This window comes from Acipenser ruthenus, chromosome 2 (assembly GCF_902713425.1).
Source record: "Acipenser ruthenus chromosome 2, fAciRut3.2 maternal haplotype, whole genome shotgun sequence".
Lineage (NCBI taxonomy): Eukaryota > Metazoa > Chordata > Actinopteri > Acipenseriformes > Acipenseridae > Acipenser > Acipenser ruthenus.
In genome coordinates this window covers 8190714-8334892 of record NC_081190.1, presented here as the reverse complement: position 1 = coordinate 8334892, position 144179 = coordinate 8190714, and the positions used below count along the sequence as shown (strand labels likewise).

General features: G+C 40.4%; 8 protein-coding genes across 13 annotated transcripts in view; 6 read left to right on the top strand and 2 right to left on the bottom strand.

The window, feature by feature from the left end:
- LOC131704941 (uncharacterized) overlaps window positions 1–2045 on the top strand; it is a 4384-nt gene extending 2339 nt beyond the window's left edge. Inside the window, exons 4-5 of the mRNA XM_059006545.1 lie at window positions 220–1270; window positions 1867–2045. Of these exons, the coding sequence (XP_058862528.1) occupies window positions 220–1270; window positions 1867–2045 (1230 nt within the window). The remainder of the gene's footprint in view (window positions 1–219; window positions 1271–1866) is intronic.
- Window positions 2046–2392: 347 nt separating this feature from the next.
- Window positions 2393–21464, top strand: LOC117403655 (ankyrin repeat domain-containing protein 31-like). Its single transcript, XM_034911675.2, has 12 exons — window positions 2393–2524; window positions 2908–5479; window positions 8643–8810; window positions 9627–9769; window positions 10311–10470; window positions 12774–12886; window positions 15099–15186; window positions 15989–16085; window positions 17791–18853; window positions 19961–20101; window positions 20518–20650; window positions 21225–21464. Exons 1-12 carry the CDS (start codon window positions 2432–2434, stop codon window positions 21362–21364), a joined length of 4911 nt encoding a protein of 1636 aa, XP_034767566.2. The 5' UTR covers window positions 2393–2431; the 3' UTR covers window positions 21365–21464.
- Window positions 21465–23639: 2175 nt separating this feature from the next.
- LOC117974104 (beta-1,3-galactosyl-O-glycosyl-glycoprotein beta-1,6-N-acetylglucosaminyltransferase 4-like) lies at window positions 23640–30473 on the top strand. Its single transcript, XM_034928559.2, has 2 exons — window positions 23640–23769; window positions 25734–30473. The coding sequence occupies exon 2, from the start codon at window positions 25735–25737 to the stop codon at window positions 27010–27012; it is 1278 nt and encodes a 425-aa protein (XP_034784450.2). The 5' UTR covers window positions 23640–23769; window position 25734; the 3' UTR covers window positions 27013–30473.
- Window positions 30474–63766: 33293 nt separating this feature from the next.
- LOC117403741 (soluble lamin-associated protein of 75 kDa) lies at window positions 63767–100356 on the top strand. 2 transcript variants are annotated; one of them, XM_034006109.3, is made up of 13 exons: window positions 63767–63956; window positions 80227–80363; window positions 89491–89590; window positions 90054–90139; window positions 90584–90755; window positions 91312–91491; window positions 91721–91843; window positions 92048–92280; window positions 92748–92802; window positions 93656–93800; window positions 94848–94995; window positions 96322–96528; window positions 96923–100356. In XM_034006109.3, exons 2-13 carry the CDS (start codon window positions 80229–80231, stop codon window positions 97505–97507), a joined length of 2169 nt encoding a protein of 722 aa, XP_033862000.2. In that variant the 5' UTR covers window positions 63767–63956; window positions 80227–80228; the 3' UTR covers window positions 97508–100356. The 2 variants fall into 2 exon arrangements, with proteins under 2 accessions (XP_033862000.2, XP_033862001.2); XM_034006110.3 differs by having other exon boundaries at window positions 63768–63956; window positions 92048–92274.
- Window positions 100357–100969: 613 nt separating this feature from the next.
- LOC117403742 (ribosome biogenesis protein NSA2 homolog) lies at window positions 100970–106796 on the bottom strand. Its single transcript, XM_034006113.3, has 6 exons — window positions 106644–106796; window positions 103140–103327; window positions 102652–102802; window positions 102169–102348; window positions 101733–101925; window positions 100970–101312 (listed from the first exon to the last, which is right to left on the bottom strand). The coding sequence occupies exons 1-6, from the start codon at window positions 106644–106646 to the stop codon at window positions 101245–101247; spliced, it is 783 nt and encodes a 260-aa protein (XP_033862004.1). The 5' UTR covers window positions 106647–106796; the 3' UTR covers window positions 100970–101244.
- Window positions 106797–106863: 67 nt separating this feature from the next.
- LOC117973439 (ribosome-releasing factor 2, mitochondrial-like) lies at window positions 106864–118689 on the top strand. Of its 4 annotated transcripts, XM_058988155.1 has the most exons (21): window positions 106864–107436; window positions 107537–107620; window positions 108377–108449; window positions 108577–108625; window positions 108815–108912; window positions 109470–109595; window positions 110047–110135; window positions 110364–110452; window positions 110814–110874; window positions 111432–111617; window positions 112828–112908; window positions 113287–113435; window positions 113783–113923; window positions 114127–114226; window positions 114921–115104; window positions 115504–115580; window positions 115762–115900; window positions 116249–116434; window positions 116808–116923; window positions 117525–117707; window positions 117804–118689. In XM_058988155.1, exons 2-21 carry the CDS (start codon window positions 107564–107566, stop codon window positions 117930–117932), a joined length of 2313 nt encoding a protein of 770 aa, XP_058844138.1. In that variant the 5' UTR covers window positions 106864–107436; window positions 107537–107563; the 3' UTR covers window positions 117933–118689. The 4 variants fall into 4 exon arrangements, 3 of the variants coding, with proteins under 3 accessions (XP_058844138.1, XP_058844156.1, XP_058844145.1); XM_058988173.1 differs by lacking the exons at window positions 106864–107436; window positions 107537–107620 and adding an exon at window positions 107450–107505; XM_058988162.1 differs by lacking the exon at window positions 106864–107436 and having other exon boundaries at window positions 107481–107620.
- Window positions 118690–119030: 341 nt separating this feature from the next.
- LOC117403737 (beta-hexosaminidase subunit beta) lies at window positions 119031–130473 on the bottom strand. Of its 2 annotated transcripts, none has more exons than XM_058988193.1 (14): window positions 130148–130473; window positions 128694–128845; window positions 127979–128044; window positions 127595–127641; window positions 127095–127205; window positions 126348–126449; window positions 126060–126192; window positions 125269–125449; window positions 124898–124984; window positions 124667–124739; window positions 121693–121873; window positions 120517–120607; window positions 119992–120096; window positions 119031–119444 (listed from the first exon to the last, which is right to left on the bottom strand). In XM_058988193.1, exons 1-14 carry the CDS (start codon window positions 130387–130389, stop codon window positions 119381–119383), a joined length of 1635 nt encoding a protein of 544 aa, XP_058844176.1. In that variant the 5' UTR covers window positions 130390–130473; the 3' UTR covers window positions 119031–119380. The 2 variants fall into 2 exon arrangements, with proteins under 2 accessions (XP_058844176.1, XP_058844181.1); XM_058988198.1 differs by lacking the exon at window positions 121693–121873 and adding an exon at window positions 123438–123612 and having other exon boundaries at window positions 130148–130470.
- Window positions 130474–137045: 6572 nt separating this feature from the next.
- LOC117403735 (ectoderm-neural cortex protein 1) overlaps window positions 137046–144179 on the top strand; it is a 9172-nt gene continuing 2038 nt past the window's right edge. The window contains exons 1-2 of the mRNA XM_034006098.3: window positions 137046–137495; window positions 139617–141422. Of these exons, the coding sequence (XP_033861989.1) occupies window positions 139623–141398 (1776 nt within the window). The 5' untranslated portion in view covers window positions 137046–137495; window positions 139617–139622 and the 3' untranslated portion in view covers window positions 141399–141422. The remainder of the gene's footprint in view (window positions 137496–139616; window positions 141423–144179) is intronic.

The following is a 144179-nucleotide window of genomic DNA, read 5'->3' as shown; positions in this document are numbered from 1 at the left end:
GCCACTGTATGTAAATATGGAATAAGGGATTATGTTTACATACATTCTTTAATTAAAATCAGTTCTTAGTTTATTACTGTATTAACATCAGTGTTAATAATGAAACAATATATATTTCTTTACATTGTTATGCTCATTATAGAAATACAGGGAAATATATTTATAATGCAGCTGGTCATAACTATATATATATTTATTTTATTTTTTTATTTTTCTTAGATATGTGGTGTTCTGAAGCAAGAAAGTCAAAGCAAGAATGTTCAAAATTACGTTACTACCTCTTCAAGGGCAGGAAGAAAAATAGGAACGAGTAACCAAGTTATAAAAAAATACAAGAAAGATACAGCACATTCAGGGGAAACATCCAGTAGTTTTGAGCCTTGTGGCATTTCAACTTCATTAACATTGCAGCAGAAAGCAACATCCATAATTAATTCTCCTTATCCAACTGATTTCAGTTTTTCATCTACTGCTGGTAGATGGACAGAGGTCGCAAAAAGAAATTCAGTTTCTAGTTCTACTTCCAAGGCCAGGGAGAGGATTGAAGAAGAGGATATTGAACATAAAGCAAAAATAGGAGTGCAGGAATACATTGATCAGTGCAGCGTTTCATTGAATGATCATCAGCCTGCTAATAATGAGCAGGTTGGATTGATTGATCCGTGGTCTAAAGAGCAATGCAACAGAGTTAGAGATGATAAGCAGTTTGGATTAGCGTTCGTTAAACCTAAAAACTGCTGGAACACCAGCCTTCCACCAATCTCAACCTGGAAAAACAGGTCAAATTCACTAGTCACTTTACCAAGAATGGAGACTGAAAAAATGGGAGGAAAAGAAGATAGGACCACAAGACATTTACAAGGTCCAGCTCAAACAATGCCAGATGAAAATAATAAAAATGAACTCTTAGATCCATATTGTAGCTCCAGTGATAGCACCAGTGACTGCAAAAGTGACATCACTGTGGATTTTACTAAATGGAGCCTTGCAGATTTCGAGGCAGATGAATGGGAATTAAGGGCTACTCAAGACTTTGTGACACAGAACACCAGCAGTGAGGATGAGGATGATGAGTGTGTTGCTGCTTTTTGTGGAGGGTCATTTACGAGTGAAAATCTCCTTAGTTTAAATAGCTTTGTACCTTTGGAAACACAGTCAGTGAAGAGCAGTCTGTTCGGGACCACAGCTATGGATAAAGTGTTGGATACCACAGACACCGAAAAAAACCCAGCAGATAATGAAGCTCCAAGTACATCATGTGCCCAAGCAGGTCTACCACTAACAATAATTACAACTACTACACGTTAGACTATTAACACTTGAATAACAATTTTGCATCCCTTGCCACACTTCAATACCTCAAAAACAAACTTCATATTTGCAGGGTTATAATTATAAACAACTCAGCTGAAATATGTTAGTGGCCTTGACCAATCATAATTAATATGCCTACAGTTACTTTGTGGTCTCTAAGCCATATTCATCAAAGTCAATATGCACAAAAAAAGGCCCTAAGAATAAATGGATTTGCGTGTTTGTGAATGTAACTTAAAGCTAGCTATTACTAGTAGTAGTACTATTAGTAGAAGTAACAGCTATATTGTATATAGTTAGGTGATAGTTTACCCCTGTAAATGAACCATTGACAAAGACAAAAAAAAAGGATTATACATTAAAATTATAATCAATGCATGCTACATTTTCACAATTTGAAGTGCATTACATGTGTTCTTTTTGAATTCTTTTCACACTGCATGAAGGATAGTTTTGTAAAATGTGCCAGAGACACGTGCAAAAATTACTTTAACCAGTTGCTTAAAAAAAAAAGTGCAAATATGTTACGTTATTTCTTTCTTATTTCCCCAGCTGTAGACACTGACAAACCTACAGCTTCATTGCCTTGTCCCAGCAAAAGGAATTGCAGTGGACAAACTCAGCTACAAGTGGCAGCCATGAAAGGGGACCTCTCTCTAGTTAAAGAACATCTGAGAGTCTGGAAATGTTTTAATAAAAGAAGAGTTAACCTTTCAGATTATGCAGGTTGAATGTTTATTGTTTTACATTACAACATGTATTAGGAACATTGAGTTGTAGTAATATCTGAGGACAGTTTTCAATCTTTTTTTTTCCTTAGTGTTATTTAAACAAAACATATTTTTTTTACCCTTTGTTAGGGGATGCACATGAATATCACAGAGGCACCTTTATACTAACACATTATGAGTGTAACTATGATCTACTTTATCATCATGCTGATAACTTTGTATTTACAACCCAGGTGGGGTATGTGTTTATGCTGTAACTTAAAACATAGCTTTGGAAACTACCAAAATATTATTAAAAAATGGAATATTGATACATTTTTTGTTTTGTTTTATTAGGATGGACAGCTCTACATCAAGCATGCTACCATGGATTTACGGAGGTGATCATGGAATTGCTAGAAGCTGGAGCTGATGTTAACATCAGAGGTCGAGACAGAGAACTGCCCCTTCATTTAGCTGTTTCTGGTTCTAATTACGAGGTCTAGTTTTGTATTTAATTCAATTGTATGAAGAAGAAAAAAAACACTAAAAGTTATTTTTAGACAGTTATATGACACACCAAAAGGGGATATTGTTGGAAAATTGTTGGATATTTTTTCACCAGTGGTGGGGAGGTTTGATGCTAAAATAATAGTTTTAGCAGAATTGTTAACTGCTATATCCTGTGTTTACTAGAAATACCCATCCATGCTTTAGCTCTTCAGCTCCTTCAGCCAGATATTTTTTAGCATGCGCAATTAAGATAACATCGCTAAAATCAAGACAAAAGTATTCTGTTCTCTGCAGATTTTGTTGTAACCCAATACGCTATTCCACTTTGCTGTTGTTCACAAAAACACTGTAACCTTACCTTTTTTTTTAGGCAGTCAAGCTTCTTCTCGAGTATGGTTCTAACCCTTGTGTCAAGGATGGATTTGGGAAAAGTGCCTTAGACCTGGCCACTGATGATAGAATCAAAGAAATACTTCTCTTGTACTGGGATTCTGAAGAAGAAACAATAGCTGAAAGAGTGAAAAGCTCAAGGCGGAAAAATGGTGCAACTGATTTAGGACCCATTCAGCCCAAAAGGAGAAAGAAAAGTTCAAGAGGAAAGGCAAATGAGACTCCCTGCAATTTCTACATGGTATGCAAGATAACTGAACCTGCAGATAGTCTATGTGAAGCAAGAAACCAATGTGAAGAAGGAAAATCAGAGGCTGTGCAAACTGTACAGAATAATGACAGCCATGATTTACTACAACTTCCAGCAGGTAGCAATGGAGTGAAGTACAGGGAGAAGATTGAAGCAGAGGAGGCTCAACAAGACCTGCAAATGGAAGATGGAGTCAGAAACGACTGTAGTATTGTCTTAAATCCAGCAGATGATAATGTATCCATTGAGTCAAAGAACAAATTAAGAAGAAATGATAATCCCTGTGCTTTCTTTGGGGAATGTGAGATAATCGAAGCTGAAAATAATTTGTGGGAGGAAGAAAGAAAGACAGTACAGACTAGTAATTCCTCTGCAGACTTACTGCAACCTGCAGGAGATGGTAATAAAGTAATTGCGTTTGGAAGATCAACACTAATCCAGCACAAAAATTCAGGTCCTGACTCTGCTTTGAAGGGCAGAGAGGTAGCGGGTACTCATAACGAAATTCCAATGCAAGTTGATAAAAAGGAGTTAATCATTTCCTGTACTTCTGCAGTTAGTAGTGGATCTAATGTCCTTGAAGAATTGACAGAATGTACAAACCCAAGTTCAAAAGATATGACTAAATGGGGAGCGGAAACAGTGCTTGAAAACATTGATGAGAGCAACATTTCATTGAATGTGTCTCGCCAAAATAGGACTGGATTTAACAAAATTCAAGCATGTGTGTCAGTCTATGAGGGATCAACTGTGGCTGAATCTGAAAAGTTCAGTGATAGTAGCACACCGTCTTTGTTAATGGAAGCTGAAGTGAATCAAAGTGAATGCAGCATTCCATTGCCTGCTACCCAAATTAATAGCAATGCTTTACTGGGTATTCCCGAGGCTTTTTCTGCCTCAGACTGCAGTGAAAGAGATAGCTTCAGTGTTCTAGAGAGGGTATCAGACTTAAAGGAGCTAAATTGCGATCCTCAGTCTACGTTTAGTTCGGAGAAGGTGGGATCCATCCAACAGTGTTCTCCAAAACAAAGCAATGGAACCAGCAGCAACAGAAAGGAGATACAGGAGGAGGATGCTCAACTTAATGTAAGTGACTACAGCACTTCATCCTCTTGTGCACAAATAAGCAGCAACGAATATATTCAGCATGGAAACAACAGACAGTCCCCAATGAATGAAGAAAGTGAAAGACCCACAACCAAATCAACGTCCATTCAAGGACAGAGTATGGAAAGTCATCACCCAGATAATATTTTCCAAACCACTATAATTAAAGAGAGCAGTAAAACAGATGTATTGGGTTCAGTAGGGGAGGAGTCAAACTTAATGAAGTTGAATGGTAATCCTCAGCCTACTCTTAATTTGGAGAAGGCTGAGTTCAGTCAGCAGTGCTCTCCAGAGATAAGCAACATGTGCAGAATTAAGGATAAGGAACTAAGCGAGGAAGCCAGTGGCACTAGCAAACAGGAGCTAGCAATGTTAAAAATGTTACCAACGTGTACAAGCATGGCCACAAAAGAGCAAGGATCAGAATTAGAAACTAAAATCATCTTGCAAAGTAAAATGCAAACTGCCAATGTGGTGCCAGAAAGCAGAATGGATTCAATAGAATGTGTAGATCAGCTATGTGTGAAAACTGGCAATACCAGTGGTTGTGAAAGCAACATCAGAGTAGATTTGGTCAATCAAAAACAATGCAGTAGCGCTCAGTCAGAAAACTTGGGGGTCACAAATGTTAACAAAATGCACACTGAAGAGGTATCAAGGGTTGAAACCAACACTGATATCATTGGAGATGTGTGTGTAAGTGATGCTGGTAAGAGGCAAGACAATGTTGTACTGGGTCTTAAAATTGATGGAAACATGTTAACATCAAACAGTAGTTGTGTAAGTAATAATAAACTGCAAGCCACACCTGTAGCTGTTGAGGCCAGCACATCAGGGCCAGAAGAAGGTAAAGAAGAAAGAAACAGCACAACTGATTCAGATTGCACAGTGATTTCAGAGTTTGACCCTGCTGATGTTGAGAATCCTGATATCATGGAAGCTGTGGCAAAGAAAACAAGCCGTCTTCAACAGCAAGTAAATCCTGCTTTTGGCAATGCTGCAAAAAACATAGGCAGTTCAGCTGTCAATGAAGAAAATGATGAAAGAAAAATTACAAATAAGGAAACAGTTCCAGACCAAAGGGAAAATCACTCAAAGCCAAAAGAACTATCCAAAGCAGATGACAAGGAATCTGTTTCAGCAGATGAAATATTGTATGACAAACCAGAAGATACAAGGGTTCCATGTACTTCAGGTATTTAAACTACATACCCCCCCTCTGTTTGTTGATACTATGTACTCACTGAGAATTACTGACTTATTCCTTTCGCCATGTGTGTTTATTCTCTTGAAGTCTAAAAAACTCTTTAAATATTGATAATAACTAAGGCGTCTGATTTTCGGGTGAAATCTTTTCCCAAATTCGTGTGAATGCTTTTTAAAAAATCAGCTAGAATTATTTAATGAGAAAATTGGGTGAAATTGGGTGGATTTTTTAATATATAATCAAGAAAGAATACATATTCGGGTAGAAGTCAGGTTTTATTTAGAAAGAAATAAACAAATGCTTAAGCACAAAGCGTTGACAACAAAGTTGTCATCAACAGTTTAAATCCCCAACGTGTGTATATTTCCACACTTTGGGGTAGGCAAACTTTTGACGACCTCTGTCTCTCTCCCCTCTCTCTCTCTTTCTCTCTCACACACACACACTTACTGTATATGGAGGCATTTCTCCGTTCCAATCAAGTTTTATTTTGTAGTGGAGTTGCAAGAATAATTGCACACAGAACATACGGGAAAACTAAACAACTTTAATCCATGCTGTTTTACAAAGAGAAATGATCGACTGTTACATGCTCTTGGCTTAAACACACACTCATAAAACAAATAACTGGGAAGAAAAGTGCAAAAAAGCAAAAACCTCAAAGCTATATTCCTGTAATTTTGAAAAATCAAAAAAAAAAATATATATATATATATATGCGGCAGTTCTGCTCTTTTGCATGTGAATCACAGACAACTGCGCATGCGTTTATTCATATACAGTATATGCCTATTCGGGGAGTTTTCAGGTTTAACCCAAATGCAGAAAAAAGCATCCTGAGTGGAGAAATAGGGTTAAATCGGGTAAAACCCGAAAATCAGACACCCTAATAATAAGATAACTTAGAGATGACATCCACGCAAAAAAAGGCAGAAAACTAATTAAAATAAACGTTTTTTATTAATTCAGTACTGGAGATAAAGGCAGGTATCTACGTTTAAATTTGTAAAGTAACGTATTCCTTCAAATTGAAGACGCACATTTGAAACCATTTTTTTTCTTCTCAGAAAATAACCTGCAGTATACTGATGCTTGTATTAAAAGCGCCAACAAAAGACATGACTACCTGAGTACACAAACAGCAACGTGACTAGCTGCTGAGAAAAGACAAACAAAAACATTACGTCTGATCTCAAGTCATCCGTGACATACAAGCAGCCATTTTCAAAGAAGCATCATTAGCTTCCTGAGGAATTCGAAGGGAAGCTTTTACAGCTTTCAGTGTTTCATTATTAGGCTCAGTTCTAAGAAACAGTACCCCGTATTTTTCTACATGCCAAGCAATACCTGCGTGATAGCAGATGGAAGCAATCTATCTCCATGTGCGTAATTGAGGTTGTATCTTTGTAAGCATATTTATTTGATGTTTTATTTTTTACTAAAATTGAGGTTGGGAAATTTGGGCTGTGTCCTAAATTCGATGGCGTCTTAAATTCAAAGTAATGCGGTTTTTTCATTCATGTATTATGTACAGTGAATACTGGTCATGGTGACATACGTTATCACAGTGGTGACACCTCACCACTTATTTTGTCTTGATATTTAAGAATCCTGTGACGGGAGCTTGTAAGAATTCTCAAATCCGCAGCCACACCTAGCCGAATATCTCAAACCATTTCAGCTAGCAACTTCATATTTTCTGTGTTAAGGATACTACTTGATAACTGACGACACCATTCACTTTGACCTTTGACACTTTGTCCAGCTGTTGAGCATCGCCACTATTGGTCACCATTTTCCGTATTATGATTAGCTGTTCAAGTTTATTACACAGCCCAGTTACTCACCTGCTTGACATAATGAAAGGCTGGTTTCAACCCACAGATTAATCAACACTAGATAAACAAGTGTCTGGGCATTTATTTTTGTGAAGTGAATTCCATTATTAATGACTTAAGTCACCAAGGATTGCAAAACATACATCAGAATGAGCAGAGCTGCATTTGTTCAAAGTCCCTCATTGTCCTCATAGGCTACTACAGATTGTGTAAGCTATCCACCAACCAGTATCAGCTGCAGAATACAACATTTTCTGTCTGCGACCACTTATTGGTGCTGTTTCACGCTTACTGAGTAGAGTGCATAATTTCAGTTCATTAGGTTACTGGTTAGTGTCCTCCCTGTGTACATGTTTTTTCTTGTTTTTTTAATAGATCTTTATTGTTGAATTAAAATAAAAAAAAGGTATTTTAGACAACACACAGTTCTGGGAATTGTTAACCATTTATTCAGTGTTGTGGAGGCACAATATTAATATGAATGGACAGTTGTGTAACGAACTCTAGTGCCTAAAGTCACATTCAAATGGACAGCTCCCCCAAACCCCTTATAAAAATCCCTGGTGGTGGGGATGTATGTTACTGTATATAGCTATATAGAGAATCCCTCACCCAGTCTTGGAAATCTGTCTGGGTATGCTAATGCAGGCTCCATCTTCAGAACAGCACACTGAAATGTGTTACAAGAACTTATTTCACATGCTGTGAATGTAGGTCATGGTGATCTGACCTACTTCTTCACAATACTGACATCTGTAATATGTTGTTTGTATCCTTGGCAGGGCATATTTATGTAGCTCATTTACCTTGTCTTTATTGAAAAGGCTTACTCTTATGGCCATTTATATATTTGTATATACTATGTGAAGATGTTCATACAGTATGTTCAATCTTTGTAAAAAAAAAAAGAAATCTAGTACAAGCGTTTTGGTCATTATGTCGTCCACATGATTACTTTTAAAGCCTTAGACATAATTTAATGTGGAATAATGTTCTTTGTTTAGACTTATGAATTAAATCAAATGTGTAAAATGTTTGAAAAAGGCAGCAGATGTGTTATTCTTAGTTTCAAAAGTATAATGAAATCAGTTCCAGTACTGCTAGAGGAATGATATCAGAAGCCATAAAATATTGTGACTCAACAATAGCCCATGTCTGTATTTACCTGCATTGTTATATTTTACTGAATATGTTTCATTATTCACTTTAAGAAAACCATTGTTTAATAAGTTTTGTATGCTTTTATAAGTTTGATATTTTCACATATAAGGGTTCACAGAGGTGTTTTCCTTTTTTCCCTTCATCTTACTCAGGAGCCAGCAAACAGTTCCCAGCTTCTTTACCTGTGCCCATCAGCAGTGTTCACAAGAGAAATTCAATGGGAGAAACTCGACTGCACCTGGCTGCCAAGAAGGGGGACTTGTCTTTGACTAGATCCTTAATAGAGGCTGGAGTGAAGGTTAACCAAGCAGATTATGCAGGTTGGTATGTTTATTGTTTTATATGAAAAGCTGAGTATTACTGCAGTAAACAGTGGTGCTGTATATGCGAGATAGTGTGAGCAGATCTTGAGATGACATTAATTAATCCATATCTTAGTTTAAAAAAAAAAAAGCGCCAAGTAAACAAACGTTGTGACTAGTGCGTCTATCAGTGTAATAATTATACAATGATGAAGGCATTAGTGAAACATTTTAGATATGGCCTCTGTTAACTTGGGTTAATGAAGGCTTTCTCTACATAACAGCTTGCTCAAATGTGATTAAACATTTAGTGGACATGTGTTACTTCAAGATACAGGAGCATTGCTTGCGTTACATGAAGTAATTAGTTTAGGTATGACTGTGTGGCAGGAGACGGAGGGTTGACAAAGAAGACTCAAATAGCAGACTAAAAGGTAGTGGTTAGGGCTCTGGACTCTTGACCGGAGGGTCATGGGTTCAATCCCCAGTGGGGACACTGCTGCTGTACCCTTGAGCAAGGTACTTTACCTAGATTGCTCAAGTAAAAAAAAAAAAAAAACCAACTGTATAAATGGGTAATTGTATGTAAAAATAATGTGATATCTTGTAAGTCGCCCTGGATAAGGGCATCTGCTAAGAAATACATTATTATTAGATATAATAATAAAGATAGGAATTTCTGCTAAGAAATAAATTATTATTAGATATACTAATAAAGATAGGAATTTTTTTTTTATTTTTTTTTAAACATACAATTATATTGTCAAATGTCTATTATAACATATTGCAGAAATGTTTATTTTAATCTTTGTATATATTTGTATTAATTACTAGGGTGGACAGCTCTGCATGAAGCAAGTTTCAGGGGATTTACGGCTGTGATGAAGGAACTACTGAAAGCTGGAGCTGATGTTAACATAAGAGGGCTAGAGAGTGTCTTACCGATACATGATGCAGTTTCCGCCTGTCACTATGAGGTGCTAAAAGCCTTGTATAGTATAACATGTTGCATAACTTGAAGAGCTGGTAGATGGTGTTCAGTTTCTAATCTACACCACTGCCCTGTAAGTCTTTGACATAGCTGCTATTTTTCTTTACAGTATATTCTAAATACTGTAATTGCCCGTTTATTGCAAAGCCAGTGGTTGCTTATAACACAGGTTGATTAAAACATAACGCTCACACCTTTTAAATGCGCAGTACAATGTTCCCATTCAGATTAAAATGGTGAAAACCTTGCAGTATAGGAAATACGAGGTTGAGATGTTCTGATGCCACGACCAAGAATTGTTAGAAATTATAGTCAAAGACATATGAGCCAAGTTCAGTGCTTAACTTAATACAACCACTCTCAGAGACACTTTCCAATAGTCAGAAATCCCAAACTGTAACAGGAAAGCCCCACCCTTGAAAGCGCTGGTTTTTTTATGGTAAGGGACGCAACACTTCAGCTACTGCCATCAAATTCCAACATGTGGTTCCTGCTTTTCTTCTGTTTTTCTCATTTGTTTTTATTAGGCCGTGAAGCTGCTTCTCCAGTATGGTGCTAATCCGCATGATAAGGATGGAGTTGGAAAATGTGCCCTGGACCAGGCCAAAGATGATAAGATCAAAGAACTGCTTCTGCCCTTCTCTGCTTCTTCGGCAATATATGTTGAGAAGTCTCCAATAGCAACTGGTATGCTTCTTTTCTGATTTATTTGGCATGCGAGTAAAATATAACACAAATGGTTAAGTAAAAAGTTGCAATACAAGGATAAATATAGTCTGTACTGCATTTTTCTGGTGGCTTTAAATTACATATAGCTACAAACACCGAATGTGAAAGTAAGTTTACCACATCAACGCACCATAAACCATGGATTCGAGTACCTGCAAATTGTGTGTCTCATTCCTTCATTTTCCACCGTACACTACAATAATTTGGCTTGTGGGCATTGTAAATCATTTTAGGAACAAAAATGCCATTATTCATTATAAGGCCTAAACACAAACAACAAGGCCTCCTAATTATCAACCCAGACAACCACACTATAATAGGGTAGCACTGTGTAATATATATATATATAGAGAGTGAAGAATTTCATTTGTTTTTTGGTTCATAGCTCTTTTTAATGCAGACCCAGACACAAAAGTGCAAGTTTTTAGGCACTTAAGTGCCATTTTTATTATTTACAGAAAATAAGAACTGAAAACAAAACAAAAACAAAAGCTAACTCCATTTTGGAGTGCTAACTAAACTTTTCTTCACTTCTCTAACTACAAATCAGACAACTAAGCCATTTACAGATTACACAAAACCATTTCTAAACTCGACAAACAAAAAGAGTTACACACTACCTTTAGCCAGCCACACAGGTTTCTTCATCAATGACAGCCTCTCTTCACATAAACTGGAGACTATCTAGAAACAACTTTTTTCCTGGTTTAAATACCTGCCTTCCTATTACAGGCAGGTGGCATCAGTTAAACTATAAAACAGGTATCAATTAAATTAACTAAACTCATTACACCTGTGGCTGTGCAAACATATTTCTCTGGCAGACCCCAACACATTTCTTCCAGACAGGGATCCTGCCATGATAGATAGATAGATAGATAGACAGACAGACAGACAGACAGACAGACAGACAGACAGACCTTCCGTATCTTTCTATGATGGTTGCAATCATTCTCTAATACTATGATTTTTAAAATTCGAATTGGCTGTCATCTTTCTTGTGTGCTTGTTTTTTTTCTTCTTCCTGGACTTCCTGGAAAAATTGTGAGATATTGTGACCATTCAACTGTTGACTCCACCTGCTTCCATTCATGCAAAACTGGAATCTATCAAAACAGACTTTAAAAAGCAATATATGCGATAACATTTTATTATTCAGGTCAACACAGGAAATTATAGACGATATCCAAGTTATCATATTCCTTTGAATTTAAGCCTGCGTCTTAAATTCGAGTACATTATTATTAGTTATTTCTTAGCAGACACCCTTATCCAGGGCGACTTACAATTGTTAAAAGATATCACATTTTACATACAATTACTTTATTTTTTACACATTATTTTTACATACAGTTACCCATTTATACAGTTGGGTTTTTACTGGAGCAATCTAGGTAAAGTACCTTGCTCAAGGGTACAGCAACAGTGTCCCCCTCCTGGGATTGAACCCACGACCCTCCGGTCAAGAGTCCAGAGCCCCTAACCACTACTCCACACTGCTGCCCTTATAGTGATTAAAAATGGCTAACAAAAGATGTGACTACCCGAATACACAAACAACAACGTGACACATTGCTGAGAAAAGATGAACAAAGATGTCACTGCCCGAATACACAAGCAGCAACATGATTTACTGCCGAGAAAAGACGAACCGAAAGGTTACTGCCTGATCTCGAATCATCCATGACATACAGGCAGCCATTTTCAAAGAAGCGTCATTAGCTTCATGAGGAATTCAAAGAGAAGCTTTTACAATTTCTGCATTTCTAACAAAATGACAGACAGGCTTAGACAGATCGGAAATGCGGATAAGACCCCCGTATTTTTCGACATGCCAGGCAATACCACAGTTCATAAATTGGGAGAAAAACAGGTGTGGGTAATGAGATGCAGCACATAACTAATGCTCTGTCTGATAGCAGACGGCCGCAACCTGCATCCATATGCGTAATTGAGGTTGTATCTTTGTAAATGCATATTTGATGTTTTATTTTTTCCTCAAATTGAGGGTGGGATATTTGGGCTCCATCTTAAATTCGAGGGCGTCTTAAATTCGAAGGAATACGGTATATATTAACTTAAAAATGTCAACTATAAAAAAACAGATGCAGTTTATTTTTACCTTAAACCTTGCTGGTAAAACTGTTTTAATTAAAAAATAGCAGCTATAGCACTGCCTATGAGTAACAGCAGACATGGACAAACACAACAATTTGGTACCCAGCCAATACTGCTGAATTAATAACTTTGTTTCATTTAAGTCTTAGAAACTGAAACAAGGGTGAGAAAGGCACCTGTGAAATGTGTCTGTTGTAAAAGTGATAAGAAGCCCCATAGAACTCAATTTGTGAAGGATGGAGATAGCCACTGTACAGTAAGTGCTTTTACCCACAGATATTCTTTAACACCCAGCAAGGGGAACTGACACAACTTCAACTGCTTATATCTCATAACCCGTGTGGTGCAACTTCTTACAGTACCGTCACTGTCAGTGTTTAGTGGATGCTGTCTTAGTGTGTATTGAACAGTTTCTTGTCTTTTCTTCCTGTTAATCAGTCATCCAACACTTTTTTAACCCTTGGGCCATTAATTGCTGTAAATAGGAGCATTAAAAAGTGACTGACTGAAACTGAATTCTGATCCTAAGCTTTACCAACTTCCAAACTTTATTTCATATAAACCTACAATAAAGGCTTTCAACCAAAACTTCATACAAAATGCGCACACACACACACACACATATATATATATATATATATATATATATATATATGTATATATGTGTGTGTGTGTGTGTGTGTGCTTTTTACAGTGCCTTGCGAAAGTATTCGGCCCCCTTGAACTTTGCAACCTTTTGCCACATTTCAGGCTTCAAACATAAAGATATGAAACTGTAATTTTTTGTGAAGAATCAACAACAAGTGGGACACAATCATGAAGTGGAACGAAATTTATTGGATATTTCAAACTTTTTTAACAAATAAAAAACTGAAAAATTGGGCGTGCAAAATTATTCAGCCCCTTTACTTTCAGTGCAGCAAACTCTCTCCAGAAGTTCAGTGAGGATCTCTGAATGATCCAATGTTGACTTAAATGACTAATGATGATAAATAGAATCCACCTGTGTGTAATCAAGTCTCCGTATAAATGCACCTGCACTGTGATAGTCTCAGAGGTCCGTTTAAAGCGCAGAGAGCATCATGAAGAACAAGGAACACACCAGGCAGGTCCGAGATACTGTTGTGGAGAAGTTTAAAGCCGGATTTGGATACAAAAAGATTTCCCAAGCTTTAAACATCCCAAGGAGCACTGTGCAAGCGATAATATTGAAATGGAAGGAGTATCAGACCACTGCAAATCTACCAAGACCTGGCCGTCCCTCTAAACTTTCAGCTCATACAAGGAGAAGACTGATCAGAGATGCAGCCAAGAGGCCCATGATCACTCTGGATGAACTGCAGAGATCTACAGCTGAGGTGGGAGACTCTGTCCATAGGACAACAATCAGTCGTATACTGCACAAATCTGGCCTTTATGGAAGAGTGGCAAGAAGAAAGCCATTTCTTAAAGATATCCATAAAAAGTGTCGTTTACAGTTTGCCACAAGCCATCTGGGAGACACACCAAACATGTGGAAGAAGGTGCTCTGGTCAGATGAAACCAAAATCGAACTTTTTGGCAACAATGCAAAACGTTATGTTTGGCGTAAAAGCAACACAGCTCATCACCCTGAACACACCATCCCCACTGTCAAACATGGTGGTGGCAGCATCATGGTTTGGGCCTGCTTTTCTTCAGCAGGGACAGGGAAGATGGTTAAAATTGATGGGAAGATGGATGGAGCCAAATACAGGACCATTCTGGAAGAAAACCTGATGGAGTCTGCAAAAGACCTGAGACTGGGACGGAGATTTGTCTTCCAACAAGACAATGATCCAAAACATAAAGCAAAATCTACAATGGAATGGTTCACAAATAAACATATCCAGGTGTTAGAATGGCCAAGTCAAAGTCCAGACCTGAATCCAATCGAGAATCTGTGGAAAGAACTGAAAACTGCTGTTCACAAATGCTCTCCATCCAACCTCACTGAGCTCGAGCTGTTTTGCAAGGAGGAATGGGCAAAAATTTCAGTCTCTCGATGTGCAAAACTGATAGAGACATACCCCAAGCGACTTACAGCTGTAATCGCAGCAAAAGGTGGCGCTACAAAGTATTAACTTAAGGGGGCTGAATAATTTTGCACGCCCAATTTTTCAGTTTTTTATTTGTTAAAAAAGTTTGAAATATCCAATAAATTTCGTTCCACTTCATGATTGTGTCCCACTTGTTGTTGATTCTTCACAAAAAATTACAGTTTCATATCTTTATGTTTGAAGCCTGAAATGTGGCAAAAGGTCGCAAAGTTCAAGGGGGCCGAATACTTTCGCAAGGCACTGTATTTATTTATATATATATATATATATATATATATATATATATATATATATATATATATATATATATATATATATATATATATATATATAAATAAATCATATTTAAGTGTTAATGTTTTATTTATGTAATATTTTTGCTGTTCACAGGATGAAACCATTACAACACTTTTAGATGATGTAGAAGACAAACAGAAGAAAATGTCACAATGGGAATTTAAGGAACTGGAAGATACAGGTATATATATATCTATATATATATATATATATATATATATATATATATATATAGATAGATAGATATATAGATATATATATATATATATATATATATATATATATATATATATATATATATATATATATATATATTGCTGTAAAATATTTTATAAATTAAGAAAGGTTCTCACTTTGCCATTAGCCTGGCTCTTTTATCTACAGTAACTACTGGGACTTTGAGTGCATTAATGAAAACTCTGGAAAAATGTAAGTTACTTCAAATGGCTGCCATATTGGGGTGATGTGACTTTTTGGTTTCCAGACAATAAAGACCTATAGTAATTATTCAAGATACTAGCATCATACTCAGCACACAACTGAATTCTGTGATTCTCTCAGTTTGATTGTGGGTATCATGAAAGAAGAACTAACCATTTAGTGGCAGTTGTTTTACACAGCTGCCATCACCACACTGTCAAAGCCTCATATATTCATATTTGCTAACTGACAGTGGCATTGAGTTCTAACCTAATGGGTTGCCAAATTGAGGTCATGACTTTTTCTCTATAAAGTTTCTGCTGTAGAGTGCACTTTGAGTAATTGTCTTTTATGTTTGTATATATGTGTATTCACTTGTACAGTAAAATATAATGGGTCTTTGTCCCATTATTTTAACGTCTGGCCATATTTGTAGTTCACAAAAACACAAATTTCGAGTTTGTTTTCACTATAACATAAGCTAATTTTAGGTAACGGATTTATGTGTGTATTTTATATAACAATATTCTTTAATATGTTCTTAAATTATTTTGTTGGTGTAGGCAAGTACCGTGAACAATTTTTGCAGATGCAAGTTGTTCTAAATGAAGTGCTTATCAAGCAAAAAGCAGAAAAGGATGATCTTGCAAAAAAGTACAGGTAAAGGATAAGTCCAAGCCACCTACTGTTTCTAAATATGGACAGTACTGTAAAATACCAATATAACTATGATTCCTGTTAACCTTGTATCTTTTCTAGATCTTTTGTAGATTTGAATAGCTAAAAATGAGACCTGCAGGTGAACAATATGCAAAAAGAACTGCCATTTACATACAGACTCCAAAACATATTTGCAAATATTTACACACTGCCAAACTGAATATTGTATAACAACCTCTAAAAGTGTTTTAGAGACAGGTGGCCCTTATATACAGTGCAGGTTATTTCAAATGAGAAATGTGTGTCTGCTGTACTTTAAAATCCTAACGGTTGTCACTATATACCGGTGTCTGTTCTATGAGAGGTGGCCTATATTAAAGTGTTTCACTGTGTGTCATGTTATGTTGTGAACCATACCATTTTCAAGATAGTTTTTACATAATTAAGGAGGGCATAATTAAGCACTTGTTTGCCAGCTTCAATGATTCTTTTTAAAATCAAACTAAGAAGAAATGTCACCTAATCACTTTTTTTTCAATAAAAATCCAGGCACTTAAAACAAGTAAAGACCAAAGCACTTGTCATATAATAGGTATAACAACATAAAGCATTGGGTGTACTTGGAGACAGCAGTCTACCTCACTATTATAACATCACACTTTTTTTTTTTTTGTATCAACAAAAAACTTGAATTTCCTCATACTCTCGATGTGTCTGGTTGTTACCATTTAAATACACACTGATAATCAATTGCATTACTATGGTACCACACTAGTTTCAGTGTTACACTGCATATGGGTCATACATATTTGTCCACAGTCAACATAATACTAACTAAACAGTTTGACAATTTAGAAATGCAGATGATAGATTGGGGGGAGTGGAATCCAGAAGTATCTTTAGTGATATCCTATGCAAACAAAAGCACCTTTATACTGATTTTAGCAATGCTAACGTTTCTTAGCAAATACATTTGACAAAACAACTTTGACGTGTGTCAAACAGTACATCTAATTAGGAAAACACAAACCTTAAAGAGAAAGGGTCAGAAATATAACAGTTATCTTAAAATATTCTTCTTGTTTAGATCACATCAGCTATCACAACCTTCTGACTTTTTTTTTTTTTAAACTTAGAACTTTATGTCATCTAGCTAGGTACAGCTGGTACACACTCTGCCCCAAGTGGATCTAAGTAATACATCAGTAAGAAAAAACAAATAGATCAGATCTATTTGTTGGTGTTGTAGGGGGATAGGTTAATGGTTACACTGTACGTAATATATAATCGGTATATAATCTGCTTATCTGCATATTATCTGCTTAATATGAACACATTTCTGAGAGTCACATATGTACACATTAATTAAACTACTTATGAATAACTATATATGGAAATGCCTTGTATTTGAAATGCTGTGCATGTCTTGTAATTTGAGATAAAGCTCTCTCAGGTATAAATGATGACCCAAGCCAGCATCTGGGGCTCAGGTGTACATCCTACTGAGACCAGAGCTAGCTGCTCTGTTTGTATTTTATTATTACAATAAATTATACTTTTTTTTTTTTACTACCTTTACACATTAGTGGTGTGTGTTTTCTTAGTGTACCACCTGTACTTAGGACATTTTGAGAACTGTATAGAGGCCACATGGGTATGAAATGACAAGTTGCTCTTTTATCATTGTTATTATTTATTTTTGTAGGATATCATCAGATTCATTCAAGCAAGGAATTTTAAGACAGCGTCTGACATCACTGGCCAACCGACAAAAAAGGCTTTTAAAGGTGCTGCAGAAACAGGATGAACTAAAGCAGAACATACAGACCCAAAGAAACACCCTTTTTAATATGCAGAGTAACATAACCCAAACCATACGCATAACCCAAGCCAGTGAAAATGCAACTGTAACAGATATTACTGCCGGCTGCCACCAAGATCCTATTGTATTGAAAGGAAGAGTGGAGGGAGCAAGAAGTCTTGTAGAGGTTGCCTCTGAGGAGACTGCTTCTACAAGCACAGCCTCTAGTCCTCATCAGGACAGGACGCACATCCTGGAGGGCCATTGCTTTTCAATGCCATCTAGCCCAGACTCTGGATCACAGGCCTCAAGTGAGTTAGCAGAAACCTTATCTTCAGCAAGCAGTGAAACAGCTACTCATGGAATAAAATCATACCATGCAACTGATTGTGACATTGCTGGGTCTGAACCCAGCTGCATATCAAGACCACCGTTTTCTGCTGATTTTATCAGTAGACACTTACAAATTGAGCACTCATACTCCAAATTCAATTCTCAGACAACTTTGTCTGAACATATCACAAGCTCATCTGATCAGAAAAAAAATAAAAGTATCAATAACAACCAATACAGACCAAATATACAAACAACCCTACAAAATACAAGGGAAGACAACAGTAACATTCATGATATGCCTCTGTCCAGTTATTCTCAGGAGAAAGCTCAAGCAGGCTTAATTTGTCAAGGAGGTAGTCAACAAAGCAGACCACAGTCCAGCACAGCAGTTCCAGTTGTACTACAAACTGCTACTGAGAATAATATTAGTCAGAAAAGCACTGCACATATACAAGTTATTCAGTCTTTAGTCCAGGATCAGGGTGCTAGCAAGAGTAATACCAGTCAACCAGATACCCCGCTGCAGCAAGGAGACACAGAGGAAGAAAAAAGGAAAAAACAACAGTTAATTAATCTTATCAGACTCGGAGTCATCAAGCCTGGGGAAGACGTTTTACAAGTTAACCTACAGGTAATTCTGTAGGCAAAAATGCACTTGTTATTTTTGTTGGGGGGGGGGGAGTCTTTCATTTTTATAAAACTGAATAAGGAATGCTATGGAACACCATTTGTGAGTCTCATCTGTAAGGGGGATAGGTAGCTAGATGTGTATGACTAGATTTAATATTCTAATCATTAAGGAATTTAACAATTAGTAATTTGTACAGTATATAAATCCTTCATAATGTCATCCGTTGAAAATAACATCAGATTTATATGCTATAACAAATGCAGTGCTCCCTCGCTATAATGCGGTTCTCTGGGGACACACAATATGACCGTTATAACCAAAGATCATGATAAAACGGGGAGGGGGTGGGGGGCGTTGCAGGCTTAGTACATTAAAGAAGTTGTGTTGTATTTCCAGAGATACAGGGACTCTTATTAAAATTAGTTGTAATTTGCAATTACAGTTCTCAGTTTGCTGAAGTAGATGTGTATCTGTAGACTTTGGGTTCATCAAAACATCATACAACCTGGTGGTTGTGCAATTCTCCACTTAATGTTATAACCATGCACAATAGGGAAACACATATTTTTGGATTCAAGCCTCTCATATACATCCTCTGTAATACTTCGATTAAACCATTAATATAGAATCAAAAAAACATTCCTAACTTAAGTTTTACAAATACAGTGTTTTCATTGTATTCGTGCTGTACATGTAAAGCCTGGAACAAGATAAGATTACTATGAGTCTGTCACCGGACTGAGCAGGAAAAAACAACTGCCAGAGTTGCAGTTCAAGCAGGCATCCACATATCATAGAGCAGTTGCATTCTGAGTAACAAATCATACACGACCTGTTGCACAGTTACCTAGTTTTATTGATGATTCAATGAAAAAACGAATTGGCTTAAATATGTTACTCTGGTGAAAACCAAGGACCTTGACAATCAATTAAGGAGGAATATCTACTATAAAATTGCAAATGTGATTATACAGTACCTTACTGTAGTTGGAAATAATATGTTTTTTCATGTAGATTTCAGTGTTGTATTTTTGTCTTATGTTTTTATCTAATGACAATAGCGCTTCCATGATTTGTTTCATGTATATGTACATCTTTGATTTTTAGGGCTCTTGTTATAAAGCTGCACTTCTGCATGATGGAAGCATTAAGGTTGGCAATGGAAGTGTCTTTCACAGTCCTGTGCAATGGATTAAAACACTTCTTGGCAATGACATCCCTTTCAGCTCAACATTTGCATGGAGCAAGGTACAGATATAAATACAATCATATGACAGTGTTACCTTTGAACTCTGCTGACCCACTTCTGCTTTCCCATAAAACTGAATGCCAGCACATTACAACTTTTTTTTTTCAGTTTTATAAACTGTTTGCTGTACACTTTGTAGTCGAGAAGCAGTGGTTCCATAAATAGTAAAATTAAACTAGAGAAGAGATTAAATACTTGCTTATTGACAGGGTGTTTTGGCAAAAGGTTATGCTTTTAAAGAAGTGACAAACATATATAGTCTAAAATGAGCAGTGACATCATAGTTTACTGAAAAAGGTTGTTGTAACCTTAGCCAGCATGTTCTTTTTTTTTAATTATTTGTAAACTAATATTTTGACTTTGCTGGTGGCTTGTGTGTTCGGTAATGACCTGGTTTCTGGGTGTCTTTTTTCAGGTTACTTACAAAGGAAAGGAACTATCAAAGTATTTTAGTATTGTAGATCCAGTGATTACAACAGAAAAGGCTCTTCCATCCTTACAGCCAAAAACAATGTCGGCACCTTTGCCTAAACCAGCTGTCTGTGCAGGTCGGTACAGATGCAGCTTGCCAAAGTGCAACATAAGTGTTTATCCATTATAAATCTACTATTTTAACTGTTAATATCTCATAAAACTAATTTAAATGCCAACTTGATATTTTTTTAATGCCAACTCTGGCAAATTCAAATGTTACCCTTCCCCTTGCATCTCTACCTAAAGTAGCCCTAAACATCATTCTTTAGAAAGTAGCCTACCTTTCTTTGACACCCTGATTTTTCTCAAGGTAGCCCACGATTAGTTTAAATCCATCTGAAATAAATCTTGAACAGTGTAGTAATTCCATGACACAAACTCGCTTCTAGTTTAAGCTTCTTTAATGATAGTTGATAGATACATATTTACCATGGCCAGGATTGTGCTGTGTTTGATATTGCTGTAGCCATTATAATTAACATCATTATTTGCTATTATTTTCTAACAAAACAAAGACAGTTTCAGGCTCATTAACACTGAAGCAAGTGCACTCAATTTATGGTCATCTGTATGCAACGTAATTATTTACTTTACCAGATTAATTGATTGAATAAGTGCAGCTAAAATAACTGCCTTTTTTTTCAACAGAAACAGCTTTTCAGACGAACACCAGCAATTTCCTGGAACTTAATGAGATTCTCTTAATAAGTAATGATGAGTTCCTCCCATGCCACATTATGGATCGACATTGGATTCTCTTTATGGAATGTGAGGACTTTGCTTTCTAACAGAGTTCATTTCATTTCCGCTTAAGTGATTGATTGTAAGAATACAGTGGAGGGGGTTGTTTATGTTTAGTTACATTTTGCATTGCCTGGAGACTGTACATTGAACTCTATTTTGTATAATTATCAAAGAGCCATGTAGGTTTTCGGGCAGTCAAGCTTGTTTGCAAGAATTTCAGTTTTTATCTGTGTAAAAAACATAGCTATTGCTATTAAAATGTATTTAAACATTTAGTGTGTGAGTGTTTTTAAAATTATTCTAATGGATGCAGTACATAGACATGCAGTGGTTCACTTGTCAATTGGGGAATTTCACAAGGGCATGAAATAACGCCATAGGGTACAGTAGTAGCTTCCAACAGAACATAAATGTCCATAGATACAAACCATAGCGTCTTACAAAGTATTAGTTTACTTACTTGATGGACAGAGAGGTCAAAGGGTAAAAAGGAAACTACTAAAGCATGTGAGAAGTGACTAAACCTGGTCATATATTAAATAGTTCAGCTATTGCATTATAGTTTAATACTGCAGAGGGGGGTAAACTGGTTTAGGCTGCAATGTAATGTCAAAGCCCTCAGTTTTAAACTCAATGTATTAAATTACTTCCAGTTTCTTTCAGGACATTGTGGGTAAGTGTTCTTATACATTGCAAATCATTTGGGCTCCTAGACTACATGTGGATTAATGGTGATGCAACACAGCAAACAAAGACAAAAAGTGTTGTGGTATGCTTACTGTACATGTTACTATATGGAACAAAGTATAGTGCCAGTTTGACCTGTCGTATGTGTATTTGTCTTATGTAATTTGCTGTAGGAAAGATCTACTTATCTACTCTGACACAGTCTGCTCTCGATAAGAGCCACTTGTCTCCATGGAGGTTGATGTCACTCTGGCAGAATTCTTCTTGGATGTATAAAGATTATTTCAATGTGATCATGATCGACCAAAGTCTAGTTTTGAATGTCTATGGGATGATTATTGCCAGGGAAGCAAACAAAATTGAATTATCAACTGAAAGCAAAATGTTTCAGGGAAATGGCAGGAAACGGAATAACAGGTTTGCAATACAGTGTTCTAATAGCAAGTTTGGTTTTATATCTTGGTGTATGTTCTTCTTTCTGAGTTCATTAACATTCCTATTGTAATCTAGAGCAAACATATTGTATGTGTTAGAAGTCACGCCCAAATATTTTTATACTAACCACAGGTTTTAAGATTATGGTGTCCAAATAATATATTACACCAATGTTCTGGCAGTTTTTCCAACCCATTATTTTTTCTCAACCTTGTTTTGTAGCATAATGCACTACCTTTGCACATGTCGTCTTTGCCTGTTATATATTAACTGGACATTAGATAAGGAGTATGGCGTAATTAATAACTTACAGATACTCTTCTGTTACCTAGTAATTACTATGCTAAATGTTTGTAGTATAATGCAATGGTTCTCAAACTGGGGTCCATGGAAATTCTAGAAGCTTGTCTTTTGTAAAAACAACATACATATTTAATGTACAGCTACATGGGCATTCACTGGAGTAGCGAGAGACAGGCTGTGTGACACAGGCTCATTTTTACACACCTGCTTCCACTGCAGTACAGCTTTTCTTTAACATTTGTCAAACAAAAAAGGTTTCAGAACTTATTACAGTATTTACTGTAACCACTACAAAAAAACTATCCTGTAGTAATGTGAAACTAGTAGCTGTCTGGATATATATTTAACATGATGTTCTCAATAAGCTTTCCTCATTGCCATTTCCTACCACCATTCAAACAATATAAGACAAAAGAGTGTGGAAGTTACTGGCAGGGAGGCACATTTTGATGTTTAAACTTGTGTCATAGGGAACTATCTTATAATCGTACTGGATTTGTCTTAACTAATGACTACAGATATAAAAGCCAGGGAAGACCCTGCCTATGCAACTTTCCCTTCTGTATGAAACCTACATTTCAAACCATGAGGTGAGGAGGAAGTGGAGTGGAATTGTAATTTCCATTGCATTTAATTGTATAGATTACAAATATAGTGGTAACCATTGCCACACATTCAATTGTAGCTGTAAATTATACAACTGTTTAGCGTCGCACAAGCTAAACAAAGTATAAACGGCTTTCTAGCCTACATGTATTGATCGTTATTGTTTTCTACAGGAGCAGGACTAAAATCAGTAGCTGTGTTAATTTCACATTCTCTTGCCCCACCCATTCCGTGCGCGTCACCTCCTTCTATGTATAAAATGAACATACTGTAATATTTCTTCTTCGTCAGTCTTGATTCGGCAATCTTAATCGCCCTCGGAGAAAGTTTTTTGTCATTTGGATCTTACTGAACTGCACGAGTTACTTGAAATAGCGTTCTTCACTTTCGTATTCATACTGTGCCCGCTATAATAACTGTAAGTATTTTAACTTTATTTTCCTTTTCATGTGGATCAGTAATGATGTCGTTTTAGACGATGTGCTGGTAGTTACATGAATCACGAAACGATGATTATTATTATATATAAAATTTAGAAAGTGTCATTTGGAAAAAAAAGCTGATATACCACAAATCAACGTGGTTATATTTCAGACTTAACTCTATTCAATGTTTAGAATAGAGATCTATTATATGTTTAAACATATTATCCAAATATGTTTTACACGGCTGCATGCTACATGTTTTCAATATAGTTAAATAATAAAAGTATGCTAAATATTACGCTGATATAAAGTTTTTAGGCAAACTGTATTTACTCTTGTTATGGTAATAACTCAAAAGGCGTAAACGTCTCCGATAATAAAAATAATAATAATAATAATAATAATAATAATAATAATAATAATAATAATAATAATAATAATAATAAAAGCGTTATACTAAAAAAGTATGTTTGTGTGTATTTGTGTTAGGAGCCACGGGAAGCAAGGCTGCTATACTGTATCGAACGGTACCGTTGTTGTCGGAGTGTAGGCAAGGTTGTGATGTGCTGCATAATGTGCTGCCATTCTGTATGAGGCACAGCACGGTGCTTTCCCGTGCTAGGGGGTGAGCGCAAAGCTGCAACATTCAAATAGAAAAACAAAGGACTGTTTTTACTCACACTTTTCCAAAGTCACTATAAAGATAAAGATAGCAGAACCATAATTAAAATGTCTTCCTAGAGTTAGTATCATAAAGTAAGGACAGGATTTTCCCAGAACTTTTGAAATGTATATCTTAGCAGCACAAAGCAGCAGCAAAAAGAAAAGCTGTAAACTCGTGTCAGAAAAAAAAACAACAAACTGTTTTAATTGACCACTTTGTAAAATGCATTTTTGCATTCATTACTTTGCAATGTATTTTACCAGGTTTATAAAAAATGAAAGTGTACCATTCCCCATCTTGCAAAATAAAGCTTTAGTGGTTTGTATGGTGCAGTTGGGTACTGTTTTGTTTCTTTCACGTTCATGAGAACTGCATTTTTAATTACACACCTCATGCTTTCTTTCACATTCTGTCACATAACATCATTCTTGTCTGAAAAGCAAACAAATGCATTGCTTTTACCTTTGAAGAAGTGTGTAATTTATCATGAATTAATTCCATTAAGAAAGCCATTAGGAATGTATGGTATATTGCAATTGGAACCAAGTATACTGTACAGTTAAAACATTGTTTTATTAATGGTATTGGCACAAACCACTTGCTGGACTATGTGGCATTCTTAAGGGAAGCATTTAACAAGAAAATAGGCCAGTATAACAAGTAGAATGCATCAAATGCGTTAGACCTTAACATAAAATGCCACTTTTCTCCTTTAATTTAGATCCAGTTATTTTACCCTTGTTCCCTCACCACAGTAACTCCCCAGTTCATCTCAGGTCAGTGGGTGTCCTCTGCTCCCACCTTCAAGCCTATCACCTCTTTACAATAAGGAACTTGACAGCAGCTCACGCAAACTACCAGCCCTGCCTGGCCAGTAGGAGCTACTGTGAAAAGGTGGGGCACACTGTTTCCAGCCAGCAGAGTCAGGCATCGAGCCAACAGGCTTGACAGAGGCTGGCTCCAGCAAACTTGGGCACTCCTCAGAATCGATTCAGCACAGACTGAAAAGATAAGATCCGTATTTAGATTTTAGATTTCATGTTGCATATTCAGCTGTGCAGCTATTGCACTTGGGTATTTATGTGTCATGTTTATTGTTTCTTTAATTCTGTTATTTTATTGAAATAAAGACCGGACCGTTATTAACAACAGAAAACTTGCTATTCATAATTGTTGCTTATATATGATGCTACAGTAGAAAAAACAGAGTTTGTTAAAAAAAAAAACAAGCAAACAAACATGTTGTTTAATGACATTTTTAGCCAACTCACTGGTGTTCTTTTTTTCTCTCAGGATGAAGATAAAGCGATGTGCCTTTCAATATAAACTGTTTTTTATTGTGCTTTTAATTCTGGGAGTTTTAAAAATCCTTTCTGAAACTGTGACACCGAAACGCTTTTTTGTGGAGCCTTATTGGAGGAGCTCCAGTTCTTTCAAATTCAGTGAATTAAATCAAAACGTCAACTGCACTGCCATCTATGATGCAGATCCAGTGGAGATCGGCAAGTCTCTGGAGATTAGAAGGAAAGTGATTATTGATTTGGAGGATGACGATGTCAGGGACATGACGGCTGACTGCCAAAGATATATTAAGTTGCGACAATATTCTGAGAAATCGGTTTCAGATGAAGAGCGCCAGTTTCCGTTGGCCTACTCTCTGGTTGTGCACAAACACTCAGGAATGTTTGAAAGACTCCTGCATACAATCTACATGCCTCAGAATGTCTACTGCATCCACTACGATCAGAAATCCTCCCAAAGCTTCAAAGCTGCTGTCCAAAATGTAGTCAAATGTTTCCCAAATGTCTTTATTGCATCCAGACTGGAATCGGTGCAGTACGCTCATATTTCAAGGCTTCAGGCCGATCTCAACTGTCTGTCAGACCTCCTCAGCTCCCCAGTCCAGTGGAAGTACGTCATCAATCTGTGCGGCCAGGACTTTCCACTCAAGCCCAACTTCGAGCTCATGACGGAGTTAAAGAAACTGAATGGGGCCAACATGCTGGAATCAAGCAGACCTAGCAGCTTGAAAAAGCAGCGCTTCACTTACCGCTACGAGCTTCGCGATGCACCTTACGAATACCAGAAGCTGCCTTTTAAAACCAAAGAGATCAAGGACCCTCCGCCCCACAACATCGAAATGTTTTGCGGAAGTGCCTACTTTGTCTTGAGCCGCAAGTTTATTCTGCACATTAATGGGAGCCAGTTAGTGAAAGACTTTTTGGCCTGGTCTGCGGACACGTATTCTCCTGATGAGCATTTCTGGGCTACCCTGGTGCGAGTCCCTGGGGTACCAGGGGAGATTCTAAGGTCCGATCCTGACTTCACAGACTTGAAGAGTAAGACACGACTTGTGAAGTGGAGCTACCTTGAGGGCACCCATTACCCTCCCTGCACTGGAACCCACATTCGCAGCATCTGTATCTACGGGGCAGCAGAACTTCACTGGCTCATTAATTTTGGCCATTGGTTTGCGAACAAGTTTGATCCTCAAGTAGACCCCGTTCTTCTCAAATGTTTGAAAGAGAAAATTGAAGAAAAACAAGTGCATTGGGTAAACTTGACCAAGTGATGTGCATTTTGGTGGCAATGCAAACATGTTATTCAAATTCCCAAAGAGGAATTGTATATTTTTATGAACCTTGCTTTTTTGTGACGTCTTCAAGAAGGTAATTTGTGACACAGAGTTATTTTTTTAAGAAATTATTTTATATGCGTGATCGTGTTACCTTTATGCCTTTAAGTGTGCTGTTTACAGAACTGGTAAAAGCCAGAGTAATCTCTGAAGTATCACCATTTAAAAATGACAGTTTTAGAAATAATGCAAAAGTCTTTGAAATTTCTCTGTAACAATTTAACGTCTGCATCTTGCATACAATGGATGACTTTGTTCTGGCCAGCTCCGATGTGTAAATGACTCTGTAGCTATGTTCATTTTTTTTTTTACTGTACCGGTTTCATCATTGTTAAAAAGTCTACAAGTCTTTTGTGGCCTATTGCTAATCAGACTGTTTTTCCCAGCTCCCTCTCTTTATCATGGAAGAAAGCCTGTTTTTTCTACGAGATTTGATTAGTAGGGAATCAAATGGCAGCTCACTGAAGTGAATGCTCAGGGTTAGAATCCCAGTCCTACGCTCAGTTCAGAGTTTCAAAAATCCCCACCATTTAAGTTCTATTATTTAAAATGATCAGGAGTCAGGAGTTTGAGAAGTTAAAACCCTGTTAAAAAACGTTTCCCCCCCTTTAGGTGCACAAGCAACTCCTGAGGCGCCAGTGACTGGGATAAGCACAGTCTTTACTATAGCATATCTAAACAATAGGAGCTGTGAAAGCCAGGCCTGGGAGCTGGACATGTTTGAGTTTCTATCTCTGATGTATATGTGAGCCAGTGAAACTCTGCCTGTCATTTATAATTCATAGAGCCTGCAGTAATTGCACTAAAATATGGAAAAGCCACAAACTGGGGAGAAAGAAATCAAGTATGATTTAAGAAAAAAAAAAAAGTACGTTCTGGGCAGATTGAAATTCATTTTTTATAACCTTTTGTTGCAAGTATGGCTTTCTCTGCATCATTTTTGCACATTGTCACTGGGCTTTGCAGGAATGAAAAACAGGTCTTCTCTGCTGTGCTTTGCTGGCAGTAACGAATGCTCTTATACAGTGTCCTTGCCCAGGGGAACAGTGTATACCGTAGCTAGGCAGTTTTAGGAACTAATGATTCCCTTTAAAGGTCAGGCAGGTGTTCACAGGCTCCCAGATCTGCTGGATTTGATGCAGTAAATCAAAACAGTAGTCATGACAATCACTGCATGTATTTTCACTGACAATGCAAACAGAAGAAATTAACTTCTCAGTGATTTCATTTCTATACCTTTAAGATCAGCTTTGCAGTTACAAACAACTGATCTTTTGAAATGAATGGAAATAATATATTTTATATTAGTAGTATGAATGTACTGTATTTTCAGTGTAATGTGAAGACACTACAGCTGTACAACTTCATATCGGTTTCCTTATGTGCTGAAGCTGCATTGAAGGTCTGACAATACATAGTGTGCTGTACAGAAATGATCACAGTTTGCCAGTTAATCAAGTTTCCTTTGAAGAATGTTCAATGTTCTCTATAATGAAGCACTTACAGTCCTGAAGGAATTTACACAGGGAGAAAGGTTTCTTGTGAATGAATACAAAGAAAACAGAATTCAAGTAACCTAAAAAAAAGCCCACTGAATTGCACCTTAATAATGAATGAGGAAAGACATCTTGAAGCACATAATGATTGAATAATGAACCCGTATACACTACTGTGCGAGTACAATAAACGAAGCAGAGCAGATCTTCATGGCGCACTTGACAGCAGATCAATGGCTACATGAGAGGAGCAGATAGGGTTTTTTGTGAAGGTAGTGTGGAGAGATCCGGAAATAATCTCTATGACTTTAGTCTGCAGTATCAGAGCACACAGTTTGGGGAGGGGAAAGAGGAAGCATACACAAACTTTTAGAACAGAAGACTACTGTCTCCAAGTCAGCCAGTGGCTGCCAACAGAACTATCATGACATGGAACTCCCATATATATAAAAAAAACGAACACACCCAGCCACATTCTGGCTGAATATTACAAGTGGAAACAGTTCTCACTGAGGGTGAATAGAGGCATCCACTTTGTCCTGAGTCACTTCCTAATTGTTACAAAGTTATTTTAAAACCGCTGCATTGCAATAACGTTAGTTGGAAATCCCCATATACTCCCTGTGGTATTAAAAAAAAACCAGTTGGCTGTGTTATTCAGAGACCAATGCAGTGCTCCATCTGGGCCTCCAGCCAAGATCTACAACTCAGCGCGACCAGGATTCAAACCACCTGACACTAACACAAGAGTGCCTTTACTGAAGGGTACACTGGGGACTCTGATGAGAAGATATGCAGTAAAGGATTTTACATTATGAAATGCCATCTTGGCCAAATTCTCACGGAAAAAAACATTTGAATGTACTGTTATTCGACTATACGCAATTAAAATATTTTTTTATATTTATTATCTCCTTTATGTAGCTGTTTTTTAAAGAAAAAAGTAATGTTTTTTTTTTTTACATTTCTACTTGGTAATGCCTTTTGAAAAAATATTTTTTGATAATGATTTTATTAATTATGATTTTAAGTTTTTCTTTTTTATATAATCACAGTAGAACCTCTGAGTTCTGAACACCTTGGGAATGGAGGTTGATCGTAAGTCTGAAAAGACTGTAACTCTGAAAATGAGTTTTCAATGGTTTAATATGTACATCTGCTATCTACACCCTCAATCTGGAGAATGATACAAAGGCTAAATTTCAGTTACTATGGAAATTGGAACTGTAGCAAAAACACAGATTTAAACATCCAGGAAAACCCGGGTTAACGTAGCGCTTGCTTTTATTTTATTTTAAACAAAATGCATTCCTGCAGCTTGCTCAGACATTCGGCCTCCTTTGGCATGGAAAAGGAACTGTGCTTTATTTAAAACTAAATGTTCCTTGTAAAATTGTCCGACTTGCTTTGAAATCTGCCTCACCTTTCTGGATACATTTGTTGGTACAGTAATTGTGCCTTCTCTGTGACTAGCACGCCGCTTATAGTAGCTCCTATGTGGTTGCATTGCACACATGGGTGAGTGACTGTGTACTTCCGGTTGAAAGTGGGGGTGTTCGGTAGACCGGTCAGTTTGTAAGTTTGGTGTTCCTAACTCTGAGGTTCTACCGTATGTAATTAAGGACTGTTTAGAGTCAATGAATTTGACCAAAAATCAAGAATGTTTACTTGAGTCTACAGAATATGCAATTTATACTAATTCTATGAGTTGTATTGTAAGGTTTGATGTCACTTTTATGCAAAAGCCACTTATTTGTCAAGCAAAGATAATAATGTATGCAATAAAATGTACTTTAATAATGTCATCACAAATACAAAACAAGGTTATTAATTTGTGCCTCTAAGCAGTATCATTGACCCTTTCTCACAAAGTTTGAATTTGAAGATTGATTAAAAAGACTTGATACGAATAAAACAGATTGTTGTTGGTTTCTTTATCAGCAGCAAGAACAGCGACATGCATTCAAAACTCTTTAAACAGACTAAATAAATAAATAAGCGCTACCTTCTTGACGCAGAGCCTAATTCTTTGAAGGAAAGACTCTTCTGTTTTTCTGGAATATGCTTTTATTCCAGGTGTTTGTACACTGGCAGGGGAAGCAACCCCCTCGTGTTGCATTTCTGAACCCCCTGCCAGCTTCAACAGCAGACTTCCAAAATGACATCACTCATATAGTCTAGCTCTACGGCTGGAGAAACATGAAGATGATGGCAAGGAAAGCAGTGTTTTGTGCAGCTTCCCAGTGTAACAGGGCATGTCAGGTGAGGCATGGCACACTACAGACAGCACAGAGACCCGTGGACGAGAAAACAGGAGATAAGCACTGCTTACCCGAGTGGTACTACACTTGGTTAAAGAGATCTCTGTTTGCAAGTCATGCTTTTAGGTATTGTCAAAGGTCATGCTGTTTTGCAGTTTTGAGGAAACATGCTAGAGCAAATGTGTTTTAATTGTAAAACTTGTTGCACTTGCTGCTCGTTTCACTTTCAGAATGAAACGGACCCGTAAACATTCTTTCCTGTCATTAACCAGCTGCATCCCCTATTGAGCCAAATGCTTTGCAGCCAGCAACATGCTTTTGACCCCGCTGCAGTAAAAGGAAATGAAAATGTCCTGAGAGGAAAGCAAGGAAACAGAACTTTCCTTAGCAGAAACCGATATCATGTGTCTCTTTCAAAACAGGATATTTGAGACAGTATGTAACGAATGGACGTGCATGACAGATAAGAGCGTCTTAACCTCAATGCAAAAGCTGGGCTCGTCTGCATTCATAGCTTTAAGCTCAGCAGCTGGGGACAGAATCTGTAATGGCAGTGTATCACACAACACTGTTGTGGTATTTATTTATCAAATACTCATTGTGAGTTGGATGGCTGTAGGGTGACGTCAGACCAGGGAAATGAAACCACAACACAGTAGTACTGGCGGAGCAAACTGAGACGCTACGGTGCTCAGTGCTTTATTAAATAATAAAACAAGATTTAAACAAAACACTTCTTCAAAACAAAAGGACATGTTGGTCAAACGCATCATACACATGGGAGGGGTCACACCCATCATACACATGGGAGGGGTCACACCCATCATACACATGGGAGGGGTCACACCCATCATACACATGGGAGGGGTCACACCCATCATACACATGGGAGGGGTCACACCCATCATACACATGGGAGGGGTCATACCCATCATACACATGGGAGGGGTCACACCCATCATACACATGGGAGGGGTCATACCCATCATACACATGGGAGGGGTCACACCCATCATACACATGGGAGGGGTCATACCCATCATACACATGGGAGGGGTCATACCCATCATACACATGGGAGGGGTCATACCCATCATACACATGGGAGGGGTCACACCCATCATACACATGGGAGGGGTCATACCCATCATACACATGGGAGGGGTCATACCCATCATACACATGGGAGGGGTCACACCCATCATACACATGGGAGGGGTCACACCCATCATACACATGGGAGGGGTCATACCCATCATACACATGGGAGGGGTCATACCCATCATACACATGGGAGGGGTCATACCCATCATACACATGGGAGGGGTCACACCCATCATACACATGGGAGGGGTCATACCCATCATACACATGGGAGGGGTCATACCCATCATACACATGGGAGGGGTCATACCCATCATACACATGGGAGGGGTCACACCCATCATACACATGGGAGGGGTCATACCCATCATACACATGGGAGGGGTCATACCCATCATACACATGGGAGGGGTCACACCCATCATACACATGGGAGGGGTCACACCCATCATACACATGGGAGGGGTCACACCCATCATACACATGGGAGGGGTCACACCCATCATACACATGGGAGGGGTCATACCCATCATACACATGGGAGGGGTCATACCCATCATGCACATGGGAGGGGTCATACCCATCATACACATGGGAGGGGTCATACCCATCATACACATGGGAGGGGTCATACCCATCATACACATGGGAGGGGTCATACCCATCATACACATGGGAGGGGTCATACCCATCATACACATGGGAGGTGTCACACCCATCATACACATGGGAGGGGTCACACCCATCATACACATGGGAGGGGTCACACCCATCATACACATGGGAGGGGTCATACCCATCATACACATGGGAGGGGTCACACCCATCATACACATGGGAGGGGTCATACCCATCATACACATGGGAGGGGTCATACCCATCATACACATGGGAGGGGTCACACCCATCATACACATGGGAGGGGTCACACCCATCATACACATGGGAGGGGTCACACCCATCATACACATGGGAGGTGTCACACCCATCATACACATGGGAGGGGTCACACCCATCATACACATGGGAGGGGTCACACCCATCATACACATGGGAGGGGTCATACCCATCATACACATGGGAGGGGTCATACCCATCATACACATGGGAGGGGTCATACCCATCATACACATGGGAGGGGTCATACCCATCATACACATGGGAGGGGTCATACCCATCATACACATGGGAGGGGTCACACCCATCATACACATGGGAGGGGTCATACCCATCATACACATGGGAGGGGTCATACCCATCATACACATGGGAGGGGTCATACCCATCATACACATGGGAGGGGTCACACCCATCATACACATGGGAGGGGTCACACCCATCATACACATGGGAGGGGTCACACCCATCATACACATGGGAGGGGTCACACCCATCATACACATGGGAGGGGTCATACCCATCATACACATGGGAGGGGTCATACCCATCATACACATGGGAGGGGTCATACCCATCATACACATGGGAGGGGTCATACCCATCATACACATGGGAGGGGTCATACCCATCATACACATGGGAGGGGTCACACCCATCATACACATGGGAGGGGTCACACCCATCATACACATGGGAGGGGTCATACCCATCATACACATGGGAGGGGTCACACCCATCATACACATGGGAGGGGTCACACCCATCATACACATGGGAGGGGTCACACCCATCATACACATGGGAGGGGTCACACCCATCATACACATGGGAGGGGTCATACCCATCATACACATGGGAGGGGTCATACCCATCATGCACATGGGAGGGGTCATACCCATCATACACATGGGAGGGGTCATACCCATCATACACATGGGAGGGGTCATACCCATCATACACATGGGAGGGGTCATACCCATCATACACATGGGAGGGGTCATACCCATCATACACATGGGAGGGGTCACACCCATCATACACATGGGAGGGGTCATACCCATCATACACATGGGAGGGGTCACACCCATCATACACATGGGAGGGGTCACACCCATCATACACATGGGAGGGGTCACACCCATCATACACATGGGAGGGGTCATACCCATCATACACATGGGAGGGGTCACACCCATCATACACATGGGAGGGGTCATACCCATCATACACATGGGAGGGGTCACACCCATCATACACATGGGAGGGGTCATACCCATCATACACATGGGAGGGGTCACACCCATCATACACATGGGAGGGGTCATACCCATCATACACATGGGAGGGGTCACACCCATCATACACATGGGAGGGGTCATACCCATCATACACATGGGAGGGGTCATACCCATCATACACATGGGAGGGGTCACACCCATCATACACATGGGAGGGGTCATACCCATCATACACATGGGAGGGGTCACACCCATCATACACATGGGAGGGGTCACACCCATCATACACATGGGAGGGGTCATACCCATCATACACATGGGAGGGGTCATACCCATCATACACATGGGAGGGGTCATACCCATCATACACATGGGAGGGGTCACACCCATCATACACATGGGAGGGGTCATACCCATCATACACATGGGAGGGGTCATACCCATCATACACATGGGAGGGGTCATACCCATCATACACATGGGAGGGGTCACACCCATCATACACATGGGAGGGGTCACACCCATCATACACATGGGAGGGGTCATACCCATCATACACATGGGAGGGGTCATACCCATCATACACATGGGAGGGGTCATATGCAAAAAGCACTCATTATAGATGTATCCCCCCCAACTCAACACCACATGACAGTAATAATAATAATAATAATAATAATAATAATAATAATAATAATAATAATAATAATAATAATAATAATAATAATAAACAACTTTATTTGTTGAGCGACTTTCCTACCAAGGGGCTTCACAAAGACTTACAAAAAACAGTAATTACAAAAAAAAATTGTAAAAAGAATAATAAAATAAAAGACAATGTCATATAAAAAGATACTTAAAATAATATATATTTATAAAATGGGTTACCCTCAACAGCACTGATAACACTATGTAACACAATTTTTGTTCCTGGGTAGTAAGTGTTATTTCCTAATTGCTTATGCCTCAAAAGTATAGAAAATGGCTATTATTCCCCACAAACATTGCTTTTGTGACCAGACAATGATATTTTGAAATGTACCTATTTCCAATGAGAAAACAGGCGAATTTGTGTCTTTTCGTTCACATAAAGTCAGAAAAAAACAACATATGAATCCAAATTAACATGTATTTATACTAAAGTAATACAAAAATGACTACAAAAGATTTAGAAGTGAGTAGTTTTTCGAGATTTACGATTATACTGTAAATCACTTTCACGAATCAGCCCCCAAATGTAGTCACCCATCATGTTCTCGTTATACTGTCCTTGGTAGCGGCGTTCAAAGTCCAGTATATCCTGGTGGAAGCGCTCGCCTTGCTCCTCCGAGTACGCTCCCATGTTCTCCTTGAATTTATCAAGATGAGCATCAAGGATATGGACTTTGAGGGAAATCCTACAGCCCATTGTGCCGTAGTTCTTCACCAGAGTCTCAACCAGCTCCACATAGTTTTCGGCCTTGTGAAGCCCCGAACTACTGCGACAAAGCTGTTCCAAGCCGCTTTCTCCTTACTAGTGAGCTTCTTGGGGAATTCATTGCACTCCAGGATCTTCTTTATCTGTGGTCCGACAAAGACACCGGCTTTGACCTTTGCCTCAGACAGCTTAGGGAAGAAGTCTTGAAGGTAATTGAAGGCTGGCGACTCCTTATCTAGAGCTCTGACAAATTGTTTCATAAGGCCCAATTTGATGTGCAGTGGTGGCATCAGCACCTTCCGGGGGTCCACCAGTGGCTCCCACTTGACGCTGTTCCTCCCCACAGAGAACTCGGTCCGCTGTGGTCAGTCCTGCCTGTGGTAGTGCGCCTTGGTGTCCCTGCTGTCCCAAAGGCAAAGATAGCAGGGAAACTTGGTAAAACCGCCTTGGAAACCCATCAGGAATGCCTCCATTGCAGCCTCTTGATGCCATCTCAGAAAAACGCAGATATGTATCCACTTAGGCAGCTGGAACTAAACTGAACTGGTGGGCTTAAGGCCCCTGTATTTATACTACTATTTATATTACTGGAAAGTTCTAGAAAGTTCTAGAAGTTACTCCAAGTTTACTCAGCACTGAATCTATCTGGAATGTTCTGGAAAATAGGTAAATTTCAAAATATCACTGTCCTGGTCACAAAAGCAAAGTTTGTGGGGAATAATAGCCATTTTCTATACTTCTGAGGCATAAGCAATTAGGAAATAACACTTACTACCCAGGAACCAAAAAATATAAAAAATTTGTTACACGGTGTAATCACAAAGGATTTATGATCATTTTATGTTAATCATTTAACATATGTTAGTCATTTATTAACATACAGCCACTCACACACTGCCAACATCCCACACTTACCCAATAACAGCAAACACTTGGATTACTCTATTTTTATTACCCTATACTAGGCTTTAAACCAGTTCTGAGCAACTTTTAACTTACAGAGACTAGGGTGTGTGAACGATGCAGGAGCTGCAGAGTCACTTACAACAACGTCTCACCCGAGAGGGGGAGCACAAGGAGGTTAAGTGACTTGCTCAGGGTCACACAATGAGTCAGTGGCTGAGGGGGATTTGAACCGGGGGCCTCCTGGTTACAAGCCCTTTTCATTAACCACTGGACCACACAGCTTCTTGTGTAAGTGATTCCAGTTTTGAACAGAGCTTTCTTATCTTTATGATGTCAGGCACACACACCCCACCCTCATGTTCAGGCAGTAATTTCAACTATGAGTGAAAACTTAAAACTATACATACCAATTACAGCTACAACTGGGGCTCTTGTGCACAGACCCTGCTTGAAGAACAGCAAGTGTTTTCTGTGATTACTGTAAATCAGGCTCTATTACATTGTTTGTTTAGTCAAATGTTTTATTAGGGTAAGATCATAAAGAGAACAGTAAGCCATACTTTCAAAGCATTTCATTGACTCCTATACTTTTGTCAAAGGGTAATATATTCATATTAGAAAGAAAGAATAAATGAGTAAGTTGGTGTGTTCCATGTTTATAACGCGAGCATGTGTTTTAAAACTGTAGTTAACCCATTGAAAGCAAGCCTCTTGCATGGCTGGGTATGTCAGCAGTGCAGGTGAAAATCTCAAATCAGGGAGTCCACACAGCTCACCAACTTTCATTGAAAACATCATACAGGAGCTCTCTCTGCCCTAGTGTGCGGGACACGCAGCCTCACATGTTTTGGGTATAAACCCCTTCCCTCCCTCCTAGTTAATGTTATAGTAGGCGGGCCAAAACCTTAAAACATATTTTTGATGGAATGAATCACTCATGCTGATTCATTGCACACCAAGGCAGTGGTTCTAAAACTCTTTGGGCCGCAACCCCTTCCTCTCGTCTGTGGTACTTGCGGTAGGTGTTGGCATAAAGATTTGTTTTAAGTTAATATATACCGTATAATGGGAAATTTTGGCTGGTATTAAATTCGGGGATTTTTTCACAGCACTTTCACAAAAAAGTCACAGTTTTGTATTTATACTTTTAATTCCAAAAACATTTAAATAAATGTTTACTTAATTAAATATGTCTCATTTACAGTAACTCGTTATACACTGTAACTGCAGCAACTTGGAGAACAACAAAGAAGGCCTTCTAATCAGTTACTGTATTTATCGTTCTTATATGGCCCTTATTTTTAACAGCCAGTAAACTTACGACAAGCATTTGCTATCTCTCAGTTTTAAAACTATGGTTCACAACATAGCACAATGGTACGATGGGATTGACAGTACTACCATGCAGTAATTGCAGGGCAGTATTGCCACGTGTGAAATCTTTAACAATAAAGCCGAAACAAAAATGCTTTAATTTGCTTCGAAATCATTTCAAACTGGTTAATAGACTAGCAAGCACTGGTAAAATCAGCTCAGTTTTATACGGTGCAAAACGTTTTAACGTTTTGTTTCAGGACTTTACGATGCCTGCATTAATAGTCGTATCTACACCGTATCGACAATAACAATCAACCATTTTGTTATAGACTTTCAACAAGTCTGACACAAACAATTTTGGCTGTTACTTAATTAAACCCTTCTAAAAAAAAACACAAAAATGTTAAACATAAAAAAGAACAGTCCTACTAGCAGTCGGTTTACGGTTTCTGATCGCATCATCAATTGCACATTTTTTAAATCCATTGATGGAAATGTCCGGGCTACTTTTAATGTTTTCAAGCAAATTGGCGTAATCACTGCCGATCTCATACCCACTTTGCTATCTAACACATCATTGCTCTTGTCCAGCGCTTCTTTAACCTGTTCTGACAGAGGGATTGCGATGAGTACTGCATACAACCCTCTGATTGGTGGAAGTATTATTGGCAATACAATCAAAACAGCCAATGAAGCCCAAATAAAGTATCCGCCCGTTATACGGTATAGCCTAGGTTCAGATGTGCGCTGTGATACAATAAAACCACTGCACTAAGGTACTCTTCAAGTCAGAGGTGGAAAGAACTTTTGAATTTGCATTTTTTGGCACAGACATTTCAGTCAAAATGGTCACATACCTATCTATCTTGTCAGCATGGAAATGTATTTAGCCTTTGTGCCAATTTAACACAGACCAGCATCTGTATCTAGGGTCTGATCAGAAGGCACCACCAGCCTGGATATAGTATAGACCAGAATGCCAACAGCCCCTGATGCATGCATAGAGCCTGTGGCATGTGGTAGTAAGACAAAGTAGAAAAGGGGCTACTGTAAATGTATATGAAAAGGTGAGTACCCCCTCCTGTGGTTCCAGTGCCTATAGTTTCAAGTGAATCTTTGCTCCTACCATGTGCTGCATGTGCAAGAGAAATTACAACAAGAATCCCATCAGGTTTAGTTATGAAATAGCTGCATATAAACATGCTTTGCTTATTTTGAGAACACCCTTTTCTGTTATAAGGAGTGCTGTACATTTCAGTGTAATTGTCTTCTTTAATTGTGTCATTGTGACCTTAAAAGACTTATAACTATAGCTGTTCATTCGCTAACTACAGTATGACTATAGCTGTTCATTTTCCAGGATCCCTAGGTGAAAAATGTCATTTGGCCCAAATTTGGTTAAAATAGCAAATTCAATAGCATGCCATCCACCCCTTTCTGTATTATTTACTATTGAAAAACAAACTTAAAAACAAAGCTTTTTATTATGGCTTGAATGAATGCTATACCATACTGCTTGATTTTTTCAAATACAAGATCCACTGAAGAAGGCACTAGCCAATGGTTTCTTATATAGGCTTTACATAAAAATACTCTCAGCTCTCTGTATCTTGGCCTACTTGAGATAGAAAAAGCCCAGTTACACTTTTATGAAAAGAAAAAGAAACCAGTTTTAGTTTGAGCCCATGCTGCTGCTTCTCATGCTCTGCATGTTAGTGAAGCTCCACATCCTCTCTGCCCACATATAAAAATAAGTACAATAGGAAACAACTGGCTGTTCCTCTACACCTCAACAGCTTCACAATGCATAGGGACTGTACAATGCATAGGGACTGTACAATACATAGCTGCTGTACAATACATAGGGACTGTACAATACATAGCTGCTGTACAATGCATAGGGACTGTACAATACATAGCTGCTGTACAATACATAGGGACTGTACAATACATAGCTGCTGTACAATGCATAGGGACTGTACAATGCATAGCTGCTGTACAATGCATAGGGACTGTACAGTGCATAGGGAGTGTACAGTGCATAGGGAGTGTACAGTGCATAGGGACTGTACAATACATAGGGACTGTACAATGCATAGCTGCTGTACAATGCATAGGGACTGTACAATGCATAGCTGCTGTACAATGCATAGCTGCTGTACAATGCATAGCTGTTGTACAATGCATAGCTGCTGTACAATACATAGGGACTGTACAATGCATAGCTGCTGTACAATGCATAGGGACTGTACAATGCATAGCTGCTGTACAATGCATAGCTGTTGTACAATGCATAGCTGCTGTACAATACATAGGGACTGTACAATGCATAGCTGCTGTACAATGCATAGCTGCTGTACAATGCATAGGGACTTGTGATGGGGTACAGCCTATTTTGTGGTGGTTCTGTGTTTTTTGTATTGTTTAGAGTGGATGTGAGTGAGTTTGGGGTGTGGTTCAGTGAATTTATGTGTGAGGAATGTGTGGAATGTGCCTGGGCTAATGAGGTGCGAATTGCCCAATTAGCCCAGGCACCTGTATAAAAGGGAGTGGTTGGGTATGTTAGGAGGTGAGTGTTTGTTAGGAGGTGAGTGTTTGGAACAGTGAAAAGACGTGTGAGAGAGAGAGAGAGAGAGAGAGGAGAGAGGAGAGAGAGAGAGAGAGAGAGAGAGTAGAGAGAGAGAGAGATGAGAGAGAGAGAGGAGAGGAGAGAGAGAGAGAGAGAGAGAGAGAGAGAGAGAGAGAGAGAGAGAGAGAGAGAGAGAGAGAGAGAGGAGAGAGAGAGAGAGGAGAGAGAGAGAGAGATGAGGAGAGGAGAGAGAGAGAGAGAGAGAGAGATTCTTTCTGTATAGTTTATGTTTTAAAGCCTGTTTTTTGTGTTCGTCTTTTTGGTTGGCCACCGTGCCTTTTTATTTGTGTTTTGTTAATTAAAATATTTTGGTTTCACTGCACTTTCTGTCTCTGAGTCTTCCCTCTGCTGCTATCCTGCCACAGGACTGTACAATGCATAGCTGCTGTACAATGCATAGCTGCTGTACAATACATAGGGACTGTACAATGCATAGCTGCTTTACAATGCATAGCTGCTGTACAATACATAGGGACTGTACACTGTATAGCTGCTGTACAATGCATAGCTGCTGTACAATGCATAGCTGCTGTACAATGCATAGGGACTGTACAATGCATAGCTGCTGTACAATGCATAGCTGATGTACAATGCATAGGGACTGTGCAATGCACTGCACTGCAGGTTGTTTAATATGATCTGGAAACTCTGATGACTTTTAGTCAGAAGTTTGGTCTCATTTTATTACTGAATAATGTTAGGTGCAAGGGGTCCCCTAATTGGACCCGTAGACATGGATGAGAGTTTACTGCAGTTTGTAATTCACGCCTATCTTGTGAATAGAAAAAAATATATTTTAACAAATCGAGAGCTAAACAGCTAAGGTCTTTCCAATGGGTTGCAATCTCTGTACCTCAAGCTGCCTCCTCTACTGTTGATAAAAAGAAATACTTACTACAGTACATGCCTACAGGGAAAATCTCAGCACTAACCACGCTACTGCATGTGTACTGTGTAACCAGGGGAAGATGAACACTTCCTTTACTTTCCAGAGCTTATCAGCACAACAGTGTTCCTAGAGCCATTGACCTATATTTCAACGAAACCAACTAACAAATCCGCTCAACACTTCATTCTCAAGGCCATCTCTCCTATTGGCAGCTTAAAATGTATTGTAATAACACCCAGACACACTAAAATAAACATAATTAGCCACTATAAAGAACATGCATTACTTTAATCCTCTGTCTTGTTTTTAAAGAGATCATTTAAAGCTTTTTATATATATGTGACTCCCTCAAGTATGGTTTGCACAAAGGGAATGACCAATTTGCTGAGAGGAATAGAACACATTAACAAACAAGCAAGAGATAACTTATTTGCAGGAGTTAGCAGAAACACATTTACTGCTAGTTTACTGTTATTTTTATTATTGTATGTGTAAAAGGGCAGAGGCTGGGAGTGAACTGCAAGCACGCTTCTAAACCACTGTGCAAAAGAGCTGGGCTGATCTGCATTCGTGGCTTTAGAGCAGGGGTGGCCAATGAGTCCTGGAGGGCATTCCACTACAGGTTTAACAGGTGAAATGAGATCATGAACTACCTCAAAGTCTGGATGGTGCTTTCATTGGTTCTAAGTTGGAACAAAGACCCTGCAGGAGTAGAAGAGCCAGGTTTGGCCACCCCTGCTTTAGAGCTTTTAACCTCATCTCATCTCATCACCAGGGGGCAGAATCCGTAACAGCAGTGTATCACTCAACACTGCTTATTCTTTTACTCATGAACCGAATATATGTCATTATTATTATTATTATTATTATTATTATTATTATTATTATTATTGTTGTTATTATTATAAATACACACCTGTGCTGAAATGGTTATTAAGTTCAGGAATTGAGTACCTGTTGCTCAATATGGGTTTATGTCATAGCAGTATTAATGTTGACACTTTGTGGGTTAGCCAACGCCTAGTGAGATAAGGCTGATTAGGCTACGGATGTTTATCAAGTATTATGAAAAGTAGGTTTGTAGGATGGCAAATACTGTGTATAATAGAAACACCTTAAGAGTAAGTAAACTGACCGAGGCTACAAAGAGCTCTGTTTATATGCTATGTGAGTCAACCCTTAGAAAAGTTTACCATGGTATTTGTGCTCTGTATTGTTGCAGTTGTAACATGCTTTCCCCATGGCTATACTGTACTATACTATGCATTTACCATAGTTTACCCTGGTTTGCCTTGTTTATTAATATGCCTTACCTTCCTCGCTGTTCTTTACAATGCTTGCCTATGCTTTACCGTGCTTTCAGTATGCTTTATTACACTTTGTTATGCTTTTACTACGGTAAACTTGTAGAAGGGAATATAATACACAGGCACTCGCCATCCTACAGCACGGTTAAATATTGCTGTACAAACATTACCTGCAGTTACAACTTTAGATTATTCATAACTTCAAAACACATTCATAATGAATATAATAATAGTGCTACCAGCACAGAGAGTGGATCAGTAACACATTCTGCCGGTGCTTCCTGTAAATGCAGGTGAGACGTGTCCTGTTCTTGATGAACAGGCATCAAACTAACCACAGTCTATCTTGTGTCGGGTTGTGTTGTTAATCTCTCAAGTTTCACTTTCTCTTTCCTCCCCATCGGTTTTGTGTTATTGTGGGCCAGTCTGTCTACTACAGAAAAAAAAATAAGAAAAAGAAATACAACTGTCCAGAAATAATGAAATGCAACTATGGATTATAGAATGGGTTAGGGTTAGGATTAGGGTTAGGGTTATCAATCTGCAATCTGCATTTTTGCATATGGAAAGCAGACTCGACCAAAAGGCACTAAATGTGCAGAGGTAAGATTGGAGCAACACTGATAATGAGACCCTTTCTGAATAAAATAGTGCACACTGTCAACTAAACTAGTGACACAAAACAGCCCCCTTCTGATAACTTTATTTAGGAAAGATAAGGTTCCCAATAGGCTATTGAGTAATTGTGGAAAGTTTTCCAGTCCTGATGCTGAACACCCAGTGGAGCTGTTAGAGGAGCTCTCATCTGCAGTTGGTTTCTCTCACGCCCACAGATCTTTTGCCATGTGTTCTGGGTGACTCACAAGCTTGGGAAAACTGAGGGAATCTTTTTAGCTGGAATGTCATTTCCTTGGGAGAATTGTTTTCTGGTTTAAAAGACCTGGGTATAAAGTTTAGCTCAGAAACTAAAAACTAGTTTCTTCTACAAGGTATGGCTCTGACAAATACTTAATCTAATTGTAGCTAACAAAGTAATCCCATACATCATGTGCACTTCCAATTGCTAAAGAGGTCTCAAGAACCCCAGTGTTATCTGGAAGAACATGATATCTGGGGATGCAGTAACATCCTGTGACCCAGAACTGCTGCAATGAAATGATCAGGGAAGTGTAAGTGTAACAGACCTCCTAACTGTGAGCCATGGAGACTGAGACATTTCTTAAACCCAGCTGAACACGTACAATTTACTGAATCTTTTCTTTTTTGCTACAATACAATCACTTAAAGGTCCAGTTTCCAACTACATCATGAGATACTGCCTGCGGTTATTTCTCAGAAACAGAATTATGTGCAGTGCTCTATACTAACAACCAAAACATTTTAGGAGCTAGAACCTAAAATCTGGTCACCACATTTTTAGTAACATTACATTTGCCAGTGTACTCACCAAAACTATTTACACATAGAAAAGGAAGCATCCTTCTTAGAAATCCTCACCTGCTGAGTCACAGTAATCCACTGAAAGGATGTCCATGTCACAGGGCCAGCCACTGTAGTCGGGCCGTCACCTTCTGTGTCCTGAATGTAGCCAACGTTTCACACTTGGCTCTGGATCACAATGTTCAGGCTCCGGTCCCTGTGAGCTAATTCTGATCAGATCCTCCAGGGTGGAAACATTTAAACAACGGTTTTGTGCACTAAAGCCACGTTCGCATTGAGCAGAAGAGATGGGAAGAACCAGCATTAACTCGACTAAGTGCAGGACATTTTTATAGTCGGAACAGGAGGGCTCCTTGGTTAGAATGACTTCCCAGAGACCAGTGTATGATTTGCCCATAAATTGACCTTTTACAAGAGATTTAAGCATTTTCCACTCAGCAGGAACTACATTCAAATTGCATCCATTTCTCACTAGTAGATATTTATAGCTATTTAGCAGAAAGCTTATTTGCTTCTCTCCAAAATCAGACATGTCGTCAAAAGATTCAGGCCAAGCATCATGACAAGAGACAGAAAAGCAGTTTATTACTTTTGAGGGACCATGTGCATGCTGTTCTGAGTCTCCAAATCATCTGTCCATTTCCTGCAGGGTTATAGCTACAGTTTGGTGTATTAGGGTATGTAGATCATCTTTAAATGTGTCTGCTGCACCTTTTAATTTAAATCATGTTTACACTTGCTCCATCCGCACCAAATGCTGAAAGCTAGCCCACCAGTCATTACCTTCCGAGTCTGTATCTAAATTTGTAAGCAACTATTTTGCAGCGCTTAAAACTCCCAGTGTGTGAGCATGCTCCAGCTCTTTTAAACCCACCAAATGATTTTCTGCCTTCCCATGTTTTAAATAAAGACAGTAGACTATTACATTTTCCTTGGAGGAGACATCTGTTCCACCATCAAGCATCACTGAAATGCAGTTTAGATTTTCCAGATCACTGTGAGTTCTCTCTCTCAATTCTTCTGCCATAACATCAATAAACTCAGCACAATGTGCATCATTATCATAGGTCTTGGATACATCCAGACCATTCTTTTTCATAAGCAATATCTGACTTTGAAATTTTGTAAAAGGAAATTTCCTGTTTTGCAATATAATTAATATGCAGTATTAAATTTGATCTTCACGATCAAATTTAATACTGCATATTAATTATATGTAGTATCATGCACAATTTTCTCATCATGTTTCTCACTGTCAAGGGACATTGCCCAAACTATGGTGTTTTGAAGTTTCTTGCTGACTGAGTGCTTCCGGAATGTCTGTTTTTATAAATGTCCATTTCCTGTTATGAACTCACTTTTTCCTGCAATGTGAGAACTTGCAGTCTGACAGTACACACAAAACATCAGATATTTTTCCTTGTTGTATTTGAACCATGGAAATGATTTTAGCCATGAAGTTTGAAAACTCCTTTGGGTTTGTTTTTGCAAGGGGGGCACTACCTTCCCCGTCAAGATCAGAAGCTACTAACCCTACATATGCCCCAGCGCTGCTGCTTACGCGTCTTCACTTCGACTGTCACTTGCAGTGACCCTTGATTTATTGCCTCTTTTTGATTTGATTTATTGTCTCTTTTTGCCATTGTGGTTGCTGTTTGCGTGCTGTCTCAGTCACTGTGGAGTCTGGTGACAGTCACATTCTGTCTATTTCTCTATTGTTGAAGCTATATCTGTTGTTACTGCTGCCTCACTCTACTACTTCTTTCTGCTGTGGTATTATTTTCTCTCTCTCTCTCACTGCTCAGCTGCCTTTTGCTTGCTCTTGTATTTCTCCCTATCTCTCTGCTGCCTCACTGTCAGGACTTCTGGCTTTGTTTCTTGGTATCACTTTTAAAATAAAGGGGAAAAGACACAGTAAGGGCATTTATCATTCAGTGCAATATAATCTACAACATGTCGATATAGAGTCGATTAAATTCTCTGAAAGCAATTTATTTCCCCCCCTCCCCCCCTTAAAAAAAAAAAAAAACTTTGGTCAAAAGTTTTGCATCACGCTAGACATTTTTTAAACATCATGTAATATTTATTTTTTTTGCATGTGTTTTTATTATTATTTATTTCTTAGCAGGTGCCCTTATCTAGGGCGACTTACAATTGATATCACATTATTTTTACATACAATTACATTAATTTTAACATATTATTTTTACTCATTTATACAGTTGGGTTTTCACTGGAGCAATCTAGGTAAAGTACCTTGCTCAAGGGTACAGCAGCAGTGTCCCCCACCTGGGATTGAACCCACTATTATTATTATTTGTTTATTCAGCAGACGCCTTTATCCAAGGTGACTTACAGAGACTAGGGTGTGTGTACTATGCATCAGCTGCAGAGTCACTTACAATTACGTCTCACCCGAAAGACGGAGCACAAGGAGGTTAAGTGACTTGCTCAGGGTCACACAATGAGTCAGTGGCTGAGGTGGGATTTGAACCGAGGACCTCCTGGTTACAAGCCCTTTTCTTTAACCACTGGACAGCCATATACATATGATAGCCATATACATGCTACAACACGAGCGCACAACGGCTGTTGCTGTTGACTTGCTGTGGCAAAGTGGTAAGTGGCAACAGGTGCAGTGCGGATACAGTGATTCCAAAAACGCACAGACAACAAAGTACGGGTGAAAATGATTGTTTTAATGGTTTATAATCCAATGGTCTGGTCTGATGACCCGCCAGTAAATAATAAAGAGCTGGCAATACACAACAATGTGTACTGCACAGTAATAAACGAAGGGCTGCAGTCCCTTGGCGACAGCTCCGGATCTGCGTTTAGCCGTCTAGTGATAACAAACAGAGACAATTACTAAACAGACAAACAAACAAAACACTCACAAACTCCTTTCGTTTATTTATTTTGGGCAATCTCCCGGTCCTCCCAGTTTCCTTGTAGCAAAACCCAAGCGAAGGAAAAGATTTACGATTCTCCAGCCCCTTTTATGCGATTATGCATGACCCCTTGGTAAACGATTACAGCTGACTCTATTGCCTGCAGCTGCTACCTCGTTTACCTTCCAAGTCAATACATTCTCGCACTGGAGTCTCGTCTTTTTCCAGGCTGATTGACTGCCCGACCCAGGGAATGAACTGTCAGGACAACCTGTCCAAAGCCTTTCCCTTTCGCTACTTCGTATCCTCACAGGTCGAGAGGGAGATTTACAACCAGAACTCATTATATTTCATCACACTTGCTTATTATGATATCTTTGCAGGACTGTTACAACTAATAAACCAGAGAACCAGCTGTGAAGTGTGGAGCGCCCGTTCTCATGAGGTGTAGTCATTGTAGTGTAACCGAGGTTGGCTACAAATCTGGTGCGTGACCCGGATCCTGCAGATCAGCCGTAGCAAATCGCCGAGGGATTCAACTCACGCTTCATAGAAGACCATGACTATATTGTTGAACACATTATTGGTAGAATATTTAAGTGCTTTGGAAGTTGTAATAGTGTTACTTCAGTACACATGAAGAGTCATGGCAATGCAACTCCCCAGATAAATTCATACTCCCCTAACTTGAGGTGGCTTCACCACTTGCACCAGTAGGTAGCACACATTCTAATGTCATGGCCAGTGTAACTCCTTGTCACAATATAGGTAGGGTCCAGAGGGGTCACAGAGAGGGTGGAGGCCATGTAGAAGGTGAGGTCCATTGACGGCCAGCTTTGTGGGTAGGAGGGGATGGAGAGAGAGAGAAGTTGAAGGAATGAAGGAGAGGGAGGAATCCGGCAGAGTGGGTTAGGTTGGAGAGATGGATATTGAAATCCCCAAACAGGACAGTTGGGGTAGACAGAGAGGGGAGGAAGGAGAGGAGATAGTCAAGTTCATTGAGAAAGTGAGTGAGAGGTCCAGGGGAACGGTACAGTACAATTAGCAGGAGTTGACAGGGAGAGGTTAGCGGGACAGTGTGAAATTCAAAGGTATTAACAGAGAGTGAGGAGAGGTTATATGTAAAATACAGAAGTTACAAGTATTTTTTTTACAGATTTATTTGTTAGAAATGTTAGTTAAATGTTGAGTTGCCAAGTGTAAAAAAATTGTATGCTAAAAAAAGGGAGGTGGCATATAAAGTTTGTGATCAATATACAGTCAATGAGGTTGTGTGTGGTCAGTGATAACTGTATATAGAGTAGATGAGGTTGTCTTTTTGTTGTGTGTGGTCAGTGATAACTATAAGGTCACTTTACTGGCCATGGTGTTTAAGAGCTGAGAGGGAGCAGGAGCAGCTATTCTAGAGCCTGGCATCTCCCTATGGAATGTCAGCCACACACATTACTTTTTACAGCAGCCCGGCAGCAGCTTGGACTGTACTGGGATCAGATCAGGCCCCAGCCACAAAGCAGACAACAATACAGTAACCTCCAGACTACTGAACGGCAGAATTTAAGGGTCTTAACATTTAATCTAGGGTTGGTAAATAGCTAAGACAGCCCTAACTCCTGAAGTGTTAAACAAATGCCTTTAAAAGAATAAATGAGTGCTGTTTGTAGATAGAAAATTGCTCAAGCACTGCCAAGTTGGACGGGGACCGTTGGTGAACAGCAATGCCACAGATTCTCAATCATTCCTCCAGGTCAAATATGTAATCACAAGTTATATAATTAAGCCCTTGGGTACAATAACGTTATAATATCAGTAGATGCTTGTATTTATTTATTTTGAAAATGAGGTGTATATCTCAATTATTATTATTATTATTAATATTATTTAGTAATTTGGCTGACTTTACTCAAGAATGACTTAGAAGTATTAATCGTAATTTGTGCAAAATAGTTAACTATAGATATTATTAATTTTGTATAAAAAATAACAAACACATCATTTTATTATTTGTTTGTTTGGCAGACTTACACAAGGTTACGTACATAGTAAACTAAGAACTGTAAGAAAAATAATAAATAAAATTATGGTGCACAAACCTTGTAATCTGAGTTTCTGACAGCGTGAAGCAGCACTTTAGAAAGTACACACCGTCTGGATCATAGGTATATAGTTATGGTCTGGAGGATGTAACTGACACCATTTTGGCTCACACAGAGTTCTTATCATGCACTAAGTAAGCAAGAATTTGGATCCAACATGGCACATACGGTCTTCAGTTTCATAACACTCAATGAGTTGAGAGACAACCCGGTTTCCTTGTTACAAAGAACAAATCAGCCAGACTCGAGAAGTAAGGAATCATTTCATGACTTTTGATAGGCTGGTAACTCCACTCCTGTGTGCCACGCAGCTTGTTCATAGGGTGAATCAAAAGAACCGACTCAATAGGGACTCTGATCCGATTCCCATGGTTCACCTTAGTGAGTCGTTCAAAAAGACGATTCGTTCGCGAACTACACATCACTAGGAGGACAGTGCATCCACCGACAAAGTGCCCGGAGCAGGTGCAGTTTGGACGGAGGCTCAGTTCAAGAAAAAGCAAATGTATACCCCTGGCTTGTCATGCAAAATTCAAAGATGGGCTGTACAACATGCAAAAAGGTAGGGAGCTTTGGTCCGGAAAGACTGGAGGGATGAAACTAGCAAAAGAGTGTGTGGAATGTACAGTAACGCCCTCTGCCTCCGACGTAAAGAAAACAACGAGCCCTCAGAAAAAATGGTTTTTGAACATGCCCGAACCAAGGCCCATTTAGCGGCAGCAAGCATTGTAGCCAAGGCTAAAGATGACACCTTGACACAGGTTATAGTTACATTGTCTGGCTACATTGTGTTTGTCACTTTTTTTCTCATGCGTTCCGGTACCTCAGAGCCCCCCGGAACACCCCCCCCTCTCGCGCTCACTATGTGTTCCGGGACCTCCCGATTTACAAATTAACCACTGATGTTAACAGCGGCTTGAATCTAGATGAAAATAACTGGACCTTCCATTGAAAGCTTAAATGACTTCATAACAGTTCAATGGAGTAAAATATAACACTATGTAACATTCAATTTTTTGTTCCTGGGTAGTAAGTGTTATTTCCTAATTGCTTATGCCACAAAAGTATAGAAAATGGCTATTATTCCCCACAAACTTTGCTTTTGTGACTAGGACAGTGATATTTTGAAATTTACCTATTTCCAATGAGAAAATGGGCGAATTTGTGTCTTTTCGTTCCATAAAGTCAGAAAAAAACAACATATGAATCCAAATTAACATGTATTTATACTAAAGTAATACAAAAATGACTACAAAAGATTTAGAAGTGAGTAGTTTTTCGAGATTTACGATTATACTGTAAATCACTTTCACGAATCAGCCCCCAAATGTAGTCTCCCATCATGTTGTCGTTATACTGTCCTTGGTAGCGGCGTTCAAAGTCCAGTATATCCTGGTGGAAGCGCTCGCCTTGCTCCTCCGAGTACGTTCCCATGTTCTCCTTGAATTTATCAAGATGAGCATCAAGGATATGGACTTTGAGGGACATCCTACAGCCCATTGTGCCGTAGTTCTTCACCAGAGTCTCAACCAGCTCCACATAGTTTTCGGCCTTGTGAAGCCCCGAACCACTGTGACAAAGCTGTTCCAAGCCGCTTTCTCCTTACTAGTGAGCTTCTTGGGGAATTCATTGCACTCCAGGATCTTCTTTATCTGTGGTCCGACAAAGACACCGGCTTTGACCTTTGCCTCAGACAGCTTAGGGAAGAAGTCTTGAAGGTACTTGAAGGCTGCCGACTCCTTATCTAGAGCTCTGACAAAATTGTTTCATAAGGCCCAATTTGATGTGCAGTGGTGGCATCAGCACCTTCCGGGGTCCGCCAGTGGCTCCCACTTGACGTTGTTCCTCCCCACAGAGAACTTGGTCCGCTGTGGCCAGTCCCGCCTGTGGTAGTGCGCCTTGGTGTCCCTGCTGTCCCAAAGGCAAAGATAGCAGGGAAACTTGGGTAAAACCGCCTTGGAGACCCATCAGGAATGCCACCATTTTGAAGTCTCCTATGACCTTGATGCCATCTCAGAAAAATGCAGATATGTATCCACTTAGGCAGCTGGAACTAAACTGAACTGGTGGGCTTAAGGCCCCTGTATTTATACTACTATTTATATTACTGGAAGTTCTAGAAAGTTCTAGAAGTTACTCCAAGTTTACTCAGCACTGAATCTATCTGGAATGTTCTGGAAAATAGGTCAATTTCAAAATATCACTGTCCCGGTCACAAAAGCAAGTTTGTGGGGAATAATAGCCATTTTCTATACTTTTGAGACATAAGCAATTAGGAAATAACACTTACTACCCAGGAACAAAAATTGTGTTACATAGTGTTATATTTTACTCCATTGAACTGTTATGAAGTCATTTAAGCTTTCAATGGAAGGTCCAGTTATTTTCATCTAGATTCAAGCCGCTGTTAACATCAGTGGTTAATTTGTAAAAATTGTTACAACAGTGTAATTATTGAAGTATCTGAATTGGAAATATATGTTATAAAGTCATTTAAAGTTCAGCTGTTGAAATGACATATTAAAAGTTTGTTATAAACAGATGCCTGACACTGAATGTTGTAGACAAATTGTTAAGACATATTTGAGATGGTTTAATTTAATTTGATCAATTAAGAATTAGTTCCAGTTTCTGTCTCCAACTAAACAAAAAGTATTTTAGACATTACAATATCAATTAACTAAACCATATAAATGTTTAGTTTATATAAAGGTTTTGCTGCAATAAAAAAACAGGAACTGTTAGGTTTGAATATAAGACAATAAAGTGTAAACTTTAATAACTTTAATACACAATAGACTTACTGGAAGAAAAATAGCCTCGCCTCTACCTGCTTGCAGCAGAACGGTGCGAGCCCTGGAAAATTATTTTTGGCAGTCAAAGCAAGATTTACTTGTCGTCAGCGAGCATTTCATTAAAAATAGAAAGCTGTCTACAGTATCAGTTCTTATCAGATAGGTAGCGACTTTAATTGGGATCATGTTTGTGAGCCAAATAATGACTTCATGCGGTGCATTTGTTAAAGTGCTTACAGTGGAGTTTTCATATTAATTAAAACACGAGCCTTGGCAAGTAAACAGGATGTCTGAAACCTGCTTGTGCAGGTGGAATTTGTAGAGAGAGAGGTCAGCTTAAATTTAAATGGAAATACTGAACTGAACAGCCTAGTACATTTCATACAAGGCTTATGATAATCCCCTACAGTATTAGTTCAATACTTTATTAACACACCTATATATGAAAGTAAACTAATCTGAAAGTTTGACAAGATATGCTGCTCAGAGGGAATATATTGTAGACCCAGGTTAATACAATCACACATAAAGTTGATGTTATATATATAAAACAACATCTCTTTTGATACACATATAAACTTGTATTGTATAATAGCAAGGATCCTGTGAACTTTGGTTCACCTGACTTTTTTGAGAAAAGAGGGGTTAAAAAGAGAACTATGAGATCATGTTCCAATATTTTTAGAAATAAGTTATATCCAATTCATTTTGAAGGTTGTTATGTAACTCAATTAGTTTTAAAAATAGCTGACCGGATCCTTCTAGAATATTACAATTAACTCAAAGATAAGAACTGTCAAGGCAGATTGATGATCAGATTTAATTGGAACTCCTGTGTATTCAACGGAGGGAAAATCGTATATATAAGCCCAGAGCAAGACCCCATTCGATACCATTGATCTTGATCTTGCAAGCTGACGTGGTCCATGCTCTGAGGGTCTCTGAAAAACTGATTGCTGTTTGGTTGAAGTTGAAAGTCTCTGTCTTTTGAAGACAGTTTTTATTTTTCATATATCCTACACTACACTTCCATATACTGGAAGGTAAGCATTTATTTGAATTTATATCTCGTTTATATTGGATGTGTTGCTATAAGGTATAGAAATTATGTTTCAGTCTTGAGAGTGATATATTGTATGTTGTAGGATTTAGCTATGGGCGCTTTAGCTTTTTTGGCCTGAAGGCTAAGCATATGATAACCATATCTGTATTACTGTATTGAAGCACTAATGCTGTTAACCTGTAAAGGCACTGGATAGCCCAGATTGCTTATTACTTGGGATTTACGGTGGTCTGCGCAACCAACCAATCCAATGTTTAAAGCATTTAGTAAACTGAAAGGGCACTACTACTGCACTGATTTGTTAAAATTTCAAATAAATGAGTCTGTGTGATTTTCTTAATTATTAAGAAGTTGTCTGGCCATATAGCATGCCCAGTGCACGAACAAAACCACTTACAGGAGTTTAAAACACATCTGTCCTCCTTAAATGTCACCCCTGAGTTTAAGAGTGTGCTCAGAGCATATATATATATATATATATATATATATTATATATAATATAATATATATATATATATATAAAGAGTGTGTGCAAATTCTGACGATACAAACAAAGAGAGAGCAGGTGGGGCTGGCAGTGTTGACATTTATCTCATACAAACAAAGAGAGAGTAGGTGGCAGAGTTGAAAGGTCACATTGTCACATGACTTAAATGGAATGAGGAAGGCTGTTAAGTCCTGGCACTTGGGATTCTCCAAACAAACTCAAAGCAAATGCAAAGCTGGGTAAAGGCAGATTCAGAATTACTGCACACACACTATAAAACCGGGAAAGGTATACAAAGCTATTGAAATGATTTACTCTTTCATGTGATACTCTTCCATCTCAGTTCAGCTGCTCTTCTATCATATGAGGAGCTGGTGACAACGCTAACTTTTGGCATAGCATGGCTATACTGTACTGTAGACTAATGCTGATATATGCTCTGAAACAAGAAGGGCAATGCATTTCAAGAAACTCTATACACAGCAGTTTCTTCAAAGCATGAAACATCAATTGTTTGAGTCGGTATCAATTATTATTTATTTCTTAGCAGACGCCCTTATCCAGGATAACTTACAATTGTTACAAGATATCACATTATTTTACATACAATTACATTATTATTTTTTTACACATTATTTTTTATATACAATTACCCAATTATACATTTGGGTTTTTACTGGAGCACTCTAGGTAAGTACCTTGCTCAAGGGTACAGCAGCAGTGTCCCCACCTGGGATTGAACCCAGACCCTCCGGTCAAGAGTCTAGAGCACTAACCACTACTCCACACTACTGCCCGTTTGTCTTACCAATGACTGGTAAAGTAATTAACAAATCTTGCATGCTAGTTTCATTCATTCATTATTGCAGTGAGCTAGTGTTTTGTTTAATAATTGATTGTGTTAGCTCATGTATCTTACTCTTGGATGCAAGCTGTTAAATGGAAGGGGAAAGAGAATACTTTTCAGATCACGGGGATATATTTCGTGTGACTAAATATAGGCAAAACCCCTGTGTCAAAGAGGAGCGGTCTAAATGAAATATCATCAGAAAAAATGAAGACATTTCCAGGAGTATCATAAGCTGAAGAACTTAACTTTGACTAATTCAGCAGTGTCTGTATTATACAGCACAGGTGCTCCATCTAATGGATTCATTTAGTAATACAGGTTGAAGCTTTCTGACCAGCTAACCAACTAAAAAACTTATGCAATACAAAATTTTAAAAGATTGATTTACCATTTTTTATATATAATGTGAATAGCAGTTTATTCACTGTACCACACAATAAAATGCATATTTTTTTACAGTATGCATTCACTAAACCAGCTGCAGGTAGGTGCAGATGGGTTAACTTGGATTAATTATGTGATATGTTTGTCTACTGTTAAAGGCATGAATCCCCCTCCACTGCTGGAAATTCAAAACTAGATCCGATAATAACAAGAAAGAATGTATCACTGTGACCAACTGACATAGAGATGGACAAGCTTCCAGATGATCAAACATTATATAACTTGACATAGAGATGGACACGCTTCCAGATGATCAGACATTATATAACTTGACATAGAGATGGACACGCTTCCAGATGATCAGACATTATATAACTTGACATAGAGATGGACATGCTTCCAGATGATCAGATATTATATAACTTGACATAGAGATGGACACGCTTCCAGATGATCAGATATTATATAAGTTGACATAGAGATGGACACGCTTCCAGATGATCAGACATTATATAACTTGACATAGAGATGGACACGCTTCCAGATGATCAGATATTATATAACTTGACATAGAGATGGACACGCTTCCAGATGATCAGATATTATATAAGTTGACATAGAGATGGACACGCTTCCAGATGATCAGACATTATATAACTTGACATAGAGATGGACATGCTTCCAGATGATCAGACATTATATAACTTGACATAGAGATGGACAAGCTTCCAGATGATCAGCCATTATATAACTTGACATAGAGATGGACAAGCTTCCAGATGATCAGACATTATATAACTTGACATAGAGATGGACATGCTTCCAGATGATCAGACATTATATAACTTGACATAGAGATGGACAAGCTTCCAGATGATCAGACATTATATAACTTGACATAGAGATGGACAAGCTTCCAGATGATCAGATATTATATAACTTGACATAGAGATGGACACGCTTCCAGATGATCAGACATTATATAACTTGACATAGAGATGGACATGCTTCCAGATGATCAGACATTATATAACTTGACATAGAGATGGACAAGCTTCCAGATGATCAGCCATTATATAACTTGACATAGAGATGGACAAGCTTCCAGATGATTAGACATTATATAACTTGACATAGAGATGGACAAGCTTCCAGATGATTAGACATTATATAACTTGACATAGAGGTGGACAAGCTTCCAGATGATCAGACATTATATAACTGGACATAGAGATGGACATGCTTCCAGATGATCAGATATTATATAACTTGACATAGAGATGGACAAGCTTCCAGATGATCAGACATTATATAACTGGACATAGAGATGGAGACGCTTCCAGATAATCCGATATTATATAACTTGACATAGAGATGGACAAGCTTCCAGATGATCAGACATTATATAATTTGACATAGAGATGGAGACGCTTCCAGATAATCAGATATTATATAACTTGACATAGAGATGGACAAGCTTCCAGATGATCAGACATTATATAATTTGACATAGAGATGGACACGCTTCCAGATGATCAGATATTATATAACTTGTGCTAAGAAGGTATTTAGCAAGTGCTTTTTAGACGTATGCAAGATGTATGCAAAAGGTAGAGTACAGATGGAGGTACCAGCTAAATCCACCCTTCAAAGATACAAGATCTCTGATGGGGTACAAGGGTAGTATTTCCTGTTGAGTTTGTTCCACACTTTAACCCTGTTTGACAAGGATATCACTGGATACATGTATTACACATACTTCAATGCAGGCACAATGAAGCAATAGTAAGTGACTTTTATATGAATTCTCTCTCTCTCTCTCTCTCTCTCTCTCTCTCTCTCTCTCTCTCTCTCTCTCTCTCTCTCTCTCTCTCTCCCTTCAATTGCATACACGTATATCTACACGTTTAAATAATCTGCCTTTATTTACTGTATTAGGAATCATACCAAAAAAGGACAATGTCACCATCTAGTGGTCATGATTTGTCCTTGCCAGAAGTAACAGGTATGATTAAATGGTGAATTATAGCCATAATTCTTTTTTAGAATGTGTCACTATACTGTACTCCCCACAGCACCTTGGGGATGAATTTGCTAGCTAATATGCAATTCAAAAATTTTGTGGTGTTTTCCACAGCTGAGCAAAAGACAGTGACCTAGAGCACTCTAGTGGAGGAGCCTTGTGAAGTGAAGCCTGTGCTGGCACTGAAATCGGGCATGATGTTACAGTAGCTTATGTTCACCACAGGGGACAGTGCAGCACACCTTAACTATGTTCTGAATATATTATAACTGACTTGCCTTATATTAAGAAATACTGTATAATAACATGCTTTGAAAATGCATAAATACCATACAAGTAATGTTTTGGAACAATATTCTCAAAATGTGTTTTTCTTTTATAGATTTTAATAGTTTGAAGACATGTTTTTGATGGCAATTGTTGAAAGTGAGAAGTGAACAGCTCGACTGTATGATATGTAGCAATACAGAAATAAATGATGAATTACACCGTGTAACAATTTTTTTTTTTTTTTGTTCCTGGGTAGTAAGTGTTATTTCCTAATTGCTTATGCCTCAAAAGTATAGAAAATGGCTATTATTCCCCACAAACTTTGCTTTTGTGACCGGGACAGTGATATTTTGAAATTGACCTATTTTCCAGAACATTCCAGATAGATTCAGTGCTGAGTAAACTTGGAGTAACTTCTAGAACTTTCTAGAACTTTCCAGTAATATAAATAGTAGTATAAATACAGGGGCCTTAAGCCCACCAGTTCAGTTTAGTTCCAGCTGCCTAAGTGGATACATATCTGCATTTTTCTGAGATGGCATCAAGGTCATAGGAGACTTCAAAATGGTGGCATTCCTGATGGGTCTCCAAGGCGGTTTTACCAAGTTTCCCTGCTATCTTTGCCTTTGGGACAGCAGGGACACCAAGGCGCACTACCACAGGCGGGACTGGCCACAGTGGACCGAGTTCTCTGTGGGGAGGAACAACATCAAGTGGGAGCCACTGGTGGACCCCCGGAAGGTGCTGATGCCACCACTGCACATCAAATTGGGCCTTATGAAACAATTTGTCAGAGCTCTAGATAAGGAGTCGGCAGCCTTCAAGTACCTTCAAGACTTCTTCCCTAAGCTGTCTGAGGCAAAGGTCAAAGCCGGTGTCTTCGTCGGACCACAGATAAAGAAGATCCTGGAGTGCAATGAATTCCCCAAGAAGCTCACTAGTAAGGAGAAAGCGGCTTGGAACAGCTTTGTCGCAGTGGTTCGGGGCTTCCTGGGCAATCACAAGGCCGAAAACTATGTGGAGCTGGTTGAGACTCTGGTGAAGAACTACGGCACAATGGGCTGTAGGATGTCCCTCAAAGTCCATATCCTTGATGCTTATCTTGATAAATTCAAGGAGAACATGGGAGCATACTCGGAGGAGCAAGGCGAGCGCTTCCACCAGGATATACTGGACTTTGAACGCCGCTACCAAGGACAGTATAACGAGAACATGATGGGAGACTACATTTGGGGGCTGATTCGTGAAAGTGATTTACAGTATAATCGTAAATCTCGAAAAACTATTCACTTCTAAATCTTTTGTAGTCATTTTTGTATTACTTTAGTATAAATACATGTTAATTTGGATTCATATGTTGTTTTTTTCTGACTTTATGTGACCGAAAAGACACAAATTCGCCCGTTTTCTCATTGGAAATAGGTAAATTTCAAAATATCACTGTCCTGGTCACAAAAGCAAAGTTTGTGGGGAATAATAGCCATTTTCTATACTTTTGAGGCATAAGCAATTAGGAAATAACACTTACTACCCAGGAACAAAAATTGTGTTACATAGTGTTATTTAACAAATGTTTCTCTAGAAGTTTGTAACAAAGACTTCACATTAATTAAGGCTTCTAGTAAATATGTTTGCCAAAAATCCATCTTATTATAATACATTAAAAATAATACACAATAAATATTTTCACGGGAATCCTTTGTTAATACAGAAGACGTAGATAAGACTTCAGCTGCATTTATTACAACGTTTATTTGAGCCTACTTTATATATTAAGATGTAGGATTTTAAAGTTACCAACTACAGTATTGCAAGACCCACTCCACACAAGAAGGAAACATACATGAATACCTGGCATTCCCTTTTCAACGGTCTGTTTGTATTCCCAAGTTTTTTTCCAGCATACAGTTTATCTTATGTATGTGGATCTGGGATGTGTATTTTTCATTTTTAGAGCCCCTTGCCTCTTTCCTTGCTAGTTATAGCCCCTTTCTGTAGCTCTCCCACAATGGGGCCCACTCTGGGGCTTGTGAATGCTCTTTACTACTGTACTGGGATCTCATGTATGGGACAGACTGGGAACATGAGCCTATCACATTTGTTATTGTCAATTAGACTTTTCATGCCTTAGCTATATATAGGTACAGCTATGGCCAAAAGTTTTACATCACCTAGAATTTTAGGATTGAGACATAATAAAAAAAAATATTTACACTGCTGTGAAAAAGTCTTAGATATGTTGCATTTTTCTACTCTGATGCATTATGAGCATCAACAATTCACTCAAAGCCTCCACTAGTATGTGTTACTATTATAACAACCTTGACTTGCATAAAAGGAAAAACATTGAGTGAAATAGCTCGCATCACTCGATTTTCAAGGTGTGGTATCCGAAGCATAATCAACAAGTACAGAGAAACGTCATCTGTAATTGACAAATCCAGGACTGGAAGACCCAAAAAGCTGTCTAACAAGGATGAGCAATACTTGAAGATAATATCCTTAAGGAATAGAAAGAAGACAAGCATTGCATTGACAACAGAACTGACAGAAGGCACAGGTCTCGTTGTCCATCCATCAACAGTATGAAGGTCACTCTTGAAATCAGGACTTAAAGGATGTGTTTCAGTAAGAATAGCTCTGTTAATATGCACAAGAACAGAGAAATTGGACTATGGAAAAATGGTCAAAGGTGCTTTGGACTGTTGATGAATGGATAATGACATTTGTGCCTTCTGCCAGTTCTGTCAATTCAACGCTAATTCTATAGAGTGATGCAAAACTTTTGGCCACAGCTGTACAATTCTATGACAAGCGGAACCTTCTGGTATTCCCTGTCATTGTGATTCTTCTTATCCTGAGATAACATGACATGGATGGTATAGTCATGGATAAACAGGTGCCACAAAGACTCCCATTGACAGCATAGCCTGCTTCCATTGAATGACTGATTCTATTTAAAGCAGACTCAAGCAACACATAAAATAAAGTAATGTCTATGATATGTCCTCTACCTCTGCTCCCTCTCAGATAGTATGCATGTGGAAGACTGCTATCTTCACACTAAATGTAATCTTTCGGTATAATTTTAATAGCAGGTACTTCATGTCAAAGTCCTCAGACAATGATGGTGCTATTTCCCTATTTAATTCAATGGATTTTTTTAACAATAAGGTGTGTATTGTAGCAGTTTGCGTTTGTCATGTTCTCTGGAAATTAATACATGTTTTTGTTTTTTATTTCCACCACAGTCTGAATTAGTAGAATACTGTACATACTTGAATTCATTGCATGGGATGATTGCGCAAACTGTATCCAAACCCTGGGGTAACTGCATTGGGCTCACCACTGTCACATACAGTGTGGTATTCATTAACATCAGATAGTCTGTGAGCCCAATGCAGTTATTAAAGTGCTGGTATAAGTGAGAGCGAGCCTGTTTGTTAATCCTATTCCACTGTTTCCCTGAAGACAAAAACAAAACAAAATATGAAGCTGGAGAGTAACAGGTAGAATAGACTGATAACCTTCCAACAAGTGCCTAAACCACTGTACGAAAAGATCAATCCCCCCCCTGGATTATATATAGATCAAATCACATCAAATTATATATCATCGCACACTTCCCATTCTCCATTCACACTTCTCAGGAAACATTGTAAGATAAAGGGCTCACCTCGTAAAAGCACTGTAATTGCAGCGCAGCCCAGTGCGGTTGGACTCTTATTTGTGCTGATCTTGTCGATAGTTGCTGATCTTGGCTGCAGACCCACAGGAAGCATGGCACCGGCCTGTGTGTTCCTTCAGACCCACAGGAAGCATGGCACTGGCCTGTGTGTTCATTCAGACCCACAGGAAGCATGGCACTGGCCTATGTGTTCCTTCAGACCCACAGGAAGCATGGCACTGGCCTGTGTGTTCCTTCAGACCCACAGGAAGCATGGCACTGGCCTGTGTGTTCATTCAGACCCACAGGAAGCATGGCACTGGCCTATGTGTTCCTTCAGACCCACAGGAAGCATGGCACTGGCCTGTGTGTTCCTTCAGAGCCACAGGAAACACTGCACTGGCCTGTGTGTTCCTTCAGAGCCACAGGAAACATCGCACCGGCCTGTGTGCTCCTTCAGAGCCACAGGAAGCATCGCACCAGCCTGTGTGTTCCTTCAGACCCAAAGGAAGCACCGCACTGGCCTGTGTGCTCCTTCAGACTCACAGGAAGCACCGCACTGGCCTGTGTGCTCCTTCAGGGTTAGGGGGGCCGGGTCACCTCCTCACTCTTCATTGACCACGATTGCTCAGTCTGCACCAAGACGTTCCAGGCTGGGCCATTTCCTGCATGATTCATGAGTTTTTTAACACCCGTTGTCTTTGGCTCGGTGGGTGAAAAGAGGCAGTTGGCTTGACAGTGGAAACAGAGGTTGCCCAGTGATCTTCAGTCCTCGTGATCAGTAAGTAGGTTGCAGTGGTGATGGGGCATTCAATTTGGGCATTTCAAATTGGGTAGAAAAGAGTAAAAAAAATTATCAAAATAAATATATAAGAACATTTTATGACAAAGGGATGGAATGACAAAATTTGAGCTTGTTTTGGAAGAATTATACCCCAAACTCATCAACAGCCTACGATTTGGGCACCATATTATAGCTAACCTGAAATTGCACATATTGTTAATATTACAATAGTGGGCATTGCAGCCAGAACAATAATATTCTATGTATATAGAATATTATATATATATATATATATATATATATATATATATATATATATATATATATATATATATATATATATACAGAAAAACATGAGAAATGTTACGAAATAAAAACGGAACTAGTTGAACTTAAAAAGTACAGTAAGTAGCTTCATAAAGCCATTAAAAAAAATGTAACCACGAAGGGCTTGTTGTACAGACCCCTGGTTATGTGGTTGAGTCGACGCAGCTCTTCAGGTGGGGTGATACTGTATACTCCGAATGAACTAAAATAAGGGTAAACACAGTGGAGTTGTGTGTGTTGTCCAGCCTGAACAAATGTTTTGACCTCATTTTTTGGAATGTGTTTCTACAGTTTGAAACACCGCCCCCTTGTGGGGAGCATCCATATTGTTAACACGCTCTTCACAATTGTAATGTGTCGCATCCAGTACTTATCATAACATGATGATATTGAAGTTTGTTTTTTACAGCTGCTGTCAGCATGCATTACATTGAGATTGCATGGTTCAGATTATATTTAAATTCCGATTAGTGAGCGTCTACAGGAATCTGCTTCTGTTATATAGTACATTGTGTTTGCTGTTTTGTGTAAATTTTGCATGCAGCATGTGATCCTAAAATGTATACGATAATGTACAAAAAATGCTGTATTAACCAAAACATAATTTTGAGAAATAAGAAAGAGAGGCAACAGAAATTACGCAGTACACACAAGAACTATCCACAAAAAACAATGAGAACAAAAATCCAGATATTAAATTGGGAACATCCAACACATTATTTTGTAAATCAACAAGAAATATGTTGTTGTTCACCTTTCTCACCTTCTGTTCATTTTGAACTGTTATTAAAAGGATTTAGGTTCCATGGTTTAATATAGCCTCAAAAGCTGGGTGCTTGTAAATTGGACTATTGTATGCAGGCATATACAAGATAAAAAAACAAAAACAAAAAATCCCAAAACATGGAGTAGTGGTTAGTGCTCTGGACTCTTGACCGGAGGGTTGTGGGTTCAATCCCAGGCGGGGGACGGTGCTGCTGTACCCTTGAGCAAGGTACGTTACCTAGATTGCTCCAATAAAAACCCAACTGTATAAATGGGTAATTATATGTAAAAATAATGGGATGACTTGTAACAATTGTAAGTCGCCCTGGATAAGGGCGTCTGCTAAGAAATAAATAGTAATATAGTTAGAAATTGTGGAACTTTATTTCATTGATATTCAGTTATACATTTATTTCAGTTACGTGCTAATAAACAATCGAGGGATATGCAGTGGTGCTTATGATATATATATATATATATATATATATATATATATATATATATATATATATATATAAGGCAAAGGGTACCAATATTTCTGAATGAACTCCATTGACTTTCATAGAGTTGGAGTCATAATATTGGTACCCTCTGCCTTAATTCAGTTAATTCACCAGATTTTTAACTACCGCTTTGTAGACGAATGAGTGTTCAACACACTCACAAGAGGTATCATTGCCGTGCAAGTAAAGCGTATCAAACAATATTTATAACACTTAATACATTGGGAAATAACATTGTTGCAAATAGAGGTTATGTAAACTTTTGACGCCAACAATTACAAAAAAGTATATAAAAATGTAATTTAAAAAATCTACTACATTTTATTCAAATATATTGATAACTATACAAAAGAACACTGTACTGTAAGTTATCCAACTTGACTTAATAATGATAATAATAATAATAATAATAATAATAATAATAATAATAATAATAATAATAATAATAAACACCACTAAAACCTCCAGTACATTGTATTCCATTATATATATATATATATATATATATATATATATATATATATATATATATAAGGCACTATTTACTGCCACACACACACACACACGTTCGAAAAAGGGTCAAACCAATCTGAGAAAATTAAGTAACATTTTTTTTTTAATTTCTAAGTTTTGCCCATGCACATTATATATATATATATATATATATATATATATATATATATATATATATATATATATATAAAATCTGAACAGGATATGGCCTTCGTTATTTGATTTACCTTTTTTCCGGTTAAAAACAGGAGATAAACCCTCGCGATGCATTTGCCTATACTGCCTATATATATATATATATATATATATATATATATATATATATATTACGTGCTGTTGTAGCATGCTGCCTGAGTGGAACGCTATTGTATAACATGATTGTGCATATTCCGAGACAGCAGTGCTGCTTAAACACGGAGCGATGCACAGTGCGTATGCGTCACAACTGGGTACTATTATATTAACAGCGGAGTACAGCAAGGTAGTGGTGCACGGAGTCCGAAATAAATATTAAAATCACCAGGAAGAAACTAAACGAGAAGAGGAACAGGACACGCCAAGGGTGCGTATAATTTAGTATTTGCTGCTGCAGAACGAGGTTTGTATTTTTCAAGATTGCAGAAGGATTGGGAAATCCCAGTGTTCTTTCTTATCAGCAAACGATTGTGAACATAGTACTGGTAGCACGGCCCAGTGAGTATAGAGAAAGCGTGAACACCATGATAATATGGGATTAGTAGGGGATTGGTGGGTACCAGGCGTGCAAGGGGTATCAAGAGAACGCACGTGAGAGAGACTGTTAGTTAATGAGGATACAACGAGGTACAAACAGCCGCTGGTTTTGATTACACGCGCTCATTTTGAGCATATTTGGGTTTACTGATGATACAGTTAACATCATGTGAAATGCAAGGTTCTTTTCTAGGTGCCGGTGTACAATAATGTACATTAAATTGTAACAATTAGTATATGGAATTTGCGACGATTTACAGTTTCCAAAAAAGGTGTCTATTTTATTGGTCACGTGAATGTGTAGTCATTTAAATGTGAACTGAATCCAGGTGGCAGCGTTTTGATGACTTTTACTAGCACGTGCATCTGAAAATAAGAACGAATTTAAATAGAGGCAGGCTATGGAAATGCTGTGAATCTGCTATGCAAAATAAGCGAATTTAAATAGAGGCAGGCTATGGAAATGCTGTGAATCTGCTATGCAAAATAAGCTTCCATTAGATGAATGGCGTTATTGTTTATTAGTACGTGACAGTCTTATTTCAAGTAAATATTAATAGTAAAAACTATCTGTCTCTAGTATTGTTTGTTACAGTAACTGTGGTTGGAGAGCAATATAGTATACTGTACTGTCAAATGTATACTATATATGAAAACATTGAACATCGATATACAGTATGCCTTTTGTTTGCTCATATAATCGACATATATTATTTTAGAAGTTTAGTAATACACAAACTCTTTAAACTTTAGTGCTTTCATGGTGATTTGTAAAATGTTACTGCGTGTTTGGAAAAGTATTGAGAAATAATATGAATAGAAAACTACACCTAGGTATACGTTTACTGTATGTTAATACGTTTTAACTAGGCCTACGTAATGTTAAAACTCATTTATAAAGTATTAGACCTACAGAGAGAGAATGTTCTACCGTACTTTCCCCGAGAGACCCGTTAGTGCATACACTGTCACAGAAACTATGTATGGCTACAGCCTTCCTATTCCTGTGTACATAAAGCAATGCAGTTGAGAGGAATAATGTATTTTACTGCTTCATCAGGTTTTAATACATCGAGGGTTGTTATTTAAAGATGCTCAGTAACTGTAAGTGATTTGAAGCTATTGGTGCTGCAGAGTCTTGAAAGTACATGTCCAGTTTTGGGTTGCGGAACTCAGTGAACTCATTATCATAATGATCATACATTCAGTACTATGAAAATGAATCAGTCTGTGTACATGTCAAGCTTCTCTTGTTTTTACAGCTGTATGCACACAGCAGTTAAACCACTCAGGGTTGGTTGCACCAACCCGAATTAAACAAAAACTTGAATCTGGGAATATGTTTTAGTCTTGGATTAAGCAATGTTTAACCTTGTGTTGATTTTAAACAGAATTAAATTGAAAACCTGGTTTAAAGTTTGTTTGAAATATAATCCTTGATTTAATCTGGGTTTGAGGTTAATCCACGCTGGTGCAGTCGGCCCCACATATCTTCATACTATATCTTGCTATCATAAGAAATTTTAATACAAGTCATTTAACTGATAGAGCGGGACTGCAGATGTAACCATTTTCTAGCAATGCAAAAGGACTAGGGCTGGAGAATCAGTGGTACCCCAAACAAGCAGCTTGCCTAGATGAGACATTGGTACGTTATCTTAACCCAATAACTGTTTTTTAAATTGGTGCCACATTGAATGTCATCGCAGCTTTCAAAATATTTGACAAGTTCTGCATTTGTAGTAAACACACACCATTCTCCACCACATGTGGGATGGCTTGATCATTAAAATCTTCATATTTCAGAATGTATTTGAATGTATTGCAGGCTATTTTTAAACTAATGGAAGCTTATAAACTGAAAAAGTAGCTGTTGAACTGATATCCCAGCTGAAAGTGTGCATCTGTTTCTATTTCTGTATCTCTTATTGTTTACACATGTGCACATTTCTAATCTTATTGCATAGTTTTTCTATTATATTTTTACACGGAAATACCAAAAATATAGTGAACGGATATTACAGCCTTAGCCCATGGCACGTTGTTTGAGTGGAAACAGCTGTGAAGTCACTGAAATAATTTTGCTCTCCGATAATTGTTGCTGAATAGTTGCACACAAATATGTGGGTATTTGATCTGGTGGATCACATGACTACATGCATGGATTGCATCTACTTTCCGCATTCTGGCACTTCAGTTGTACAAATCAGATAAGGAAATATAGTTTGACTAAAATCTTGAAAGTAATAATTCCTGCAAAATTGCTTCCTAATTAGTTGATTGCTCCGAAGCAGATGAGAGAGACAGATGTTCAGATGGTTCCAGTAGCCATTTCCTCCTCAGTAGTAATCCATATTGACGGGGGTGTGCCTGCGCTTGCAGCCATATTTGACAGCACAAAGGTGGCTAGTTTAATGCAGCTTGGCGTGATGCTTACTAAATGCACATGAAAAAACATGTCCTCTTAAAGCGGCAGTTTGGGAGGGCGGTAATTTTGACACCTCTGAGTCCTTTACAGAGTTTGAATACTGAAATATATAAGTACGGGGGCTGTAGGCACAGTGGGCTAACGTACTTGCCTTTTATGTTGTTCACTTCTGAGGATCTTGGTTTCAATTTGGTTCAGGTCACAAGTGAAAGGAGTTTGGGGATCTCAGCACAGTCCCCAGTCATCATCAGTCCAAAACCATCCTACATGGAGCCTAATAGCAACGTGCCAAACTACTATATGGACTGTACCATTGTCCTTCAACTCCATCAGCAGCAAAGCCACACAAATTGAAACAAATAAAAACAGCTTGTCACTCAGTGAATCCTGCACTACAGGAAGTGCTTGTGCTATTGCTGCAGCAGCAGCATTTAAAACTGCCATGCCCATAAAAACAAGACCTTGCGCCAAGTACACCCAAAGCTCCATAGTATTCAGAGTCATTTACAGGAGTAAACATGGTGAGGAAGGGTAACAAACAGGAGGCTGGAGAATGACTTTGAAAATATGTACAGTAATACTTTATCAATCAGAAGAAGGGAAGCACAGTGTTATGTCTCTGCCTAACCTGTGCTTTCAGAGAGGAGCTGGTAGTCACATTATCAGTGGCCTCATCTTGGCATTCTTGTACACTGGTGTCAAAACAAGTGAAGACTGGGCAGGGGGAAGGTCGAGAGGAGAACAGGGCAGGGTAGTGTGGAAACTGATGTGAAAACTACATAGCTTAAAAAACACAGCTTCAGATACAGTGGTTAACAATACAAAATGTGAAAATCAAAACAAGATTCCCATAAAGCAGTATCTATGAAGTTCAGTAAAATACTATACTGGTGAAATGATTTGTATTTGTGTTCACCGTTTAAACGTTGAAATCTTTAGAGCCTTAAGAAAACTGTTGGAAAAACAAATAGTAATGTACTTGATATTTAAAATGTATAATGCGAAATGTAGAATAATTTGAAATCACTAACAAAAAATATATCATAATATGCTGTAGAGTGAAATACAATTGAAGACATCACATCATCGTTCAGTGGTATCCCTTAGAAAAGTTTACCGCAGTATTTTTGCACTGCACTAGTTTTACCATACTTTTACTATGGTGATACAGTCCTATGCATTTACCGTAGTTTACCCTGGTTTGCTGTTTTTATTAATACGTTTTACCATCCCTCCCTATTCTTTACAGTGCTTGCCTATGCTTTACCATGAACTGTGCTTCATTACACTTTGCTATGCTTTTCCTATGGTAAACTTTTATAAGGGATTACACTGAAAATACGAAGTGTAAAATGCCCAACATGAAGAGCCTTGAGCAACAAGTGCAAGGGCAAATATTAAGAAAGGAACAAAACCCTTTGAATGGTAGCAGCACACAACGAGCAGGAAGCTAGTGGGATACCTGGCGGGCCTGCCCTATGAGTGGAGAATGGCCCTCACTGTGTAGTATATAGAAACGGGGGTGGGGGTGGGAGGCTTCCCGGATGGGATTTCTTCTGCTCTAGACAGCGTGAAGCGTTCTCTTGTTTTAAGAGGTGTCCAGTACCACAGCTTAACCTCATGCAAGAAGAGCTGGAGTAAGTGTAACCCTTCCCTTGTGAGCACATGCGCCCCCTTTAGCAGCATGCATTCGGACTGCCATTCCTGTGCAGAGCAGACATACCGTAAGCAGATGGTTTCAATGCAGCGCAGAGAAATACATACTACGAAATGGATATTTCTGTACTGGTACACTACAGGTTATTGACAGGCTTCACGGAGAACGCTTTGCACTAGTTCCGATCTGAGTTCAGTGTTAATTGAGTTTGTTGAAATCAGCTGTGTTTGTAAGAGGTACTTTGTGTTATGCTGTTTTGGTTCTTTGGACAGATTTTACTTTACTGAATGTTTGCTGTATTGTCTCGCTGTTATTGTCTCACCTGCAAACACTACAGCAGCAATGAATATATTTGTTCATCATGTCTTAAACTTTGTAGTGGCAAATACAAATTCCTAATGTATGGACCTGAGGCAGTTACCAAAGGAATAATGCAAAATCTGGTTCGACCTGTTTTGTCTTTATAAAATAAGGTGTAAAATACTGCCAGAGGGGATTAAATAAATCTGGACGATACAGGAATCTGAATTTAACTTTTCTAATTATTCTTGAATAATGCATGCATTGACGTGCGGTGGCCTGTTTAAATAGAAAATGCCTATACATTTCTTGGTGTGGCTTTAAAAAAAAAAAAAAAGCTGAAGCAATTTTCACAGGCAAATCTTAAAGGAGATTTCCATTGTTTTCATCAACTGTAATGTGAGCGCTATGAAAGAGCGACATATGGAGTTTAAAAAAGAAAATAACAGCAAAAACATCATTTGATTTTTGACCAGTTGAATTTACAAAGAGGTAATGGTTTTGAATGCTGTGTTTATTATTAAAGCATGGTGTGCTTCTCCATTAATACTAACTCTGGACAGAGCTCTGGCAGTCAACACCACCATGGCAAATCAGCAAGGAACATTCCAATGACATCTTTAACAGTGTCCCCTTGCTTTGAGTATTACAGTACTTACAATCAGCCTGAGTGAGGGATAGACTTTCTAATTTAAAGTCAGGCAGCTGCAAAACTGCAGTGCAAACTATGCATCATAACTGCCTAAAAATCATAGAATCCAATTAAAAGCCACTGTGGCCATTTAAGAAGATTGAACAACCCCAGTACTAACCTTGGTTCCATTTGGTGTGCCATACAGTATTCTTTTGTACACTAACTGTGGAGTGCTTGTTTGGCTTGCTGCTCCAGGGATAGTGAAAACGCTGAGGTGGACAATGACTAATGCATGCCTTTGTTTCATCTAGAATTCATTATTGTAATGCACTTTTTTTTCTGGTGTCCCAAAACGTGTGGTATCCCACTTGCAACTTGTTCAGAATACCGGTGCCAGAACCAAGAAAAGTGAACATATTACCTTGTTTTGGCCTCTTTACACTGGCTCCCTGTGCAGTATAGAATTGATTTTAAGATTTTGCTGTTAACTTACAAAGCCCTGAATGGATTAGCACCTAGTTATTTGCAGGAGTTACTGACCCCGTATCTTCCAAACCGCACTCTGAGATCACAGGATGCGGGGCTGCTGGTTATTCCTAGGGTCAACAAAAGCACCCTGGGAGGTAGGGCTTTTTCTTGTAGAGCTCCTAAATTATGGAATGCTCTGTCTTCGTTTGTCAGGGAAGCTGGGACCGCTACAGTTTTCAAGTCAAGACTAAAAACGCACTTTTATAAAATGGCTTTCTTATCTTAGTGGATTTTAATGTTACTTTAAAATTGCTGCTTTTGTATTATTATGTCTATACTGTTATTTAAATGCTCTGACTGTGGCAGTTGTATGTGTAACATGCTATACAAATGTGTTGTTTTTTTCTGCTATGTACTGTACAGTGCTTTGCGATACTTTTGTATAAAAAGCGCTATATAAATGCAATAAATATAATATATAATATATGTAGAGTAAGAGGGATCTGCTGTAATGCTATTTTTCAGTTTTGGAGAGACAGAGGGACACAGAATATACACGAGACCAGGGCTTTGCAGCCAGTCCAGTGTTTTATGTTGCATTCCTGACTGCAAAGTAGGAAAGACTTAAGAGTACTAGGCCGGAATATATACTGCAGATACAGCATTCAGTCTTATCTCTCTCCATCTCTGGATTTCAGTACCCTCTCCACACAGCTGTCTGTTTCTGTTCTGTTTTGCTCCAGGCTGGTTCTACCCAGCATGCCCTGACCAACCAGAGCCTGCTGCTTCCGCCTTGCTGCACAGTAATGGACTGGCTGACAGATTCAGTGTGACGGTTGTTGTACAGTCACAGGAGACATAGGGCTGCTCAGTATCAGCACGAACAACAGCATTGTGGGAAATACATCTCCTTTGAATTCACACACCTCCCTGTGTACATGTATTTCTAGGTGTACAATTTATTTTATTTTTGTTTCAGTTTTATCCCTAAAATTTTTTTTTTTTTTATCAATGTCATACTTTTTGAAATGCCCAATTTTACTGTCGCCTCTTACTGAAGATCAATAGGGAACCTCCATTCTTCCTTTTCACCTGCCGAACATAAGCCTGGACTCGTCACTGCCTCGACTCTTCACCGTCTGGACTTGTCACCATCTGGACTCGTCACCGTCTGGACTCGGCCTGGACTCGGCCTGTAGTCGTCACTGTCTGGACTCGGCCTGGAGTCGTCACTGCTTGGAGTCGTCACTGCCTGGACTCGTCACCGTCTGGACTCGTCACTGTCTGGACTCGTCACCGTCTGGACTCGGCCTGGACTCGGCCTGGAGTCATCACTGTCTGGACTCGGCCTGGAGTCGTCACTGTCTGGACTCGTCACCGTCTGGACTCGGCCTGGACTCGGCCTGGAGTCGTCACTGTCTGGACTCGGCCTGGACTCGTCACTGTCTGGACTCGTCACCGTCTGGACTCGGCCTGGAGTCGTCACTGTCTGGACTCGGCCTGGAGTCGTCACTGTCTGGACTCGTCACCGTCTGGACTCGGCCTGGACTCGGCCTGGAGTCGTCACTGTCTGGACTCGGCCTGGACTCGTCACTGTCTGGACTCGTCACCGTCTGGACTCGGCCTGGAGTTGTCACTGTCTGGACTCGGCCTGGAGTCGTCACCGTCTGGACTCGTCATCGCCTGGATTCAGCAATGCCTGTATTTCCAACACTAGTGGAGTCACGGAATTACTGAGTATATGAGAATAGCTTATTGATTATTGATTGTAGTTCCAACACTAGTGGAGTCACAGAGTTACTGAATATGTGAGGATAACAGGGCAGGGAGATTAGAATGGTATCAGTTAAGCACATCAGTTAAGTGTGAGCTTGCCTAGGGCCCAGTGATGGCTTAATCCGGCCCTGACCATAACCGCTAAATGGAGGCCCCGAGTACAGCTTCCTTTACCATCTGCTTTGTGATTATTATTTCTGGATTATTTCTTTTTTTACTTTGTAGCACATGTTATCGCGTGTTCATTAAGATATACTTTTTCCATATATGTTTGGTAAGCTATTGTGTCAGGCCAGACGCCCTGTACCTGTAAACCTGGATGTGGTGTTTATTCTGAATATCTGTGATTTAAATTAGGGATTGTATATTAAACCCACCATGTGAGAGTGGAGGGAAGCTGGAGAAACATGTGCAGAGTGTGGTCAGGCCAAATTGTTTCATTGATTGCAGATTTGGCTTGACTACATATAAAGGAGCTTAGCTTGGGTGAAGCATTACTTTGTATTTTTGTTTAATTGTTTTGAATTGTTTTGAAGACTCCTCATTCGCTATTCCCTCCGCAACTCTACCTTTCCACAGCTATCTATCTATAGACTGTCTATCTATAGACTGTCACCGCTACTGGAAGCAGGACGATCTTTGGGATACAAATTGAACATTTGTGAAACTGCATCAAATATTGTAATGACTGCAATGTGTTTTAAAGAATATAAAACCAGTAGAAAATATTCTTAGCAGATCTGTGTAAGGCCTGATGTGGTGTTCGCAGAGCCACTTCGAGCTGAGCCAGGAGGAGAATTTGAATCTTGCTGGGAAAAAGCTGACTTATTAGATATGGATTGGATGCTATAGAATGAAATACATTGCTAATAGTAATGTTGTAGGATCCTGTATTTTGTATCCTTTTGAATAAGTCTGTGTAAGGTCTGAAAAAGAGAGAGCTTCTGGTATCAAAAGGTCAGGTCGACCTGCTGAAAGTTCCAAGCCTCCCTTATCAGGCAAAAGCATCTTTTTAAATTAGACTCAGAGCCTCAAAACATTCTGATCCAGCGAGAGCAGAATGACAAACTCAATGGAACAGAGTTAATAGCCATAAGTAAGAAAAAACAAAAGTATTTAAATAAGTAAGAAACCTAATATAAAAATCAATTTAAGAATTAGTTCAGTTTCTGCCTCCAACTAAACAAAGTCATTTAAACATTACAATAGCAATTAAACTAAAGAATGTAAATGTTTAGTTTATATGAAGATTTTGCTGCAATAAAAAACAAAGGAACTGTTAAGTTTGAAATAAGAGAATATAGTACAGACTGTATTTAATAACTTTAGTATACAGTGAATCGATACTAAAGGAAATAACTCATTTTCTGACCTCGTCCTTACTTGCCTGAAGTAAGAGCGGTGCTGGGCATGAAAAAATAGGTTTTGGCAGACGAAGCGAGACTTGCCCGGTAATCAGCAGTTTTGAATCCAAGGCCTTTCTATAACGCTATGTAACACAATTTTTGTTCCTGGGTAGTAAGTGTTATTTCCTAATTGCTAGAAAATGGCTATTATTCCCCACAAACTTTGCTTTTGTGACCAGGAGTGATATTTTGAAATTTACCTATTTCCAATGAGAAAACGGGCGAATTTGTGTCTTTTCGTTCACATAAAGTAATACAAAAATGACTACAAAAGATTTAGAAGTGAGTAGTTTTTCGAGATTTACGATTATACTGTAAATCACTTTCACGAATCAGCCCCCAAATGTAGTCTCCCATCATGTTCTCGTTATACTGTCCTTCATTGACAGCTCATCCAGGAGCCTCAAAGCCGTGCTGCTCCATAATGGTAACAAGTACCCGTCTCTTCCCCTGGCTCACTCGGTGCACCTCAAAGAGGATTACAACAGCATCAAGACCTTGCTGGACGCCTTGAAGTATGATGAGTACGGCTGGGACCCCCGGAAGGTGCTGATGCCACCACTGCACATCAAATTGGGCCTTATGAAACAATTTGTCAGAGCTCTAGATAAGGAGTCGGCAGCCTTCAAGTACCTTCAAGACTTCTTCCCCAAGCTGTCTGAGGCAAAGGTCAAAGCCGGTGTCTTCGTCGGACCACAGATAAAGAAGATCCTGGAGTGCAATGAATTCCCCAAGAAGCTCACTAGTAAGGAGAAAGCAGCTTGGAACAGCTTTGTCGCAGTGGTTCGGGGCTTCCTGGGCAATCACAAGGCCGAAAACTATGTGGAGCTGGTTGAGACTCTGGTGAAGTACGGCACAATGGGCTGTAGGATGTCCCTCAAAGTCCATATCCTTGATGCTCATCTTGATAAATTCAAGGAGAACATGGGAGCGTACTCGGAGGAGCAAGGCGAGCGCTTTCACCAGGATATACTGGACTTTGAACGCCGCTACCAAGGACAGTATAACGAGAACATGATGGGAGACTACATTTGGGGGCTGATTCGTGAAAGTGATTTACAGTATAATCGTAAATCTCGAAAAACTACTCGCTTCTAAATCTTTTGTAGTCATTTTTGTATTACTTTAGTATAATACATGTTAATTTGGATTCATATGTTGTTTTTTATGACTTTATGTGAACGAAAAGACAAATTCGCCCGTTTTCTCATTGGAAATAGGTAAATTTCAAAATATCACTGTCCTGGTCACAAAAGCAAAGTTTGTGGGGAATAATAGCCATTTTCTATACTTTTGAGGCATAAGCAATTAGGAAATAACACTTACTACCCAGGAACCAAAAAAAAAAAAAAAATTGTTACACGGTGTAATGAGTAAAACTAACTACCGAAATACCTTTTGGTACCAGAATAAGGGAATATATGGGGTTATTCTCTGTTTTTATTCAGAAATATTATAGCATCCATATTCTCGGTTTCAAAGAAGAACAGAGTTTTCTGCCAAAGCACTGTGAGTTCGAGTTGGCAGTTTCTGGGCTGCAATTTTACAGCGGTAATAATGTTTGGAAATTGAAACTGAATTGTGGGAAGGTTGTTATGCTAATGAGGGGTTTAAGGTGGTGTTTTTAATGCCTTGGTTAGTACCCCTTTAAGGACCATGTTTCCCTTTTGAGTTGAAACTGAGTTATAGTAAATAACATAGCTCATAGCGCCATTATAGTTATAGACACTGCAATGCAATCCTGGTTCTAAGAGTTCATTATAGCTATCGACACTGCAATGCAATCCTGGTTCTAAGAGTGCATTATGGGAATAGACACTACAATGCAATCTGGTTCTAAGAGTGCGTTAGTTCTGATTAAGAATTTCACATAAAAAAGAAAAATGAAATGTTATTTTGATCCAAATGAAAACATTGGCATGCCCTTCCCTGGCCTCCTCCCCAGTGCTGGCTCTCGGATTACTGCTGGAAGAACAGCAGGGAGCTGAGTGACCGGTCAGCATTTCTTAACTAAGACTGCACTCAGCCAGAGAGAATATCTTAAATACAGCAGTTTTATTTTGGTGGTCAAGAGTAACCCTGGGCACATTATTTAAAAAAAAAAAACTAGATTCTTAACCCTATTTACTATAAATCGTCATTAGTGTGTCTGAAATGACTAAAAAACAACTTCAGACTACTACGAAGTTAAATGAGTTGTTTATTTAGGGTTTGATAACCTTATTGGTTGCGTTATTACCATCTGAAAAAAATTGCTAATAATTAATTCATATGGAATTGCATTCTCACAGAAACAACCTATACTGCATGTACTGTTCTGGCTTAGCAAAAACAGCTCCCCACTGAAACTGTAATGTCAAGAGAGCTGGGGTGGAAGGGGGAGGTGCTTGAGAGAAATGCAAGACCACTGTGGTGTGATTTATTTAACAGAAAGGTCTGATTGGTTTAATAAGGTGGAGTCCTTCCCTACCCTAAAGGCACTCATTATACAGGAATGATTTTAACCAGACGTATTGTATACTTGTTATACTTGATTATATTAGTTCAAGAAGTTCACTAAGTTTGCATGTTTTAAAACAAAAGGCATACCAATTGTAAAGAGGCTACAGTACTATTGTGTGACTCATTTCCTCCCTTCTCTCAATCGGTTGGCTTTGAATTTCTTTTCAAGATTATTTTATAACTCTACAGTACAATGAAGCATAATAATAATGCTTGCATATTATTATTATTATTATTATTATTATTATTATTATTATTATTATTATTATTATTATTATTATTATTATTATTATTTATTTCTTAGCAAAGCCCTTACCCAGGTCAACATACAGCGGTTAGACAGGAAAGCAGAGAGCTGGCGGTGTACTGCCCGCTCAAGGGTTTTAGAGAGGAAGGGTAAGAGGGAGACAGGACGGTGGTTCTGTAGGGAGGTGGGGGTGAGCCGGGGGTGAGACGGGGGTCTGTTTATCCAGAGGAATTGCTCGGTGAGCGCTAACTACTGCTAGGGAGTAGTTCTCATATAAACCCGTGAATCATTACAAGAGCATTACAAAAGTTTTGAAAGCTTCATTGATTGAACAAGCAATTCAAACATTAGCTTCTGAAGAGAAAGGCTAATTGACTAATTGACTTAAAATGTTTTTTAACTAACTAATTGATTTGAGTTTTGCATTCTTTTGACAGACAGAAAAACTCTCTAGCATCTTCTGAGCAAGACAACCAGTTGTTCAGAAATTACGTATAAGCAGCTGAAAGCTGTCCAAGATGTGTTTTCACATTTGGGGAACAGAAAGTGTTGCCTAACACCCCAGACTGGCAGATTGTATAAGAAACCAAAGCGTCAGTCAATGAGATATTAAACTGGAGAACACACTGCATGCAAGTGTGCATCACTGCTTAAAATCCATTGCAGACCATTCTCTGTACTCCTTGATGTTGATCAAGAGGACAACTCCGTAAGAAACAAGGCTTGTGTCAAGCTCTGGAAGATTTTACTAAGTACTTTTTTCTAGTTGATTTGCACCATGTCTAGAGCAAGAAAACTGTGACAATGAAAGTGATAGACTTGCATTACAGGGTGGGCTTCACAGGACTCTAGTTGCAGTGCTTACATTTATCCAGTCTAATTAGCTCTAACTATTGCCACAAAATTGCTGCTAACTTGACTAAACTGCAATGAAAAAAACTTTTTTGACAAACCTGTCCAAGGTTCCTATTACAACAAGAAAGCATTGCAGATGTATCATTATTACTTCTGTTACCATTCTAAATCTCTCGCTGCTGATGTTATTCTGGCAGAACAATGTCTGCAGTGTCTTCTGTCCACGAGACCGTAGGATAACGCCTGCAAGTCTGCTCATTAGGACTCACGCCATTTCATGCACGCACTTCATTAGATTCATTCACACACAGCGTAACTTGCACGGAATCAGGCTCAATATTTCATGGGGGGGGGGGGGCATTTTTATGTGTGTACGTTTGTTGGAGAAAGCAAGGGTTCACGTAAGGTCATTTGAATAGCATGTGTTGCCAGGGGGAGATGTATAGGGGATACATTCAGTAACGCTTCAGGTGTGTCAGACTGAATCCCCCTGTGCTGTTTGGATATGTCACGATCCACTGGCAGAACCAATCTGGTTCATGATTCGCTAATACTTTTCTTGGAGTCTCAGTGTGTGTTATACAGAGGAGGTTTGTCAGGGGAGGCTAGGGAGGCAGTGCCTCCCCATTTTTAAATATTATATATATATATATAATTGACCACAAAACGTATAGTACAATTAATAATACAAGTATAAGTCTCAGTGTGTATGTGCGTGTTAACAGTACAAAAATAGAGATTGCAATATATCGCCCTCTGCAGTTGCAATTCTAATGGTGGCGCTTCTTCCATGGGCTTTGCCTATCTCGGTTTCTTCCCATTGAAATTTCATAAGACAGGTGGTGCTTGAAAGTGTTCTCTTATTGGATTAAGCGCAGTAATTTTTTTAGTACAGGGAGACAGCGCCACCGACCCTGTATTGCACATGTGCGAGAGAGCGAGGATTGAGAACAGTGAGAGAGCGTGAGAGAGAGCGAGAGAGCGCGGAACAGTGAGAGAGCGTGAGAGAGAGCGAGAGAGCGCGAGGATTGAGAACAGTGAGAGAGAGTGAGAGAGCACAGAACAGTGAGAGAGCGCGAGGATTGAGAACAGTGAGAGAGAGTGAGAGAGCGCGGAACAGTGAGAGAGTGTGAGAGAGTGCGAGAGAGCGCGGAACAGTGAGAGAGAGCGAGGATTGAGAACAGTGAGAGAGAGTGAGAGAGCGAGAGAGCGCGGAACAGTGAAAGAGTGAGAGAGTGCGAGAGAGCGTGGAACAGTGAGAGTGTGAGAGAGAGCGAGAGAGCACGGAACAGTGAAAGAGTGAGAGAGTGCGAGAGAGCGCGGAACAGTGAGAGAGCACGAGAGAGAGTGCGAGAGATACAGACAGAGTGAGCTAGATGCAATTGGAATTTTGAACTTGACAATTTTAATTATTGCAGTTACACCAATTAGGAAATATTAATATATTTAGAGGAAGCCTTAGTAATTAGGGAGGTAGGAGATGCGCTCCTTATTATTATTTTTTTTAAATCAACATCTTAACTATTATAAATTTAAAATTGTCATTTTTTCTATTAAATTCTTAATAAAGCCAACTTTTGTTTGTGTAAGTCAGTTAGTTTTCAATGTTGTCGTAACATTTGTGCTTAATTGATATGTTTATTATTGTTATTATTTATTATGAAATTATTACAATTCTACTGAGATGATAAAAAGGATATTGCTGCTCTAGAAAGAGTGCAAAGAAGAGCAACCAGAATTATCCCGGGTTTAAAAGGCATGTCGTATGCAGACAGGCTAAAAGAATTGAATCTATTCAGTCTTGAACAAAGAAGACTACGCGGCGATCTGATTCAAACATTCAAAATCCTAAAAGGTATAGACAATGTCAACCCGGGGGACTTCTTTGACTTGAAAAAAGAAACAAGGACCAGGGGTCACAAATGGAGATTAGATAAAGGGGCATTCAGAACAGAAAATAGGAGGCACTTTTTTACACAGAGAATTGTGAGGGTCTGGAACCAACTCCCCAGTAATGTTGTTGAAGCTGACACCCTGGGATCCTTCAAGAAGCTGCTTGATGAGATTCTGGGATCAATAAGCTACTAACAACCAAACGAGCAAGATGGTCTGAATGGCCTCCTCTCGTTTGTAAACTTTCTTATGTTCTTATGTTCTTATGTATGCTTATTTCTGGACATTTGTATGTGATCTACATTATAGTTAAAATACATTTATAGCTGGGGGGATTCTCTTTTTTTTCTTCTAATTACATTGATGGTTATAAATGCAGAACAAGGAAGCACTAGCTATAGTGTAGCTCATGTAATAATATATTTAATTATATTTAATTAACTATAATTCTCAAAAAAACTATTTAAAACAAACAAGCAAACATGCATTTTTTATTACTACAGTAGATTATATTGCATTATTATTTTGTTTATTACAGTAGATTACTAGCAGTGAAACAGTAGACAGGGAGACCAGAGACATAGAGAGAGAGAGAGAAAAGGAGGGATTGAAAAAGACAGAGTAGACCTCAAACAGCCATCCACCCAGCCTGCCCTGCTGTGTGACGCCCTGTGATCAGAGAAAGGGAGGGAGAATAATGCGTCTTCAGCTAACCCCCACCTAGGGAGCCTTTTCCACACTAACACCATCAACCTGTGAGCTGCTCTGTGACACCCTTATATACACAGGTAGGCTCTTCTGACATACACCAACACACATAAGAGTGCCGTACAGTTGGGTTCAGCCACAACTCAAACTCACTAATTCTCCACTCGCGCTCCCGCCTCCCCTGCCACAGACCTCACCAGCCGCCACTGCTGTTATAAATATAAGAAATCCAGCTTCTTCCTTTTTATTTTCTCTTTAACTTCAGTTCTATGTGTACCATTTACACTATTTACCAGACTTGGGCAACTTGATATCTTTACAAAACATTTAAAGCCACGAAGGTCAGGGGAAAAAATGAGACAGCACTGCAGAAGCCTGGTACAGAACATGTGTCTCTTAGCGCTCCTGTAATTGGAGAAAGAGTTGAAATATTTGCACCTGTTTGACCGCATGACCTTGGGATCGTGCTGGAAAAATGAGACATTTCACATTTTTCATCCAAAGATCTAACTTTAAACTTTTGTGGATACAAATGAAACGTCCAAAGAACCCCCATTGAGAGCACTGGTAATATGGAGCACTACGCCAATGTGGAGCATTTACACTCCGCATTTATTCAGAAGAGCAGATAAGCCCTGAGACACAGAACCATAGAAGAGACAAGTCCAGAAGATATAAAACAATGAATGAAAGTCATTTACTGCACACAAATGTGCAGCTTTACATTCATTAGACAGCACATGTGCGAGAAGGATGTTGTCTTTAAAAGCCTCTGGACCTGTATTACCAAGGGAGGCTTGTAGTTAAACGGGAGACGTGTTTAAATTCTCTCATTTTGAGAACAAGTATCTGGAACAATTACTGAATATAAGGGATGAGCACGATTCACACTAATAGTTAATGTAATCACTCTGGGCCTTTTTCAAAGTTTAGAGGAATTTATAATAGCCTTCTCTTTGGATGTATTTCACTGACAAACTTGATCATTCATAAGATGTTCACACTCATGTAATAGGCAGTGTTTTGATTGATTGATTGATTGATTGGATGGGTGGGTGGGGGGTTAGTTGGTTGTGATTGATTGATTGATTGGTTGGTTGGATGGTTGGTTGATTGACTGAGTTACTGTTTGTTTGGTTGGTTGAAATCACACAGTGTCAATGTTTTATAATATTCATGAGAACGCCACGGCAGGGACTATAACCCAAATGCTTTGTGTCGAACAGGAATGGAATTCCCTGTGGATTTACTGACAACCTTGAGTCATGAAGACCTGGAGCACTCAGCTGAGGACTACATGTCTGACCTGCTGTACAGCGACCCCAACGACCCACAGTACTTCACTCTGCCCAACCGAAGAAAGGTAAGAGGCTTCCCAGGGCTGTGTCCTGCCCTAACTGTGCACTTTTACTATTGCTATTCATGTCAGCTGAGACAGGAATAGAAATACATATAGAATATCATATGGTGGTGTACAATGCAAGCTGACATCCAGCCACAAGAGACCAGATTGTATTGGCTGCTCTGACCTTGAGTGGGTGAAAATCAGCTTGGCTCTTACCCAGCACGCTACAAGTTAAATAAGGTTAATTAAACAGGAAAGCGGATTGTGATGTCATTTCCATCTGATACAAATCTGATACAAATCCATTTCAGATGTCTGTGTCACACCGATATCAGGGTCTACTATATATTATATTATGAGGCATACAGCACTTGAAAAAGAAGGATATAAAACATTGGGACAAAGCTCTTAATGTTACAGAATGAGAAACAAATAACGTGACCGTACCAAAGAGATCTTGAATAATATTACCGCATTCGTTGGTTTGAGTTTTGTAACCTGGTTAAAGAGAACAACTGGTTGTAGGTTTTAAAACAAAACTTCCAGTTGCTGCCCTAAGTGCAGTGCATATTCCTACAATGTCTTTTTTAGCATCATTGTTTCATATTTGTGCTCATGTGTCCTTGGAAATAAAGCTGAACAGATTGTAGCAGAGAGTTTTGCTGAACATTGCAGTTTATATTCAAGTAACAACACCAATACTGTTCCCAGGACCTGTTCTGGTTTGGTGTAGTAGGGCGCTTCACTGTATTCGGATACAAACAACCTGTTCTTTTGATGCTCACAAAAATGCTCACAGTTTGATACAATGTCCAAAATATATACAACATTCTTTTAATACCACTGTATACTGTAAAGACATTTACTGACACAGATGACAGAATACTCTTTAAGCCAGTGGTCCTCATAGCTGTGCCTGTGAGATCAGAATGTTGTCCTGCAACAGAAGCTGATGTCATCTGAAATATGTATTGTTAGGGCACCTGAAGTCCTTGTTATCTACTGCTCTGTGCGCTCAACCACTGGATGCATCTGTATCTTCATTTCCTTTCATGTCACTGTGGCAAAGTGGATGGTAAGGGGAACAGGTGTAGCGGTGATGCGATGCAGGAGTGACAGACAGACAACGATAATTCGGTGAACAAGTGTTTATTGTGCTGTTTCCAGGTCTGGCGACCGTCAAATAATAAATCCCCGGCAGTACACAACAATGTGTAAAGCACGGGGAGCGTGAATAATCCCACACAGTCCTGAACAGAAAAACAAATGCACGGTCACCAGTCCTGGGTGAACTCAGTCGTGCAGGTGCTCTGTGCAGTGGTGCTCCGGATAGTGCTTTTGTGGCGACAGCTCCGGAGGTGTGCTTTAACTGTCTAGTAGTGCGACAAAAGACAGACAATTATAGACAGACAGAAATAACACACAACACGTAACACTTATTCCTTCTTTTATATTTCTGAGAGCTCCCCTCTCAGTCCTTCTCTCCTCCTGTTTAACCCAAACGAAGGAAAAGAACAGCGTTACCCTGGCCCCTATATGTAATCCCGCATGATATCTAGGTAAACGGTTGCAGCTGCCTTATTACTTGCAGCTGCCCCTTGTTTACCTGTCAGATCAATACGGTCTTACAACAGAGTCTCGCTTCCTTCCAGGCTGACCCACTTTCCGGTCCCGGAAACGAACTGTCAGGCCAGCCCTTCCAGATACTTCTCCTCCCGTTCTTTAGCGCCCTCACAGGTCGGGAGGAAGATTTATCACCAGAACTCATTGTATTTCTGTCACATATCCCACCGCTCAGAGTGGAGCCGAAGGAACACTCGGCTAAATCTACCTTTCCCATTGCTCCCCCCTCCCGGGAAACATAATCCGCATTTTGGTGGTCTTTCCCCGCACGGTGTACCATATGGTACATGAAGGGCTGCAATGCCAGATACCACCGAGTTATCCGGGCATTGCTGTCCTTCATTATGCTTAACCACTGGAGTGGGGCGTGGTCTGTGACCAGATCAAATGAGTGTCCCAGCAGGTAGTATCGTAAAGAGTGAGTAGCCCATTTAATGGCCAAACACTCTTTTTCGACTACGGAGTAGTTACGCTCCCGAGGTAACATTTTTTTGCTCAGGTACAATATCGGGTGTTCTACTCCAGCTACTTTTTGGGACAAGACTGCACCCAACCCTACATCCGAGGCGTCGGTGTGGAGGATGAATCTCTTGGTGAAATCTGGGGTAATAAGAGTGGGGGCCTGGCAAAGTTTACGCTTAATCGTATCAAACGCCCCCTGACACTCAGCTGACCATTTAATTAAATTTGGCGCACTCTTTTTGGTGAGGTCGACTAACGGGTTAACCACTGTGGCGTACTCGGGGATGAAGCGGCGGTAATAACCGGCTAAGCCCAGTAGTGACCTCACCTGAGTCTTGGTTTTAGGGATCGCTGCATCAACCAAAGCCTGGATTTTGGTGACCACAGGTCTCACCCTTCCATTTCCCATTAAAAATCCCAAATATTGAGTCTCTGTCTTGGCAAACGCACATTTCCTCAAGTTAGCTGTCAGCCGGGCTGCCCTTAGAGACTGAAGAACGGCTGCAACCCTAGCCAAATGCTCTCGCCAGGTGGAGCTGTAAATCACCACGTCATCAATATACGCTGCTGCATATTCATGATGTGGGCGTAAAACCTGGTCCATCAGTCTCTGAAAGGCAGCGGGCGCACCATGTAGCCCAAACGGCATGGTTTTAAAGTGGAACAGCCCCTCTGGTGTTGAAAATGCGGTTTTCTCTCTGGAGCTGCGGGTTAGAGGGATTTGCCAGTATCCCTTCGTCAGGTCTAGAGTGGAAATAAACCTCGCTTTTCCCAGTCTGTCTAAAAGTTCGTCGACCCGAGGCATGGGATACGCATCGAACTTGGCAATAGCATTCACCTTTCTGAAATCTATGCAGAAGCGGTTGGTGCCGTCCTTCTTAGCCACTATTACAATAGGACTGCACCACTCGCTCCTGGAAGGTTCAATTACTCCAAGCTCGAGCATATCCCGTACCTCTTTGCGAACGCCGCTTCGTCGACTTTCCGGGATCCGGTACGGTCTTTCTCGCACTGTGACACCTGGAGGAGAGATAATGTCATATTCAACTAAGTTTGTCCTGCCGGGCACATCAGAAAAAACATCACTGAACTCCTCAATAAGCTTACGCAGCTCTCTTTGCTGATCCGGAACTAATTGCTCCCCCATTGAAATCGCTCTTGTGCTCGGGGTCTCTGGACAGGGACCTAAATCATCCTCCATATTGCCTGGGGCTATAAATAAGACCTCTCTTGCCTGCCAGGGCTTCAACAAATTAATGTGGTAAATTTCACGTTCATTCCGGCGATCGGGCTGTCTAATTTCATAATTTACTTTCCCTATAGCCCGAATCACCTCATACGGCCCCTGCCATTTAGCACACAGTTTTGACTCTGATGAGGGAAGTAGCAGCATTACCTTGTCCCCTGGTCGAAAGGTTCGAATCCGTGCATTTTTGTTATAATGCTGCTCTTGTCGGTGCTGAGCCGATCTGAGGTTGTCTTGGGCCAAACGACCGACCAAATCCAGGCGATCTCTGAGTAGGAGCACATACTTCACTACATTTTTGGACGAGCCTTTGTGCTCCTCCCACCCCTCTCTCAGCAGGTCGAGAATGCCGCGAGGCTGCCGGCCGTACAGGAGCTCAAAGGGGGAGAACCCTGTTGAACTCTGCGGCACTTCTCTCACTGCAAAAAGGAGGTAGGGGAGAAGTGATGCCCAATGTTTCTGCTCTTGTGTTACAAATCGCCTCAGCATCGACTTTAAGGTCTGATTAAAACGTTCCACCAGACCGTCCGATTGTGGATGATAAACGGACGTCCTGATGGGACGTATTTTTAATATTTTGTACACCTGCTGTAACGTATTGGACAAAAAATTAGTTCCGTGATCGGTCAAAATCTCCTTGGGGATCCCTACTCTGGCCATAATCTGTGCTAACTCGGTGGCTATTGCAGCGGCACTAGTGGACCTCAATGGAACTGCCTCCGGGTATCGCGTTGCATAATCCACCACTACTAAAATGTGCGTATAGTCAGAAGGTAGCAAAGGGCCGACTATGTCCATTGCAATGCGCTCGAAAGGAGTGGAAATAATCGGCAGTGGGACCAAAGGGGCGGGGCGCACTCGATCCGGCGCTACTCGCTGGCAGTCTGGGCAGGTGGCTACATATTTCGACACATCAGTATGAAGACCTACCCAATAGAATCGAGCCAATATCCGCTCCCTCGTCTTCTCGGCTCCGAGGTGCCCCGCAAAAGGGATATCATGCGCCAGCCTCATGACCTCCAGCCGACAAGACGGGGGAACCAATAATTGTGTTACAGGCTGTCCTGTGCCCGCGGCTAGGTTTACCCTATACAGTAATTGCCCCTTGATACTGAAATGTGGATATACTAGCGCCCCAGCGCCGTCAACATCCTTACCTTCAATGGACCGGACCTGTCCCCAAGCGTGCACCAGTGACGGGTCGTTTTGTTGGCCCCACACTAGGTCCGCGCTTGAGTACCACGGGTCCGGTACATTGAGAGGGGCTGGAATAACATCTGCTCTAGTCGGTCCAGTAACCTCGCTCTCTCGGTCACACTGCGTTCCCACTCCCTTCGACTGGCGTTTGTTACCATTGCAGCACTCTCCCACCAGACCCCAGCCTTGTCTCAACAACGCTCCCTCCCATTTTGCGGTCCGTCTCTCCTTATTCGTTTTTCTAGGACGGAAAAGAGGGGAAAACATTTCAGTGTGAAAAGGAAACACATCACCAATCCGTTCCTTTTTTTTTTTTTTCTCTGCCACGTTTACGTGTGTGGCTGAGACTGCCATTTCTTTAATCAATTCTTTGAATTTTGGCCAGTCTCGGCCCAGAATAACTGGGTGTGGCAAACTTTCCGCCACCCCGACTACAAGGTGACGTTTTATCGGTCCTACCGATAAATATACTTTTAATGTGGGGTATGCCGCCGTGTCTCCATGGATACAGGAGATGGCCACCTGACCTCGTGGCCGCCACGACACACCGCCCAGGAGAGCTGTCTTAATCAAGGTTTGCTCACACCCTGTGTCCACTAACGCGTGGGTTTTCACATTCCCTAACACCACATTAATCAGACAAGGCCCCTCCCGACCATTTTCCCCCCGCTTACCAGTCTCAGGTGCCCAATTGCACGTGGCCACGTCACACTCCATGGCAGCGGGGCATGACCTGGCCAGATGTCCCGGCTGGTGGCACCTAAAACAGATAGGAGGGACAGAGGGGGCATGGGTTAGAAATCTGTCCCGCTGCTGGTATGGCAACGGGGCAGGGGCAGCACCTCTACCCCAGCTGGGGGCCAACCTTGGTCTCCATGGGGGGGAGGCAAGGGGGCCCAATGGGGTCGGTGCTCTGGGAGGTCTGGGTCCCGGGAACGAGGGGGGTGGTGGTGATGACGTTGGAGGAGAGGGAGAGAGAGCGCGGCTGCTTCGAAGGGCAAGGGCGGACAGGATCCCAATCCGGGCAGAGGTCAGGGAGTCCTCAAAATCTTCGGCCAATTTGACCGCCTCCTCCAGGGTGTCGGGGTTGTGGCGCCGTATCCACGCCTGGGTCTCGGCGCCGACCACATGGCAGAACTGTTCTACCACAATGGCTTCCCCCATCTGCTGGGCGGTCTTCTTCCCGGGGGTCAGCCAATGCACCATGTGGTCGCACAACCTCTCCGCAACCACCCTGGGGCGTGTCTCCGGGGCTCTCCGGTACTCCCGAAACCGCGCCCGGTGGGTCTCGGTAGTAATATTGAGCCGGCGGAGGATAGCCTGCTTGACTAGGTCATACTCGGTGGCGTGCTGGTCGCTCATAGCCTGGTAAGCTGCCTGAGCCTCCCCAATCAGGCAGGGTCCCAGCTGGCTGGCCCAGAACTCCCGCGGCCAAGCCGCCGCGGTAGCCAGCCGCTCGAATGCCACCAAGTACGCCTCCGGGTCATCCTCCGCCGACATCTTCATCGCCCGTGCCTTCGGGGGCGACATCACCGGTATTGTCGTCGGGGTCGCTACTGCAGCCACGGCCAGTCCTACCCGTTCAATGAGCGCTGTATAGCGCTCCTCCCTCCTTCTCTCCTCTGCGTCCCGTCTGCTCTCCAGTGCCTGTAGCAGCTCCGCCAGCGCGTTGCGGTCCATGATCCCGTTTCTGACACCACGTGTGGCAAAGTGGATGGTAAGGGGAACAGGTGTAGCGGTGATGCGATGCAGGAGTGACAGACAGACAACGATAATTCGGTGAACAAGTGTTTATTGTGCTGTTTCCAGGTCTGGCGACCGTCAAATAATAAATCCCCGGCAGTACACAACAATGTGTAAAGCACGGGGAGCGTGAATAATCCCACACAGTCCTGAACAGAAAAACAAATGCACGGTCACCAGTCCTGGGTGAACTCAGTCGTGCAGGTGCTCTGTGCAGTGGTGCTCCGGATAGTGCTTTTGTGGCGACAGCTCCGGAGGTGTGCTTTAACTGTCTAGTAGTGCGACAAAAGACAGACAATTATAGACAGACAGAAATAACACACAACACGTAACACTTATTCCTTCTTTTATATTTCTGAGAGCTCCCCTCTCAGTCCTTCTCTCCTCCTGTTTAACCCAAACGAAGGAAAAGAACAGCGTTACCCTGGCCCCTATATGTAATCCCGCATGATATCTAGGTAAACGGTTGCAGCTGCCTTATTACTTGCAGCTGCCCCTTGTTTACCTGTCAGATCAATACGGTCTTACAACAGAGTCTCGCTTCCTTCCAGGCTGACCCACTTTCCGGTCCCGGAAACGAACTGTCAGGCCAGCCATTCCAGATACTTCTCCTCCCGTTCTTTAGCGCCCTCACAGGTCGGGAGGAAGATTTATCACCAGAACTCATTGTATTTCTGTCACAGTCACATTTTGGAATAAATAGTACCTTATGACCAGTACACAAATACCAAGAAAATCAAGGAGCACTGCTGTAAGCATATTGTGTGTCTGTGTTGAACTGAAGTACCAACCGACACGTCTATCCTTCGCCCAAGTTTATTTTTCTACAATGTCAAACACAAACTTATGTGTAAGCGGTTCCAAGCCGTTAGCTTAGGGAACTCCTGCAAGCCTTTTCAAGAAAGCTTTACATGCTTGCTGGAAAAGTGAAGGGACTCTCAATTCTCAAAGCAGCTGTGCGTGCGATAGCTCTGTGATTGTGTGGCACAGGCCGCCGCGACTCTGTCATTGCAGGACAGAGACACAGAGACACAAGCTGCGGGTCTCTTCACCACATGAAGGTGCAATCTGAGCAATGCAGGAATTGACTGCTCAGCTGGAAGCAGAGCCGTTGGAATGGAGAGCACTTTCAAGGGAGGATTGTGAATCCAGTTAATGTGTTCTTAATGAGAGGAGGCATTATCGTTTTCTTTACTCCATGAAAAAGGCTTTACAACAGTTTTATTTGTAGTACTTCTGTTAACTTAATAGAAGCGAGCATTAATCCATTACACTTTCTTTGAAAAAGCTGTATTTAACAAAATTAGAGTAAGCAATGTGTTTTAAATCTTTCATCTAATAACCTAAACACAGGTTCATAACTGTGCCCTTTCATCTAATAACCTAAACACATGTTCATAACGGTGCCCTTTCATCTCATTACCTAAACACATGTTCATAACGGTGCCCTTTCATCTCATTACCTAAACACATGTTCATAACGGTGCCCTTTCATCTCATAACCTAAACACATGTTCATAACGGTGCCCTTTCATCTCATTACCTAAACACATGTTCATAACGGTGCCCTTTCATCTCATTACCTAAACACATGTTCATAACGGTGCCCTTTCATCTCATAACCTAAACACATGTTCATAACGGTGCCCTTTCATCTCATTACCTAAACACATGTTCATAACGGTGCCCTTTCATCTCATTACCTAAACACATGTTCATAACGGTGCCCTTTCATCTCATTACCTAAACACACGTTCATAACTGCCCTTTCCAATGTCTTTCAGAGAGTCCGTGCTAACATGGTACACATTCGAAGGAGAGGTTTTTATGAATTATGTTACATTTTTGGGTGAAATTCTGTAATTCCTCTCGTCATTCTTACCACATTCCAGCATCATCAATGTGTCTCAGCCAGGAGCTGAGGTCCTCTCCCCTTCGGTTTATTGCTGCCTCATGAATTGCAGTAATGAAAATGTTTGCACACGCTGATGCACAGTTTGCCTGCTTGTAAGTAATGCTCAGGCCATTGAAAAGGCGCTTCAGTGGAAAGGCGCTTTAATGAATTAGACAAAGCATTGTCTGCTTTTGTACGGGTCTCAGTAGAAAGCAGATGCCATCATATTTAGCTGTTATTCCTGCACCACAGATTTACAATAGAGTTATTATCATTGTTTCTCTCTATCTGATTCTGAGCAAGGGTGTTCAGTCCCAGCACTTAGGATTCCCCATGCAAGCTCAAACCAGGTAAAGGCAGATATACAGAAAAAATAGCTTGGGTCTTGTCCAATGTAAATGGAAGATTTTTTTTCACAGGTAAAAGCGAATTACATATTGTAAGAATAAAGACACACACAAGCAGGAGAGATTGTGTAAAATGCTTTTCATTTTTACAAGAAGACTGTCTGTTGAACCCCACCTCTGTTTGTAAGCTGAAATGGATGCTGTGCATCTCATGGTTCACGTTTGTGTAGGAAGCTACAGCATAGAGCAGTAGTTCCCAACCCTGGTCCTGGGTACCCCATGTGTCTTCTGTGTTTTAATTCTAATTAAGCAAATTATTTGTTCAATTAAAGGTTTAGTGAAGTAATTGAGAGCTCAGTTGGAATGAAAACCAGAAGACACAGGGTTGGGAAGCCCTGACATACAGCTTAGTCTTTAAGTCCACAGCACTCCCTGCTGTTTTGTTTAATACATTTTTGCTCTCTTTTGCTACCTGGTGGCAGGACTAATGAAGTGCAGCTGATTCAATTGTGCTCACTACTGTAATTACAATTTAATTACAAGACTGAACTGTAAACACTTAACTGTTGATTTGTATTCCTGTGTGGTTTATTGTGTTGCCTAGGCTGACAATACCCTTATTGTAATTCATAGATTCCCCTGAGTCTTTCCTCTGTTGGCTATGTGCCTCTGTACGGAGCCGATCTGAAGCACAAAGTCTTGGCTCTCTTTGCACCAGAGGACCAATTCACAGGTAAACTGTTTGGTTAATATCTTTCCCTTTGTATCTCCAGCAGCATGTTCAGGGATTGAACAACACGCTAGAAACTCCTAATGCATAGAACGTGCACATTTCAGTAAATAGTATGTCCCTCATATGACAGATTTTGCAGTGTAGATGGCATCCCTGGCATGTATTCTATAATATATCAAATGCACATCTCCGATAGAGGGCTGATAGTACAGTAGGAGCAGGTTTCAACCCCTAAGTTAGTGAATTAGAGGGAAGCATTTTAAAGACCTGGCAGTCTCGTCCAATCAGTGCCTTCCTTGCTGGCCTTAGCAGCCCAACTCACTATTAGCAGTGACTTGTGTTTACAATGTTTTGTCTCAAACTTGTCTATTCCATGCTGATTAAATCTGTGATAATTAAATATGATCGATTTGTTTTAGTTTGTCTGAACGCACTGCCGGGTTCCCTGTTTTTATATTCCCAGCTGCTGCCCTGTATTTGGCTGAGCAGTGGTGGGCTGTAGAAGATATCTTAAAAACCTCAGTCCCCTCTCGAAAGGGACTGGTGAAGGTAAATATGGGAATCTCAGCTGGTCCACAGAGGCCAGGATTCTCCACTTTTCCTTATTCAGTTGTGTTGAAAATGTTTCAATCTCGCAAAATAACTGCTTTGTAGGGGGTATTTATATGTACAGTAGAATGTATGCCATTTTCATTGGTAATGGAAACCCATGGTTTATGGGTCAACAGCAGTCCTAAGTTGCTGGTGTTCTTTGGTTCATATTTAGGTGTTCTTTCACACTGTATTGTTCCAACGTTTCTCCCAGCATGAACTAGTCTAGCTGCAACTCCTGCATCTTAAACAGAACATGAAATAGAGAAAGGACCAGATGTACAAGAACAAATATCAATCCCTTTCATGTCCTGTAAATATTGTGTTCGTTTTCAATGAAGGCAGGCTTCCCTGTAGGTCCCTGGTGCTAACACAGCTCTGTACTGTTTTGTGTGTTTGTAGGTGAGATCACTGGGGGAGAGGATAGTTCTGTATGTCCTCAATCGCATTGTTTACAGAGCCCGGGAAATGACCACCAGCCAGGTTCCGTTCCTTTGTCACAGTCAAACCGATTTTGCTAAAATTCTCTGGAAAGATGGAGAGGCTGTTGGATTTTATTCGGTCAAACCTGAAGGTAACGCATGTGATTGCAGGAACTAGTGGAGGAGTGGAAATGACCATGTGTTTAATTAGGTTGAAATTGGCAGCATTGTCCTGTGCACACACTTGAATGAAAGATATTATTAAGCGGTCTGGAGCAACAAAGTTTCAGTTTTGAAGCCAAAAAAAAATATTGGCAGAGTAAAGGATGTTACAGATTACAAAGCCCACAATGTAATAAACCTTGGTATTTTAGAAATGTGCTGGTATTCAGCTTAAGAAAAATTTTCTTTTTACGAGAAACACATTGAACTGTGCTTCCTGACAGAGGATATTTTTTCCTGTATTTTGTGCATTCCTAGAAAAAAAACAACACACACTCTCAAAGAGAATGCAGCTTCCAATTACATTTTTCAGCTGCCTCTTTACCTTTCTATGGTGCATTCAATGAAGTCTAGGTCAGCCAAAGGGCCTTCTCTTTACAATGCTTCTCTTGACACATACCCAGAGGGAATGGGAAACGGGGTTCCAGTGCATCACAGGTCCTCTCTACTCTATCTGTCTGTCTGCCCATGTTTTGTGTAATGCAGGAAGCCTGTGCAGCAGCTTCCTCACCCTGTGCTACCAGCTCCCAGTCCTGGACTCCATATTCCTGAGGAAGCAGCACCGTGGCAAGGGACATGGCATACAGATTCTGGAAGATTTCGTCAACTGCTTTACAGAGGACACTCTGGGCTTGAGATACCCACTCTCGCCTGCCATGTACAAAGGTAAAGCTGGCCTGGGTTAACAGGGACCGGGAGCTCTGCAGTGTCAATGAATGGTACTTTTGTAACGCCCCTCAATTGTGTATGGCCTGCCCAATAAATCCAAATGGTCAGGGCATTCTTCAGCGCAAGTTATTGAGAGGAGTTGTGCTACTGTGTCTGAAGACTGGCAGATCATCCTGATATTTAAGAACTGGATGGAGGTTCATCCTCTGTGTCCTTGTCTCCTCAGTGTGTGCACAGTACCTGGACAAGTACCCAGGAGACCAGGACCTGCTCTGGGAAGTTGAAGGAATCGGAGTCTTGTTCCAGAGAGTCCGCTTATCCAGCAGAATCCAAGCCCTTGCTCTGAAAGGCAAGATTGCATCTCACTTTATAACGTGTGTGGGGTTAAGAGGTGTGCGATTTGATTTGTTTGGGAGTTTCAAACCGGTATGGAACCGATCAACCCAGAAAAGTGACCATTAATGACTGAAACTGGTTCTATTGTAGGGTATTTTTACTATTTTATGTTTATTGCTGCTTTCTAAACGTGTGATTGCCTCTGATATCTTTTAAGAAACACACCAAGCTGTGAGAGAAGAGTCTTTGCCTCAGGCTGTATCTGAGAGTGAACCCGTCGAATCTGAAGAGCTCATGGAAACAGAAGCACAGCAGAACTCTGACGAGGCAGGGATGGAAACAGAAGCACAGCAGAACTCTGACGAGGCAGGGATGGAAACAGAAGCACAGCAGAACTCTGACGAGGCAGGGATGGAAACAGAAGCACAGCAGAACTCTGACGAGGCAGGGGTTGGTTTTTGTGCTTAAATGCAGCTCTCATTGCAACTTTAGATTATCTAAAATGTAACTCGGAATTCAGTTTTATTAAAAATGTACACTTATTTTGCTCATGAGTTATTTAAAAAATTAAATAAAGGTTTGATATTCATGAAACTGCAAGCCTTACAGTTTCCTATAACACTACAACTTTTCTTTGTGTAAAACATGAGCACTCATTAGCACAACGTGTCAGGGACATGCGGATATCTATAACAAGTAAAGGCAAGCACTTTGTTATTTATTTTCGATTACAAATCAAATGTTGTACATTCACAATTAATCTTATGTCAAATGCATACGACACTTAATGTGATCCAGGCGATTTTGCAGTATCAAATCCCCAAGTCTTCCCTGGTGTTCCCTTAGCTTAGTAATACAGCTTATCAGTAAACCATTTTTAGAGTCCTAAATTAATTTGCTGTAACTTTAACTTTCAGGTAGAACCAGCAAAGGATGAAGAACAGATGAACAGTACAGAGATTGTTTTAGAACGCAAGTATTTTTTTTTTGTTGGCCCAAAAGCTTGTATACATTTGAGACTCCCAATCGGTTCAACATGTTTTTTGTACAGAACCAGGCAGGAGTAATGTAAAAGTTCTTGTTGAACCTGCAAAACAATTTTTTAAATATTCCAAAAATGTTCACCAGGCATAAACCAACCTGTAACACAGAAAATAACACTAGTCAGCTCAAATTACTGTTTCATTTCTTAAAAGCTCTTTTTACAAAGTGCCCTACAGTTTTGAAAACAATTAAGTATGCTCAGTTATTTAACTCATCTGTAACTTCAAATACTTATAGATTTTGAGGAAAACCTATAAGAAGCAAACTCTGGTAGAACAACATTTCAGTGAATGCCTTCATTACAGATAAATGAATGGGTCAAAGCCTACTCTGAGTGTTTCTAGGTGTTTGGTGGCTACCTCCAGTCTAGTTGAGAGTGCATTTCTCAAGCACACTCTTTGCTTTGTCAGGCTCTGACACACAAAGAGTGCAAGAGAAAGTTCACTGTGAACTTTATTACAGGCAGCCACCTGTCTTAGAAACATATTATAAGCCATTAAATCTAAATATAAAAACAGACGAAAGGCTGATACGAACATAAGCTGTGTATGTAGATTCTGTTGTGGTTTAAACACATAGACTTCTTTGTCATTGACATTCTGAGTGTGAGATCTACGGCACACTCTTAATGAAATTGGTGTTGGCACTCTTAATGAAGTGTAGTTGCTGCTAAAAGGTTCCAATGGGGTGGCAACCTAATGTTTCTTAAAAGTTCTGTCTTGCGTTACAGCCTCATGAGTTTGAGTGATTGGATTCTAAACGGCTGCATCCTTGTTTGCAGATTCTGCAAACACGCCTGTGTCAACGCGCACCAGGAGCAGTCACTACAGGAGGAAGAGATTAAGAGAAGAGGAGGAGGAGGAGGAGGAGGAGGAGGAGGCTAAAATAAGCGCTCCACAGCCAACACCTCCAGACAGGACTATCAGGTAGCAAGCGTTTGTTTAGGACTAGCTGAGGTATTTTGATTAAGACAGTCATTTCCAAGTTTAAGATCTGTGTGGCATTAGTGGATATGATTAGGCTGGATTTTTAACTTGTGTATTAATAATAAATCAGTATATAATAGAGTTATAGGACATCATGCTGATATTCTGTTATACAAACATGTGTACTGTGTGTCCTCAATCAATTCAAATTGTACAGCTTCTACTTTTGAGTTTCTTGGTAATCGTGTTTTTTTTTTTTAGTCATTGCCAATGATTTTTACCCAGTTTTCTCCCCAATTTAGAATCGCCAGTTGTGTTGTTATTAATTCCGGTTCACCGCTGCAACCCCCCGGGCGACTCGGGAAAAGTAGGCTGAAACACGCGTCCTCCAAAAGGTGTTCCTGCCAATCTGTCATTTTTCGCACTGCGGATCCACAGCGAAGCCATCAGACCTATAGGATAACACAGATCTGAATGGCTCCACTGCAGACCCGCAGGCGCCCTATCAGCCACAGGGGTCGCTGGTGCGCGGTGAACCGTGGATTAAACTGCAGACCTAAGCTCTCCCTACCCGGGTGGCGCTCGGCCAATTGTGCGCCGCCCCCTGAGATCCCCCGGTCACGGTCGGCAATGACATTGCCTGGATTAGAACCTGCGATCTCCAGGCTGTAGGGTGCATCCTGCACTCCACGCGGAGTGCCTTTACTGGATGCGCCACTCGGGAGCCCTTGCAGATAACATTTTTAACAAATACAATGCATCTGAAATGGCCTGGAGGTGGATAGAACGTCATTTAAAGATTTTTTTAAGTGCTGAAAGATACTTGCATATTTTAATATGGTGTTATCAAAAGTTAGAACAAGACCCATACACAGGTGTGCAATGTTTTTTTATTGTACAGGACGGCTGACAGCACAGACAGTCCAGAAGGTTGGATGTCCCACAGCTGTACACATCTCTTGGTTCAAGTTATGGTTAAGAAGCTGTATACTACAGCGGAGGACTTGCTCATAGAGGGTTTCTGTCTTGTTTTTTTACTACTTCAAGTTCTGAACCCGTGGAAGCTGCAGCAGAAACCCCCGTGGAGGAGGAACCAGACGAGGAAGCTGAGGAACCACAAACACACCAACCTGAGGCAGAACCTGAGGAGACACTGGAGGAAGCAAAGGGAGAGGAGGAGGAGCAGGAGGAGCTGGTGAGGGGCTGAGACTCAAACACACCTTCTGATAACCTGCTTTATATCCCTGCAAAGGGACTTAGCATGCATTGTGACAATAAGCGGAGTGACATGATCAGGAGTTCAACAGTCTAGCAAACCAAACCACCACGCACACATTGAAACCAATTGAAGTTCTCTTCTAGCTCCTCATACTGTCCTGTATGCTTTCTTTCAGTGGTAGAAGCCACTTGAGAGCTGTCCAGAATTGCATTCCTGATTTTAAGAATCGTTGAGGTCATTGACGGGTGCAAAGAAAATGTGAAAGTGAGAGTTTATTTGTTTTTTTCTCTCTCCTTTCTTGGCAATTATTTCAGCGACTTTTTAATTTTAATATACAATGGTCAAAATAACACTGAACACACACTTGTGATCTCCATGAGTCAAGCTGGGTGATCCTGTGACCACAAGGCTGTCGAGGACGTTGTACACTGAATGTGTCAAAATACAGGACAGTAGATGCAGGCATTTTGAAGGGATATTAAGTGTGGTGGAAATCAATTGTATGAATGTTACATTTCAGTGATATTAAGCGGAGTGTGACATTAACCAAAGTGAAATTATCAGGAGCTTGTTTACTTTGAATCCCATTATAGTTTGGCCAGGATGTTTCAATGTGATGATAATAAGCAGAGTGTGATATCAAGCGGACTTGATTGTACTAAATTGTGTGAAATGTAAATCTACAGTAAAAGCTGATATCCATTCCACGAGAGGTCAGAGCATGGCTTTTGACCCAATGGCTTACGAGCTACTCTGAACTTGAGTTGGTGAAAAGCAACAGCTATTTAAGAGTGCCCTTTACTATACTGTATATATTGTTAAATAGGAATAATAAAGGAGTGTGTAAAACAAGAGCACTTTAATACATGACTGTGTTGGGAGAGCACCTTTCCTTTCCAGCTGTCAGGGTGCATTTGAATCCAGATCATCTTGAAGTAGAATGAGGTTCAAGTTCAATTACCGTTAGTTTGATTGTCTCAGCATTGCCCCTAGTGGACATTATTGCACACTACAAAACCATCGCACAGCGGGCAGTAACGGAGTAAGTTTAGGTCAAGCTTGAGGATATAGGGGAAGCTCTCACAGTGTGTGCTGACTGTAGCCAGTAACTGTGTCCATTACTTTTCATGATCACTAAATCCATAAGCCCCAAGTAAATTCATAAAAGAGGGGCTGAAGGGAGGTACAAAAACAAAAGATTTGATTTCTGATGTTGAAAATCTTTGTTCTTCAGTAACAGTTTAGTTCTAGGAGTAATTCATAATTTACCAGTATTTCTGTCTAACACTTGTGTTTTTCTAGGAAGCCGAGCTGTTAAAAAAGCCTGACGTGGAGCCCGTCAACGGGGAAGTGACCGATGAGCTGACCCAGACATCTTCAGGGGCTGAGGAGGCGGTGGACAAAGAGCATTCGGACACGGCGTTGATCGTCCAGTCTGACAGCGTGGAGCAGGAGGCAGGCGTCACAGAGGCTGCAGATGAGCCAGCGCAGGAAGACACACGAGACGAGGTGGAGAATCCTTAACAAGAGCTCTGAATATAGCTTTCTTCTGTTTCCTCTCAGAAATGAGATACCTGATGTGTAAGCCAGTGTGACAACGTTCCAGAATCACTAGGCTTTGGAATATACATTAACAGGTTTCTTACTGGCTAGTCTTTAAATAAGCAGTAACAAGATTAATTTATAAAAATATAAATTAAAAAATATAAGGCCACAGACGACAGTCTTTTTTCTTTATATGTATACATTTTTTAAACCTTTTTTAGTGCCTTTGATGTGAGGTAAAAATTGTTACAGCAATTTGTTAGGAAGTTATAATCCTGCGAGATTTGGTATCAAGACCATCAAAATGGTGACCCTTTTTTTAGGACACTAATTATGGGTTTCCATTTCCATTCTGCAGGGGGAAGTGGATGAAGTGGATGTAGAATCTCCTGAGGAGACACACGAGCAGGAAGCTGCCTCCCCAGAGGGAGACACAGAGAACGGGGGGCCTGTGGGGGACAAAGAGGCTGCCCCGGAATCTCCTGACGACACCACAGCAGAGCCCTGTGAGGAAATTGTGCATGACAGAGCTGTGAACTCAAAGCAACCAGAAGAGACAACTGAGGAAGCTACTGAAACTGCTGGAATAGCTGAAACTGAGGTGGCTGAGGAGAAACCAGAGGAAAGTTACAATGACAATGAAGCCGAACAGGAACTTCAGACCCCAATGGACCTGAGTCAGGATACGCTGCTGTTGGTGGAACTCAAAGACGTGTCTTTCCAGCCACAGATGGAGGAACAGAAGGACCAAGTGAAAGAGCCAGACGAGGAGCCGGAGGAACAACCAGAGCAGGATTCGACACCGGCTTCCAAGGAAAAGGCTGTCGAGAGCAACTCGGACGAGGCAGAGAGCGAGCCTCCCGTTGTGGACAGGAGAGTTCTGAGGAGGAAGGCTAAAGCGAGCAGGGGCCCAACTAAGAAACGCAGCAAGACTTCCACTTAAAAAAATAAAACACATTGACGGAGCATCAGCAAATCAGCGAATGATATTTTCAAATGAGGTGTAATTGGCATTGGGTACAGGATTTTACTGGATTTTTTTTTTCATTTCTATAACACTGCAAAACTGAACACTTTTTTAAACACTTTGATTTTTTTAAGTACAAAAAAAAAAAATCCCTTTCCCAAATGTAACCAAGGAATTTTATATTCACTTAAGTGCAGCATTGTAATTCGTAAAAATTAGTCTATTTGAATGCTAGAATTGGTTGTTGTCTTCATCCAGAGTATAAGTAGGTATACATCCTTTGTTTGGTTAGTTTAGACTTTGTTTGCGCAGTTTAGACTTCCGTATTCATTTGGTATTTATTGTCAAAGCACAAAAACTGTCAGCTTCACTAGCCTTGTCGTTCTTCCATGCGTGACCAATATTGTCTTGTTAGTTGAGAAGACATTCGTAATGCATTTTTTTATTTGACATTGTTTAAGGGTAGGCATTGATTTTGCTGTAGTTTGTTTAGCAAGGGAAAGTTTAAAGGTGTTTTAAGAAATGTTGTCAGCCATGTAATGGTTCTTCTTTTGGTAGAACCATTTGGTTTGGGATTTCTCAGCTTTTAATAATATTCTGAGGGTAAGAACTATGAATATGTCAGACTCGTTAGTGTATAAAAAGCTCAAAGAATGGACGAATCTCGAATGGTCTTGTGACGTTGGATTCATTTCATGTGGATTCATTGTTCTTAGGTGTTCATAAAAGGCAACTAACAATGTAAGAAATGTGTTATTTCTGGCAAGCAGGATACATGCTGTCTTGTTTACCATCTTGTACACGGTACAGTGAGTTTCTAATCAGGGTGCAAAGAGCTATCTGTTCTAACACCCCCACAGCTGCAATGTGTGTTCACCCATAGGCAGGGGCATTCCATAATGGGTGGGCTTGTGCTGTGCTGGTGAAGATACAGCTGGGGATAAGTCTAGCACTGGGCAGTGTCCGGTTTGTGGGAGTAGAAATGAGGAAATCAAAATCAGCAGCAAGGCATTATTTTGATTAATTCGTTGGGAGACTGAATACTTTACTTCATCAATATTTTTACCTAGCGTTGCTTGCCTTTTCCCATTCGTCATGACCAACCTTCATGAATACATGGAAAGCATTAGCATATCAGTATGTGCTGTTGTCCAACTGCACAAATGCTTTATGTATACTGTGGTTTATTTTTGTGTGTGTGTGTGTGTCAAAATAAGAAACCCTAGAAGAATTGAATAGGCAAAGCACTGTTCTGTTGTGTTCTGTTCTGTTCTGTTCTTGGTCAGGACATGGTCATTTTGACACATTCTTTTTGTGCCGCTTGTGTTTTTAGGTTTTAAATCCATGTCTGATTGTATCCATTGAAATGAGGGGTTTTCATCTGAACATTTTCTTTGAATTGACCCATTAGGATCTGAATGATTGATTAGTCATATATCATAGAATTTGTATCGAATATGGAATTGTATTTAAGGTCTACCCAAAACACAAATCTAAAATGCCAGAGAAAAGGCAGCAGTTCAGTAAATACATTTATATTGTATAACATTTAAATTTAACTCAAATTCAGTCATTGGATTTATCAAAAAACCACCACATTAAACTTAATTGTATGTTAGAATAACCAACTTTTTTTTTTTTTAGCTGTTGTAAGAATACGTAATATTGGATCTTTTTATAAATACTAAGATTAACCTGGTGATCGAAAATTGTTTTGATGTTTACTTGAATTAGAACCCAGGTGTGTACAGGTGATGTCGTAGTACAGTCAGCGCTGCTTTACTAAGAGAAGGAAAAATATCCTGAATAAACGGCTGTCATTTCATCATTTGAAAATACTGTATCCCAGTTAAACAAAGTGACGACATAAATAGCACTGGGAAGAACCGTCACCCAGAGTTGTATCGCGTTTAAGCAGAAATCCCGATTAGATGGCGCTGACTGTATGTGTAAATTGAGCTTGCTCAAATTTGTGATTACCTCACTGTGACACAATTGTCAGTCTTGTAAAAGTATACCAATATATTCCTACCCGGGGTGGGCAAGTTGGCATATTACTGGTGATGTTACACAAACAAGCCTACAAATATGTCGGACCCTGTTCTATATGCACTTCCTTTCAGATACAGGTTTGTTACACAGAACAGGTCACTTCTAATTGATGCAATCGGCACATCTTGAAAAAACACAAAAGGGAAAACCCCACACAGCACAGAATTATTTCGGACAAGCTATACAACAAAAAAAGGTTTTCCCTAGAAGATCAATGAAAAGGAAAGTTCAATAAAATTGTCTTGCCTTCTTTCTATACAGTGAATAAAATTTGTTCAGAGAAATAAATAGATATTTTCACTGCCAACCTTTCTCTTGGGTCCATTGGTTTAGATTCCTCAAACAAACTTTATTCACAGCATTGAAAAGAGAAATATGAAGGGCTCCACCACCATAATAAATACCCACGCACTACACATTAAAATGATTCTACTACAGTTAAATTTGAAATTAAGGCATTCAGAGGAAATGTGATTTCTATAGGTCAAGAACACAATCAGATTGCAGCCACCGTGCCCATCCTTAATGTTCATATTGCTATTGGGTTCAAATGCAGTCTATGTTGCAAGACATTTTAAACAGTCACAGTTCTACTCTGGTTTTATACCCAAAATATTCTAAAGTTTATTAGCATTACGTTTTTGGTATAAATGGAACTGTTGCCTTGGCAATAATGTGCGTTATTTGAATAGTGTTTGATGATCATTTTTGAACACTAATTTGAAACATTGTACTCTGGTAGGGATTAAACTTTATTTTTTTCTTGGTGATGACTCCTGTTCATTGTGTTTTTTTTCCAGTTTTGATTTTTCTCTAAATCTGCCTGTACCTTGCTTTGCAGTGATTTGAGCTTGTCCAGACAACGCTAAACTCTGTCAATTCTGACCGCCTCACTTGCTCTTCATTTAGTTGGGGCTAACTAGAGATGGGAAGTGGCATTGCCACATGGTTGGAGTGGAATGAGGAATGTTATTACAACCTAACATCAGAGCATGTTCCCATACCTATTTAATGGCTATTTTCTCAATGTAAAAATATATTTATTTTACGCTCAACCTGCAACGTGAAACTAGCTGCCCCTAGGGAAGAATAAAGGCAACCAGCTAGAATGTGATTTAACCTTACATAAACACACTTTCAGTCATATGTTAAAAGCAAATGAACCAGTCCAGTTCTCCCAGTGTGTTAATGAACAAATATGCTAAGGGACTCACAACTTGTAATCTTTAAATGCCCAAACTGACAAATATATATATATAATTTTCCTTTAAATAATGTGATAATTACAATAGTAGCCCAATGGAAACTGTAAACTAGTCTAACATATGAAGACATAGTTAGTTACAAGATTTAATCAGAGTATCACTGCAAAGTAAACAATATGTGAACAGTGTTATATTTTATTATGTTGCTATGAACACAGTACAAATCAATGTGAAACGGTCACCAATATGATAGTTACTGAGATCACTGTGAAACGGTCACCAATATGATAGTCATTAAGACCCGTTGTATGGGATGTCCCAGTCACTGCTTCCCAAAGGGATGGTGTCAATCTTCACACACAAAACCCATTCCGATCCTCCAGAATCTTTGTTGGGGTATTTATTTCAAGTCCTGGTCCCTGCACATGTGGCACAGTTCTTAAAGGCAGAGTATTCTTATACAAGCAAAACTGCATTAATGCATCCATCATTTTCAGGGTTATTTGTAACTTGGGCATATTTACCTAAAATGAAAGAAAAGAAAACAAAACACATTTGTTTATTTTTACAAAACTACTGAAACAAGAATTATTTCTTTGAAATAAAAAGAATCGGGGTTGACATGACATGAACCCTGATTCTTTTCTTTTTATTTCAAAGAAGATTACATTTGTGTGAAACAGTTCTGTAATAACAAAAAATAGCTATATCCTTATCATAATAATGCAATTTTCAAGTGTCACTTCAGCATTACTAGCTTCGTAATGAATAAACCTACAGTGCTCCCCTCTAATCTCCCCATGTGACTAGCACATCAAACAAAGTGTAATACTGAAAACTGAATTAGTAAAGGGGGTCACACAAGGATAGCTGGCTTTATACACTCAAATACATCATAAGAAAAAGAAACTATACCAATTTCAAAGCACAACCTCATCACTTACCCCAGATCACTTTGCCTCCCTGAGTGACCAGGCCCAGTTCGCTGACGTTGACCTCAATGACGGTTCCTTTGGTTATTACCCCCAGGGTTGTGTACAGAGGGGAGGAGGGGTTCTTCTTCACCCCTAGAATCGGCAGGCAGAATGTGGCTTTCAGTTCTGGATGTGTGACATGTGCCTTCTTGAAACGTAAACCCTAGAAGTGAAGTAGAGAAAATGAGTGGTTTATCCTCGCTCTCAGAGTTACGGCAAAGATAAACGGGTTTCACCAAAATAAAAGTGAAACTAAAGCCTAAATAAATGCGAACTTTCTACAACAAAAACGTAAGGGACTTGTGAGAAAGATCTTATTCTAATGACAGGTATTTTTTTTTCTTTTTTTAGTCTTGGTCATTTTAAGATTGCTTTATCACAAACCATAAACTGCTGTGCATCTTACCATAGGTCTGATGAACCTTTCGTACTTGGGAGGCTTGCGAGTGAATCCTTCGCCCACAAAGCAGACTTTTGTGACCATTCTCTTCCAGGCTTTCTTCTGTCTCTTCCCTGTGCGGATTACCTTCAAGACCTCGGTCTCCCCCTGAGCGCGAACTTTAGGCAGGGGGACTTCCCATTTACCCTGCGGATGGAACCAGTTACTTTAAAGCACAGTTTATATTTATATATCATGCATACAAATCCAGAATAGGTCTATATATACCGATATAAAAATACCACATTTACGGTTGCTGTATCTGGTAAATTACATAAGATGGGTGGTATGGAGAAGGGGGTCATTATTTTGAAATGAGGTCAATAAATAGAGCTTGCAAAAATAATACAGAATTCCTCAAAATATATTCAACCTGTGTAAGTTACCCGAAAACAAAAAACAATCTTATTTATTACATCTCTTTTGCAAGTTTCTGTCTTTTAAACTTACAGCCTTTTCTTTCCTCTTCTGTTTGATCATGTTGGAGAGGACCTTGGCGCGGGACTGGCCCTCTCTGTCCAGCAGGTACGCTGGCACTGCTCCCTCTGGGGTCTTCTCATCCTTCTTCTGCTTGGTGTTTCTCTGTTCGTGCATCTTGATGCTGCAGAAATGAAGAGGGTGTTAAGCAAAGTGGAGCATTCACAAGCCATAACATTCTTAAACTGCACCAGCGTCTTAAACTTAATAAGGTGGTGATAGAAACACATTAAAGGAGATTTAAATTGGTTTAAACAGGAATTATGTTCTGCAGTTACTTCTCAATAGACTGCATCAGCATACACGTATCCAGTAGGTGTCAGAAATAGAGCTTCATCAGTTCAGTCTGTTCAATTAGATTTTTTTCCCAGAAGCACACAAACAAAACAAAACAAATAAATGTGGAAAGAACTAAAAAGCACACCACCGTTATTGATGTGAACTGAATCTACTGTACTTACGTCTTCTTCATCTGGATCTTTTCGGAATGGCGCTGTTTGTGGTACAGTTTGGCCTTCAGACCGATCATCTTCCTGGCTTTGTGCGAGCGCTCGTGAGCCTCACGGCTCTCCTTCTTCCTCTTCTTCTCATGGTAGTCCAGGCGATAACCGTGCCGCTTGCGGTGTAACTCAATGTGTTCATTCTGCGGCTGCAAGAGGCAAATTCACAACATGGTGAGAAACATATTTAATGGGTATACCCACTAAAAACTATCTATCTAGAGTCATGATAGTGTCTATTTTTTAACATTTTAAAACATACACTACCGGTCAAAAGTTTTAGAACACCTCCATATTTCCAGTTTTTATTGAAATTTATGCAGTTTAATGTCTCAATGTACTCTGAAATTAAAGCATAGAACAAATAAACAATTGGAGATAAAAAAGAAATCATGGAATCGTTTTGTTTAACAATTTAATCCACATTTTTGACTCATCAAAGTAGCCACCTTTTGCAGATATAACAGCCGAACACACTCGTGGCATTCTTTCTACAATGGAAATCAAATATTGTTCGGAAAGTTCTTCCCAACACTGTTGCAGAATTTCCCACAAATGTGTTGCACTTGTAGGTTGCTTTGCTTTCACCCTTCTGTCCAGTTCATCCCAAACCAGCTCGATGGGGTTTAAGTCTGGAGACTGTGCTGGCCATTCCATGATTTGAAGCCTACCGTCTTGTTCTTTTCTTCTAAGGTAGTTCTGACATAGCCTGGAGGTATGTTTTGGGTCATTATCTTGCTGTAGGATGAACCCCTGACCAACTAGGCGTATACCAGAGGGTATTGCATGGCGCTACATAATGCTGTGGTAGCAGTTTTGGTTCAGGGTGCCACTCACTCTGTGCAAGTCGCCGACTCTGGATCCAGCAAAAGAGCCCCAGACCATCACGCTTCCTGCTCCATGTTTGACAGTTGGTGTCACACACCGAGGAACCATCCTTTCGCCTACTCGACGGCGTACAAAAACCCTGCGTGACGAACCGAAGATTTCAAATTTTGATTCATCGGTCCATAAGACCTTCTTCCAGTCTTCAGTAGTCCACTGGCGGTGCTTCATGGCCCAGGCAAGCCTCTTTTTCTTATTTTGCCATCTTAGCAATGGCTTTCTTACTGCCACTCGACCTGTCAAACCTGCAGCTCGAAGTCTTCTCTTCACAGTTGAAACTGAGACTTGCTTACTTCGACCAGTGTTAAGCTGTGCTTGAAGCTGTTGTCCTGTGAGCCTCCTATCACGCAAGCTGTTGACTCTCAGAAACTTGTCTTCTGATTCTGTTGTGGCTTTGGGTCTGCCAGACCTCTTCCTGTCAGAGTTTCCTCCAGTTTCCAAGTGCCTTTTGATGGTGTAGGAAACTGTACTCACTGACACCTTGGCTTTCTTTGCAATTTCTCTAAAGGAAAGACCTACACTTTTAAGGGTTATAATGGTCTGTCTGTCTTCCTTTGTTAATTGCCTTTTTCTCGCCATTATGAGAGCAATATACTACTTCCTGCAGTACAATACTGTCCAAATAATGCTTAAGAGGGTGTAGTAACACAGTCTGTTCCAACACTGCTTTTATACAGACAGAGGGTTTGTAAGTAATCAACAAAAGTTGGGACACCTGTAGGAATTGTTAGCATCAACTTTCAAGGCTTAATTTACTTCCATTGCTGCAGAACAGCTGTAAGTTGTTAACCCATTACTTGTTCCCTGAAAAAGGCCTTTTTGTATTACTCTGAAATGTACATTATTTTTCAGTTTTTGGTAACCTAAACTTTTTTTTTTAACCTCTGGCAGTTTACCGCTTACCTTTGTACCATTTCAGGTTATTCACTGGACTTGAACTGCTTAAATTTCAATAAAAACTGGAAAAATGGGGGTGTTCTAAAACTTTTGACCGGAAGTGTAAATCATAATAAAAATAGTCACATGAGACCATGTAATTTTTTACAAAAACAGCCAAGTGAGAATATATAAATTTCTACACAAAGGGACATGTTTCAAAAAGGGATACATTTCAAAAAAGGATCAGGGCACAATTGTGACATGCTAAAACTTCACATTTTGTAGATATTACACATTAAACTACAGTACTGTTTGTAGTGGCCCTTAAATGGTTATCTTAAGTATGAATCCATTTGTTTTGTCTCAAACAAATTGACTAACATTGAGAAATAAGGTACTTCACTCCAAGAAGCAACTAAACAAAGCTCTTAATAAATTAGTTACTAGGAACCAGACAAGCATTTATGGGCTGAATAGCCTCCTCTCGTTTGTAACTTTTTCATACAGAAAATATGCAATGTTGCATACAGACCATACATTTTGAAGTCTAATAAAACAGGTGCATAATTAGTTACTAGATTCTTTCACGGTTTATATTAATTAATCAGAAAGCAGAACTTGGTAACAGCGTACAGTTTGTTTACATTCCTTATATACTTCCGTTGTTGGGACTCAAATACTGACATGATTGGCTGAGCTATTGAAGGCTGTATCTTGCAGATGGCTGAAATGGTGGTTGCGTTCACGGAGATCATTCTGTGCAGAATCTGATCAATTTAGCCAATGGGTGTGTTCACGCAGATCATTCTTAGAAGATCATTGGCTAAACTGGTCAGATTCTGCACAGAATCGGCGCAGAATGATCTCCGTGAACGCACCCGGTTTTCTTGAATCTGTGCATTAACCTATTAAGTACCAAATACATTTCTTTGAAAAAGAAAAATCACAACACAAGCTGTATTCATGTAATTTGATACATTAGAGTAAGTTATAACAATATAGTTAAAGATATCATTCAAACTAACGGGTAGATGCCTGTTACCTTTGCTGTTTGCAGTAGGGAGTTAAATGCACACTTCAAACACAAACTACAATTTGGCATTGTCTTGTTACACTAAATACATGTTAATACATTAAGCTTACAACTCAGATACAATGCGGTTATGTAAAAACTATTTTTAACATAGCGACGGGGCACTACAAATTTTAAGAAGGGTTGAAGCGGTCCCATCACTGTGGTGAATATATATGCTCACCAGTTTATTTTTTCAGCATACAGACAGTACCGCAATACACATTAATGAAAAGAACTGAGCCCACCAATGACATGAAAATCAATCAATAAATGTTTTCATTATGTTACGAATTATATATGAAATAATGGGCCAGTAAATGCTGAATTCCAAACACTGGGCAGCACTGCCTGGGTGACGAGCTCACTACGCATATGTTACGTACACACGTTTGTATCGGTATGCATTCTCGTGATTAATATTACTATAGGTATGTTCAATTGTAGACACCATATTTTAAACACCAATATCCCTCTGTATACCTACAAAATAAACAACATGTCAACAACTGGCCTGTGTCCCACCACCGTGCTTCCCAGCAGTCTTCACGGAGCCACGTGCTGTGTTTTTAAAAACATTTCTCTGTTCCAACGGTCTTTAAGAATAAATTCCAACGAATCTGACTTACCATGCTGGATGCTGTTAATTACCGATTCCAGGTGTGAACTGTTCCTAGGAAGGGGGGTCCTTCTTTTTACAGATGTTATTTTCGGGTTTATTCTATCTTGATGTTACTCTCCCCCTAACCCGACTTGAAAGAAAGAGCACCCGCCAAATAGTTCCGACTGGAAGCCAAGAAACCGGAAGAAGCCGAGGAGGATTGTGTGTGTGTGTGTGTGAATGATGCACGGTAGCGGGAAGGAGTCATATACAACATAAAACATAATACATTTGAAACTGGAATTATGCTCCAATTTGGAATTGTTTTCCATCTATTGGAAAGTCTGATTCTGAGGAGAAAGTGATTGGCAATGTAATAAATATTATACGGTATCTCTGTTTTTTTCAAATCCAATAGTTTGAACTCCACTACTAACAGTAAAAGTAACTATTCCCCTAAACGTAGTTTGCTAAATGTGTTTTTCGCTATATTCACAATATTCCTGTTTGTAAGCGGAACTTCTTTTGCTTGTGGTACAGGAGTTGGAGGATGCGTTTTTCAGAAACACTTTTTACAGTACATGTTGGATAGATGTCATAGTTAGAAATGGGAGAAGTACATTATCATTAAGTATCATGGATAACATGGATGGAGAATAAATTATAAGGACCATCGCTTTTATGAAATAGAATCATTCAGGAATTTTAAACATAATTTAGGTACAATATCGAAATCGTAATAAATAAATAAATAAATAAATAAATAAACCTGACCGGATGCTTTAGGACGACGACTAGTTTCTAGTCGGAATACTGTACAGGTAAGAAAAACTGGAGCTCAGTAAGACAACAGCTCTGAGCTATGACTTGATCCTGCATCCTTCTTTCATGTAAGCTCTTTAAACACTTTTTCATTCCCAGAGGTACTTCATTTAAAGAGAAGCTGAAATGCTGCTGAGGTTAGCAATAGAAAAGGTCTGCAGGTCAACCAGCATCCATTCTGGGGTAAGGTCACTCAACAAAGTATTATAATGTGTGACTCTGGCACCTGAGATTAAAATCTGTACACGTTTATTATGCCCTGCTAGGGCTCATGTCCCCAGAGTTAGCAGTATAGTGGCAAGGCTAGTTCTGTACATACAGCCTCCCTTTAAATGTTAATTAGCAGTTTCTCTGCATCCTAATAAAGAGAAAACTACTAAGAATGTTTTTCTTTGCTACAAATCAAGGACATTTTAAATGATGGGCTTGCTATCAGTGTACATTCTGTACTTTATGCTGAAAAGAAAATATGTCAGGACAACTCTGTTAAATGAGTACTAATAACAAAAGCACAACGATAAACTAGGTGACTGCAAGAATGTAATGCAATCAGGATCAGCGATGAGCAATTAATGTAATTTGTCACGGCTGTTTGAAATAGAAATTAAGCAAAACAGAATCAGGCTCAGTCAAGCTATGAAGGTAAAAACAAGTGACCTTGTTTTGTAATTAACAGCTTTTTCTGAGTTAATTAGAAAAATAATTGGTTCATAAGTTTTAAGGGATATCATGTGATCAAAAATAAAACCTGAAAATGTCAAGCCCTACTTGTACAGTACAAACAGAGCATGGAAGTCATAGGGATTTACTTTTTTGTGATCCTGATAGCTCTGATTTTGTATCTACAGCGATGGCGGGGGATTTATGTTAATAACATACTTGTTTTACCTACACTATTTTATAATCATTTTCTCTTCACTTTTATTGAAATGCACACAGTGCTGGAAGGCCAGGACAGGAACTTGGTCCAGATGGAGATTTCTAGAGAAAATAAATTACAGTTCTTTTCCAGGTAATTCTACAATAAGTACTGCTTTAGAAAACGCAGAGTACATGCACTAGACAGTACTGTACATCACTTGTGTATTGTGTACAATTATTGCAACGATTGCTGTAATCATCATTTCTTAAATTTACAGGGGATCACGTCAAGTCTGCAAGAACGGTCGTCAGTCCAGACATAGCCAAGTAAGTACAGCATGGATGTTGTTCGTGGTGTACTTTTACACAGTACTACGCTGAGCATTATTTTGTTGTGATATTCTATCCTGTATGCTGTTGATGTAGTTAATAGTGACCTCATTTGTATGGCCGTGACACCTGTAATATGTTACTTATAGCTGAAGTTGTATTTCTTCACTTTTGTTTGTTCCACAGAATCCGCAATATTGGTATCATGGCTCACATTGACGCAGGAAAGACCACGACGACAGAGAGAATGCTTTATTACTCAGGATACACCCGGGCGCTCGGAGGTGACCTCCTGTTTATTACTGGCTTATGAAAGAGTCGTGTGATCTCGATGTTCAAAACAAGAGCTGTCATGGGGGCAGTTCATTCCTGTGTCAGAGTCACGAGTGAGCCTTCAGTGGAGAGTAGAGTCCACATCACACGATTCTGTACAGTTGGCACTTGTCACCTTATGCATTGACTCTGAACTGCTCCTTTTGGGATGGCTTGAGGCGTGCCCGCTTGGCAGTGTGGGGGTGCTAGCATTGCCACTTGTTATGCTATTCCTGTTCTGTGTATAAAGAGAGAGGCGCCAGCAGTCTCCAGTGCCGCCAATATATCAAATTCCATGAGCAAGATATTTGTTTAATATATAGATATAAAAAACTGTCTAAACTTCCCTCCATGTGTAGGAATATTGAAAACTTGTTTGTAAAACACAATAGGACTGTAACCTAAAATGTCCTACTATTCTAGTGATACCATTTTCTGTAGTTGAGCTTTTTATTAAGTGCTTGGATTTATATTAGAGCTAAAGGTGCAGTAAATGAAAGGACGCTAACACGTTTTTGGTTTCCTCCAGATGTTGATGATGGCGACACTGTGACAGATTTCATGGCGCAGGAGAGAGAGCGGGGGATTACCATTCAGTCAGCTGCTGTCACCTTCGACTGGAACGACCACAGGATTAATCTGATTGACACACCAGGTACTAACTGAGCTTGAATATGGATTCAGAGTCATTCATCAAACCATGAATATTGTATAAACAGATTAAAACCCCCGCACCCTTACAGAGTTCATGAGCAATTGAGACACCCTCTCCGGTAGAGCTTGTCTGGTGAGCATAACGATCTCGCACAAGGTATAAGTGGTGCCATTTACTGCAGTTCACAGCTGTCAGACTCGCCATGTGAAACACTCAATATTCTGCCACGGCCAGCCCACAGCACTGATCAGAAAGATATTGAGTCCCGAATCAGGCTCAGACCTCCACGCTGTCCATTGCTGTGGAAACAGAAGGCAGTATCACCTTTGGCATACCTCAAGCGTGTGTTCAATATACCCAGAAGAATAGAGGAAAAGCTGTGCAACAAAAATCAAATCTACCCTGTACTGAAAAACACTTCTGACTCTAGTTTGTCTTTTTTTTTTGTCAGGTCATGTGGATTTCACAGTTGAAGTTGAACGGGCACTTCGAGTGCTGGACGGTGCTGTAGCTGTTTTTGATGCTTCAGCTGGTGTGGAGGTAAGAAGTTGCTATATCTTCTGCTGTTGTATTTCAATAGGATTAATATAAACAGTTTTACTTGGTATGTTATTTTGCACTTTGCAGTGCTTTGCAATTATCCCGTGCATACCTTTGTTGAACATCAGCACTGGTTGATCTCGAAATACACACCAGGACAGAGGGCTACAAACCACCTAAAGGTGCAGAATTGTGACATCACTTTGTAATGTTTGTTTTCTCCTGCAGGCACAGACACTGACCGTTTGGCGTCAAGCAGACAAGCATCATGTCCCACGCATCTGCTTCCTTAACAAAATGGACAAGCCTGGAGCCAGGTAACAGAACGCACGTGGAAAGTTTTCGTATTGAAATCTTGGCTGGGGGATCAGGTGGGGTGCTTTTCTTGTTCTATGAAAGTTGTAATAATGGTTCCACACCCCTGTTATTGTAATCTTATTTTATCAAACAAACTACAGTAAAGTCAGTAACTGAAAATGTGTGGAGTCAGTAGAATCAATAGAAGCGAAGGGGTAATTTACAGCCTTAATGTCTGCTATTTGTGTGTTGTCTCTGTAAAGCACAATTCCTGATTGAGGGATTTACAGTGGTTTGTAATATGATAAGATATGAGCTCTATTGGTGATGCATGTGATAAACAGTTCTGTCTTGTGACCTGTTTTGTTATTCTTTTTTTAGTTTCGTGTATTCAATTGAGAGCATCAGACAGAAACTAAAGGTCAAGCCTCTCCCTCTACAGGTACTAAGCCATGAAACTGTTTAGTTAAAACAGCTGTAAAAGCTGAAGAAACTAATTGTGACTTTCCTCTCGGTCAAAGTTTGAGCCCCAGAATAATTAGTGTGATTGAGTTCTAGGTAGTAAATTGAACTGTAATGTATTACAAATGCAACAATTTGAAAGGAGACACTTGCGGTAACTTACATCACACAGCAATACAGTGGAAAATACAACAACATTATTGCACGTGTATAGCGCCTTTCAAGACCAGGGCCTCTCATAGCGCTGAACACATTTTAGCAGAGCATGTATGATTAAAAACTACAGTACAGTCGTGCAGTTTTGGCGGTCTTACTGTACATTGCTCTTGTTCCTCGCCTCCTTGCCAGTAAGGTTAATGGAGCCAGCTCTATAACTGTGTGCCCAAGGGGTATCTCCCTGTAGTAAGAGTTAATCGTGGACTCATATATTGTAGGTTAAACTAGCCAAGACAGGAAATCAAACGCAGCTCTGTGGCCGAGATCAGTGTGCCACATACTGTGGTTTGAAAGTGTGTACTAATGTTTGTGATCCCACAGATACCCATTGGAACTGGCAAAGCCTTCGAAGGGCTGGTGGATCTAGTTACCAATGAAAAGATCACTTGGAGCCCCAAATCAAGCCGTGATGATGGGAGAGTGTTTGAGAGGAGACCCCTGACCACTGCCGATGATCCTGACTTGGTGAAAGAAGCCAGAGATGCAAGAAGTGCCCTAATAGAACAAGTAAAGTTTCAAAGTAAATATTTAATATGCATATATATATATATATATATATATATATATATATATATATATATATATATATATATATATATATATATATATATATATATATAAATAATGTACAGCTTTCAGAATTTAGAAATAACCATGTTTTTGGTTCTACAGTTTCCACAAAGTGTTAATATATGTTTTTTAATGTATTTGTTTAGGCCTGCAAATGACCCAAGCTTCCCTACTATGGGAGATTCACAGAAGTTGTAATGTTTGGTACCTGATGAAATTCCCAGCTTTGTGGTGATCCCTATGAAATGTTTCAGCTCTTTTTGCTCACCCATCCCTCCATTTGACACAGAATTAGCCAACAACAATAACTGATTATTGTGATAGAATCAAGCATTTGTTTAGAGTTGATTGTTTATTATAAAAAATATATATTATCCCTCCTTGTGTTATTGGCAAAAATAATCATATTTCTGACAGTCAATCTCTACAATATCACAATGATCATTTAAAAACAAGTCTTACTTGAATCCCACCCCCACCCTGGAACAGTAAATCCTGTGTAGGTGTTAACTCAGTGGTTATGTTTGTGCCAGTGTCATATTCAGTGCTTAGGTGTGGGTGGCTTTGACCTTTAATTTAGTTTTCCTGTCTTGTTGTTTTTTATGTGGGTGGAAAAGCATGAAGGAACCAACTTCATCTTTTTAACAAAACTTTTTCATTTCCTTTTGTGTGTGGTACGATGTTGCAAAAATCAAGGCTTGGTGAAATGCACTAGCCATCTATTGCGAAATTCCTAATAATGTACTTTTGACACTGGTGTGGGGAAGCACTGACATAGCTCTGTGTTGTTTGTTCTGAAGTTCTGTGAGAAGTATCACTGAACACAGGACTTGCAGTAGGATTACAGGAGATAAGGAAGTGTACTTCTGTGTCGGTAAGATGGAGAGTCTTCAATTTGACCCTTATATTTGACAGATTTTAACCCATGGAACAATGCCAATCTTACAAAACTGGCCTTCTCTCTCTGCATTTGTAAAATGTAGAAAAGTATAGTACGATGACTGTATGATGAAATCAAAATTCTAGAAAAGAATGTTCCATTCAGGGTGCCAGAAGTCATTATAAACATAGCCAATGATGACTTATGGAATGGCCCTTTTAAGTGATTAAACAATAATTAATTGCGTTCTTCTTTTAATATCTACAGATAGCTGACCTGGATGACGAATTTGCAGAGTTAGTTCTGGGGGAATTCAATGAGAATTTGGATGCATTGCCCTCTGTGAAAGTAAGTGTCATTCCAAGTCATAACAGTAGGAGGCGGACTTAAATATAGTAAAGTATTATAAACTGGAAAATGACTTTGAAAGAGTTTCAAAAGAAGCCCAGAGTTAATATAATTGTGTGTCAAAGTGTAAAGGGCAGGTCTGCTTCCCTGGTTAACTATGCCCTGTTTGTCTATCTTTGTATGCAGCTTGCCCTTTTCACTTTGTTTAAACGCACCGTATGTACAGCCTCTAATTAGTTCTATGCTGCAGTGCGGTCAGGAGTTCACTTTTAAATGTGTGTGTGACTCAATCTGTACCCTAAACCGGAGTGATGTTAAGCTAGACTAATCAAGTGATCTCCTGATGGACTGAGCCTGTGGTGCTTCCCTTGTACACAGCTGCATGCTGCTATTCGCCGGGTCACATTGGCTCGTACGGCTGTGCCTGTGTTCTGTGGAAGTGCTCTGAAGAACAAAGGAGTCCAGCCGTTACTGGATGCCATCACAATGTACCTGCCGGCTCCCAACGAACGCCACCATGAGCTGTTGTAAGTATCCATAAGCAAGGTAGAATGAAGCAATGAGACGTGCTTTTCCATATCACGGTTGATGGGTTATTGCACACGTATTCACATACCGTTATATTGTATCATTACTGATATTGTGTAGTATTTTTCAGTTGTACAGTACAAGACAATAAACTGTTTCAGATACCAATAGTGACTGACAGTAATGTATCTGTATGGAAGGACCACCTTTCTATAGTGACCAGTCTGATATAACCTTGCATATATATTTCCTGTGTAAAAGTACCTTGCTCTACACTGTGTAGTGAAGACCAATGAGTGGGCATATTGACTGTACACAGTTGAGCAAGTTCTGTTTTGTCCTGCAGGCAGTGGTACGGGGATGATCTGTGTGCCCTGGCTTTCAAAGTCATTCATGATAAACAGCGTGGGCCTCTGGTGTTTGTGCGCATCTACTCTGGGACCATGAAGCCCCAGTCTTCCGTCTATAATATCAACAGGAACACCACGTACGTACGCACCTCTTCTGTACACAGTGCCTGCAGTAATGAAGCATGTAATTCCTTGGTGTCTGGATGTTTAATCATTCTGTAGAAGAGCATTCTGTGCATTCACTGCATTTGAAGTCAGTGGACGGTCTGCTTTGTTTTCATGAAGACACTACACGTTTGATATTGCTGTGTTGGTTGATTTCTTTGTTGAACCCGTGCAGGGAGAGGATAAGTCGCCTCTTGCTCCCGTTTGCTGACCAGCAAATAGAGATCCCTTCCTTGACTGCTGGAAACATTGCCCTCACTGTTGGGCTGAAGCAGGCAAGTCAATGAATAGTTAAACACATGGATGATCTACACATGTCATTTTAATCACTTTAAATTGATAAACCGTTTAATAATTACAACAGGCTGTAGTTTAGTTACAGTATTTTAAGAGTTTCATCATTTTTATAACCTTTAAAGCTTCATATTTAGGTGTTTTTTAAACCATTTATTAATGCATGATAATGTAATATTTACACCCAAATGTTCATGGTGATGGGATATTTAGTTTTCAATCACCACTGGGCATGGATTCTACGTATGTATTCTGCATCAAGGCCTTCTAAATCTGTCCTTGAAAAGCAAAGGTCCCTTCTTGATCACAATGTCTTAGGGCCCATCTTTCTCAGAACTTTCCTGTCAGAATCCTTTTAAAGAATGCCCAAGCTATGCTGTGTGATTGTATGTGGTACTGCATGTATATACTGAAATATACATGGACTGCCAGTGGTACTGCATGTATATACTGACATATACATGGACTTCCAGTGGTTCCAATTACAATCTCAGCCGGTTCAAGCTCATTTCTTAGTGAGACTCACCTTTTGTAGCATAGCTTGTTGCACAAAGCATTTGCACAGTCAAGTTGCTAGCACTGTCCGCACATGGCATCTGATTGTGCAGCCACCACAATGTACTTCCAAGTGGCGCAGGATTGGAGCCAGTTTTACATGTGCACACAATCCCCTAGACTGCCACCGGGGACACTGTTGTTTCTTCCAAATCTTCTGCGGCCGCTGTTGCCCGTCGGGCAGGGAAGGATGATGGGAAGAAGCGAGGTTCTGCCCAAGAGAGCCTGGTGCTGGCAGGGGTTGAGATCCCACAGCCTGTCTTCTTCTGCACTATCGAGCCGCCTTCAATGGCCAAACAAGCAGGTGCGTTAGTGTGTCTGGATCTGATGCCTATCAATTTCGTGTTTATTTAGTATCATGTTCCTTAGCATACAACATGTATTTAAAAACGTAATTAAAATAAACTCAAGGCAAGTAGATATTTCTTCTAGGGCCTTAATCATGAGAAAATGCCTTTACTCAAGAGAGAAGCTGAATTAAGCAAAACTGGGAATAAAAACTACTGTGTACAACAGGTCTGCAACAGAAATTATTGTGAGGAAAGTAATGTGTTATTCCTAAACTGTGCTGTAGTACTGTTTTGTATTGAATTTGTTAAGAATAATAACAATAAGAATAAGAACAATAACTCAACAGTTTGACAGAATCAGAATCTATGATTCTAGATTGTATTCCTATAATTTAGTTTTGGTTTCTGAAAAGACTTGGACCATGCCCTGAACAGCTTGCAGAGGGAAGACCCCAGCCTGATTGTCAAGACTGATCCAAACTCAGGGCAGGTGAGTGTCGCATTCAATACTAACACAATGCTAATAATTAATGCTAAACCACAGCCATCAGAAGGGCAATGGAGACAGTTTGCTAGAAAGTACACTACTGTACTCAGAAGGTATTTTCCGCGATTTACTGTAAGAATGACCCAGTTTAGAGTTTGCTGTATTTGCTTTGGTGTTGTTTTAGACTATATTGTGCGGAATGGGAGAGCTGCACATTGAGATCATCCATGATCGAATCCGAAGGGAATATGGGATTGAGACTCAGCTGGGACCTCTGCAGGTGTCTTACCGGGAAACCATCCTGAACTCCAGCACCGCTGCAGGTAAAGCAATACTCAAGTGTGACTGTCTTGTGATGAGCAATTAAAGGAGTGCTAACCAGGGTATTGCAATTCATTTCTCACCTTGTCTTACTCATGTCACAGAGTCCCCTTTTCTTCTGGTGAAGGTCCTTTGGTTGTTCATTTTTATTGTTACCATTTGGGATAGATATGGAGTAGATATATTTCAAAGACTGCAGTGGCTGCTGTTCCTCTTGTACTGCATCATTATTGCAGCATTGCACCTCGGCTGCCGTTGCGCGCACAACACTCCGGTCTCCCTGGCACAGCTTTGAGGACCACGCTGAAGACAAGTGAAGAAAGTTAAAGAGCATCTCTGTTTCTACACAGATACACTGGACAGGACGATCGGGGATAAGAGACACTTGGTCAGTGTGGAGCTGGCAGTGAGCCCCTGTGAGGGGGAGGAGGGGTCAGCCTCGCTCCCAGTCATCAGCTACTCGGACACTGCAGAGCAGCTTGCCCAGGACGTGAAGGACGCTGTGGAGAACGGAATACACAGCTCTTATCTCCAAGGTAACGGAAGCATTTGGGTGGCCTGCAGTTAATATGTACAGGCCCATTGTGTTGTTGTAATAAAGGACATTGCTCAACTTACATTGTCAATGTTGAAAGCTAATGATACAAGCAGGAGATTGTGAGATCTCATGTATGTGGTAAAAATGAATGATGGATCCTGGATAATGAACTCATTCAACACTGAAGATAAGGAAATATAACTGCAGATGTCTATTGCAGAAAAGGAAAGATTATTCAAAGCATTGAATAATCAATGAATACTGTACATCTTTTATATATCTAAGTGCATTGTTATTTATTTTTCAATACAAGATAGTGAAATTGGATAATAAGTCCACCTCTTAGTGCTTGTAATGGGCTGTGTTTCCAGGCCCCCTGCTGGGGTTCCCTATGCAGGATGTGGTCGTCTCAGTCCAGTCAGTGCACGTACGAGCAGGAACATCCATGCCAATGGTCTCCGCCTGCATCTCCCGCTGCATGCAAAAGGTAAGAGCTCCTTAATAGAAATAGTTTTATGTACAGAACTTGGTGTTGTGTCCAGTATACTATACCTGGAATTATGCATGCCATGTGGGTTATTATTTATAAGTACCTGAAACTAAAATTAAGAAGAAAAAAGATTCAACAAAAAGCATTCTGTGTTTACATCATAATGTTATTACTGTATGAGAACACAAGACATTGGCAGATTTCTCATGCGAACAGTTTCACTTTAAAACTGAAACTCACTGTACAGAATACAGTGAATGAATGAGCACCCCTATGGAGAGAAAAGAAAACTACACTGGTTTAAACTTGTATATCAATTTATTTAAATTGAAGAGCAAAACTAATTCAAACTATATGAAAAAGTTGGCACTGGTTCTGCACATAGTTTAATCAAATTGTAAAAATATTTTTATTCCTGTCTATTATTATTATTATTATTATTAGTAGTAGTAGTAGTATTAGTAGTAGTAGCTTATGGAGAACAGAAGTCACTATGTACACCATGTATTGCAGCTCATCCTGGAATGATGTTGTCAGGAAGGTTGCAGTCTGTCTGTTGGTGGCAGTATGTAATGGATTGCTGCTTTCATACACACAGGCTCTAAAGCAAGCAGGGAGCCAGGTCCTGGAGCCACTCATGAGCCTGGAGATCACAGTGAGTGAAGAGCACCTGGGCACTGTGCTGGGAGACCTGGCACAGAGGAGGGGCAGCATTCATGAAATCCAGAGCCGACAAGACAGCAAAGTGGTGCTGGCATCTGTTCCACTAGCAGACATGATGGTGAGCTCCTCAATGACAGCTTCAAATGCAAGCCGTGCCAGGTATTGCATAGTGTATATATAACATTTAATGTGACTCTTGCATTTTACTTTGCAGGGATACTCAACTGTTCTCCGCACTTTAACCTCTGGAACAGCCACTTTCACGCTGGCGCTGTCCAGTTATGAGGCAATGAACGTACAGGATCAAAACACACTTGTCAGCAGGATGACAGGACTGGCATAATGAGATCAAGAATACTGGGATAATGGGACCATGAAGATTTTTTGCCCTGTACAGACTGTACCTGTTTCCCATCCTGGGAGAAGCTTGAAGCAGACATGCCTGTTCAAAAAAATTCCTCGGCTTCCGTGTGAATTTTGTTATAAAAAAAAAAAAAAACTTAAACAAGCCTATTGCTGCCGAACGAAATCTTTCTGTTGCAATCAGTTTCAGTCATGATGGGCAAGACAGCTGACAAGACAAGACTGTGATGGAGTGCTGATATTAGAAAACAATGACTTTGCAATTTAAACACTTTGCACATCAAATCAGTGCTGTGCCCAACAACTGAGTACTTTTCAGTGAGCATGAAGACACAAGTGTTAAGAATATGTAAAATCTTTTTTTGTAAAAAAAAAAAAAATACAAACTTAAAAAATCATCATGCAAGTGTAGTTCAGTATCACTACTGTAGTATCCAGAAAGTTATACAGTGCTTGAGGTTGGTTCAGCCAATTGGGGAGCAGATTGATATTTATTTATTACGTAACTGTATACAAACAGACACTACCTCATGGGTCTCCTCAACTGAAAGATGAGATTGTTCGTACTTGCAGATGTCTGGAATTGCAAGACCTGTGATAGCCCTGAAAAATCATTCTGTTGGTACTGTAACTGAATGGAACACTGATCAGCAACATCAAAACAGCAGAAATGAAAACAAAACAACTAAAGCGTTCAAACTGCATGAGCAAGTGCACAGAAAAGCAGCAACTATGAAGTACCTGTAAGGTACAGTATCACAATGTACTAAATAAACATGGAACATCATATTTCTATGAAAACAGATAAACACATAGATCTCTGTCTTGATTTTATTTTTTGCTGATAAAGTTATCTTCCAATATTGTGGATAAAATCACCCAACCCAAACATTTTCCGATTTTTTTATAAAACAGTTATCAAATTGCTTCAAATGAGTCTTGGTACCCCCATCCTTGGCACAGGTTACTGTCTGACACAAAGGCACTGTGATATTGTCAATGCCCAGTTTGTGATGCTGTAGCGAACTCGGTCTCCTGTGTGAAGCACTGCCCACCATATAAAACAATACAAAGGTAATATCAGACATGCCAGATTGAATTTATTTTCAGAATATATTTTTAGTCAGATCATAAGAATGTATTTAAAGTGGTCATCATTCCACATATCAACAATACTTTTAACCCAGGACCACCAAGACAATACGAGGTGTAAAGACATCTTAAATTTGTATGTAAAAAAGTGTAAACAATCATTACAAAGCTGAATAACATTCTCTTACACGAGTGCTTGACAGTATTTATTACAACGCCATTTATAAAAAAAAGAGACACATGCTGTCCTTGATTGAAAGTTCCCATTATTGATTTGCGCCGTCTTCCTTTTGAAGTCCTGTACTTTCTCTCAAGGTGTGTGTGTGTTTTCACTCATCATAGGCCTCCGTATTCATAATCACAGTGCCCTACATAGAGGGGCTCAGCAGGTATTCCACGCCTGCAAAAACACAAAAACATTAACGTTTTATGAACACTCCACATATTTCTAAGCTAGACCTAAAAAAAAAGTTTTCTCCAATATGAAGGATTAAACCAATCACTGCCAGGTTGTACTACCAGCTTGATTAGCCACAGTGTGTATATGTAACAAGAGCAGGTGTGTCTTATTAAACACAGTAAAACTAGGAATGGATCAAACTGCTATGCGACGGGGAGTCTTCCATCTGTTTTATATAGGAATATGTGAGAGCTAGTAAAGGGTGGCAATACAGATTAGGTGAGATATACTGGATAGTTTCCAGCTTTGTTGCAACATAACATTATTTTTGTTTCGGATGCAGTTACACAGGGCACGCTTTTTATTTAACAAGAGTTGACTTCACTGCGGAGGTGGCATCCAGTGCGTACAGGCCGCGATGTTGACAGTTTATATGATCTTTTTTATATATTTTTATTTGGGGTCCAAGAGCCAGGTTTGTTATAATGAAGGGTGTTATAGCGAGGGTGTACTGTATATGAAATGTGAAATGCACAGCAACACTTACTGAACCATGCGGCAGCGGTGCTGGCTCAGGCGACTGTAGGCATCGTCAGTGTCTCTCACGTCTTTGCGGCTCCACAGCCTCTCAGCTACAGCACTGGCACGAGGCCTGGGAGGAGGAAGAAAAGGGTTTAAATAAAGCTTTGCAACGAATGTGCCTCTCAGAGACACACTGGTCATGCTTCTATGCGACAAGGAGTTCACACTGTTAAACCGTGGCAAAAGATATAAAATACAGTAAAACCTGAATAAACATCACCTAATGAACTGATCCATGTTGGTTGCTTATTCAGTTTTTCTCTTCATACAGCTAATGTACTTGAAAGTTGTGAAACTTAAATCATGAAGCACTATTTCCCCACTCAGATTTCATGCCATGCATACATACAGCAAGTTTGCAAAGCCCAATTCCAGATCTTAGCCCAACAACTTGCACTAAAACCCGACTGGGAATCAGCATGATCTGGTCTGCAACTTGATTGCACATTAAGCCTTTAATTTGTAAACAGAAGACTTAATGCCCCATTACCAGAGTCTTGGAGTGAGATTTGTTGCATCCACAAATTCTCCCCAAAGACAAGCCTCTCCACCAATCACAAGCTTCTTCTGTGCATCAGTTCCTGTGGTTCAATAAGGAGAGGTGAACAGCCGGTCATTTAGTGAGTTCCTGACTCCTTTCAAGGCTAATCGTGCAAGTTGAGCTTGCCAGCTATCTATGCCAGGGTCCAGTCATGCTTTGCACATGGCCAGTGGTTTTCTGGGTATAGTAAAGATGGTGAGAAGAGACAGAAATGCCACTTGAGACAGAGCAGGAAGTGGGTGAGGTGCTCTTGCAATGGACATCCTCTTGTTTCCACATGAATAATGAACTTTACACTGTGTTACTGTAATATTATATACTGTCACAAAGCTGTGTTCTTGTTTATTTCAAGCCACATGTAGCGCCTGCTTCCTCCCGACTGTTCTGCATCTTTACTACATGCAGATACCCACCGGGCACGTGCAAAGCATGACGTCTACATAAAACTGAAAACTATCTACTAATGAAGGCAATAAAACCCAGCCCGCCTTAGGGGTTCTTTTTACCGTTCTTTTAGAGAAGGCACTGGTGAATGCATTAACCACAAGAAATAAGTATGAGCAGACAGAGATCACACGTAAAGTACAGAACAGCCGCAACTCACAGGTTGTACTGGATGTGCGATATCCACTGACCAAATCTGTATTTAGTTTTCTGTCATTAAACAGTATATGTACATGTGCAATAGGTTGGGTTAACGCCATTTTAAAAAGTAAAGGGTTCTTAACTCTAAAAACTTCCACTTAAATGCCTATTTTTAAACACCTGTTTATGCTCCCCTTGTAGATTAGTAGTCACTTTTTTTTTATTTCCAGTACATTTCAGGCTTATAAGTCTGAGGGTGAAACACTACTGAACTCTCCTCCATTTTGTCGTTCTCAGAGAGAAAGAGGGGGAGGAGAGGAGAGGAGAGAGTCCTTCCAGTCAGAACCACTTAGCACAAGCTGTGTTGCTCCAGTGCAATAAACAGGACACCTAAGAAGGTACTAGTGGAACCGTTTGTCTATGTGACTTCATTTCTTACAGCCTTATCTTGCAATGAAGCGTTTTCAAATTTCAGATGGTGCTAAATGTGCAGCAGTGAGGGGTCAAGGACAGCTTTGCAAGGAGTAAAATCTCACACACCGTTGAAACTGTGCGGGTCAGCTTTGTAGCCCTGCTGCCAGTCCTGTCCGTATGAGATGCGGTTCAGGTACCAGGGGGTGGAGAGTAGGGCTTGAAACCCGGCTGCTGTTACAGCTGCCATCTCTGCCTTGTACTGCTCCTCGCTGCCCTTCCACACATGGATGAGAGTGTCTAACTTTAACTAGGGACACAGATTGGACAGCTCAAATTATACACTCATGGGACAATTACATAGCCACAAAATATTAAAGATATAAAACTACCTGTATTTAAAAGGTGTACTCCCTGAGGTTCCTATTCTTTATTAGCTTCTTTGCTGTTTCCATTTTCTTCCATCTGTACAACAGTACAGAGCAGCTCTCCTCTCTGTGTTAGTCTACCCCTATTAGAAAACCACACTCTTTCTTTGTTAAGTATCTCCTCTGAACCGTGCCTAGAGCATTGGGGCACTAGAGCCTGCAGATCAACATGTTGTATCTTCAGAGAGGTTTCAAAATGAACAGAACTCATCAGAAATGAAAGGTTCAACAACGCTTTCATGGTACAGAAGCTTGTAAAGATTTTTTTTTTATTGCACCTAACTTAATCAAAAAGTTTCTGAAAGGGTTGAGTATGCCATGCAGACAAAAATACATAGAATCATGCATATGGTAGTATTGGCAATGATTACTGGATTAGCAAAAAATAAATAAAAAAAATATTCCCCTCCTGTAATGGCTGCTGCAAATCAGACAGTGGCACACTTTGCTTTGCTCTTATGTCGTCTACGGAGAAGCCTGGAAACAATGCATTCCACCACTCATGGATCTCTCATTCTCATGATGTTTAGCGGCCTAGCTGATCTTTATTAAACACACTTTCACACTACCCTGGAGCGTGGTTGTGTAGTTAACGCAAAGAACTGAAAGCCAGGAGATCCTAGGTTTGAATCGGAGCTCAGCCCCTGACTCACTGCCTGATAATGGGCAAGTCAAGAGATCTTTCTGTCAAAACCAACTGCAAAAAAACCTTACTGATGCAAACACTGCGTGTGGGCTATACCACAAGGGAATGGGGTCAAGCCATTTCTCTTTGTTTAGAATGGCACCTTTCTGTTGACTCACAACTGTATTCACCTTGGAAAATAAAAGCTGAAAACAACAAGCTGAAAATCATCAGCTTGTAATCTGAAACCAGCTGCTTCCATACTGTTCAAACATTATACAACGAGGTTGAATTCTTTCAATGCAAATAAATGATGACAAGCAGTGGTTTTGGCAAATAGACAAGCATTGTGTCCCACCTGTCAGCAATAAAGTAACCCGACAGAAAGACCATCTTACTAGGACTAATAAAATCAAATAGATTAATTTACTTATTATACTGAAAAGTAACTGAAATGGGCACAGATACACATATTGGTACCTCAGTGCATTTAGAATTGACCACTAAACCTGCTTCAGTTGAAATGGTTCGACATTTAAAGTGGAAGTTGAGTTAAATCCCCAAATTATGATTCAGATTGTTCTAATGTTGTATTGCACTTAAAAAAATGATACTGACAAACTCATCAGTTAATCATTTTAACATTTGTTTTCTAATCCATGCTTTAACAAAGTTATCGTTAAAGTAAGCGTGTGCGTGCGTGCGTGCATGTGTACTCTGAAGGAGAAGAGTGAACAATCCTTGAACGTCCCTTCTGTACTGAAACAAGGACCACATTGTGCCAAGGTCAAATTACTGGGCTTTAAAGAAAGAGAACTAACCCTTAAAACTGAGAGGTTCAACTTTGTAGTACTTCTGCCAGTCCTGTCCGTAGCTAATGTAATCCAGGTACCACGGTGCAGACAGGATCGTGGTGTACCCAGCTGACGTTACGTTGTGCAGTTCTTCTTCAAGAGCATTCCCCTTCCAAACTTCAACTACTGTGTCTGGCTTTAGCTGGAAAGATTTACAATGCAGGCAGTATTTAGATTTATAAAAAGCAGCAGAATAGCCCTGGTGACATTTAAAGTATCTTAACACTGAGCAAAGCCCCCAAAGCAGTCTGCTGTCTGTGCATCTGAACACAGCATAAAGTGGATGTGCAAATCCACCACACAAGGGCAACTGATGTGCTCTTCTGTTCTTTACTTGCCACAGCACATTTGGCGTTTGTGGTGTTGTGTGTGAATTCAATTTGAAAGCTCTTACACTTTATTGTCAAGCAGTGTTTCAGGGTCTGAGTGAGGATTGATAACCAGGCATCTCCCTATTGCGCATCCTTTTCTCTCTTCACTACCAGTCAACCAAACATATTGTCTATGCTGTAACATACCTACAACCCCTATCAACCATTCATTTTTAGAATTAACAAAAACTAAAAAAGGTGTCCTAGGTTAATTAGTGTATCAAAATCAGATCAGACTATATTATCGTTACCATTTTTAAAACGATAATAAAACACAATAGGATGGGCATGGATCTGTCTTTGTTAGTGGATTTAGTAAAGGCACATGCATGAACATGCAGCCAAATGATAGAACAGCAAGCAGGGCATTTAACCAACAGCAGCAATAATCCTAGTCTTACCTCTCAATAGCAGAACATTCTTGAAAGTTCCTCGTCACATTTTCAGACTCTGTCTGTTTGGAAGTCTATTTTTTTATTCCTATAACACTACACATTCACTTCCCAAGCAGCATTCATTAAGTCCTATGTGCAGCAAATACAGTGCGAGGCTCAGGTAGGGTCCTTATACCTGGGACTCTGCAGCACAATGGCAGCTTAAATAAACTGCAGGAACACGATTTTGGAATACGTTTTGCAAATGAGAGGTCTTACGTGTCTGTCAATACAGCAGCATTGAAATGACACCGTACTTAACTGAAACACATTTGATAAATTAAATTCAGTAAACTACACTTGCATATTAATAATAAAAAAGGAAGAACACAATTAAAACTATCATTCTATGCCATTTATTGGTTCTCTTATGCAGCTTGAGCAGGTTTACCTTCACTCCATTGTCAAATACCTCCTGCCAAATCATGTAGCCCTTTTTAGTGCCAGTAACAATATCCAGAATCCTAGGATCAGAAGACAGAACAGTTTTTATAATGCGAAGGGAAAAAAAACACTGAAGCCAGTCCCCAAAAATATAACGGTACACAATGTTAACTATATGTCAATAGACTCCAAAAACTAAAAGTTTGACAGGATAATGAACTGCATGTGTGTGTCTTACCTCTGGATATAATAAGACTCTAATTTGCTGTAATCTGTGCCAAAGCCTTGTTGTTCCATAAATTTCTGTATATCGGGATTTGATTTCCTAGAAAACACACAGAAAAGGAAAAGCAAGTAAAACTGGGGTTCATTGGAAACAGTAAGTGTGCAAAGTGGACATTCCTGTTTTGGGAATTAGGTTTGCTATGTTGTGAGCTAAGCATGTTATCGATGTACATCTAGCTGTCTCTTTTTTGTTATTGTTTGATTATCATCACTTGGTATGTATTCTCGTATTATTTTCATTCATACAGAACTGCATTCTTGAAAAGGAGGTTTACAAAGTAAGAAATGTGAAAAAGTCAATCATAAACAGTAGAGATCTCTCACCAGCAGCTGAAATCCACCTCATCTCCTCCAAGGTGGATGTAGGCATCAGGAAAGACAGAGCTAACCTCCTTGAAGAACTGTGTCATGAAGTCGTAGGTGCTGTTCAGGATGGGGTTCACAGGCCCGAAGGTGCCAGAAGGTTTCTCTCCGGAGTAACAGGGAGTCAGGAGGCCTTTCTGACCTGTGTGAGGAGCAGGGTGTGGATAAATCCCAAACCCATTCCCATTCCCTTTGAATCAATTCCAACACATCGCTGATCAAAACTGCAATTAGCAGCATTCTGTTCAAATGAGCTTCTCACACACAGTGGCAAATTACTGCAATTGAAGTCAATTACACTGGTTTCAAATGAAAGCAGTTGAACAAATCACAACAATTACTATGTCTCTAAAAAAATCAATTCCAGTTGGAATTGGAATTGACTTTAAAAAGCAATTGGAATTGAAAAACAGGAATTGACCCCAACCCCGGTGAGGATGAAAGTGAAAGTTAAAAAGCAAAGTGTTTTACTTGGACATTTTTAATTACACACCAGGATCTATTCAATTGAATCTTGATGATCTGCTGAAATGTAATGTTTTTATTTTTAGGAAAACATTTAGTCTTGAAATTCAATGCTACAATGTGAACCAAAATCAAAACTTCTTCAGTTTTCAACATTTATTAGTCAAATAAATCTATTATGAATATTGAGTGAGTGTTGCAAATATTACCATTTTCAGATCAGTATTTACAGGAATGTAATCAGACCACGGACCCCATGTGATGGTGTTTCAGACTCCTAAACTCACCCAAACCCCAGGACTGTGTGTGTCCAGGAGTGTCAAACTCAGAGATGACACGGATTCCTCTCATCCTAGCGTATTCAATCACCATCTTCACATCAGCGGGAGTGTAGACGTGGGTGTATGGATGATACGAGCCCTGCAATAGCAAAGAGTCAGAAACGCAAAGTAAAAAAAACAAGAGCTGGACTCTGCAAACATAAAGCCTGTGGCTCAGCCGATTACTGATGACAAGTTATCCTCAGGGTGGAAAAGTGGAAAATCTGTTCCTCTGTACAGAAGAGCTTCACAAACCTCTTTACTCAGTTCTGGGAAAAGGGAGCTCTGATAAGGGAAGGACTGATCATCCACAATGTGCCAGTGAAAGACATTATACTTGTTCATGGCCATGGCATCCTGCAGACAAAAAACAAAAGGGTCAGTCAAACTGAAAGACAACAACACTCCCACATCTCATTAAAGAGGCTCAGCTGCTTTCGTTTGCTGTAAGAAAGCAGCTGTCTCATGAAAGTGAAACAGTTTATTTTTACAAAGAAATGTAAACAGGATAAGTCTCTAGAGATACAACACCTTGTTTGCAAGGATGTCCTGCCCTCTTACTACAGGGACTGAATATATATGTGTGTGTGTGTGTGTGTGTGTGTGTGTGTGAGAGAGTGCGTGTGAATGTGTGGGGGGGTGTGGTGGGGGTCTGGGGGGTTATTATGGGATTGTTAATGTATTGAGATGAAAAAGGACCAGATTATGAAAGGCAGGGCCCTGTACCTATTCCAGCTAATTATAATGTTTAAGCTTACTAAACTGGGTCCAGTGGTATGAGCTATTAGCCCCACACTACATCTGCTTGGAACTAGTTAAGGTCAACTATTTTCCCTTGAACGACCTACAGGCTTAAGACTAATTTAGCTGGAAAATGCTGGAACTAGGTGAAGGGCAAGGGAGTTTGAACATTAATAAATGATCATTCTAAGAAAGAAACTGCTTTGACAATGTAAAGATGACATAGTCTTCTATTTGAGCTGTGCCACATTCTTCACTCACCAAGTTTGCTAGAATGACTTTAAGAGGCAGGAAATGCCGAGATGAATCCAGCAAAATCCCTCGATGGTTGAACCTGGGGAAATCTTTGATCTCAGACTTGTTGATATGAAGCTGTTAAGACAACAACAATGAGTAAATCAAGGCAGAGAAGCATTTCGTTTCAGCAGTGTGGACTGGAATCTGAAGCCAGTTAGGATCTAAGATTCAATTTTCTTTGCTTTACAGACCCAGTACAAAATCTACCACTTTATTGAAACAATTGCTACCGTATGTGATCTAAATGAAAGTATATGAACATGATTACATTAAGAGGCATTTACCGTACAGACTCACTGGTATCAGCCAGCTACATGAATTGTAGGAAATAAGTGAAGTGTAGTGTTTAGAAAGACACAATTCTGGTGGGACTGTCTCTGTTTTAGGACTGCTATATTAACACCTTTTTTTATCATGGCCAAGCAGAATTGGAAGGACAATAAGCTTTTAATTCACAAACATACCGTCCCATATTCATCTTTATACACCAGCTGGCTGAATGTCTCCAGTCCTACAAGGAAACAGCAGCCAACACACAAACATGTGAAAGAAGAATTTTCCAAAAAGGAATCTATACTAAGAAAAAGCACTGTTTGTGTGATTAGAGAAACAAGCTACTTTAAGCTTTCCTGCAAGTACATTTGTTATATTTTCAAACATGTGTTATGACTTCAGAAACCATACATAAATCCAAAACTGTTTGAAGAGATAAAGTTTGAAAGAATAATTTCCAAACAGCTGGATTCAGGACACCACACCAGTTATCTAAAATGACATGTATTTATTTCTCTTTAGATGTTTTTTGCAGAAACCCAACCACTTCAACAGTGTTCAGAAGCGATTCCTACCTCGCAGTGCGCCCCACACTTCAGGAGCTGTCAGAACAGCTGTAGGTTGATCCACAGTGAGCTGGTCTTCAGAAATAGAAAATGAAAGAATGTTTGATTATTTGTAAAACAACAATCAATTGATTGATCGATAGAGAAAGCTAGGTGGTGCGTGGAGAAAACTATCTTCTAACCTCAATGAAAAGTAGTCAACGCGACCCTGCACAAATATTGCGGCGGAATTGGGAGGGGTGCAGACAAAAATCAAGATTCAAGCCTTTTCACACGTAGGACCAACTTACTACTCACTATTACAGCCTATATCCTCAGAGTATACTTGATATTATTTATTTATTTATTAGCTGACGCCCTTATCCAGGGCGACTTACAATTGTTACAACATATCACATTATTTTTACATACAATTATCCATTTATACAGTTGGGTTTTTACTGGAATAATCTAGGTAAAGCACCTTGCTCAAGGGTACAGCAGCAGTGTCCCCCAGCAGGGATTGAACCCACGACCCTCCGGTCAAGAGTCCAGAGCCCTAACCACTACTCCACACTGCTGCCCTGCAAATCAGCCGTAATCATGTTTACAGAGGGTTCAAAGTCAGACTATACAATAAAATGAGATAGCAAGTGATAAAAACAGTTTAACAGAACCACGTTTGGTAGTGCAGCCGTGAGGTTGGACGTGGTTAAACACTAATCTGGGTGTGCAGTGTACTCACAGGACTCATCGGAGCTCACGCTGGGGAAACCGTCACACTGCGGCTCACTGGACGTAATTAAAACCTGCAGCTCAGACACTTCTGCACCAGCTCCTGACTGCTTCCTGTCTTTGTTCAGCCTTTTGGAGTATCCGAAGGTATACTCAAAATACCTGCAGCGGCAGAGAGAGATGCAGACACAGACACACAGCTTAGACGTACAATGGAAAGACGGGGGCTTCAGTTTAAAACCTGCATACACTGAAAGCACTTCATAAACATAGGGATATTAGATCTACTGTAGTATGTCAGTCTTTCTGCTGCTGGGCTTCATACATCTACAGAATGAACCACTGCAACAATGCTGCAGGGTCTTGTGTTTTAACCCAGTTTGATATTCCGCAGCCCATTCTCTCTACTGTTGTTGGAATCTTTAGCAACACAGTCTGATTTCATAATCTGCAGCACTTTGCTTTGTTGGTAATTGCTATGGAAAGCCAACCCGTTTAGTGCACTGTGTTTCACCACGCACACATGCACTCTGCTCTTGTTGTATTTCTATGTTGTTTATGTGTGTGAGCTTGCAGCGCTGTGCACATACTGCCATGTGGTGTGTGTGTTGCCATGAAAGCTTGTCGGGTTTATAACTCGTGAGTGCCTTGTTTGATTGATATCAAATATGCCCATGGATTCATAATCCTCACGGTATGAAGCAGCACAGTTCCAGTCTCTCAATGTTCTATTATCTGTGGGTGGTGGATGACAAGGTTACTTATAAGCTCGGAGCTGTTATGTACAGCAAACAGCACCATAAAGCTTCCTCTTTCGCTGGCATGGCAGTGCTGTATTTCTGCCGACTCATCGGCCCTGTGTTTTTATGCACCTCCTAGCTTTGTTCAAGTCCCTTTGTTTGGGTGGCTCTGTTTAGGCACAGCTGCTTGGATTCCACTGTACTGTTTGTAATCTATAATTGTATTTCAGTGTTATGTGCTGTTAAACTTACTAATGTACTTTTTTATGTTTTATTAAGTTTTAGGGTATTGTTTGCAGCCTATATATTATATATATATATATATATATATATATATATATATATATATATATATATATATACATACATACACATAACCCTCTGAGTTAATTTTACAAAAGCAACACCTGCTGTTTAATTGTTTCTTAAATTGATATAGAATAACCGTGTGCTTTTATAATAATGCAAGTCAAGCATTTAAAGCTGACATGGAGGATAATATAGCAAAGGAAAAATGCAGAAAACACTACGTTCACAAACTAAATGTATTGCTTTTCCAAGTAAAGCTATCTGGTGTGCACATACTAACAAAATGTGATGTGTGCTTCACTTCCCCCCCAAAACAATTAACGGAAACGGAACGGCTTAACACAGTTATAAACAAGTCACATACAGTGAAACTGCATTCAGAGAAAGGGCTTATAGTTAACCCGTGCAGTCTTACCTGCGAAACGCTTCTCCTAAGAGGTAGCATCTTGGTCCAGCCGATGATTTTGGAGCATGGACTATTTGGAAACTGGAACGGCTGAGTTGAAATGCAGTAGCAGAGATCTGCGCAGACTGAGGCAACGGCCAAAGAGAGCCGTACTGAGAATTCACAAGTTTCGGAACTTTTACCGATTTATGCTTGGAACACAGACAAACAGAAGCGGCAAGAAGCAAGGCAGCGAGCTTGATAACCGCCATCCTGAGCTCAGCGTGAAGCGGTCTGTGTCAGCTGAGCGATCACACGACCGACACAGCCTGCTGACTGCTTTGGGAGAACACGGAAGTATTACGTAGCAACGTGGGGCGGACTAAATACAGCGTTATGTTTTGAGTTGTGTGTGTGCGCCTAAAGATTTCATGAAACTGATCTAATCCCCCAACTATTTTACTGTGATTATTTTAGCCATCACATTCAGATGTCACTGTTTTATAAGATTATATCGTTCAATACAAATAAAAAAATCACAACAATAATAATTATAACGTAATAGCAAAGCAAGTTGTAATTTAGTCACACAAACACAAACACAGAAGAGATCATTTCATGTTAAACCCGTTAGGACAAATTGGCAAAACGTATTTCTAATGTTTGTGCTCCTATAAGCTTGAATATCTACAGTGCAGTGATCCAGCTTTTCAATATGTACAGTGCAGTGATCCAGCTTTACAATATGTACAGTGCAGTGATCCAGCTTTTTAATATGTACAGTGCAGTGATCCAGCTTTTCAACATGTACAGTGCAGTGATCCAGCTTTTCAACATGTACAGTGCAGTGATCCAGCTTTTCCATATGTACAGTGCAGTGATCCAGCTTTTCCATATGTACAGTGCAGTGATCCAGCTTTTTAATATGTACAGTGCAGTGATCCAGCTTTTCAATATGTACAGTGCAGTGATCCAGCTTTTCCATATGTACAGTGCAGTGATCCAGCTTTTCAATATGTACAGTGCAGTGATCCAGCTTTTCAATATGTACAGTGCAGTGATCCAGCTTTTCCATATGTACAGTGCAGTGATCCAGCTTTTCAATATGTACAGTGCAGTGATCCATTGTGATTAGACTAATCTGGGCCAGGGTGTGCAAAGAGGGGTTCCAACGGATCCAGTTGAACCGGTCCCAGGCATGTCAGGTTGTTTTGTTGTTGTTTTTTTTGGGGGGGGGGGGGGGTCCAGATTTGGCCCGGAACTGGGCGAGGTTGAGTCCGAAAACCAAGCAACTCATAAAACGCTCTGACATGCTTATGTGAGTTGTTTTTTCTGTCTAATGAAATGGTCTTTTAAATCACAAGAGTTGTCATGACTGAACTTGAAGAAGAAATTTCCATTTAGCACTGGCACAAAAGCATGCTATTGGATTCCAGAGTGATATAGGCAGGTAGGGGGGTAGGGGGAGAGTGTCTGTTTAGTTTGAGTTTGTTCACTGCTAATGTGGGAAATTTAAATAACCTGCACAGCATTATCTACTTTTTCCAAAAAATAAATTATATTTGAATGTAAAACAGGACCTGCTTGTGTGGCATTAGCATTACCATACTGTGGTATACTAAAATATTGCCAGAAATCGTATTTCAGTATAACTTGAAAGAATCCCACACTTACAAACTGAACACACGAAAAGCGCAGGATTTTACCAGTTAAACACAACTCTCCAGGGTCCTTTTTGTTTTCTTATTATCACACCTCAGGTTAAAGATATTCATCTGGTTATTAATACAGTACACATACAATACATTGTTGAAAATAATACATTAAATTACAGACATTTCAGATTTATGAACACCCTTCATTCCCATGTGTCTGTGTCTGAACGTCTGTGTTGTACTGTTTATACACGGATTTAATCCCTGCCTCCCACCTCTCTCTTGATTTCCTTGCTCTCACTGAAACCTGGTTGTCCCCTGATAACACTAACTCCTGCCGCCCTGTCCTCTCTCTAGGTCCTGTCCCATACCCCGCATCTCACTGGATGGGGAGGTGGGACTGGTCTTCTCCTCTCTCCCTTACTCTCCCTTATTCTTTTCTGTCCCCTCCGACCTCTCCTCACTCTCTGTTAACACCTTTGAATTTCATGCTGTCCAACTAACCTCTCCCTGTCAACTCCTGCTAATTGTACTGTACCGTCCCCCTGGACCTCTCGCTCACTTTCTCGATGAACTCGACTATCTACTCTCCTCCCTCCCCTCTCTGTCTACCCCAACTGTCCTGTTAGGTGATTTCAATATCCATCTCTCCAACCCCAGCCACTCTGCCGGATTCCTCACTCTCCTTCACTCCTTCGACTTCTGTCTCTCTCCAACCCCCCCCCCCCCCCCCCCCACCCACCCACAAAGCTTGCCGTCAACTGGACCTCACCTTCTCCAGGGCCTGCTGCCCCTCCACCCTCTCTGTCACCCCTCTGGACCTCTCTGATCGCTATTTCAACTCTTTTCCTCTGTCTCTCCCCTCTCTCCCGGCGCCTCCTACCCCCACTGTCACCTCTCGCCGTAACCTCTGCTTCTCTCTCCCCCTGTCCTTGCCTCCACCGCTCTCTCTCACCTCCCTCCTATCGACTCCTTCTTCCAACTCTCTGTAGACTCTGCTACCTCCACCCTCTTCTCCTCCCTCCCTCACCTCCTCCCTCGACTCCCCTGTCCCCTCACCTCCCGACCTGCTCGCCCCTCCCCTCCCGAACCCTGGCTATCCTCTATGCTTCGCTCAGCAAGAACCACACTGTGATCTGCTGAAAAGAAATGGAAGAGAACCAAACTCCCTGCTGCCCTAGACCTCTACCGCTCTCTCCTCTCCTCCACTAACAACCCACGTAAACTTCTCCTCCTCCCTCCTAAAACCCTCTCCTCCTCCCTCCTCTATCTCCTCTGATGACTTTGTCTTTTTCTTCTCTTCTAAAATCTGATATCTGCAAACTCTTTAACACCTCTCCCTCCCCCCACCCCCTCCCGCTCCAACCCCTACACCCACTGCATCCCCTACTAACTCACCCTCCTTCTCCACCTTCTCTCCCCTCTCAGACTCTGACCTCTCCTCCCTGCTCCAGGGTCACAAACCCACCACATATGCCCTGGACCCCCTCCCCACTCACCTCTTTCAAGCTGCTGCTCCTGCTCTACTTCCCTTCATCTCCTCCCTTCTCAACACCTCTCTCCTTTCTGGTCTCTTTCCCTCTGCCTTCAAACAAGCCTCTATCACTCCCCTCCTCAAAAAACCTACCCTCGACCCCACCTCCCTCCAGAGCTACCGTCCTGTCTCCCTCCTACCCTTCCTCTCCAAAACCCTCGAGCGGGCTGTACACCGCCAGTCTCTGCTGGACCCTCTCCAATCTGGCTTCCGCTCTGCTCACTCCACTGAAACCGCCCTCCTGTCTGTCACCAACTCACTAAATTCTGCCCGAGCTGCCTCTCTCTCCTCTGTCCTAATTCTCCTCGACCTCTCTGCTGCCTTTGACACTGTCGATCACTCTATTCTACTATCCTCTCTCGCTGACCTGGGAATCTCTGGCACTGCTCTGGCCTGGTTCTCCTTCTACCTCTCCAACCGCACTTACCAGGTAACCTGGCGTGAAGCAACCTCCACACCTCGCCCTCTCTCAACAGGAGTCCCCCAAGGGTCAGTCTTGGGTCCTCTCTTGTTCTCTCTCTACACCCGCTCCCTGGGCCCCCTCATCACATCCTATGGTTTCTCATACCATTTCTATGCTGATGATGCTCAGATTTTCGTCTCCTTCCCCCCTCTGACTCCAACATCCCCTCCCATATCTCTACCTGTCTGTCTGCTATCTCCTCCTGGATGCACTCGCATCACCTCAAACTCAACCTCTCTAAATCTGAACTCCTTTTCTTTCCCTCCTCCTCCTCCTCTGACCTCTCTATCTCCATTCCTCTGGAATCTAACACACTTTCTCCCTCCTCCTCAGCTAAGAACCTCTGAGTCACCCTGGACCCCTGCCTCTCTTATTCCCAGCACATCTCCATTCTGGCACGCACTTGCCGATTCTTCCTGAGCAACATACAAAGAATCTGACCCTTCCTCACCAAGTACGCCACCCAGCTCCTGGTCCAGGCCCTGGTACTCTCCCGCCTAGACTACTGCAACTCCCTCCTGGCTGGCCTCCCTGCGTCCGCCACCCGTCCACTCCAGCTCATCCAGAACTCTGCTGCCCGCCTGGTGTTCTCTCTGCCTCGCTTCGCCCACGCTACTCCACTACTCCACTCGCTCCACTGGCTCCCGATCACTGCTCGCATCCAGTTCAAGACTCTTGTACTAGCCTACAGATGCCTTGACCAGACTGCACCCAGCTACCTCCAGACCCTAATCTCTCCCTACACCCCCACTCGACCTCTCCGCTCCTCCTGCACTAGAAGACTGGCTCTACCTCCTCTACGCTCCCCTGCCTCCAGAGCCCGCTCCTTCTCCACCCTCGCTCCGCAGTGGTGGAATGACCTTCCTACAGATGTCAGGACTGCCCAGTCCCTGACCACCTTCCGGCGCCTCCTTAAGACTCACCTCTTCAGACAGCACCTGTAGAACTCCTCTTTTCCCTCTGGACACTTATCACTCTTCCTTAAATGCGCTTTACTTGCTCTTATCTGCTCCCTATTTTACTGCATTTAATCCTGTACTTTGAGTACTGTAATCTGTCACAAGTGTTATTTAATCTGTAGTATTTTGTATTTAATTATATCCTTATGTAACTATCACTGACACTGTTATCTGCTCCGTTATTGAATCGTATTTTGTCATATACTTGTACTTGCTAAAACCGAAGTCATTGTATTTTATCTTGCTCTTAATTGTATTAATACTTGTACTGTGATTCTTGAAATGTATTTGTTTACGACTGTAAGTCGCCCTGGATAAGGCTGTCTGCTAAGAAATAAATAAATAATAATAATAATAATAATAATAATAATAATAATAATAATAATAATAATAATAATAATAATATACTTACGGTGCTATTCAATATACCGCCACTAGGCGGCGATATCGTCCCAATTTTGAATACTGACTTTCACCATACACGTGCACTTTGACCTACGAAACATGGGAACTTTCTGTGTTAGACTTCCCATAAGCTTTAAAGCAGTTTTGTACAGTAGCGTCGATTCCAAACCATTTAGCATGTTTTTTTTTTTTTTTTTTTGGATGGTGGACAGTTTTTTTTAAATATAGCACAGTTTAGTCAATCAATGACTTACTGAATTTAGTGTTTATTTCAAATTTCCACTTGCTGAAGCTATTACAGTGTTATACACTCAGAAAGAAGGAGAGTAAATATGGCACAATATTTTCCACTTTCTAATATTAGTCCTTTTTTTCTTTTAAAGCACAATCATTGGGAAATGCACACAGATTTTTTATTTTGACATCCATGCCTGATGTTTTAATGTTGTATACATTGGTGGGCACATCTCATTAAAGGCGCGTTTTATATGCACTGTAAATGTGCATTGTGTCGTGAATCTGCTTTCTCAAGCTGCTCAGTGTGTTTAATGGACTTGCTTGACAGCAGCTTGTGGATTTCCACAAGGCGACAGTCTCAGTCTTGTCTGGCTGGATGTCTGCTGTGTTCTGCAGTGTTAATTAGGTCACTCTGTCAGTGCAAATTGAGAAAGAATATTAGTCCCTTGTGCCTTAAACGAACCTGTTTTTAGTATTCTCTGAAGGTACGGCGAACACCATAGAAAAGCATATGTTCTTGCTGCTGTGCCGCCCTGGTTTATTGAAGCTGAAGTCGAATTTGAACTTTCTATATGGTGATGAAGCAGCAGTTTAAAAAAAGGATCCCCATCAGGGAACGCAAACTCGGGAGGGACAGTTTCGATTCACCGCTCCATACTGTGAGGTTAAGCGCACAGCTGCAGTAGTACTGGCTATCTTTGTCCAGCAGGGGTCGCAGCTTGTCTTGTTGGAGGTATCGGCAGACGGGGACTGAACCTAATTTCTCCAGAGCTTTTTGGGGAGTTGCTGCGGAGAGGGAGCATATTACATTGCTTGTCTTTTTCCTATCCAGAATTCCTCACGTGAGAGGTTAAAAATGAAAGAACAGAGAGACCATTTTAGCATACTGCACCCCGGCACACGGTGACAACAAAAGTTACAGTTTAACAATACTTTTGCAGGAAATAAACATACGTGCAGAATCGATTTTGAGATAATAATTCATTGATTGATTATACTAGGAATACATATTTCACATATTTCCTATTAGAGCCGCTCTGTCCAGCACTAAGGACGTTAGCTTCAGGGATCTGACCAACGTGAAGAAAATATATTTAAAGGATACCTTCGTTCATTATTAATATAAAGACTGCTGCTTTATATATACCGCTAAACAGTAAAAAGTAATGCAAACATTTCAGCACACACACACACATTATCATAATGATTTTTCATGCATTGTATTCATTCACTCTTTATTATTGTTAAATCTATTTTTATGATTGAGCTACACCTACACGGAAAACATTACGTATACTAATTTTAATCTAACTTGTCACTCCCCTTATCATCCCAGTCCGAAATAGTTTAGCCACTTGTTTGAATTGCACTGGAACTATAGGAACTACATAGAATTTAGATTTTTATATACCAGTTTTTGACTTTTTTACCACTAGGTGGCGCTTTTCTCGTGCCAATGGGGCTGTATACCCTTCGCCTAAAAAATACCTTCATACGTTCTCATCCACAAACACAGGTGTCAAATTAAACAGTTTTCTGTGCATTTGCTGGTTTTACTTTTTTTTTCAGACGCGATGTCTGACTTTATTGTGCTTCTGTTGGTTTGTATTGTTCACGTTTCTTTCTCATTCTCTCTGAAGCCTGGCACTTTCCATGCCCCTCCTCTTTCTTCCCACTGTCTGAAGATCCTCCCTCACAGCGCTTCAAATGCAGTCCCATTGACTAACCCAAGCAGACACACTTACACACGCTGCATAGCGATCACATTAAAAGCAAGCAAGACGACTCGCCGCTGGCAGAGGAAAGGACTCCAACAAAATCCCTACTGGATCGTCTCACACAGCTATACTCCAACACAGTGTGGGGATACCGGGGAAAAGGGAACATACAGCACAGTGTTGCGAGTGCTCAAACTTTGATGGCACATAAGCATAGCATCACGCAGTACAAAGAGGAAACGAAAAGGATAAACGCGTCCACTCCTTTTAAAAGCGCTTCACCGCGGACACACGGGCACAGGGGGTCGATTCAGAGCGTCCCAGCTTTGTGAACACCGTGGTGTATACTCAAGTGGCATGGCCGGATACTAAAGGATTGTTCTGAACTATGTGCTCACTATAAATTGGTAAGTAAACTGGTATTCTAGTGGCGCTACGTGGGCTGTTTTTAATACAGTCGCAGTCGAACGAAGGATCGAAAGCCTTTAGACAAGGTTATGTGTTTCTGGGAGGATGAAGTTTAAAAAGAGCCGCTCGATGCAATTTATGAGCTGATGTGCCGACGCGATACAGTATCTTTATTCAGCCTTCGATCAGGGATGAAAAGCGCTACGTGGACTTTGACCACCTACCTTCATGTGTTATCCAGTGATTTATTTATATGCAAACAGTAAAACTTTCCTTTCTTTTTCTGGTATAAATCTTAAAATATTAGATTGCAGCATGCACAGGTCAGTGATGATGTCATTTCATTAAATAAAATGGATTTATCAATGCAAACCTTTCCTGCAAACAGGCTTCTTTGTGCGAGATAGGGGACTGCATGTACGTAGTTGTATTGTAGGTGATAGGATAACTGATAAACGGGGCACATAAAGCATAATGAAAAACGCATGTTATTTTTCATTGATTTAAAAAAAGAAAAACAGAAAACAAACAAAAAAAAACCTAACGGGGTCCCATGTTTAACTTGGCTAATGTGTCTTTGGTGATCTCATGGTTCTTTGCAGTCACTCAAGGGTCAGTTTGGGTTAGTGGCTCCAAAACAAATAAACAGAGGAAAGCCAGAGATGGGACACTGCTGTCTGTTCTACCTTACTGTCAGAAGTTACGAGTTTTCTCATTCGTGAAAATAACTCTGGTAAAGATTGGTCTGACGCGTTAGTGCCCTATACCTAAGGATTACAATTTAAAATAGTAAAATATTGCGTAGGCCAGTGGTTACCATGCCAACACCACCTAGCACCTCTGTGAAGATCAAAAGTAGGAAAACACATGCACTGTTTAACTTTCTTTTTAATCTCTATTATTTAAATATTCAATTTCTAGTCAAAATACACATTTGAATACACAGCATATTGATGTCGATACCTTTGTGTGTAATTTCTGCAGCGCTTCCTCTCGTGTTAAGTTTTTTAGAAAGCATTTTTTTTATAGTTAATTCGACAGAGAAGTTTAATTTCATACTCTATAGCATCGACAAATCAACTTGCCATTAACTTTCTCAACTATGTTAACGACCGCTATGGCCAAACGTGCATCACCCTATCGAATAAACTCATTTTGCTTTATAAAGTCGAATGAAACCAGCTAAATAATGTTACGTTAACATATTGAATTACATACCGCTTTGTAGTTTTCCACATACTTAAGGAAAAAGTGACAAAAATGAAAAATGTGGCATTTCGAAATTAAACATGAAATACTGTACTGCTGTTGGCTTCTGGTAGACTTGCGATCTCATTTTGTGTAGCTGTGTGTTCAATGTTTTGAGTTAGGGCCAGCTAGAACTACACACGAATGCAACTCAGTGTGACAGATAGACCAAGACTATGACAGAGGGTGCAGTGTCCCATCCATATGACCGCATTTGCAATCTAGCCTATTAACACGTGCTCTTGAGGCGATCTATGTGCTAATAGAACCACTAACACAGAATGTGGCCATCCCAAGAGAGTGCAGGAGCGACATTAGGGAGTATCGATGCAGCCTGCTGAGTCATTTACTGGATACGCAGCTCTGTAATTCCACATAATTCCTTTTCTATGCTATGCTGTGTGGACCCGTCACACGAAACTGACATTAAAGGCTAAAACGTTGCTTTGCTCAGTATTGCTTTGGGAATAGTAGATCTCTCAGATGAACATCATCCTGAGCAGAAACGGTTGTTAATACTATATTTTGAGAAAGGTGTCGTTTTACCTGCTAATGATGAAGTTGCAGAGTGGTAGAGACCATGGCTTTTGCAATAGTCACACCTTCATTTAGGCGTAGCTTTGTAATAGAACAGTATATATTAGTATATAACAGTTGGTATCTAAAATGATGCTGACAGATTTTTTTAAAATATCAAACATGGATATCACAACTAAACACATTAGTATTAGTATTACTACTAATAATAATACTACTACTACTACAACTACTACTACTGCTAATAATAATACTAATAATAAGGGCACACACTGGTTGGAGATAAAGGAACCCTCCTTTTAGAGAGTGCTCATTGTATCTTTTTTTCTTTGCAGGATTCAATGAAAATGTCAGTCTGTATTCACGAGAATCGCAAGTCCCGTTCCAGTACGGGCTCCTTGAACGTATACCTCTTCCACAAGTCTTCGTACGCGGACAGCGTCCTGACGCACCTCAACGCCTTGAGGCAGCAGAGGCTCTTTACTGACGTCCTGCTGCACGCGGGGAACCGGTCCTTCCCCTGCCACCGGGCGGTGCTGGCTGCCTGCAGCCGATACTTCGAGGCCATGTTCAGCGGGGGTCTGCGGGAGAGCCAAGCCAGCGAAGTGAACTTCCATGACTCCATCCACCCCGAGGTGCTGGAGCTGCTGCTGGACTATGCCTACTCCTCGCGGGTCATCATCAACGAGGACAACGCAGAGTCGCTCCTGGAGGCTGGAGACATGCTGCAGTTCCAGGACATCCGGGACGCCTGTGCCGAGTTCCTGGAGAAGAACCTGCATCCCACCAACTGCCTGGGCATGCTGCTGTTCTCGGATGCTCATCAGTGCACCAGGCTGTTCGAGCTCTCCTGGGGGATGTGCCTGAGCAACTTCCCAGCCATCAGCAAGTCCGAGGACTTCCTGCAGCTGCCCAAAGACATGCTGGTGCAGCTGCTCTCCAACGAAGAACTGGAGACGGAGGACGAAAGGGTTGTTTACGATTCTGCCCTCAACTGGGTGAACTACGACCTGAAGAAGAGGCACTGCTACCTCCCAGAGCTGCTGCGCACAGTCAGGCTGGCCCTCCTGCCTGCTATCTTTCTGATGGAGAATGTCTCCACGGAGGAGCTCATCAACAAGCAGGCCCAGAGCAAGGAGCTGGTGGAGGAGGCTATCCGCTGTAAGCTAAAGATCTTGCAGAACGACGGGGTGGTCACTAGCTTGTGTGCCCGTCCCCGCAAGACCAGTCATGCCCTGTTCCTCTTGGGAGGCCAGACGTTCATGTGTGACAAGCTCTACCTGGTGGACCAGAAAGCAAAAGAGATCATCCCCAAGACAGACATCCCCAGCCCTCGTAAGGAGTTCAGTGCCTGTGCCATTGAGTGCAAGGTCTACATCACTGGGGGCCGGGGCTCAGAAAATGGGGTGTCCAAAGATGTTTGGGTCTACGACACCCTGCATGAGGAGTGGTCCAAGGCAGCCCCCATGCTTATCGCCAGGTTTGGCCATGGCTCTGCAGAGCTTAAGCACTGTCTGTATGTAGTAGGTGGGCACACGGCAGCCACAGGGTGTCTCCCAGCATCTCCATCGGTGTCCCTCAAGCAGGTTGAACAGTACGACCCAGCCACCAATAAGTGGACCATGGTGGCCCCTCTCAGGGAAGGGGTGAGCAACGCCGCTGTGGTCAGCGTCAAACTGAAGCTGTTTGCCTTTGGCGGCACCAGCGTCAGTCATGACAAGCTCCCCAAAGTGCAGTGCTATGATCCGCTGGAGAACAGATGGACAGTGCCAGCCACCTGCCCACAGCCCTGGCGATACACAGCTGCAGCTGTGCTTGGTAACCAAATTTTTGTCATAGGAGGTGATACAGAATTCTCGGCATGCTCAGCCTACAAATTCAACAGCGAGACCTACCAGTGGACTAAAGTAGGGGACGTTACAGCAAAACGCATGAGCTGTCAGGCTGTGGCTTCTGGAAACAAGCTGTATGTAGTCGGGGGCTATTTTGGCACGCAGAGGTGCAAAACACTGGACTGCTACGACCCCACACAGGACACCTGGAGCAGCCTAACTACAGTGCCCTATTCACTCATTCCAACAGCGTTTGTCAGTACCTGGAAGCACCTTCCAGCTTAGAAATGAAGCTTCAAAACACCCAAGGTAAGAAACACATTCCTATCATTCTGTGTTTAGATGCAATGCATATGTATACAGTATAGGGTTAATAAGAGCTGCATTATATAAATTCAAAATGTAACTGACTGTCTGTTTGTATGTATGTGGAACCAGTGGTACTAAGTGGCTATTTTACAGTACCACAAATTCAAACACAGCACAGCGCAATGCAGCACGAAACGAGCAAAGCGATATTAAACACCCAAACCTATTTTCTTTTACATTACCAGGGGTTTATTTGGCGGCTTACACATAACTAGCTCAGATGGCTTCCAGATAAACACATGCAAGTATTAGCTGCTTCCCTTTATACAGTTTGAAAAGAGGCCTGTCTAAAACCATTATTGAATTCCAGAGAGTGTATTCAGTCCTCGCATAGTAAAATAATCCTAATCAGATTAGGTCTGTCTAAGAGCATATGCTGGTTATGACCGTGAAGACCAACTTTATCTTTATTTGCTGAAACATGACACTGATCAAACTTGATGAGACCACAGCCAATCCTGTCCCTAACAATGTCATTTTCTTAAGCCTGGACGCTCATAAATCTGTCCAGTCCTTAAGGGACTGTGACCGTCCAAGCCACTTGAACATAACTGTGGTACAGTTTATTCTTCTGGGCAGTTTATGTTTGCCGTCTTTAAAAATCTATATTTGGTGTCAGCCTCTGTAAAAAAGGTTTTATATACAAAGCACAAAGCAGTGCTGTTTGATTTAGGGTGCATTGCTTGCTAAACTGAGTTTAGTTTCTGCTGCCCTCAAATATTTATTTAATCAATACGAGCCCTTTTGTTATGCACTTCTTAACCAGACCCTGGTACTGAAAATACGGGGGTTTCAGATTCGCTTGATGGAAAACCAGTGTTAACAGCATGTTCAGAATTGACATATTGAAAACAAACACCACAAATATTAAATTCACATATTAAACAAGCCGTTTTCATTTGTTTTAATGTTGGCTTATCGGATTTCATCAGTAATTTTGGTTCAATATGAGCTGACTGGTGTTGAATGGGGTTATGAGAAGAGACCTTGGGTAGAAAGCAATCAAAAGTGCAATTAACAGCCTGTTATCCTCCCTGGCTGGCTACTGCAGTATCCATCTCCCGTTCGGGATTTGTATGCCCCAGTCTTCGTCAGACAGGTTTTAGTGGCAGGCTATCCGAAAGGAGAGCCGTAACAGATTTGTTTAAAAGTCAAATCAGCAGCCCCTTTGTCTTTGAAGCACAGGGTGGATGGTAGTGTGACAGAAGGAGCTTGGGTTAGCTGTGGGGCTGAAACAAGAAAGAAACGGTGGAGTTTGACAGTAGGCTTAGAAAACAGAGTCAGTTGTGTGCCTCCCCCCACCCCACCCCCCACTTGGGATTTCTTTTTTTAAATGTAGGTTTTAATTAGGAATCACGGTCCAGAATTGATAATGTAACTTTCACTGGGGTGTCAAAAATAATTGCTCTTTTATAATTTCAGCATAGAGAAGTTACATTTATCTACTCTTTTGTTCTTCACATTAAATGTTTTTGAAAACAAATAAACAAATAATAAAAAAAGTGTCTCTTGATGTCATTCCACTGTATTTTTCTAAGCTACAATGTTAAACCCAAGAGATCCCTTTGTTCAGGCTTCCAGCAGCACCTTTGTTTCCATATGGAATGCTCCCCACCTTGGTTGGCTGCAGTTAATTTCAAAACTGAGGTTCCTTTGTTGCCGGCTGTTAATTCTCTTCAAACAGTCCCTGCTGGTTACAAAGGGGCCCAAGGACAATGTTGTTATCCTGTTCTGTTAAATCAGTGGTTTGGAAGAGGAAAAGGAAATGAATCCCTAACTGCATTTTGTTTTCATAGCCGTTAAGGTCCAATACCTGTTAGTCTTTAAGAAAGCAGTCGCTTCAGCCCCTTTGCATTAGTTACACACAGTAAACTAAGACTGGTGTGTGATTAAATCATCATTTGTAACCAATTGAAGCCCTGCTGTAATTTACTGCTGTTTCTGCCACAGTGCTGCGCCTGCAATTCTTGCCTGTGAGGTTTCATCCCAGATAACAGGCAGCAATTGGTACAGCAGCCATGTTTAATTACGTGGTGCTCTCTGTGTAATTATATTGTAAGTGAGACTAGCTTAATGTTCGAGCACACAGGGTGTCTGTGTGCTGGTGTATTATTTACCACGGCACATTCATGCTAGCGGTCTTTACATTTGGGCTTCTTTGTGTTCCAAACGCTGGAAGTGGAAATTGCTGGCTAATTGCTATTCTTGCTTTACAGCAATGAGACAGATACCCTGTCCTTTGCCAAAGATCACAAATCATGTTTATTACTGTGAATGAAATACATTTGTGTGGGGGGTGGCACAGTGGAAGCTTGTTAGTACAAAAGCTATTTTTGAAACTTCAGCCAAGAAGGAAGCAAAACACTATTAAAAAAAATAAATAAATAACGGACAGTCTAAACTAATTTTAGTTTAAGCTATTAAAGACTGCAAACGAAACTGATTTACAGAAAGAACTGCCGCACCCACGACCTGTCCTTTGTTTAACCATATAAAAGCTATTTTACTGGATTTTTTGTAACCCATTGTGGGTCAAGGGTTAAAGTTCAAACGCACACCAGCGTTTTTGTTATCTAAATCATTCTATTGACAAAGCAAGTGAAGAGAATTCAAATTTAAACAGCTGAGTTAAGATGGGGTACACAACACCAAATCTCAAATCAGTTGTATTTAAAACTGCAGGTGACATTAGTGAGG

Coding starts and splice junctions, on each gene's coding strand:
- LOC117403655 (XM_034911675.2), top strand. CDS start 2,432: ATGGAATTGCTAGAAGCTGGAGCTGATGTTAACATCAGAGGTCGAGAC. Junction 8,811..9,626: donor TAACCAAGCAGATTATGCAG/GTTGGTATGTTT, acceptor ATTAATTACTAG/GGTGGACAGCTCTGCATGAA. Junction 20,102..20,517: donor CAACATTTGCATGGAGCAAG/GTACAGATATAA, acceptor GTCTTTTTTCAG/GTTACTTACAAAGGAAAGGA.
- LOC117974104 (XM_034928559.2), top strand. CDS start 25,735: ATGAAGATAAAGCGATGTGCCTTTCAATATAAACTGTTTTTTATTGTG.
- LOC117403741 (XM_034006109.3), top strand. CDS start 80,229: ATGGAATTCCCTGTGGATTTACTGACAACCTTGAGTCATGAAGACCTG. Junction 91,492..91,720: donor CTCGCCTGCCATGTACAAAG/GTAAAGCTGGCC, acceptor TTGTCTCCTCAG/TGTGTGCACAGTACCTGGAC. Junction 94,996..96,321: donor AGGAGGAGCAGGAGGAGCTG/GTGAGGGGCTGA, acceptor GTGTTTTTCTAG/GAAGCCGAGCTGTTAAAAAA.
- LOC117403742 (XM_034006113.3), bottom strand. Junction 102,803..103,139: donor AAGATCCAGATGAAGAAGAC/GTAAGTACAGTA, acceptor TCATTTCTGCAG/CATCAAGATGCACGAACAGA. Junction 101,926..102,168: donor AAAGGTTCATCAGACCTATG/GTAAGATGCACA, acceptor CTTCACTTCTAG/GGTTTACGTTTCAAGAAGGC.
- LOC117973439 (XM_058988155.1), top strand. CDS start 107,564: ATGCTGCTGAGGTTAGCAATAGAAAAGGTCTGCAGGTCAACCAGCATC. Junction 107,621..108,376: donor CAACCAGCATCCATTCTGGG/GTAAGGTCACTC, acceptor AAATGCACACAG/TGCTGGAAGGCCAGGACAGG. Junction 115,581..115,761: donor CTGATCCAAACTCAGGGCAG/GTGAGTGTCGCA, acceptor GTGTTGTTTTAG/ACTATATTGTGCGGAATGGG.
- LOC117403737 (XM_058988193.1), bottom strand. CDS start 130,389: ATGGCGGTTATCAAGCTCGCTGCCTTGCTTCTTGCCGCTTCTGTTTGT. Junction 126,193..126,347: donor TCCCAGAACTGAGTAAAGAG/GTTTGTGAAGCT, acceptor TTGCTATTGCAG/GGCTCGTATCATCCATACAC. Junction 124,740..124,897: donor GAGTCTTATTATATCCAGAG/GTAAGACACACA, acceptor TTCTGATCCTAG/GATTCTGGATATTGTTACTG.